We start from the raw sequence: 144179 nt of genomic DNA, 5'->3' as shown, positions 1-144179 counted from the left end.
TTATATATATCTGAGGATATTCTTTATCTGTTTTTTATCTCACCTTTTGTATTTATCGTATTTATCGCGGTATAGCGCGCTCCCGCGTATACCGCGCACCCCTAAAGTTGCCCCCGAAATTCCTGTAAAAAAAAACGTTATATGATTTTATTACTTACAGTTTTGGTGTCTTCCCAGCGTCCATCGTCCGGTCCGGCGTCCGTCTGCGGCCTCGGTGGTGTCCTCCCGGCTTCTCCAGCGCGCGCCTCAAGTCGAGTCCCCGCTTCCCGCGCTCAGTTCGAACGCCTCCGCCGACATATACCGAGTGCAGTACACTCGGGTACATCCGGCTAGGCTCGGCTTCGCTCGCGCTCACGCTCTGTGACGTTTATGCGTGAGCACGAGCGAAGCCGAGCCTAGCCGGATGTACCCGAGTGTACTGCACTCGGTATATGTCGGCGCAGGATTTCAAACTGAGCGCGGGAAGCGGCTATCGGCGTATATCGCGCACCCACGATTTTCCCCTTATTTTAAGGGAAAAAAAGTGCGCGATATACGCCGATAAATACGGTACATCAAAGCGTTGTTTAAACCCTGATGTTTTTTAAAAGAACTTCTTCCATTAAAGAGGTTTTTCAAAACTACTACACCATGAAGCCTTTTTTTCTTTTATCTCTACTTTTTTAATCATCCGGGGGAGAGCTGTGAATGCCTGCAATCCTGCAGCATTGAAGTGGATTGGAAGCGCTGTTACACCTGGAGAATACAGGGCGGACGCCAGATCCCATCTACCCACAGGAATCGCAGCCATCTGATCCCATGTTACATGCCTGTATGATCTCTTTTGAGATCCATCTTTTCTGGTAAGGGGCTCATCTGCCCGATTTTATTTATTGCCTATATTTATGGATGTCCGTTTATTTCTGCATTGAGGATAAGGAAAAATTTTCATTTATTGTTGTGGGTTGAGCTAATTTTTCACTTTTTTATATTATAATAATAGTACCATGTGCAGGGCAGGACTTAGGGTGGTGGGGGCCCCTGGGCTTGAGTGTTGAAGGGGCCCCCTGGAGCCGAGAATTGGGGGGGGGGGTTGAAGTTGTTGAGCGGGGGGGAGCACATTAAAGTTGGTGAGCGGGGGGGGGATTTTGCAGTTGTTGAGGGGGGGAGTGCCTCTCACCTGTGCCAACAGCCGGGGCCACAGACTGTCATTAGCCCGGCTGTCGGCTTTCTTCCCTTCAGCAGCCACAGTCCTCCACACACCACTGTGGTTCCTCCTGCTTCCGTGCTGCCTCCTCTTGCAGTGCGGGAAAATTAACCCTTTTGCGGGACTGCAGGAAGAAGCTGTCTGTGCGGGAAATTCCCACAGAATCCGTGCATGTTGGGAGGTATGCGCAGGGCCGCCATCAGGAATTATGGCGCCCCTTGCACAGCTTAAGGCATGGGCCCCCTGAAGCAGAGAACCTAGGGGGGGGGGGGGTGCTGCCGCCTGAAATTGAGAAGCGGGGGGGCCTTTACAAAAAAAAGAAGAAATAAAGAAGAAAACACGTATATATAAAAAGGGGGGTAGCCATCCGGGGGCCCTGGGGACCTCTGGGCCTTTTAATAATAATAAAAAAAAAACATTTATAAAAAAATACATAAAAAAAGGGAGGTTGCCATCCAGGGCCCTCTGGGCCTTTTAAAAAAAAATAAACAAAAATAAAAAAATAAACATTTATAAAAAAAATAAAAAAAGGGGGGGTTGCCACATGGGGCCCTGGGGACCTCTGAGCCCTTTAATAAAAATATATATATATATATATATATATATATATATATAAAAAACAATGTAAATTTTTTTATAAAAAAGGTGGGTTGCCATCCGGGGGCCCTGGAGACCCCTGGGCCCTTTAATAATAATAATAATAATAATAATAATAATAAAATATATAAAAAAACATTTTTTTACAAAAAAATAAATTAAAAAAAGGGGGGTTGCTGTCCGGGGGCCCTGGGGACCTCCGGACCCCTAAAAAAAAAAAAAAAAAATAGGCTTGAGCCCAGTCAAGCCCAATGGTAAGTCCGGCCCTGACCATGTGCCTGGGACAGTGAACTTGAGTAAAAGATTGAACTGCATTAGAGAACTGATACAGCAAGGAAGGTAAAGGTCGTATCCGGTCAGTGGCTCGTGTGGCTGTGAAGTAGGTTTGGTTTCCTGTCTTCTAATGTAGAGTTTGGTTTGGTTTGAGTTATCAGTAACATTGTATCAGAAATTTGTTCACCTACCTGGAGACGGTATGGAGCCCATAGTCCTCCTCCTGGGGGTGATCTCAGGTAGGTCCAGACAGCACAGTCCAGGCTATGGCGGAGGGAAGAATTTTTTTTAAATTATTATTATTATTATTATTATTATTATTATTATTTATTATAATATATGTTATTATATTTTTCTATTTTATTTTTAAATGTCTTTAAAAACATGGCAATAACTTATTGGCAAAGGTTTCTTTTTACAACCTCTCCGTGTATCAAAGCCAAAACCAAAAATGTAACATATTACAGCTTACTAGCTGGATTCAGAAAGATTTACGCTGGCGTATCAGTAGATACGCCGACGTAACTCTGAATCTACGCCGTCGTAAGTTTAAGTGTATTCTCAAACTGAGATACACTTAAACCTATCTAAGATACGACAGCCTGCGCCGTCGTATCTTAGGGTGCATATTTAGGCTGGCCGCTAGGTGGCGCTTCCGTTGAGTTTGGCGTAGAATATGTAAATGCCTAGATACGCCGATTCACGAACGTACGTGCGCCCGTCGCAGTAAAGATACGCCGTTTACGTAAGAGATATGCCGCGTAAAGTTAAAGCTGCCCCCTAGGTGGCGTAGCCAATGTTAAGTATGGCCGTCGTTCCCGCGTCGAAATTTGAAAATTTTACGTCGTTTGCGTAAGTCGTCCGTGAATAGGGCTGGACGTAATTTACGTTCACGTCGAAACCAATACGTCCTTGCAGCACACTGGGATATGTACACGGACGGCGCATGCGCCGTTCGTAAAAATTGTCAATCATGTCGGGTCACCCCCCATTAACATAAAACACGCCCCCTCATCCTAATTTGAATTAGGCGTGCTTACGCCGGCCCCATTTACGCTACGCCGCCGTAAGTTAGGAGGCAAGTACTTTGTGAATACAGTACTTGCCTCTCTGACATAAGGCGGCGTAGCGTAAATACGATACGCTATGCCGCCTTAAAGATGCGGCGCTCTCTCTGAATCCAGCTATACATGTTTTTAGGCTTTTTTCCCCCCTTGATTTATATCCCATGATTCGGCCAATAACAAACTTCCTGTTCTAGGGTGACGACGCTCGCTCTGCTTTCTTTATCAGGACAACGGAAACAAGATAGAACTAAAGAACCCCACCCCTCTTTTATTCTTGATAATCTAGAGGGGTTCTGCAGTTATAGTGAAGACAGTAAAGCCGCGTGATGTGAAAAATGCAATTTTTTTAATTGGTCGTTAAAAACGGCCGTGTGCGGGCTCCAGAGCATTTTTCACAACGTGAAAAATGGGCATTAAAAATTTAGAACCTGCTCTATTTTTTCTCATTGTTCTTCACGTCGTCATTTTTCTCATCGTGAAAAACAGTCGTGTGTATGGCTTTAACAACGGGAAAAAAAACGTGCATGCTCAGAAGCAAGTTATGAGATGGTAACTCCAAAGCAGGAACCCAATAGGACGAGGTAAAGCGACCTCGTCATATTGGGTCCCTGCCTTGGAGTCACTGATCGGTTAGGAAGTGCCGCTAGAAGAGAGAGGAGGTGGTTTGCAGATCCGGTTCCCTTGAGTCCTCGTTTTGGACATAAGTACAAGTGATCCACCACTGTAGGGTGAGTTGGATCCACATTGGAGGCTAATGCCGCATACACACGATGGTTTTTCATCATGAAAAAAAAACGTTGTTTTTCAGCATGTCCAAAAAACGACGTTTTTCCAACTTCATCATTAAAAACGATGTTGCCCACACACCATCGTTTTTGAAAAATAATGAACAAAGCACGGTGACGTACAACACGTACGACGGCACTCTGAAGGGGAAGTTCTATTCGCCTTTGGGCTGCTTTTAGCTGATTCCGTGTAAGTAAAAGACGATTCGCGCTTTTCTGTCTGTTACAGCGTGATGAATGTGCGATCTCCATTATGAACGGTATTTTTACCAGAACGAGCGCTCCCGTCTCATAACTCGCTTCTGGCCATGCGCGGGTTTAAAACGTCATTTTTGCCCACACACAATCATTTTTAAGCACACGAAAAACGACATTTTAAAAAACGGCGTGAAAAAAATGCAGCATGTTCAAATTCTTTTTTTGTCGTTTTTCAGAAGCCGAAAAACGATGTGAAGCCCACATACCATCATGTTAAATGACGTTTTGAAAAACGTCGTTTTTTTTCATGCCGAAAAACGATCGTGTGTACGATCGTGTGTTTTCAGTGGTTTTTATATCTTAATTATATAATTTTTTTAGCATTTTATATGCTATAGAGTGGGGTTATCCCATCTCCTTTAACAGCTAGCGCTACACTTTTTTTGGAGGAGGGGGGCAGCGAGCCAGATGGTCAGCCAGTCAAACCCCTTACCCCCTTCCTGTCCCTCACCCATCAGCCCCACACTTACCCCATCTAGGTCACGGACAGCTTTGGAGGCTTCCCCTGCATCTCCTCCTCCTTGGCGGCTTCCCTCTGCATCTCCTTCTTCTTGGCGGCTTCCCCCTGCGTCTCCTCCTCCTTCGCGGCTTCCCCCTGCGTCTCCTTCTTCTTGGAGGCTTTCCTCTTCATCTCCTCCTCCTTGGCGGCTTCCCCCTACGTCTCCTGCTTTTTTTTGGAAGCTTCCCTCTTCATCTAATCCTCCTTGGCGGCTTCCCCCTGCGTCTCCTCCTCCTTGGCGGCTTCCCCCTGCGTCTCCTCCTCCTTGGCGGCTTCCCCCTACGTCTCCTTTTTTTTGGAGGCTTCCATCTTCATCTCCTCCTCCTTGGCAGCTTCCCCCTGCGTCTCCTTTTTTTTGGAGGCTTCCCTCTTCATCTCCTCCTCCTTGGCGGCTTCCCCCCTCCGTCTCCTTTTTTTTAGGAGGCTTCCCTCTTCATCTCCTCCTCCTTGGCGGCTTCCCCCCTCCGTCTCCTTTTTTTTGGAGGCTTCCCTCTTCATCTCCTCCTCCTTGGCGGCTTCCCACTGCGTCTCCTCCTCCTTGGCGGCTTCCCTCTGCTTCTCCTTCTTGGCGGCTTCCCTTTGTGTCTCCTTCTTCTTAGCGGCTTCCCCCTGCGTCTTCTTCCTCCTTGGTGGCTTCTACCTGTGTCTCCTCCTCCTTGGCGGCTTCCCTCTGCATCTCCTTCTTCTTGGCAGATCCCCCTGCGTCTCCTCCTCCTTGGCGGCTTCCCCCTACGTTTCCTCCCTTTTTTTTGGAAGCTTCCCTCTTCATCTAATCCTCCTTGGCGGCTTCCCCCTGCGTCTCCTCCTCCTCGGCGGCTTCCCCCTACGTCTCCTCCTCCTTGGCGGCTTCCCCCTACGTCTCCTCCTCCTTGGCGGCTTCCCCCTGCGTCTCCTCCTCCTTGGCGGCTTCCCCCTGTGTCTCCTCCTCCTTGGCGGCTTCCCCCTGCGTCTCCTCCTCCTTCGCGGCTTCCCCCTGCGTCTTCTTCTTCTTGGCGGCTTCCCCCTGCGTCTTCTTCCTCCTTGGCGGCTTCCCCCTGCGTCTTCTTCCTCCTTGGCGGCTTCCCCCTGCATCTCCTCCTCCTTGGCGGCTTCCCCCTGCGTCTCCTTGTTCTTGGAGGCTTCCCTCTTCATCTCCTCCTCCTTGGCGGCTTCCCCCTACGTCTCCTCCTTTTTTTTGGAAGCTTCCCTCTTCATCTAATCCTCCTTGGCGGCTTCCCCCTGCGTCTCCTCCCCCTTGGCGGCTTCCCCCTACGTCTCCTTTTTTTTGGAGGCTTCCCTCTTCATCTCCTCCTCCTTGGCAGCTTCCCCCTGCGTCTCCTTTTTTTTGGAGGCTTCCCTCTTCATCTTCTCCTCCTTGGCGGCTTCCCCCTGCGTCTCCTCCTCCTTGGCGGCTTTCCTCTGCGTCTCCTTGTTCTTGGTGGCTTCCCTCTTCATCTCCTCCTCCTTGGCGGCTTCCCCCTACGTCTCCTCCTTTTTTTTGGAAGCTTCCCTCTTCATCTAATCCTCTTTGGCGGCTTCCTCCTGTGTCTCCTCCTCCTTGGCGGCTTCCCCCTACATCTCCTCCTCCTTGGCGGCTTCCCCCCTGCATCTCCTCGTCCTTGGCGGCTTCTCCCTGCGTCTCCTCCTCCTTGGCGGCTTCCCCTTTTTTTGGAGGCCTCCCTCTTCATCTCCTCCTCCTTGGCGGCTTCCCCCCTCCATCTCCTTTTTTTTGGAGGCTTCCCTCTCCATCTCCTCCTCCTTGGCGGCTTCTCCCTGCGTTTCCTCCTCCTTGGCGGCTTCCCTCTTCATCTCCTCCTCCTTGGCGGCTTCCCCCTGCGTCTCCTCCTCCTTGGCGGCTTTCCTCTGCGTCTCCTTCTTCTTGGTGGCTTCCCTCTGCATCTCCTTCCTTCTTGGCGGCCTCCCCCTGCGTCTCCTCCTCCTTGGCGGCATTCTCTCTGCATCTCCTTCTTCTTGGCGGCTTCCCCCTGCGTCTCCTCCTCCTTGGCGGCTTCCCCCTGCGTCTCCTCCTCCTTGGCGGCTTCCCCCTGCATCTCCTTCTTCTTGGAGGCTTCCCTCTTCATCTCCTCCTCCTTGGCGGCTTCCCCCTACGTCTCCTCCTTTTTTTTGGAAGCTTCCCTCTTCATCTAATCCTCCTTGGCGGCTTCCTCCTGTGTCTCCTCCTCCTTGGCGGCTTCCCCCTACATCTCCTCCTCCTTGGCGGCTTCCCCCTGCATCTCCTCGTCCTTGGCGGCTTCTCCCTGCGTCTCCTCCTCCTTGGCGGCTTCCCCGTGCGTCTCCCTTTTTTGGAGGCCTCCCTCTTCATCTCCTCCTCCTTGGCGGCTTCCCCCCTCCGTCTCCTTTTTTTTTGGAGGCTTCCCTCTCCATCTCCTCCTCCTCGGCGGCTTCCCCCTGCATCTCCTCCTCCTTGGCGGATTCTCCCTGCGTTTCCTCCTCCTTGGCGGCTTTCCTCTGCGTCTTCTTCTTCTTGGCGGCTTCCCCCTGCGTCTTCTTCCTCCTTGGCGACTTCCCCCTGCGTCTCCTCCTCCTCCTTAGCGGCTTCCCCCTGCGTCTCCTTCTTCTTGGAGGCTTCCCTCTTCATCTCCTCCTCCTTGGCGACTTCCCCCTACGTCTCCTGCAGCGTGTCACCATTGCCTGCGACCAGATGCAGCAAGTTATTTGCCACCACCGCTTGCCACCAGATGCAGCGTGTCACTTGCCAACAGATGCAGCATGTCACTTGCCACCGTCGCCTGCCAACAGCTGCAGCGTGTCACTTGCCACCGTCATCTGCCACCAGATGCAGCATGTCATTGCCACCGTCGCTTGCGACCAGATGCAGCGTGTCACTTGCCACCGTCACCTGCCACCAGATGCAGCGTGTCATTGCCACCGTTGCTTTCCACCAGATGCAGCGTGTCACTTGCCACCATCACCTGCCACCAGATGCAGCGTGTCATTGCCACCGTCGCTTGCCACCAGATGCAGCGTGTTACTTGCCACCATCACCTGCCACCAGATGCAGCGTGTCATTGCCACCGTCGCTTGCCACCAGATGCAGCATGTCATTGCCACCGTCGCTTGCCACCAGATGCAGTGTGTCACTTGCCACCAGATGCAGCATGTCACTTGTCACTGTCACCTGCCACCAGACGCAGTGTGTCATTGCAACCGTCGCTTGCCACCAGATGCAGCGTGTCACTTGCCACCGTCACCTGCCACCAGATGCAGCGTGTCATTGCCACCGTCGCTTGCCACCAGATGCAGTGTTTCACTTGCCACCAAGATGCAGCATGTCACTTGTCACCGTCACCTGCCACCAGATGCAGCGTGTCACTTGCCACCGTCGCTTGCCACCAGATGCAGCGTGTCATTGCCACCGTCGCTTGCCACCAGATGCAGCGTGTCACTTGCCACCGTCGCTTGCCACCAGATGCAGCGTGTCATTGCCACCGTCGCTTGCCACCAGATGCAGCGTGTCATTGCCACCGTCGCTTGCCACCAGATGCAGCGTGTCACTTGCCACCATCACCTGCTGAGAGAGAGAGAAAGAAGGCAGGAGGAGAGATAGAGAGATGGGATACAGGGAGTGAGAAAGATGGAAGGGGGTGGAGAGAGGGGGGACAGGATCGGGGGGGGGGGGCGGAGAGAGGGTTCCGGATCTGGTCAGTGACAGTGCTCAGCTCACTCACTTGAATGGTCCAGGGGGGGCGTCTTTAATGTGGCTGTCGGCAGGGGCGGACTGACCATTCGGTGAGTCGGGCAGTTCCCGAGGGCCCCGTGGGGAGGGGGGCCCAGCCGGCTCAGTCTGTCCCTGAAGGTGCCCGCAGCAGCGCTGATTATTATGCACAATTAAAAAAAACTGTACCCCCGAGGAAGCAGTGCTATGGAACCATTGGCTGTGGCTGTGTGAGCAGCTCAGAGGTGTTTGTTGGCTGGGATGGGTGGCTCATCAGAGCCCTGAGCCGTGCGGGGATATTCTGAGACAGGCGCTCCAGCCACCTCTCCCCCTGCTCTCTCCTGGGGAATCCAGCTGAGGGGGCGGGGGCCATAAGTCTGCCGTGGGTTACAGTCTGTGAAGGAGCTGGAGCCTTTGAGGCAGAGAGCACTGCACAATTCACATAGAGGAGAGCTGACTGAGTCATGACTGTTGTATAATCTATGTCATCTCAGATTTGTACCCCTTAACCGTATTGCTATACCTTAACAAGTAACTTAGACCAAACCGAGGGTGTGGAGTAAACATGGCCGTAGCAGCCTCCTTTATTTAAAATATAAACGTTTAACATAACTTAAAAAAACAGATTTCCTAACCCAGGGTGTGATCAATAATGGAGGAAAACTTTATTAGAACTTTTTGTACCATTCCTGCACTACGGCCTTCTTCTTCCGATAACAGGCCTCAAGCCGACTTTCTGACTCAAAGACAACTTGACCGCAGTGCCCCATTTCCATTACTTTCAGCTAAGCCTCCGCTTGCTGTAATCCCAAACCTCAGGACCCATACCAACGACAAGTCCTGACCATGTTTTCCTGGTATTTCCTCCTCCTGCAACACGACCAACACCCGCCACTGCCACGACTCAGGCAAACGTCATAATCTGAATAGAAAGGAAAAACAAAGAAACACCCCCCCAAAACAAGACCAACTTATATCCAACTTAGGGAAGGGTGGGTGGGAAAATCACTAGGGGCAGTGTTACAGCTATGGGCGGGCTCTTCCTTTTTATATCGCCCTGCCCTACTCCTCCTATGCTACGCCGCCAATCCCCTGCCATCTCTCTTTCCTTCCAAGTTTAACCCCCGTCATGCCCGCCCTCCGCCTATGTCATTATATTTATTTTGCTCCGGGCTTTTCTGCTTGGAATTTCAAACGGCATCAATCCACACTGATGCAGGTCAGTGTGATAATGTAATCACTGCAGTTACTGTGTCTGTGTGTTGTTCTAAGAGCCATGCTGAGTGTTACTTCCTGGTTCCTTCCTTCTTGCCCTGTGCTGTGCCTATTTTACCAGATCAAGTGCTATTCACGAATGCACACTGATATCTGGTACAGCACTCAGTGTATAGATATCAGTGTTATATATATATATATATATATATATATATATATATATATATATATATATGGAATAGCACTTAGCTCTGGTTTACATAGGAGCAATTTGCCATGCGATTTGACATGTCAAATCGCATGGTAAAGGCACTACCTGAATCAGTGCGATGCCCCATTTTTGGCCCTGCACCGATTCCCAAAAGTAGTTTCTTTACAACTTTTGCTGACTTCGGGGTGCAATTTCCATCGACATCTGTGCAGCAACCCGCTCAGATGTCTCTGAAATCGCCCGCCAAACTCCGACTGACATGCGGGTATGAAATCGTGCGAGTTTAGCTGAACTTGCATGATTTAATTCCTGCTGTCAGTGTAAACCTGGGCGTAAGTGAGTGTTATTCCCTATATATGAATTACATAAAATCATTGAAATGTATACACCGAGTGCTTTTCCCTAAGTCCCCTTTCACACTGGGATGTTTTTCATGCGCTTTTGGGCTAAAAATAGCGCCTGTAAAGCACCTGAAAAATGTCTCCCCTGCAGTGTAAATGTGAAAGCCAGATACTTTCACACTGAGGCGATGCGCTAGCAGGACGTTAAAAAATGTCCTGCAAGCAGCATCTGTGCCCATTGAAATGCAGCGGCACTTTGCAGGTTGTTTTATCCCCTTTTCAGACACTAGTGGGGGTTAAAAGCGCCCCACTAGCAGCCGAATATCTCCACAAAAATTACGGTAAAGCGCCGCTAAAAATAGCGGCGCTTTACCGCTGCCGCCACCCCAGTGTGAAAGCGGTCTGATACTGTCATCTGTACACTAATGCCGCATACACACCATCACTTTATGTGATGAAAAAAAACGACATTTTCTGTGAAGTAAAAAATGACGTTTTTGAAACTTCAATTTTCAAAGACGAAGTTGCCTACACACCATCGTTTTTCTCACAATGATCTTGCAAAGTGAGGTTACGTTCCACCACGTTTTACCATTGAAGCTTGCTTCATAAGTAGCTTCTGGGCATGCGTGGATGAAAAAACGTCTTAGAAAACGACGTTTTTTGCTACACACGGTCAATTTCTGTGAAGTAAAAAGTGCACTTTTGAAAAACGACACATAAAATTGAAGCATGCTTCAATTTTTTTTGGTCGTTTTTTACAAGACATAAAACGACGTTTTCCCCCACACACAGTCAATTAAAGTGACGTTTTCAAAAACGTCATTTTTTTTCATCACATAAAGTGATGGTGTGTACGGGGCATAAGAATGTCCCTTACATTGGTGATCAGTGGGAAGAATGTCCCTTACATTGGTGATCAGTGAGAAGAATGTTCCTTACATTGGTGATCAGTGAGAAGATCGTCCCTTACATTGGTGATCAGTGGGAAGAATGTCCCTTACATTGGTGATCAGTGGGAAGAATGTTCCTTACATTGGTGATCGGTGAGAAGAATGTCCCTTACATTGGTGATCAGTGGGAAGAATGTTCCTTACATTGGTGATCAGTGGGAAGAATGCTCCTTACATTGGTGATCAGTGGGAAGAATGTCCCTTACATTGGTGATCAGTGGGAAGAATGTCCCTTACATTGGTGATCAGTGGGAAGAATGCTCCTTACATTGGTGATCAGTGGGAAGAATGTCCCTTACATTGGTGATCAGTGAGAAGAATGTTCCTTACATTGGTGATCAGTGGGAAGAATGTTCCTTACATTGGTGATCAGTGGGAAGAATGTCCCTTACATTGGTGATCAGTGAGAAGAATGTCCCTTACATTGGTGATCAGTGAGAAGAATGATCCTTACATTGGTGATCAGTGGGAAGAATGTCCCTTACATTGGTGATCAGTGGGAAGAATGTCCCTTACATTGGTGATCAGTGAGAAGAATGTCCCTTACATTGATGATCAGTGAGAAGAATGTTCCTTACATTGGTGATCAGTGAGAAGAATGTTCCTTACATTGGTGATCAGTGAGAAGAATGTCCCTTACATTGGTAATCAGTGGGAAGAATGCTCCTTACATTGGTGATCAGTGGGAAGAATGTCCCTTACATTGGTGATCAGTGAGAAGAATGTTCCTTACATTGGTGATCAGTGAGAAGAATGTTCCTTACATTGGTGATCAGTGGGAAGAATGTTCCTTACATTGGTGATCAGTGAGAAGAATGTCCCTTACATTGGTGATCAGTGAGAAGAATGTTCCTTACATTGGTAATCAGTGGGAAGAATGTTCCTTACATTGGTGATCAGTGGGAAGAAGGAGGAGGACACACCCAAGGAGCTCTCTGAGAGATCCAACCTTTTTTCAAGCCTGGGCCTTGCCTGCTAGCTTGGCCCAGGAATAATGCCTGATCCTGGGGGAGGCCCTGGGACAGATGCCCCTGATGATACGGGGCCTAGTGAGGAGGAGGAGGAGGTGGTGCAGGATCTGACTGTGGGTCCAGGCCCTGGTGAGAATACGGATGTATTCAGACAAAAGGTAATTGATCGTTTTCGGGCGATCGGAAGAGCGGAGGAGAAACTTAAAAGTTTGAAAGCTGAACATAAAAACTTCAAAACCAAGTACTTCCAGGCCTGGAGTAAGAACCGTTCAGCCATGAAGCCTGAGCTACAAGAGATGGAGGAGAAAGTGAGGATACAATCTTTACTATTGGAGAAGTTAAAAGATAAAAGTGGAGCTTTTTCCGAAAAATTTAAAAATGAGAGGAGATTTGCCAGCCAGACCTCTGTGGATCAGCGGCAGTCGCAAGTTACAGACAACCCGGGTCCATCTGCCTCTGCGCCTCTCCCCCCATGTCAGGCTGGGGAATCGCCAGCGGCAACCAGCCAGGGGGTTGAGGGTCAACATGGCACCTTACGTTTCATCCAGCAGATGGAGTCACCCCTAAGGGCAGACAGGTCTGCTGGTGAGGCATCAGAAGTCGCTGTGGAGTCGCAGAGGGGTCGCAGACCGGCACTGGTGGAGAAATCCCAGTGTACTGTGCAGCCGCTCTCCAACATGTCTGCCCCTCCAGCTGCAGTGAGTGGTGTCCCGGCTAAAGTGGACGGTGTCCCGGCTAAAGTGAGTGGTGTTTCTGCTGTGGAGAAATCCTCTGCAGACATGAAGGGAAAATCCCTGGCAGAGGTGTCACCAGCCCACCAGAGCAGTATGGATGGATCTACATCATGTGCCCTGCAAATGGATTCTGTTGTGACTGCTGGGATCTGTGGTTCTACAACCAAGATGGCTGCCAGCTCCAAAGAGCCAGTTTCAGCCTCACCTGGGCTGACTGATGCAGGTGGGGGAGGGGTGCAGCACAGTGCAGCAAGTGTAGTGGAAGCAGCGATGGAAGCCTCCTGCACTGATTTCCCTGTTGCTGGATTACAACAACCTTCACCCTGCTCAGTTGACAATCCTGTCCTGATGGAGAAGAGTCTGCCTGGAGGTGAAGTATGTGTGGATACCGCTGTGAATGTGGACACGGCAGGAATTAGTAATGTGCCAGGAAATACTGACCGTAATATTATTGATGAAGCAATGGATGTGGTGGGTGGTGGTGAAGGGGTTAACAATGACATTTTTCCTCCTGCTCAGCAGAGGAAAGACTTAGCTGTGCAATCATCTGCCAAACGCACAACTGGACCCTCTGCAGGGAGGTTTGTGAACAACGGCAGCTATGCAGCAGTTTTGGGGAATCGCACCAAGGAGGGTGGGGGGAATGGTGCAAATGTTGGTGGTCACAATTTGGGGGGGTTTAGTGGTGGGATGGTTGGTGGGTATAAGAGAAGAAATGTGGTCCAGTTGAAGTGGGAGGGGGAGGGGACCCCACCAGTAAGGGGGAGGGTGGCAGAGTTGATCCTGGAAATGGGGTTCAAAGTCGCAGACATTTTTGCTTTGATTTGTCCCGTCGGGAGTTGGGAATTTGATTTATCCTTTGTAAAACCTGAGGGTCTGGATTTATTTTGGGAACGTTTTAGGGGGCGCAGGGACCTTCCGCAGTGGAATGGTTGGATGCCAAAGGTGGTTTCCAGGCAGCCTCTAATAAAATCAGTGACGATCCTTGTGCGTAACGAATCCATCCCAGAGGCTGATTTGGTAGTATGGTTACGCCGATATGGTGAGGTCCTCGCTCCACTGCGGAAGGTCCTTGATCAGCATGGGATATGGACAGGGGCCTGGACAGTGTCATTAAAATTGGGGGTGCAGGGAAATGTTGTTCAACATCTGCCCTGTTCAGCCTTTCTGGGGAGGGACAGGCTGACCATTTTTTACCAGGGTCAGCCTAAGGTGTGCAATAAATGTGGTGACAAGGGCCATTTTGCCTCCACCTGCACCCGCAAGAAATGTTCTTTGTGCCAGGAGCTCGGCCATTTGGCTAAAGACTGCACTGACATTCGGTGCAATTTGTGCCAAAAACTTGGTCACCCCTACAGTCAATGCCCGGAGGCATTACATAACCTGCCAGGGTTGGAGGCTGAGCTGCAGAGGCTGGATAAGGAGGATGAGGCCACTGAAACTGTTGTTGTCCCTCCTGTGTCTGTGACACCTGTTTCTGTTCCCCCTAGTGATGTGGTCCCTGAGTCTGTCCCTTCTGTGTCTGTGACATCTGTTTCTGTTCCCCCTAGTGATGTGGTCCCTGAGTCTGTTCCTTCTGTGTCTGTGACATCTGTTTCTGTTGCCCCTAGAGATGCGGTCCCTAAATCTGTCCCTCCTGTCCCTAATCCATCTATTCGTAGATCCTCCAGACTGGCGGAGGCTGCTGGGGGGGCAGGTTTAGCGGATCTTCCCACTCAGCCTCCAGTCCCTGCCCCTCGGCAGCGCAAGCGTGGTCAGGGGAATGTGGGGGTGCTGGATGGGGGTGGGGCTGATGGAGGGGTGTCCATACCCCATGTCTCACATTCAGTTGATGGGGATTCGGATGAGGAGGGGTGGGAGACGATCAGGAGGAAGAAAAAAAAGAAGAGAAAGGCTAGAAAACCAGTCGTCTCTTCCTCAGAGTCGGATCCAAGAGGGGTTCCCCTTGGTAACACCTTGTCTGTGTTGTCGGGTGATGATATGTCTTTGTCTTCCTCTTTTTCATCTATGGATGAGTCACGTAGTTTGAAGAGAGCGGTTTCTGGTGATGAGAGTGTGGTGAAGGTCAAGAAACGACTACCCCAATCATCCTGATGGCAGTTCCCCCTCCGATAAAGGTGGCGACCATTAATGTCGCCAGCATTAAATCTGCAAGAGCTCGTGATATGGCCTTATTTTTGCTCAGCGAGTTTGATGCCGAGATTTTATTTTTGCAAGAGACCTGGCTCCATACTTTGGCCGATGTCCATCTGGCAAAAAGGGAGTGGAGATGCGGTCCCTCCTTTTGGTCTCTTGCGGCTGAGCCCTGCAGCGGAGTTGCGGTACTTTTTAAAACCGATATGGTAACGTGCCGGCGGGTAATTGAGGTAGAAATAGGTAGATGCATGGTGTTGGACGTTTCTGTTAGGGGGCATGACCTGCGCCTGATCAATATCTATGGGCCGCAGTCAAGGTGGGGCAGGAAATGCCTCCTCACAGAGATCAAGCCCTTCCTTTTTACGTCCCAGCAGGTTGTCTTTGGAGGTGACTTTAACACCATCATTAGGCCTGAAGACAGGAGAGGCTCCATAGACAGGCTGGGATACGATAGCGTTTTTCTTAGAGATATGGTGAGACAAGCAGGCCTGGTAGATGTGCATATTAAGCACTGCCCTGGCAGCACGGGATTCACATTTCAGAGAGGGAATAGTCAGAGTAGGATAGATAGGTTTTTTTTAAAGGAGAACTCTGCTTTCTCGGCTCCTGAGTTGAGGGCGGTGGAGTTCTCTGACCACTGTATGCTGTCTGTGACTCTGAATGCCTCGGACACTCCACCCAGGGGAAGGGGTATCTGGAAACTAAATTCGGCTCTCCTGGAAGATGTAGAGGTAAGACAATCCTTTGAGGATTTTTTTCAGGCACAGGTTTCTATTCTGGACTTTTGCAGCAGTAAGTCAGAGTGGTGGGAGCTTGTGAAACAAAGGGCAATTGGACTTTTCAAGGCCATAGGTAAGAAGAAGCAGATTGGTATGTACATTGCCTACCAGCATTTGCGGAGGAAGCTTGATCGTCTTGTCTCGTATGGAGGAGATCCAGGGGAGATCTCTGAGGTGAAGTTTCTTCTTAGGAAGTGTCAATACGACCGGCGTGCCTCCTTGGTTCTGGAGAGGGATTATGGAAAATATCACTCGCCTGATCCTTACCAGAACTGTAAGCAAGGCATAGCAGTTAAGACGGTCATAGGCCTGAGGGATGGTACGGGTTCCCTGGTGAAGTCCAGATCAGGGATCCTGGAGATCTTCAGATCATATTACGCTGACCTTCTGGGAAGAAAGGACCTTTGTCGGGACAGGATGGAAAGCTTTCTGGATTCTACTCCAGGATTGGGAAATGGTACATTGCCTTTGATGGATTTGACAGAACCAATTTCAGCGGATGAGGTAGTTCATGCTATAGACAAGCTGGCTACCAAAAAATCGCCTGGGCCAGATGGGTTGACAGCTGAATTCTACAAGTGTTTTAAGTCCATTCTGGCTCCCTTTTTAGCAGAGGTTTATAACAGCTGTCTAGAAGAGGGTTCGCTCCCTCCCTCCATGAGGCAATCCGCTGTGATTCTTCTGTCAAAAGGTAAAGACCCCTCAATGATTGAGAACTGGCGCCCCATCAGTCTTCTCAATGTTGATAGAAAGATCTTGGCGAAGATTCTTTTTTGGCGCTTGTCGTCAGTGGCAGGCGATTTGTTGTCCAGTCATCAGCACTGCTCAGTCCAAGGTAGAAGCACCTTTTCAGCGATTTTAGCTGTCCGGGAGGCTTTGGAACGATGCAGGGCTGCTGGATGGAGAAAGTACTTGCTGGCACTTGATCAGGCGAAGGCTTTTGATAGAGTCAATCACGAGTACCTGTATTTGCTACTTGGTAGATACGGCCTGCAGGGGAGGTTTATAGATTGGCTGAAGACATTATATAGAGGGGCTGAGAGCTTCCCACTGGTTAATGGTTGGGTTGGACGGCCTTTTGGGGTTGGCTCTGGTGTGCGCCAGGGATGTCCTCTGAGCCCCCTGCTATATGTATTTGCAATCGACCCCTTCATAAAAAGGCTAGAGAGTGGATCATTGTGCGGGGTGCCTTTGGGCATTGCTGGCGTGCCGCCCTTGAAGGTCGTGGCCTACGCCGATGATGTGTCTGTTATTGTCTCTGGGACGGAGGAGGCGCAGGAGGTGGTCTCTATGATAGAGCAGTACACGGAGGCCTCTGGTTCTAAAGTCAACCATGAAAAGAGTGAAGTTTTCTGGATGGGTGAGGAGGGTGAAAGCTTCGAACTTCCGGATGCCTTCCCAGAGCCCCAGCAGGAAATTAAAGTGTTGGGCATCAAATTTGGTCCTGGTGACTATGGTCATCGAAATTGGGAAAGCAGGTTGGTGTGTGCCAATGCCAAAGTAGCAAGCTGGAAGAAATGGAGGCTTTCCTTGAGGGAGAGGGTTGACTTGATCAAAATGTACCTGGTCCCAATCTTTTTATATGTCAGCTTCGTCTGTATCTTGCCATCATCTCTCTATGCAAGGGTGTACAGCTGTTTTTTCCAACTGTTATGGGGAAATAGGCTAAACCTGATTAAACGCAATGTAACTTACCTGTCTAGGCGGGAGGGTGGCCTAGGAATGGTCAACCCAATAGTTTTCTTTTCTCTGCTCTTTTTAAAGTACAATCTTGGTAACATGCTAGCAGAGAACCCGCCGGGATGGGTGGGTATTTTTCAGTCTTGTTTTAGGCCTTTTCTGCGATGCTGGGAAGATGGCGGGCCAGTAAAAAGTCTGAGAGTCCAACATGGCAAGCTCCCGGCTTATGTTGCCCCGTGTCTGAAAATACTTCGGCAGTGGCAGGTGACAGCGGAGGATATCAAGTCCCTCCCCAGGAAGCTTCTGGAGAAGAGAATTTTGAGCTCGGCTTTCAGTGTGTCACTGGCCTTAAGGGATTGCCCAGGCTCTGTAATGAGGGAGGGATTGCGTTTAATCAATTTAGAAAGAATCCCTCTGAAGTTTAGGGATCAAGCCTGGCTCGCTTTCCATGGAAGGCTCTATGTGAGAGGGAACCTGAAGAATCGCTCTGTGGATGATCGGGATTGTCCTAGAGCGGAGTGTGTTGGTAAAGTGGAGTCTATGGACCACTTTTTGCTGCAGTGTCCCTTTAACATAGAGGTGTATAAAAGGGTGGGGAGGGCTCTAGGCATTCCCTTTTTCTATCGCATGAGTTATGCGGAGTGGGTGTACGGGGCATTCCCGACTCACTGGGATTTTGATTTCAATACACTTTTTCTAGTTAGTATAGTTGTCCGTTACTTCACATGGAATGCACGGTGTCAGATTACCCTGCGGAAGAAAGTCCTCTCTGTCGAGGTGGTGGTGCACGATATTCTGGGTGAGGTTGGGAAAATTCGGGGTCTTGAGAAGGGCAGGGAACCTCGGGCGGTCTGGAAAAGGGCGTGGAGGAATATCAGACCTGCCTTTGGTGAGCTGCCCGTCTCTGAGTGAGGAGTTCTTTTCCTTTTCTGTCTCTTTCACTCCCTTAGCTTTTGTTGATTAGTATCTTTTTGAAGAAGGGCTGCATGCATAATGGGTGCGGGTTTGTTTCTTGACCTTGTAGGTTTGTCTGGTGTAGTGGTGCGAGTTGTAGTAGGATTTATTTCACCAGTGGTTACATGATTTTTGCTTTGCTGTAAAGTCTTTTGTTTGGGAGCAGATTTGCTATATTTATTTTCATTTATGTAAATATGTATATATTTATGTATTTTTTATATATAGTGATTTTATGCTTTTTGTTTGCAAGACTTTTAATAAACAAAATTGGGAAGAATGTCCCTTACATTGGTGATCAGTGAGAAGAATGTCCCTTACATTGGTGATCAGTGGGAAGAATGTCCCTTACATTGGTGATCAGTGAGAAGAATGTCCCTTACATTGGTGATCAGTGGGAAGAATGTCCCTTACATTGGTGATCAGTGGGAAGAATGTCCCTTACATTGGTGATCAGTGAGAAGAATGTCCCTTACATTGGTGATCAGTGAGAATAATGTCCCTTACATTGGTGATCAGTGGGAAGAATGTTCCTTACATTGGTGATCAGTGAGAAGAATGTCCCTTACATTGGTGATCAGTGAGAAGAATGTCCCTTACATTGGTGATCAGTGAGAAGAATGTCCCTTACATTGGTGATCAGTGGGAAGAATGTCCCTTACATTGGTGATCAGTGAGAAGAATGTCCCTTACATTGGTGATCAGTGGGAAGAATGTCCATTACATTGGTGATCAGTGAGAAGAATGTTCCTTACATTGGTGATCAGTGGGAAGAATGTCCCTTACATTGGTGATCAGTGGGAAGAATGTTCCTTACATTGGTGATCAGTGGGAAGAATGTTCCTTACATTGGTGATCAGTGAGAAGAATGTTCCTTACATTGGTGATCAGTGAGAAGAATGTCCCTTACATTGGTGATCAGTGAGAAGAATGTCCCTTACATTGGTGATCAGTGGGAAGAATGTCCCTTACATTGGTGATCAGTGAGAAGAATGTCCCTTACATTGGTGATCAGTGAGAAGAATGTCCCTTACATTGGTGATCAGTGAGAAGAATGTCCCTTACATTGGTGATCAGTGGGAAGAATGTCCATTACATTGGTGATCAGTGAGAAGAATGTTCCTTACATTGGTGATCAGTGAGAAGAATGTCCCTTACATTGGTGATCAGTGAGGAGAATGTTCCTTACATTGGTGATCAGTGGGAAGAATGTTCCTTACATTGGTGATCAGTGGGAAGAATGTTCCTTACATTGGTGATCAGTGAGAAGAATGTTCCTTACATTGGTGATCAGTGAGAAGAATGTCCCTTACATTGGTGATCAGTGAGAAGAATGTCCCTTACATTGGTGATCAGTGGGAAGAATGTCCCTTACATTGGTGATCAGTGAGAAGAATGTCCCTTACATTGGTGATCAGTGAGAAGAATGTTCCTTACATTGGTGATCAGTGAGAAGAATGTCCCTTACATTGGTGATCAGTGGGAAGAATGTCCATTACATTGGTGATCAGTGAGAAGAATGTTCCTTACATTGGTGATCAGTGGGAAGAATGTCCCTTACATTGGTGATCAGTGGGAAGAATGTTCCTTACATTGGTGATCAGTGGGAAGAATGTTCCTTACATTGGTGATCAGTGAGAAGAATGTTCCTTACATTGGTGATCAGTGAGAAGAATGTCCCTTACATTGGTGATCAGTGAGAAGAATGTTCCTTACATTGGTGATCAGTGGGAAGAATGTTCCTTACATTGGTGATCAGTGGGAAGAATGTCCCTTACATTGGTGATCAGTGAGAAGAATGTCCCTTACATTGGTGATCAGTGGGAAGAATGTTCCTTACATTGGTGATCAGTGGGAAGAATGTCCCTTACATTGGTGATCAGTGGGAAGAATGTTCCTTACATTGGTGATCAGTGAGAAGAATGTCCCTTACATGGGTGATCAGTGAGAAGAATGATCCTTACATTGGTGATCAGTGGGAAGAATGTTCCTTACATTGGTGATCAGTGGGAAGAATGTCCCTTACATTGGTGATCAGTGGGAAGAATGTCCCTTACATTGGTGATCAGTGGGAAGAATGTTCCTTACATTGGTGATCAGTGGGAAGAATGTCCCTTACATTGGTGATCAGTGGGAAGAATGTTCCTTACATTGGTGATCAGTGAGAAGAATGTCCCTTACATGGGTGATCAGTGAGAAGAATGATCCTTACATTGGTGATCAGTGAGAAGAATGTCCCTTACATGGGTGATCAGTGAGAAGAATGATCCTTACATTGGTGATCAGTGGGAAGAATGTCCCTTACATTGGTGATCCGTGGGAAGAATGTTCCTTACATTGGTGATCCGTGGGAAGAATGTTCCTTACATTGGTGATCAGTGGGAAGAATGTTTCTTACATTGGTGATCAGTGAGAAGAATGTCCCTTACATTGGTGATCAGTGAGAAGAATGTCCCTTACATTGGTGATCAGTGAGAAGAATGTTCCTTACATTGGTGATCAGTGGGAAGAATACTCCTTACATTGGTGATCAGTGAGAAGAATACTCCTTACATTGGTGATCAGTGAGAAGAATGTCCCTTACATTGGTGATCAGTGAGAAGAATGTCCCTTACATTGGTGATCAGTGGGAAGAATGTTCCTTACATTGGTGATCAGTGGGAAGAATGTTCCTTACATTGGTGATCAGTGGGAAGAATGTTCCTTACATTGGTGATCAGTGAGAAGATCGTCCCTTACATTGGTGATCAGTAGGAAGAATGTTCCTTACATTGGTGATCAGTGGGAAGAATGTTCCTTACATTGGTGATCAGTGGGAAGAATGTTCCTTACATTGGTGATCAGTGGGAAGAATGTTCCTTACATTGGTGATCAGTGAGAAGATCGTCCCTTACATTGGTGATCAGTAGGAAGAATGTTCCTTACATTGGTGATCAGTGAGAAGAATGTCCCTTACATTGGTGATCAGTGGGAAGAATGTTCCTTACATTGGTGATCAGTGGGAAGAATGTCCCTTACATTGGTGATCAGTGGGAAGAATGTCCCTTACATTGGTGATCAGTGGGAAGAATGTCCCTTACATTGGTGATCAGTGGGAAGAATGTCTCTTACATTGGTGATCAGTGAGAAGAATGTCCCTTACATTGGTGATCAGTGAGAAGAATGTCCCTTACATTGGTGATCAGTGAGAAGAATGTTCCTTACATTGGTGATCAGTGAGAAGAATGTCCCTTACATTGGTGATCAGTGAGAAGAATGTTCCTTACATTGGTGATCAGTGAGAAGAATGTCCCTTACATTGGTGATCAGTGAGAAGAATGTCCCTTACATTGGTGATCAGTGAGAAGAATGTCCCTTACATTGGTGATCAGTGAGAAGAATGTTCCTTACATTGGTGATCAGTGAGAAGAATGTCCCTTACATTGGTGATCAGTGAGAAGAATGTCCCTTACATTGGTGATCAGTGAGAAGAATGTCCCTTACATTGGTGATCAGTGAGAAGAATGTTCCTTACATTGGTGATCAGTGGGAAGAATACTCCTTACATTGGTGATCAGTGAGAAGAATACTCCTTACATTGGTGATCAGTGAGAAGAATGTCCCTTACATTGGTGATCAGTGGGAAGAATGTTCCTTACATTGGTGATCAGTGAGAAGATCGTCCCTTACATTGGTGATCAGTAGGAAGAATGTTCCTTACATTGGTGATCAGTGAGAAGAATGTCCCTTACATTGGTGATCAGTGGGAAGAATGTTCCTTACATTGGTGATCAGTGGGAAGAATGTCCCTTACATTGGTGATCAGTGAGAAGAATGTCCCTTACATTGGTGATCAGTGGGAAGAATGTTCCTTACATTGGTGATCAGTGGGAAGAATGTCCCTTACATTGGTGATCAGTGAGAAGAATGTCCCTTACATTGGTGATCAGTGAGAAGAATGTTCCTTACATTGGTGATCAGTGGGAAGAATGTTCCTTACATTGGTGATCAGTGGGAAGAATGTTCCTTACATTGGTGATCAGTGGGAAGAATGTCCCTTACATTGGTGATCAGTGAGAAGAATGTTCCTTACATTGGTGATCAGTGAGAAGAATGTCCCTTACATTGGTGATCAGTGAGAAGAATGTTCCTTACATTGGTGATCAGTGAGAAGAATGTCCCTTACATTGATGATCAGTGGGAAGAATGTCCCTTACATTGGTGATCAGTGGGAAGAATGTCCCTTACATTGGTGATCAGTGGTAAGAATGTCCCTTACATTGGTGATCAGTGGGAAGAATGTTCCTTACATTGGTGATCAGTGAGAAGAATGTTCCTTACATTGGTGATCAGTGAGAAGAATGTCCCTTACATTGGTGATCAGTGGGAAGAATGTTCCTTACATTGGTGATCAGTGGGAAGAATGTTCCTTACATTGGTGATCAGTGGGAAGAATGCTCCTTACATTGGTGATCAGTGAGAAGAATGTCCCTTACATTGGTTATCAGTGAGAAGAATGTCCCTTACATTGGTGATCAGTGGCAAGAATTTAATTCCTATAATAAACATTTATTTTGAACATTGTGTAGAGAAATTATTTGCAATGTGGGCAGTGCAATATGTAGGTGGGACTTTGTGTGGATATAGCTTGAACGTGGGCGGGGACACAGGGGGCCCCATGATCTTCTTTTGCCCGGGGGCCCCATGAGCTGTCAGTCCGCCCCTGGCTGTCGGTTGCTTTTTTAAACTTCCCGCTGCCTTTTGCTCTTCATAGATGCAACACATAGGCAGGGAGAGAGGGGCGGGAAAAGCAGTGTATGTTACAAGCTGCCGCTGGCTCAGGCATGCTGAATGGAGCAGTGGGGAGATCCAATCTTCAAAGGCAGCTGCACTGAGTCGGTTGTCACCCGGCCGCTGCCCACACACTGACAACAGGAGGATGGAGCTATTGGAGTGGCAGTGGCCGTTGGAGGACTTCTGTCCCCGCCCATCTGTGTGACCTTTCAAAGGAAGTGCTTTCGACTCTGGTGGGTGGGCCAGCAACAATACTGAAGCACCCAGCAAGCTCCCACCATCCCGGTGTTGTAAAAAATCCTCAGACCTGTGAAAAAATCAGACCGCGTCACTTTCGGTGCTCCTTCGTCAGGAGCCCAGCTGATCGTGGGTCCAATGCGCATGCGCAGATGCTTTTTTTTTGTCCGGTAATATCATAGACTCGGGCGGGCGGAGGCGGAGCAAGATTTTTAATTACATTATCGACAGCACCGCCTCCAGACCCCGTCCCGAGGTCAAGAAAAAATATAGAGACGCCCGGTAGGCGGGCAGAGGCGGATCAAGATTAAATCAACCCAGAGGGATGTATGTGCCATTCTACAATACACAACTTATTATACTGTTTCAAATCATCACTTCCACAGTAAAGTGCCAACCCATTATGGTAACAGTGCCGCTTTAAAGATTTGGAGAATATTATTCTTCCCTTTATAACTTACAACTAGACCCCCCAAGACAGCCAGGAATAGACAGTTATTTGGCGTCATCTGGAATGCCTGGTTTAACGTCTATAGCACAACAGGAATTGGAAGTACCAATCACATTAGAGGAGGTACAGGAGGCAGTGAATGGGACAAAGGTGGGTAAGGCACCTGGCCCAGATGGCTTTACAGTTCAATATTACAAACATTTCCTGTCTATACTAGGACCATATCTTGTGATGATGTACAATGGGATGGGCGACCGGAGTCCATTTCCTTTGGAGTCTCTCAAGGCCCTTATTACGGTGATCCCTAAGGAGGGAAAAGATCCCACTCTATGTGGAAGCTATAGGCCAATATCCCTCCTAAACGCAGATTTGCGACCAGGCTACAGCAACAACTGCCTTCTCTGATCCATCTCGACCAAGTAGGGTTTGTCCCGACACAAGAATCACGGGACAATACTACTAAGGTCTTGAATTTAATACATGTAGCTAATTTATCTAAGCTCCGTGTGTGTTTTTTGGGACAGATGCAGGGAAGGCATTTGATCTGGTTAATTGGCAGTTTATTTTCTCGGTTCTGTGATATATAGGGGTGGGAGAAAATATGATCCGATGGATCTTAAGTATTAATATCTTAAAGCGGAGTTCCACCTAAAAATGGAACTTCCGCTTAACCCACTCCTCGCCCCCTTACGTGCCACATTTGGCATGTCATTTTTTGGGGGGGGGAGTGGGGGCTTCAGGAGAAGGGGACTTCCTGTCCCACTTCCTCCTTCCGCCGAGGGGCTGGAAAGGCGATTAGCATGCGCAGTGGGTGCCCGGCCGTGAAGCCGAAAGCTGTCACTGCCAGGTGCCCACACTAAGAATGAAGACTGGAGCCGTGGAGCGGGTAAGTGTCTTTTTATTAAAAGCCAGCAGCTACACTTTTTGTAGCTTCTGACTTTTAATAAACTTAAAAAAAAGTGGAAAACCCCTTTAAGTATTAAGTATTAGTAGTAGATAATGCCCTACCTAGTGCTCAGGTAAAGGTAAATGGAGTCTTGTCTCCCTCTTTTGGGATCACCAATGGGACCAGACAGGGCTGGCTTCCTTTGTAGAATTCGATTAAATCAGGATATCCAGGGACTGATGCCTCGTACACACGACCATTTTTCTCGGCATGAAAAAAACATTTTTTCTGATGGGATTTTTCTCAAGCCTGCCTTGCATACACAGGTTCAGGCCAAATGCCGCCCATCCAAAGCGCGGTGACGTACACCATGTACGACGGCACTATAAAGTGGAAGTTTCATTCAAACAGTGCCACCCTTTGGGCTGCTTTTGCTGATCCTCGTGTCAGTAAAAGTTTGGAAAGAGACGATTTGCGCTTTTCAGCCTTGTGCTTTTCAGTCTGTTACAGCGCGATGAATGTGCAATCTCCATTCCGAACGCTAGTTTTACCAGAACGAGCGCTCCTGTCTCATACTTGAGTCCGAGCATGCACGTTTTTTTCTCCTCGGAAAAGCATACACATGACGGTTTTCCAGACAGGAAAAAGTCCACTGGGAATCCTGGCGGGAAAAAAGAAAACATGTCCTCCTTTTTTTCCCACCATTTTCCTGTCGGGAAAACTGAGATGGAGCATACACACGGGGCCAGATTCACATAGATTAGCGGATCTTTAGATCCGCGTAATCTATGTGATTTACGATCCACCGGTGCAATTTTGCGAGGTTAGTGCAGTATTCACAAAGCACTTACCTCCAAACTTGCGCCGGCGGATCGTAACTCCCCCGGCGGAATTCAAATTCCGCGGCTAGGGGGAGTGTACAATTTAAATCAGGAGCGTCCCCGCGCCGATTTAACTACGCATGCGCAGCCGGCAAAATTTCCCAGTCCGCATGCTCCAAATGACGTCGCTAGGACGTCATTGTTTTCGGCGTTAACGTAAATTACGGCCATCCGTATTCGCGACCGACTTAGGCAAACAACGTAAAAATTCAAAACTCGGCGCGGGAACGACGGCCATACTTAACATCAGCTACCCCTCATATAGCAGGGGTAACTATCCGCCGGAAAAAGCAGAACGCAAACTACGTAAAAAATTGGCGTATCTCCTCATTTGCATAATCGTCGCAAGTAAAACACAAAACGCCACCTAGCGGACAGCGGAAGATTGCAGCCTAAGATCCGACGGTGTAAGTCACTTACACCAGTCGGATCTAAGGGAGATCTATGCGTAACTGATTCTTATGAATCAGTCGCATAGATCCGACCGTCGGATCTCAGAGATACGACGGCGTATCAGGAGATACGCCGTCGTATCTCTTTGTGAATCTGGCCCACGGCCGGTATTCCCGGCCAAAAGCTCTCATGGCAGTTTTCCTGATGGGAAAACCGGTCGTGTGTACGAGACATGACAGTAGAAAGAACCCAGTATAAGATCTCAGCTTTTGCAGATGATATGCTCTTTTCATCGACTAACCCAATGATATCCCTCCCTAACCTATATTCTGAAATGGAGAGATATGGCTCCTTATCAAATTTTAAAATCAATTTAACGAAGTCAGAGACCATGGGAATCGCAATGCCTAAAGATATGCTGAGATCATTGAAATCCAGCTATACATTTAAATGGATGGATCATGCCCTGAACGACTTGGGTACACGTATCCCAGCAGACCTCACATACATTTAATCTTAATTTCCCACCACTTCTACAAAGGGTTTAGAGTCTCTTGGAGAGGTGGCACAAGGGATTCCATTCCTGGTTTGGAAGAGGTAATATACTCAAAATGAATATTCTACCAAAGATTTTATACTTATTTCAGGCATTACACATTGCTATCCCTAGGCAATATTTTAAACAGATTGATACACTCTGTACCGGATTTTTTTGGGCACAGAAACATCCAAGGATTAGAACCTGACGTATATAAATTCTATCAAGCAGCTATACTGAGTCGAATAATTGACTGGTGCTGACATGGAGACCTACAGTAAAGATATGGCCGAATTTGGAACAAGCACAGAGCAGGGCTTTATTACATAGAGCACCTTGGTGCTTTAGGGAACGTCCATCTACGGTTAAGACACACCCAATGATAGGTCCTACGGTAAGAATGTGTCACAGACTTATTTCCAAAGGGAAGCTATCAACGTTAGAGTCCCCACTAGTCCCCATTTTGGGGAATCCACAATTTGCACCAGGACTGCGGAAGGAGTCTTTTGGGGTATTACTAGATAAGGGGCTATATCAGGCCTCCCATTTTCTAGAAGCAGGATCATGGCCCACCTGGCAAACACTGACATCCAGCTCCAACTTATACCAACTAGATGTCTTGAGACACTTTTTGCAGACCTTACCCCCGCCCGGTAACTTCACGCGGAAGCTAACGATATTTGAAGAATATTCTAATGAGAAAGGATTTTTCTCCCATGCTCTCTCGAAGATTGGTCAGACCTTCAGAGGATTTCCAATTGCCATTCCTATGTAAGTGGGAATTGGAACTGGGTAGAACTTTTTTAGAGGAACAGCGTACTAGTATAATACATAACATGTTTGAATCTTCAATATGTATGAGGATGCAGGAAACAAATGATAAAATTGTCTCTCAATGGTGCTGAACCCCAGTTCTTCTCCACAGATATTTTCCAGAGGTCGCTGATATCTGCTGGAGATGCTGTGAGGAGTCTGGGACGTTATTGCATATTTTCTGGTCTTGCCCTAGAATCAAGGGTTTCTGGAGGGAGGTTTGGGGAATTAGTCAGCAGTTTTGGGAAGACGAGATCCCTTCTTTATACTACACGATTCTAAAATGCCAGTAAAGAGATAAAGGGAATCTATAGTATGCTATCTCCTGAATGCGACCAAAGAATATATACCCCGCACTTGAAAGCAGACAACCCCCATCAGTGGGACTTTGGCTTAAGAGAGTAGAGGAAATTAATCAAATGGAAGACCTGATATGGACAGCCCGACAGAAAGGAGAGACCTACCTGAAAACATGGTCTGCATGGAATCTTTTCATTAACTCAAAAGAGGAGGGACTCCCACAGACGAGGGCCCCAACAGTTGAGAAGGGAGATAGATGTGGTAGAAGATTTGATCAGTATAGAGGAGTGCTATACCCTGGATTATGGGGGTTGTGGGGAGAGAGGTGGGACGCTGTGGAGTGGGGGGGGGGGTTTGTTGTTGTGGTTGTTGTTGTTTTGTAGTGTCTTTTTGTCTCTTCATATGTTCAATGGTAGGGGAAAGTGAAGGGGAAGGATAGACATAGATACTGTATTATGAATATTTGATCAGACTGAACCCGTAAATGCATTGTAGTGGATATGATAAAAATGCTCAAAGTAAGATAATGAAATGCCTATTTCAATGCGCAAACACATGCTCTATATCATATATACCTTATATATATATCCTATATATCTTATATGTGTAGCGTCCCCTTGCTTTCAGCATGGGCACTACGCTAAAGTTAGTGGGAAATGGGAGAGTTATTTGCTCCCATTCACAATTTGTTTAAATTGTGACTTCTGTCATTTCAGAAATGTCCACTGGGTCAGTGTGTATTCCAGGGATGTGATACCATCCCTGGCCGGCAGTTGGCGCCAGAGGGGTTCTGGCAGAGCAAGTTCTCCCCAGCAGCCAATTAGAGGAGCTTTTCCCTCGCGGGGCATGCTGGGAAGGGGTATATCTGTGACAGGGGTCATGTGTTCTAAAATCTTCGCGGGGTCCCCGTTCCAGGTGCGGCATCCACCTTCAGGGTGCCGTGCATCCATGGAGCCCGCCGGCGCGGCCCACCTGGCCAAAGCTGCAGGCTACATAAACCCTCATCCGGAGGTACAATGGGACTCCAGTGACTTACTGGGTTCCCGGTTCTATTGAAAGGATCCCAGGCTGGCTGCCGTTCGATAGGGGAGTCGGTTTGAGGGGGACCCGGAGGCAGGTTGTCCAACAGAGCCTGAACAAACCAATCGGGGATCTGGTGACCAGAGTACTGACAGGTATGCTTGCTGTCATCTGGTAACCAATGCAGAAATCTACTGGGAGGTTTCGCTCCATTTGTCCGTCTGGCTCAGTTATTGTAATTGGCCTGTGGCAGAGGCCTGTTCCTCCCAGAAAATCCTAAGTGACACTTCGGTTGCCAGGCTTGTAATAGAGGTCTGTCCGGGGGCACTTTACCCACTCTGTTTGGAGTGGCGACGAGTAATATTTTGGTACTCTATTGAGCAAGGATTGCTCAATTAATATCCAGGCCTGATACTGCAAGGTTTTCTCTCTCTCTCTTCATCAACCTTGTCCTTCCCAATTTATGTTGATGTTGGCCTGGAGATTAAAGCATTGGAAAAAACCTTTATTCACTGTCTGGACATTCGCTCACTGTTTTGACTCACTGCTATCACCCCTAGACATACTGCAGGGTAATTTAATACGCCGATCCCAAAACAAATCAGCGGCTCCTCCGGGGGTAGCGCTACATATGCATATATGTTATTGATTGCTATAGGAATAATTATACATAATCATAATTACTATACAAAACCCCTTGCTCATATATGTGCTATCAGATGTGTATCATGTTCTGCAAAAAAAAATGGGAAATCGCTCTGCAACCGAGCTGGAATTAGATCGAAGAAAAAGTCCCTTCAGGAAACCGCAAGAAGCCAGACAGACTGTCAGAACAGTACCAACAAGTCGCATCTGCCAAATGTCTGGAAGAAGACACTATTGCTTGAATCAGATGAATAAGGCCTAGTACACACGAGAGGATTTATCCGCGGATACGTTTCCGCGGATAAATCCTCTCGAGGATTTCAGAGGATTTGGGTCCGATGGAGTGTACTCACCATAGGATCGAAATCCGCGCCGAAATCCCCTCGCGATGACGTGTCGCGCCGTCGCCGCGATGATGACGCGGCGACGAGCGCGACGCTGTCATATAAGGAATTCCGCGCATGCGTCGAATCATTATGACGCATGCGGGGGATCCCTTCGGACGGATTGATCCGGTGAGTCTGTACAGACCAGCGGATCAATCCGTTGGGATGGATTCAAGCGGATAGATTTGAAAGCATGTCTTCAAATTTATATCTGCTTGAAATCCATCCCAGGGGATAAAAATCCGCGGAAACAGATCTGCTGGATTGTACACACCATAGAATCTATCCGCTGAAACCCATTTGCTGGGATTTTTCAGCGGATGGATTCTATCGTGTGTACGGGGCCTTAGATGTATAAATAGCTAATTGTTGCTTCACACCTTGCAGCATCATGACATGAAATAGTTAAAAGCTTACAAATCGGAACGTCACAAGATTAATATTACATATTCATGATCATTTTTGAATATTCATTTCACAACCATATATAAATCAAGGAGCATGAAATAAAAAGGGGAAGTAATTCCACACTGCAGTTTCTGTCAGTAAGCTTACTTTGTATGTGTGCACGCAATTATTCACTACTTATCTGATTTGGCCAGGAAGCAGGACAGTTTGGTCCGGTCCAAAACATTTTGGTGACCCGTACGGGGACTTCGGGTTTCCTGATCCGAAGGGCCAGCCGATCGAGAGGGAACCGGGACGGACCAACGCGGACAGGACACGGAGACTGATCACCTCCATGTGAACGGTAAAACACTTTTAATATGGTCTACTGTTTATCCTGCCCCGTGGTTGGTTAGTTCTTGTTCCCAAGTCGGCTTGCCTCGATCAGCAAAGGCAGATAACATAGCTTGCCCGAAAGTCATTTATAAGAACCTGCATAACTGGTATCTGCAGCCTGTATATTTTGTTTTCTGTTTTGTATTGTTGATCTTGTGACGGCTGTTGGGAATAGAGGAATTGATTATATAGTCACGGATGAGAATAATTGAGACGTGGTTAAACTCCTCCTGGGGGAATAAATAATTGTGTATTGGATATGTGGAGACATGCAGGTGAGGACCAGGTTGGAGGGGCAATGGAAGGGAGAATGTGCCCTTGCAAAGGCCATCACGCCGAAGGGAGATGAATACTTGGAGAAATAAGTGGTTTATTGTGATTATGAATAAAATCAATTTAAAGCGGATGTTCCACCCCAAAAAAATATTAAAAGCCAGTAGCTACAAATACTGCAGCTGCTGACTTTTAATATAAGGACACTTACCTGTCCTGGAGTCCAGCGCCGTCCGCAGCAGAGCACGAGCGATCGCTCGTCACCCTGCTGCTCCCCCCGCCATCCACGCTGAGGGAACCAGGAAGTGAAGCGCTGCGGCTTCACTGCCCGGTTCCCTACGGCGCATGCGCGAGTCGCGCCGCGCCCGCCGATTGGCTCCCGCTGTGTGCTGGGAGCCGAGTGTTCCCAGCACACAACGGGGGGGGGGGGGGCGGCGGGATGTGACGGAATGCCCGTCTTTTGCCCGTGAATACCTGGCCGGAAGTGGGTGCAAATATATCTTTAGACAGGTATCTGCACCCCCCCCCCTGAAAGGTGTCAAATGTGACACCGGAGGGGGGGAGGGTTCCGATCAGCGGGACTTCACTTTAGGGTGGAGAACCGCTTTAAGTTTTGAAACGTAACCATTATCCTGTTGGAGGAATATGTCTATTAAGTTACTACTTAATTTTCAAGGAGTCACTTCTACGTAGGACAAATCTTAAAAAAATTAATAATAGGGTTGGACAGGAGTATGGTGAGCCTGTAAATTGGCCATATTGCTGGGAAGACTGGGACATTTTTACGGAAGACAATAATCGGTTGGTAGAAAGAAACACAGACCTCTGTCAGACATTTCATGTATGAGTCCTGATTGTGTTTCTGTTTTTCTCTATTATTCAGTGTTTTCTGTTGGTGTCGGTACAATGACGGTGATCCAGGATCCTCTGTTCCTTAACTTGTCTGCCGGTGACACGGCCCGGATGTCCTGTTATGTCAGGAATGCCAAGGCTGAAGAGATTGAGCACCAATACTGGCATAGGTATATAAATGGACTCGGGAGTCCCCTGGAGAATTCCTCCCGAGTGACCATCACCCCGAACTCTCTCATCATCTCCTCTGTCACCCCCAAGGACACCGGACTTTACATTTGCTCAGTGCGGGACAAGTACCTTCATCCATATAGTGGGAATGAGACATATTTGTCAGTCACAGGTGAGATATTAAACCACCATACAATACCCAACTCATAAGGCCGGATTCAGGTAGGGGCGCGCATTGTTGTGGCAGCGCAGCGTATCGTATTTACGCTACGCCGCCGTAAGTCAGAGAGGCAAGTGCTGTATTCACAAAGCACTTGCCTCCTAAGTTACGGCGGCGTAGCGTAAATGGGGCCGGTGTAAGCGCGCGTAATTCAAATGAGGATGAGGGGGCGTGTTTATGTTAATTATTGGTGACCCGACGTGATTGACGTTTTTCCCAAACGGCACATGCGCCGTCCATGGAATTTCCCAGTGTTCATTGCTCCAAAGTACGCCGCAAGGACGTCATTGGTTTAGACGTGAACGTAAATTACGTCCAGCCCCATTCACGGACGAGTTACGCAAACGACGTAAAATTTTCAAATTTTGACGCGGGAACGACGGCCATACTTAACATTGGCTACGCCACCTAGGGGGCAGGTTTATCTTTACGCGGCGTATCTCTTACGGAAACGGTGTATCTTTACATATTCTACGCCGAATACAACGGAAGCGCCACCTAGGGGCCAGCGGGAAAATTGCACCCTAATATACGACGGCGCAGGCCATCATATTTTAGCTAGGTTTAAGTGTATCTCAGTTTGAGAATACACTTAAACATACGACAGGCTTAGATTCCGAGTTACGTCGGCGTATCTACTAAAAAAAAAAAAATATTAAAGGGCCTAGAGGTCCCCAGGGCCCCAGATGGCAACCCCCCTTTTAAAAAAAATATATATATATTTTTTTTAATTTATTTTTATTAAAGGGCCCAGAGGTCCTCAGGGCCCGGATGGCTACCCCCTCTTTTTTATATATATTTTTCTTTATTTTTCTTTATTTCTTCTTTTTTTTTTGTAAAGGCCCCCCCCCCCCTCAATTCGCGGCAGCCCCCCCCCCCCCGATACATATTCTTCTACATATTTTTGTAAAAAAAAATGGCAATAGGCATTTATTGATTTGTTTGCGCAAAAGTTATAGCGTTTAAAAAATAGGGGATAGATTTATGGCATTTTTATGAATATTTTTTTTACTAGTAATGGCGACGATCAGCATGCTAAGAAACTTGTCCGCTGGAAACCTGTCCGTCGGACTTGTCCGATGGTTAGAACGACTCATCGGACATGTCCGCTGGTTATGACGTATAACCAGCGGCCCGAAATCCCGTGAATGCGTCGAATTGATTCGACGCATGCGTGGAAGCATTGAACTTCCGTGTTAGAGAACGTCGGTGTCTTCTACGTCACCGCGTTCTCTGTCCGCGGGGATTTTGGTCTGATAGTGTGTACACACATCAGACCAAAAGCTCCCAGCAGACATGTCCGATGAAAACGGTCCGCGGACCGTTTTCATCGGACATGTCTCCTCGTGTGTACAAGGCCTGAGCGTTTTGTAGCCTGAAGCCTGAAGCTATAAAATGCTAGAGGGGAAAAAATACATTATTCTCTATGGAGATGGTTCACATCTCCACTGCAAAACGCCTGAAGCCGAACGCCTGAAGCTCAAACAAGTTCTGGACCCTTTTTTGTCGTGCGAATCGGGCTGATTTGGGCATTTTTGAACGTTTGTATTCCCATAGAAACAAATGGAAATGCTCGATTCAAGCGTCTAGCGCGACAACAAGCGTTTCTATGGGTGCTTTGACGCTTTAATCTGTTCTGTGAAATAGAATATTCACCCAGGAAGAAGATAAAAATAAAATCTACAAACATAGCAACAAATGATGAAAGAGATAAGCATTTTTCCTATTGGCTAAAATAAAAAAAGACAACGTTCAAAAACGACAACGTTCAAAAACGTATGCAAACGCCTCGAATATGTGTTGTAACGGAATGGCCCGTGGGACCCAGAGGCTCTTGAAGGATGTGGGGTACTCCTGTGTCAGCTTCACTAATGACTCTTGGGTCTAGGGTCATCCTATGTCCAATAGGGGCATAGGATGACTGAGAAATGATATCTCGGATTACATGAGATGGGACAGTAATGATAATTCATGTATTGCAGGATATCTTGAAATATTACAAGTTGTTCATTCTGAACCCAACAGGTCAATAGAGTGTCTCATTCAATGTGGAACATAGACTGTTGAGGTGTTAATTAAGTCTGCTACTGTTAGGATGTTAATTGATGTTAATGACCTCCAGATACCTGGCTGTAGTGATAAAGCTTGCTGTGATTGCATTCTATTGTCTATTGTGTTAATTAAACCTGGCTCCTAAGATATTTCATGGTGCTATGCTAACTAACCCTGTATTGAGTAAAAGTTCTATGGATGATAATATGTGATGAGAATTAACACACTCTAAAAGGTCAGATGTCTGACTTATGTTTACCAAAGGAATGTGTATTGTATTGAGGTGAAAAGAGCTTATCGCGGAGTCGGAACGTCTGGGTAAATGACTAGTAATTAGCTCATGTAGATTATCTGAATGTCATTATCTAAAGGAATGTGTATTGAGCTCCGTGTGTCATGTTGTGGGTGGAGTTAAGCCATTGTTTCTTGGGGCTTCTAACTGTATAAAAACCTGAGTTTTACCATTAAAAGATCTGTCTGTTTGGAACCAGAGAACAGAGCTGTGTCTCGTTATTCTGGGGGAAAACCAATGGGTCCTGTCTGCTGGATGGTGGAGTGTCAGAAGCTGTCTTGGGTTAGTGGAATGGAATATCGTTAACACCCCTGACCGTTACACGTGTTAATACGCGTGACAAAACGCCAGAAAAAAACGACCGAAAACGCTCAGGTGTGAATGCGGCCTTACTGCCTGGTGGGTGGATTAGTCCAGTGTGAAGTGCATGGGATTTTCAGAGGGTTTGTTTGGTTGAGGGTGGGCCGTTCTCATTGCGTGGGGACAGGTCCTGTTTGCCCATGTTCTACTTAGTGGTGGTTTTCAGTGAGTTTTCTAATGGGGGGGGTTTTGACACTGCATGCAAATTGCCTCAAAACTCTTTTCGCATCGGGGCGGCTACAGCGGCTGCCAGGTGTGAGTTGGATGAGGCGGCAGTTGAAAGGTTTGGGTGGTGGAATCCAGGGGATTTCACTTTTAGGTGCGCCCACAATGGTTGACGGATCGAGTTTTGTTGGGGGGGGTACAGGTTGTAAAGGGGGCGGTTTAACTTGTTAGTTTTACTGCTGTTATGTTATATGTATTGTGTTGTGTTGGTGCTTCCCATTCTTTATGTCATTTCAGATGGAGGTTACACACGCCTTGTCTATATCTTGGATGCTGATGGCTTTTGGGGGGGGGGGGCAGGAGTGCTGATGCTAGAACAGAGGCAGACAGCTGGGGTATCTCTCGGAGGGGGGGTAGGTACTTGGTGGCTGGAAATTACAGGGATGGTGTGGAGCAAGGCATTACGAGGATTCTTATGCCGCGTACACACCATCACTTTATGTGATGGAAAAAAAACGACATTTTCTGTGAAGTAAAAAACGACGTTTTTGAAACTTCAATTTTCAAAAACGACGTTGCCTACACACCATCGTTTTTTCACAATGCTCTACCAAAGCGAGGTTACGTTCACCACTTTTTTCCATTGAAGCTCACTTTATAACTAGCTTCTGGGCATGCGCGGGTTTAAAAACGTCGTTTTAAACATCGTTTTTTGCTACACACAGTCAATTTCTGTGAAGTAAAAAACGACGTTTTGAAAAACGACACAAAAAATTGAAGCATGCTTCAATTTTTTTTGTCGTTTTTCACAAGACATAAAACAACGTTTTCCCCCACACACGGTCATTTAAATTGACGTTTTTAAAAACGTCATTTTATTTCGTCACATAAAGTGATGGTGTGTACGCGGCATGATGCTCCAATTAAAGTGAACAAGGTGGTGGGTAGATTTGTTTCCCGTAATGGGGGGTTGGGTTATCAGGCATACAGAGTTGGAGTCTAATGTGGGAATTGTACCTGCGGGGTGGTAGAGTTCACCTCTAGGTTGGGGGTTAGATCTAGGGGCGCTGGGTCTTCCGGTTGGGAGTCAGCAGGCCCTGTGGGTGTGGAGGGGCCCTTAAGGGTAAGGTGTTATCCTTGCAGGCTGTGGCGGTGTCTTTGGTCTTTGATGGTGGCAGATGACATATGTGATGGAAGTGGTGGGGGGCTTATCCGTGGTATGTTCCCCTCTGGGGTATTATAGTGGAACGGTGTCTGCTGGAATACGGTATTGGTTGCACTGCGGCAAAGGGGTTGTCTCCGAGCTGGTGATACGGCTTGAGGCCTGGTATGGTAAAAGGTCCCGCAGTGTAGTGGTGGAAAATGTTAAGTTTAACCTTTAGTGTCAATTTAAGTTCTTGCAATCTTGGAAGATCAGTGATACATATGGCCGTTACTTAGAGCAGTCTGCATGCGGAAACACAAACCACTCACCACAATAATTACTGTCATTGTCTGACCCATAGGAAGTGCCTGTGACCCCGCTGTCACTCAGACAGGAAGGTATCAGAGTCTCAATACAGTAGAGATTTACCATTTGTAGAGCTCTTCAAAGAGTAGGGAATTCTTTTGATTCTGGCTTGGTGCATTACAGATATGCTTATCCAAAGTAAATAAACAGTGCAGAAATATATTTACAGAAAAAGAGGCAATAAGAATGGAAGCTCTTCAGGTCCTGGGCTATTCGCATTCCAACAGAGTTCAGTCAATGGAGCATAAAATGGATACGGAAATTCTGAGTCTTTTGGCCCCCAAGAAATATGACTCTTAAGGCTCATACACACGGTAGGACATCCAACAAAATTTCCCTTGGATTTTTGTCCTAATTGATTTGTCCAGCCACACCCATAGCATACACACAGTCAGACTTTTCTGCAAACTTTTCTAAAAGTTTCCTAACATCACATGTTTTTTTTTTGCTCTTATCTGCTCTTTACCGCCACCCTTTGGTTATTCTGCTATTGTTTTTTGCTTTTAACATTGGTTTTGAGCATTCGTATTTGCACTTTGTCCAAAAGTTGGTTGGATTGCTGTACACACGGTCACACAAAGCACCATCAAACTTTTGTTGCCGAAAAGTTGGTCCGTTCGCAGACCCAACTTTTTGTTGGATGAAACCAGAAAAAGTTGGTCTGATGGAGCGTACACACGGTCGGACAAATTTGAAAAGTTGCCGATTTTGAAGTTGGTTGGCCAAAAGTCCTACCGTGTGTACAGGGCTTTAGTGCATAGTTTTTTTTTATTTTGACAGTAATGCCCTGTACACACAATCGGTTTATCTGATAAAAACAGTCTGATGGATTTTTTCATCAGATAACCGATGAAGCTGACTTTCATCAGTCATACCTACACACCATCAGTTAAAAAAGCGATCGTGTCAGAAGTGACGTAAAACACAACAACGTGCAGAGAAAAATGAAGTTCAATGCTTCCGAGCATGCGTTGACTTGATTCTGAGCCTGCGTGGATTTTTAACCGATGGACATGCCCACAGACGATCGTTTTTTTAACCATCAGATAATTTTAAAACAAGTTCCTAGTTTTTTCACCGATGGATAAAAAACCGATGGGGCCCACACACGATCGGTTCGTCTGATGAAAACGGTCCATCAGACCGTTCTCATCAGACGAACCGATCATGTGTACGTGGCATAAGGGATAACCACAGATGGAGCCCTTTTTTCTGATTCTCGAGGAGGGTGTTGACATGCATACCATGACCAATCAAAGGGTCTGATGAGGGTCCAAGGAGCTTGGGAGCGTTCCATTGTAACTAGCAGACCCTCCTTCTGGAATAGGAAAAGTAATTAGGGGGGGGGGAGAAACTATCTTACGAGAAATCCTGCGAGTTGATGCCACATCCCAAAAATAGTTTAGAAAAATAGAGGGAATGCCCCATGGATTGTATGGGCAAAAAGATCAAAACAGGATAAATAGGGAGGGAGTACACAAAGTATATAAAATATAAATTTTATTCCATATAGAAAAATACAGAATGCATGAACTTTTTTTTTGTTTATGAACCTTTAGTACCACTTTAAGCAAGAAAAGGGCTTGTGTCTGCATCTGGTGTGCTGTTAGATTAAGTCCACCTACTAGATTGCAAACTCCTTGGAGGAAGAGACTGGTGTGAAAGATGAGCTTAAATCCTGCAGATTTTTCAGCACTGCATACAACAATATCAATAAAAAATTGCCCTCTTTGATTTGAGAATTGGGGACTGGTGGTATGAGCACTGCTGGTTTGAGCAGTTACAACCAGGGGGCAGCAAACAATAAACCCACAGCCACTCCCCTCCACAGTCAGTCAGGTCACCCACACCCAACCTGAAACCCCCTCCCCTAGTTGGTTGGTCAGTTAAGCACTAGCCTCGTACTTACCCCATATAGTAAGGTGACCAGATTTTTTAAATTAAATCCAGGGACATATTTTTTCTTTAGTAGTAATGGCAACAATCAGCGACTCTCTACCCGTCAACGCCCGCCTCACAGTTTTACTCTTCGGGCCCCGGCTACTACTGGATGGGGAGCGGAGGAAGATCACTCCGCCAGGGAAAGCAAGGAAATAGGCAGGTGGCTGGCCAGGATTTGAGCCAAGGCAGAAGAAAATGCGAGCGGAGCTGAATGGGCATACGCCCGAAACTGAAGAAATATTCCCTCCGCTCAAACCAGCACATGATCATCAGAAAGGGGCACAGATAATAGGAAAAATACAACCCCCCTATGCTAGTAGGCATGGCGGAGCGGGGGATGTGTAATTCAATTTTTTTAATTTTAATTCTGCACTTATTGGGCCAGATTCTCAGGAGAGATACGACGGTGTATCTCAGGAAACACCGTCGTATCTCTGTTTTTGGCCCCGGGTATCAATGCGACTGATTCCTAGAATCATTTTCGCATAGATACGGTGTAGATCCGACAGGTGTAAGTCACTTACACCGTCGGATCTTAGATGTAATGCGACGCCGGCCGCTAGGTGGTGTTTACGTTCAGTTCTCATTTGACTATGCAAATGAGCCTGATACGCCGATTCCCGAACAAATTTGCGTCGTGTAGTCGTCGCGTACGTTGTTTCCATAAGCGTAAGGTTACCCCTGCTATATGAGGGGTAACCTTACGCCAGTCCGCCGTATGCCATGTTAAGTATGGCGTCGGGTCCGCGTCGGCTTTTTTCGTCGATTACATCGTTTACCTAAGTCGTTCACGAATACGACTTTACGTCAATGACACTCAAGTCGGCGTCATTGACGTTTTCCGTCGTGAGCTGGAGCATGCGCACTGGGCTCTTCTTCCGCCCGGCGCATGCGCAGTTCGATTGGCGCGGGGGCGCGCTTAATTTGAATACAAGCCGCCCCCTTTGAATTTTGCGGCCATACGCTGGGCCATTTACACTACGCGCCGCAAATTACGGAGCAAGTGTTTGGGGAATACAGCACTTGCTCCAGTAAGTTGCGGTGGCGTGGTGTAAATGGCTTACACTACGCCAACGCAGAATATTAGAGAATCTGGCCCTCTGTCTTTGAAATTGCCCCTGCCCCCAATATATCCAATCTGGGGACAAAACCAGGGACAGACTTGGTCCGGGGACAGTTTCCTCAATCAGGGGACTGTCCCCTGAAACTGGGGATGTCTGGTCACCCTACCATATAGATCACGGGCAGCAGCTTCACCTGTGTCTCCTCCTCCACCTCCTTGGTGACCAATAGCATCACTTCTCCTCTCGGAACATCTTGATTGGCCGGGAAGAGAATCAAGAAGACACTAGTGAATGTTAATTTGCTATTGTCACACAACTGGGTGGGCTCTGCGCCCCAAACCCACCCTTTTTTTTAAGCCAATTAGAGCTTCGGGCTCTAATCATCTGCTTCTAAAAAAAACATAAAAACCCCATTGGAATCGATGCGCCTTGCATGCAGATTAGGGGCCGGGCACATGGATTAGGGCGGTGGCGCCCCTGTGCCCCGTATGGACGGGCCACCACTGGGTTTGACCATTTCTTTGTAGATTGCCCATCTGCTGCATTAACAGATTGTTTATGTATTTTTCAGCGAGTCCTGTGGTGACCCTGGTGGAGGACACTCAGCATTATCTCCTAATCTGTAAAGCAGAGAGGTTTTATCCTCAAGATTTGGACATTTCCTGGAGCATCTCCCTGAGCACTGACCAGGTTAAAGAAGAACTGACTGAGAACCAAGATGGAACCTTCACCAAGATGTCCAAACTGACCCTCACAGAGACGATGAAAGGACAGATGGTGGCTTGCAATGTGAATCACACCACACTGAGTACCGCGCCCTACCGGAACGGAGAGGGGACAAATAAGGAGATAGTAGGTAAAAACAGAGATTCATCTGTATGATGCATTTTCAGGATGTATGAAGGAGTGCATAGTAAATGGGATCTCTAAACCTAAGTATCAAATCATATTCTGATGATCAGTAAAGTAAGGTGACCAGATTTTTAAAATGAAATCTGGGGACATTTTTTTTAATGGCGGCAATCAGCGACTTGTTTGTACTATGAAATAAGCATGTCAGGGGGTTTTGTGGGATCTTCTCCCCTGTCATTTCTTCTATATACTCTAATACTTCCTCCCAATATTCTTGTATTCTCTGGCAATCCCACCAAATGTACAAGGTCGTTCCTTTTCGTTTACAATTCCTCCAACATAGCGAGGAATTATTTGAGTGAATTTTACTCAAATTTAGAAAATAAAAGACGAACCTTTACAACCCCTTTAAGGGGATAAAGTTGGCCATGTAGAGTTTCTCTACTGTAGGTGTTATCTTAATTCCTAAATATGTTAAAGCTTTTTTTCTCCCAGGTAAATGGGAATTCTTTCTGTAATGCTTTTTCTTCATTTTTATCTAAACCCAAGTTTAAGATTACCGTTTTTATGGGGTTAATTTTGAAATTCGAAAGTTCCCCGTATTTTTTTTTTATTTTATTACATTAGGTAATGACAGTCTTGGTTTAGTTAGGTATAGGAGTATGTCATCTGCATAAGCGGGCACCTTATGTTCTTCCTCCCCCACTCTCACCCCTCCTATATCAGGGTTATTTCTTATTTTGGCTAATAATGGTTCCAATGACATTACATACAGGAGGGGCGAGAGTGGGCATCCTTGTCTAGTTCCATTGGTCATCTAAAACACAGACGACACACTCCCATTGACCTTCACCCTAGCCGTAGGGTGTATATATACTTTTTTCAATAGAAATATATCAGCATACCTCTACTTTTACCCATGAGGAAGGAAATGAATACACCATGAATACAAAAATCTTTTGATATTTTCCGAAACATGTCGGGTTTTGCTGCGACCACAATCCTTACTCAACTTGATGTCTAGAAGTTTATGGTGTGTTGCAACTAGTAGCAGCTGTATATTTATGTTTTCATTTTTAGTTCCATCTAATGTTTTAAACGTTCATGTCTTTATTTTTCTATATGGAATAAAATTAATATTTTTTGAAAATGTGTGTACTCCCTTGTACGCCCTTTATCCCGTTTTGATCTTTTTGCCCATACAATCCCTGGGGCATTTCCTCTATTTTTCTAAACTATTTTTGGGATGTGGCATCAACTGACAGGATTTCTCGTAAGATAGTTTCTCCTCCCCCAATTACTTTTCCTATTCCAGAAGGAGGGTCTGCTAGTAGATATAATGGAACACTCCCAAGATCCTTGGGCCCTCATCAGACCCTTTGATTGGTCATGGTATGCATGTCAACGCCCTCCTCGAGAATCAGAAAAGAGGGCACCATCTGTGGTTATCCATTAGTGTCAAAATAAAAAAAAACCTATGCATTAAGAGTCATATTTCTTTGGGGGCCAAAGACTCAGAAATTCCGTATCCATTTTATGCTCCATTGACTGAACTCTGGAACAAAAATTGTTTCTGGACAGCCGCAATCTGAACAAATTGTAGCCTTTATTAAAAGAAGGACAACACTACAAGTCACAGCAAAATAAAATAAAACCCGACTGCTGACGTGTTTCACACTGAAACTAGTGCTTAGTCATAGTTATGACTAAGCACTAGTTTCAGTGCGAAACACGTCAGGGGTCGGGTTTTATTTTATTTTGCTGTGACTTGTAGTGCTGTCCTTCTTTTAATAAAGGCTACAATTTGTTCAGAGTGCGGCTGTCCAGAGACAATTTGTGTTCCTGCTTTGTTAAGTGCATTGCCTGCACCTGAATTATCTGCAGCGGAGGATATTCATCTGGGTTCCCGCCTGGAGCGGCTACTCCCTTTTCCATTGACTGAACTCTGTTGGAATCTGAATAGCCCAGGACCTGAAGACCTTCCATTCTTATTGCCTCTTTTTCTGTAAATATATTTCTGCACTGTTTATTTACTTTGAATAGGCATATCTCTAATGCACTAAGCCAGAATCTAGTCTAATCTTTGAAGAGCTCTACAAATGGTAAATGTCTACTGTATTGAGACTGATACCTTCCTGTCTGAGTGACAGCGGGGTCACAGGCACTTCCTATGGGTCAGACAATAACAGTAATTATTGTGGTGAGTGGTTTGTGTTTCCGCATGCAGACTGCTCTAAGTAACGGCCATATGTATCACTGAGATACCAAGATTGCAAGAACTAAAAGTGATACTAAAGGTTAAACTTAACATTTTCCACCACTACACTGCGGGACCTTTTACCATACCAGGCCTCCAGCTGTATCACCAGCTCGGAGACAACCCCTTTCCCGCAGTGCAACCAATACCGTTTTCCAGCAGACACCGTTCCACTGGAATACCCCAGAGGGGAACATACCACGGATGAGCCCCCCACCACTTCCATCACATATGTCATCTGCCACCATCAAAGACCAAATACACCGCCACAGCCCGCATGCAGACTGCTCTAAGTAACTGCCATATGTATCACTGAGCTTCCAAGATTTCAAGAACTTAAAGTGATACTAAAGGTTATTTTTTTTTTTAAATAACAAACATGTCATACTTACCTCCACTGTGCAGTTAGTTTTGCACAGAGTGGCCTAGATCCTCTTCTGGAATCCAACATTGGCTCTCGTGGCTCCTCCCCGCAATAGATAACCCCCTCTGGAAAACTCTCTCCCGACTGGGTTACCTTGCGGGCGCGCTCCCGAATCATACACTCTGCGTCCATAGCCACTGAGTGTATGGCTCGGCCCCGACCCCTGGCGACCTCATCATTGGATTTGATTGATAGAAGCGTAGCCATTGGCTCCTGCTGCTGTCAATCTATTGAATTAAGAGCCGAGAAGCAGTGGAGAGAGTGACGCGGTATCGCACCCATGGAAATTCGGGGCTCAGGTACGTAAAACTGGGGGGGGGGGGTGGGCAGACAGCGCAAGGTGTTTTTTCACCTTAATGCATAGAATGCGTTAAGGTGAAAAAACACAAGGGTTTCCAACCCCTTTAAATCCAATGAATGAAAGGGGTGGGGCCAGGGACAGTCCCTCTGGGGAGGAAATGGGTAGATGATGCTGGACATCCTCCAGCCAGGAAACAAGGCGGACTCTATCTGACAATGCATCTGGAGAGAGCTCACAGTATGCAGTTAAAGTAGAGTAAGTAATTTCAGTCCAGGAGAGGAGCCTGTACAACTGTGAAAACACACTCTACAGCACTGCGGTATATGTCAGAGCTATATAAATGTATAATAATAATAGTGTGTGACTGTGGGGGAGGGAACATTAAAGTGTAAGCTCCTCTGGTACAGAGACGGATGTGACTGGCTCAGTGATCTCTGTACAGCACTGTGGTATATGTTGGTGATGTTTAAATGAAAAAAGTATTCATATTTCCATGTACTGTCAGTTTCTCACACAGATCCCGGGATCTTCCTATACCGGCAGTTGTTTCCGGTTCGGGTTCTACTGCTCATTATATTATTATTAAGCCCGGTGTTCTTCCATGTGTACCATCACCGACAGGAGTAGGTAAGATACATAAAATACTATAAAGTACTGTAGAATCCGATATCCCCGATTCCCCTGAGCTGTAGTCAGATCAGCACAAGCTGAACACCGATTTCTTTCTCTTGGTCTGTAGGTTTTCCTTTTGGATTTATCCTTCTCTTAGTTTTAGAGGAGTACTGAATCACTGACTAGGAAAACGCATGCAGCAGCTGAAGTCAGAGCAAGGACAGAAATCATGATCGGCATGCCTGTTTAGGTCACCTACACAGAAATTATTGATGGCAGAGAACCATGTGTAACAGCCAAGCAGCTAGTATACAGTATTTAGGAATAGGCAAGAGCAAGGACACTTACCCTCTAAATGGGCATTTAGTATGTTTGGAATCATGCCTTATTGTATTCAATATTCCTAATTTCTTGAGTCCCTGAGCCCTTTCCTTGCTATAATCTACTTGAGTCCCTGAGCCTTTTCCTCCCTATGACCCCCCTGAACCATTTTCCTCCCTGTAACCCCCTTGAGTCTCTTAGCCTATTCCTCCCTTTAACCCCATTAAGTTGCCAAGACTTTTTCTCCCTTTAACCCCCATTGAGTCTCTGAGCTTTTTCTCCCCATAACCCCTTCGAGACATCAAGCCTTTCCCTCTCTATAACCCCTTAGTCTCGAAGTCTTTTCCTCCCTATAACCCCTTAAGCCTTGTACACATGGCTGGGTTTCCCAACGGGAAAACTACGAGGAGAGCTTTTGGCCGGGAATCCCGGCCGTGTTTATGCTCCCTCGCAGTTTTTCCTCCCTATAACCCCTTGGGTTTCTGAGCCTTTTCCTCCCTTTAACCTTTTGGGTCACTAAGTATTTCCTGCCCTATAACCTCTTGGGTCTTGAAGTCATTTCCTCCCTATAACCCCTTCAGGTTCTAAATATTTTCCTCCCTAAAACCCCTTGAGTTTCTGAGCCTTTTCCTCCATATAACCCCTTGAGTTTCTGAGCCTTTTCCTCCATATAACCCCTTGAGTTTCTGAGCCTTTTCCTCCCTATAACCCCTTGAGTTTCTGAGCCTTTTCCTCCCTATAACCCCTTGAGTTTCTGAGCCTTTTCCTCCCTATAACCCCTTGAGTTTCTGAGCCTTTTCCTCCCTATAACCCCTTGAGTTTCTGAGCCTTTTCCTCCCTATAACCCCTTGAGTTTCTGAGCCTTTTCCTCCCTATAACCCCTTGAGTTTCTGAGCCTTTTCCTCCCTATAACCCCTTGAGTTTCTGAACCTTTTTCTCCCTATAACCGCTTGAGTTTCTAAACCTTTCCTTGCCTATAACCCTCTGGGTCTCTGAACCCTTTTTTCCCCATATCCCCTTGAGTTTCTGAGCCTTTTCCTCCCCATATCCCCTTGACTTTCTGAGCCTTTTCCTCCCTATAACACCCTTGGTCTCCAAGTAATTTCCTCCCTATAACTCCTTGAGTTTCTAAACCTTTTTCTCCCTAAAACTCTGTGAGCCTTTTCCTCCCTATAACCCCTTGAGTCTCTGAACCTTTTCCTCCCTATAACCCCTTGAGTTTCTGAGCCCTTTTCTCACTATAACCCCTTGAGTTTCTGAGACTTTCCTCTCTATAACTCTTTGTGTCTCTTAGCCTTTTCCTCCCTATAACCCATTGGGTCTCTAAGTAATTTCCTCCCTTTAACTCATTGAGTTTCTAAACCTTTTCCACCATGTAAGCCCTTGCGTTTCTGAGCCTTTTCCTCCTAATAATATTATTTTCCATTCAGTAACATCTCACTTCTGCAAGCAATATTCCAGCATATTTAGTAGGATATTTTTGTACTTAAATAAATGTTTTTAATTTTACCAAACATGGGGAAATGTGCATGTATTGTGCCAGATTCAAGAAGCAATTGTGCCCGTGTAACCATAGGTTACACGGCGCAATTGCTTACTTGCTCCGGTGTAACGAGTGCTCCTGATTCAGGAACCTCGTTACACCAACTGCAGCCTAAAATCTGCGCGGCATAAGGCTCTTATGCCTCGCAGATTTTAGGCTGCATTCTTGCGTGGGCCGCTAGGGGGCGCTCCCATTGTGATCAGCGTGTAGTATGCAGATTGCATACTACCACTGATTCACAAGCTTGTGCGGGCCCCGCGCAAGCCAGGTACCGAGTTTCCATACGGCAACTTTAGCGCAAGGCTGAATTTCACGGCGTTTGCGTAAGTGATTCGTGAATGGCGCTGGACGCCATTCACGTTCACTTTGAAGCAAATGACGTCCTTGCGACGTCATTTGCCGCAATACACGTCGGGAAAGTTTCCCGACGGAGCATGCGCTGTACGCTCGGCACGGGAGCGCGCCTAATTTAAATGATTCCCGCCCCCGGCGGGATCATTTAACTTGCGCGCGCTTACGCCCGGCAAATTTGCCGGCGCGCCCTTGCAATTCACGGAGCTACTGCTCCGTGAATCGAGGGTAGCGCAAATTATTTGCGGGGGGCGCAGGGCAAAATCGTTGCCCTGCTCCCCCGCAAATAAAGCGCAAATCTACTTGAATCTGGGCCATTGTGGAGAAGTATTGTATGTTTTTTTTTTTTTTACCCATAAATACTTTCTAAGGTCATAAACATTAATGTTTATTTTTTTATTTAATTAATTCTTTTTTTTGTTTTTCTTCTAGTGTTCTGGTGATTAGAAAAGACACATGAAAATAAGACACCCAGTGATATGAAGATATCAGAGTTTGCTGCCCCCTCCCCTAGTCTTGTATAGTGAGAGGTGTCGAAGCTTTCATTATTTTAGACTTTTTTACCATTGCTATGAAAAACCTGCTATTTGTGTTACATTGTATCTGTGTTGCTGATCTCTTGTTTCATTGTTTGATCTAGGGCTGGGCGATTTTAGGCAATTTTTTTTTAAAAATCTGCGATTTAAAAAAAAAACGTAATTCATGATACAAATAAAGTTCTTGTTTTTCCCCATGGACACCGCGCCGGTCCTAAGTATTTAGGCAAGGCCGCAGCTTCAGCCTAGTCTGCCGTGATCCTGGGAAAAGGCTGCGGCCTCACCTAAAAAACCCTGCCTGCAGTTCGCTGCGATCCTGGGAAAAGGTCGCAGACTAGGCTGAAGCCGCGACCTCGCCTAAAAACCCTGCCCGAAGCTCGCCGCGAGCAGCCTTTTCCCAGGATTGTGGTGCGCTGCGGGCAGGATTTTTTAGGCGAGGTCCCGGCTTCAGCCTAGTCCGCTGCGATCCTGGGAAAAGGCCACGGACTAGGCCGAAGCCTGCGACCTCGCCTAAAAACCCTGCCCACAGCTCGCTGCAATCCTGGGAAAAGGCCAAGATTTGTATATATTACTATTGTCTGTTTTTTGGCTCATGGACATTTTCTTATGTGTACTCTTTTATGTATGCCATTTTGCTTTTTGTACCACCATTTTGTACCAAATAAAAAACTTTGTAAACAAAAAAAGCTCCCAATCCCAAGTACTGACCGGGAGCTTTCCGTTAACTGTGCCAAGAGCGTGCAGGGTGCTTGCTCTCGGCACAGCTCTGTATACATTCTGGTATGCATACAGTGCCTTGAAAAAGTATTCATACCCCTTGCAATTTTCCACATCTTTTTTTACTAAGTTTATACAAAATGTTTACATAGTACATATACATAAACATTCATATATTTTATGTCTTTACATATTATCCTGTTTTCCTAACTTTGTGTCTTAATTTATAAAAGTGGGGTCTGTTCCCTTTATTCCTTTCCCTTGTTAATTTCCCAGGGCTTTATTATTCTATCTACCACCCCTATTTTTCTCTGTGAATAGGAGTAGAATGAATGTATGGGGTGAGGGTTAGTGTTAGGGTTGGGGTTTCCCATTGAAGAATAAGGCTAGTACTCAGGAATTTGAACAGGGACCTCCCCCAGAGGTCAAAAGTCAGAAGGAGGTCAAAGGTCACGGGGCGTGGCTGACCCACCCCCACCAAAGTCTATGAATAGGAAAACATCATACTAGGGAATAGGAGGGGGTACTTGCGCCCGTCGCAGTAATATACGCGGTTTACATAAGTCATACGTCCGGCGTAAAGTTAAGCCTCATAAAGCAGGTGTAAGTCATGTTAAGGTATGGACCAGGGAACAGCTGTCGTGTTTTACGTTGTTTACATAGTAGTACGTGAATAGGGCTGGGCGTAGGTTACGTTCACGTCGTAGGCAGGGATTCAACGTATCTTAGGCGTTCGTTCCGACGTGATTCTGAGCATGCGCATTGGGAAGCGTCCACGGGACGGCGCATACGCCGTTCGCTCGGCCCATCATTTGCATGGAGTCACGGTTCATTTAAATGGATCACTCTCACTTCCACCTACTTTGAATTAGGCGGCTTACGCCAAAGAATTTACCTTACGCTGGCGCAACGTTGGGAGCAAGTGCTTTGTGAATACTCTGCTTGCCTCTCTGTGTTACGTCTAGTGTTGAGCGGAATACGCCATATTCGATTTCGCGATATATCACGAATATATAGCCGAATATTCGAGAAATATTCGCTAAAATCGAATATTCGTGATATTTTATCGAAATTAAATTTTTGCGAAATTTCGCTATTGCGATTGCGAAAATAATTGTGAAATTTCGACAAGTGCGGTAGGAGAACTCTGATTGGCTCATGCTGAAATCGAATATTCGTGATATATTATCGAAATTTCGCAAATGCGAATGCGAAATTGATTGCGGAATTTCGACAACTGTGGTAGGAGAACTCTGATTGGCTCTGATGCAAGTTTATACAAAATGTTTACATAGTACATATACATAAACATTCATATATTTTATGTCTTTACATATTATCCTGTTTTCCTAACTTTGTGTCTTAATTTATAAAAGTGGGGTCTGTTCCCTTTATTCCTTTCCCTTGTTAATTTCCCAGGGCTTTATTATTCTATCTACCACCCCTATTTTTCTCTGTGAATAGGAGTAGAATGAATGTATGGGGTGAGGGTTAGTGTTAGGGTTGGGGTTTCCCATTGAAGAATAAGGCTAGTACTCAGGAATTTGAACAGGGACCTCCCCCAGAGGTCAAAAGTCAGAAGGAGGTCAAAGGTCACGGGGCGTGGCTGACCCACCCCCACCAAAGTGTACCGCCCACCCCAGCTATGTTAGGGAATGAACAAGTCGGGGAAAGCATTTTGCGCATGCAAAGCGACTTAGTCGGTACACTTTGGTGGGGGTTGGTCAGTCACGTCTTGTGACCGTTGACATCTGGGAACCTGCCTTCTGACCTTTGACCTCTGGGGGAGGTCCCTGTTCTAATTCCTGAGTCCTAGCCTTATTCTTCCTAACCCTATCCCCTCTTTCCCCCTCCTATTCCCTAGTATGATGTTTTCCTATTCATAGATATTTTATTAGGCTCCTTGATGAGAACCGAAATTCATCCCAACTTTGCCATATTTTAGGAATTTGATTCTTTATAAACCCCTCCTCCCTAATCTGTTTTTTACATGTGTTGTATTTTCCACCTTTTGTCACAACCAAAAATGTAAATGTATCTTATTGGGATTTTATGTGATAGACCACCACAAAGGCCCGGATTCTCGTAGCACTTACGCTGGCGTATCTTGAGATACGCCGCGTAAGTGTAAATGTGCGCCGTTGTATCTATGCGCCTGACTTTGAAAGCAAGATACGCCTGTAAATAGGCTTCATCTGACCGACGTAAGCTTCCTACGCCGTCGTATTGTGGACGCATATTTGCGCTGGCCGCAAGGGGCACTCCCATTGATTTACGATTCGAATATGCAAATGACTGAGATACGGCGATTCACGAACGTACTTGCGCCCGTCGCAGTAATATACGCGGTTTACATAAGTCATACGTCCGGCGTAAAGTTAAGCCTCATAAAGCAGGTGTAAGTCATGTTAAGGTATGGACCAGGGAACAGCTGTCGTGTTTTACGTTGTTTACATAGTAGTACGTGAATAGGGCTGGGCGTAGGTTACGTTCACGTCGTAGGCAGGGATTCAACGTATCTTAGGCGTTCGTTCCGACGTGATTCTGAGCATGCGCATTGGGAAGCGTCCACGGGACGGCGCATACGCCGTTCGCTCGGCCCATCATTTGCATGGAGTCACGGTTCATTTAAATGGATCACTCTCACTTCCACCTACTTTGAATTAGGCGGCTTACGCCAAAGAATTTACCTTACGCTGGCGCAACGTTGGGAGCAAGTGCTTTGTGAATACTCTGCTTGCCTCTCTGTGTTACGTCTAGTGTTGAGCGGAATACGCCATATTCGATTTCGCGATATATCACGAATATATAGCCGAATATTCGAGAAATATTCGCTAAAATCGAATATTCGTGATATTTTATCCAAATTAAATTTTTGCGAAATTTCGCTATTGCGATTGCGAAAATAATTGTGAAATTTCGACAAGTGCGGTAGGAGAACTCTGATTGGCTCATGCTGAAATCGAATATTCGTGATATATTATCGAAATTTCGCAAATGCGAATGCGAAATTGATTGCGGAATTTCGACAACTGTGGTAGGAGAACTCTGATTGGCTCTGATGCAAAAGAAGGGCGGAGAAAATAATCGCGCAATATTCCTATTGCCGAATATTCGCATTGCGAATATTCGGCAATATAAAATGATCGCTTCAGCTACTCGACCCAGGGTCTCTAATCATACCAGCAATGATTTTAGACGTCGATGGAGATCACTAGGATGTGATCTGTTCTAAAAATAAAATTGAAAAAATGTGAATATTCGGAATAGCGAATATTGGCCGCGAAATTCGATATATTCGCGAATACTCGAATATGCCATATTCGAGCCGAATATTCGCAATACGAATATTCGTGAGCAACACTAGTTACGTCGGCGTAGCGCATATGAGATGCGCTACGCCGGCAGAAATATGCGCCGATGTATCTGAATCCGGCCCATTGTGTCACATAATTGTGAAGTGGAAGGAAAGTGATAAATGATTTTTAATTTTATTTACAAAAAAATATGTGAAAAGTGTGGGGGGCATTTGTATGGCGCCCTCCGGAGTCAATACTTTGTAGAACCCCCTTTCTCTACCAAGTCTTTTTGGGGGTGTCTCTACCAGCTTTGCCCATCTAGAGAGGGACATTTCTGCCCATTCTTCTTCTCTGTAAAATATCTCAAGCTCTGTCAGATTGGATGGAGAGCGTCTGTGATCAGCAATTTTCAAGTCTTGCCACAGATTCTCAATGTGATTTAGGTCTGGACTGTGACTGGGCCATTCTAACACATGAATAGGCTTTGATCTAAACCATTCCATTGTAGCTCTGGCTGTACTTTAGGGTCGTTGTCCTGCTGGAAGGTGATCCCCCCCCCCCCCCCCCCAGTCTCAAGTCTTTTGCAGACTCTAATGCCCCATACACACCATCAGACATTCCAACATCAAACCGTGTTTTTTTTTTTTTTTCGACGGATTGTTCGCTCAATCTTGTCTTGCATACACACGGTCACACAAATATTGTCGGAGATTCCGAACGTCAAGGACAACACTACGACGAGCTGATAAAAATTAAGTACAATGATTCCGAGAATGCGTCAAATTGATTTCGAGCATGCGTAGGATTTTTGTGCATCGGAATTGGTTACAGACGATCGAAATTTCCAACAAGAACTTTTGTTGTCGAAAAATTTGAGAACCAGCTCTCAGACAATTGTTGTCGGAAATTCCGACAGAAAATGTCCGATGGAGCCTACACGCGGTCGGATTTTCCGACAACAAGCTTGCATCGAACATTTGTTGTCGGAAATTCCGACCGTGTGTATGCGGCATTAGAGGTTTTCTTCTAAAGCCTCGTACACACGATCAGTCCATCCGATGAAAACAATCTAAAGGACAGTTGTCCTAGGTTAACCGATGAAGCTGACTGATGGTCCGTCACGCATTGGTTAAATAACCGATCGTGTCAGAACGCGGTGACGTAAAACACAACTACGTGCTGAAAAAAAGAAGTTCAATGCTTCCAAGCATGCATCGACTTGATTCTGAGCATGCGCGGGTTTTTAACCAATGGTTTTGCATACTAATGATCGGTTTTGACCTATGGGTTAGCAATCCATCGGTTAAATTTTAAAGCAAGTTGGCTTTTTTTAAACCGAAGGTTAAATAACCTATGGGGCCCACACACGATCGGTTTGGACCGATGAAAACGGTCCATCAGACCGTTTTCATCGGCTTAACCGATCGTGTGTACGCGGCCTTAGATTGCCCTGTTTTTGTCTTCATCCATCTTCCCATCAACTCTGACCAGCTTCCCTGTCCCTGCTGAAGAAAAATTTACTGAACAGCAACCACAATTCTGGCCGTATGATCACATTACTGTGTGAGTCAACCAGAATTTTTGAGGTGGAGTTTACTGGTGCCACACGAAGACCAAAATATAAAAATATATACATTTTTATTATTATAAATACATACAAGACACATTCTTTCATTTAGTGCTAAATGGTAATGATATCTCCGGATTTTTTTTTTATTATCAAAGGAAAAACTGGCCCAAAGTTGTAAAAAAGATTTAGCTGCATATTACTTGCTACTACCATAACCTTCCACCAAAGAACATCCCAAAACAAATTCTCCTGTTTCTAATAAATGCTGCAATTTCACATATGTGGACAAGCCTGGACTGGGACAAAAAATAGGCATGGGCATTTTGGATTGAGCAGCCCATGACATGCTAACCAGCACCTCCAGCAGAGAGCACGGGGGGAGGTGGAGAGCACTGGGAGGGCAGTTGAGGGCATGGGGGGAGATGGAGAGCAGAGGGAGGGAGGTGGAGAGCATGCGGGGAGGTGGAGAGCACAGGGAGGGCGGTGGAGAGCATGTGGGGAGGTGGAGAGCACCGGGGGGGCGGTGGAGAGCATGGGGGGAGTTGGAGAGCGCTAGGGGCAAAAGGGAGCATGGGGGAGGTGGAGAGCACTGGGGGTGGCAGAGAGCACTGAGGGGGTGGCGGAGAGCACTGGGAGGAGGTTGAGAGCACTGGGGGGGTGGCAGAGAGCACTGGGGGGGTGGCAGAGAGCATGGGCGAGGTGGAGAGCACTGGGGGGTGGCAGAGAGCATGGGGGAGGGGGGGTGGCAGAGAGCCCTGGGGGAAGGTTGAGAGCCCTGGGGGAAGGTTGAGAGCACTGCGGGGGTGGCAGAGAGCACTGGGGGGGTGGCGGAGAGCACTAGGGGGAGGTTGAGAGCACTGGGGAGTGGTGGAGAGCACTGGGGGGGTGGCGGAGAGCACTGGGGGGGAGGTTGAAAGCACTGGGTGGAGGTTGAGAGCACTGAGGAGTGTCAGAGAGCACTGGTGGGGGGGGGGGGTAGCAGAGAGCATGGAGAGAGGTGGAGAGCATGGAGGGAGGTGGAGAGCACTGGGGGGTGGCAGAGAGCCCTGGTGTCACGGAAGCATGAATCAGACGTACAACAATAGATAAATGAAATAGGAAGGCTTTATTGAAAACCAAACAGCAAGGTAAAAGTCCAAACGGATGATCAAACAGTGCAGAGTCTTCCACCGGAGCCAGGGATCAGGAGCCAGCAGGATAGTCCGAACGAAGCCAGGGATCAGAAGCCAGAAGGGTAGTCCGAACGAAGCCAGGAATCAGGAGCCAGAAGGGTAGTCCGTGGAAGCCGGGTCGGTAACCAAAAGCAGCAGCACAATCTCAGGAGCATGTGAATACAAGAGGACCAAGCAAGGAACTGAAGCAACAGGCCTCCTATATATGCAAGGCATCCAGCTCCTCCCAGTGGGAAGGAGGAGCCGCAGGGTGTGGTAAGTTATAAGAAGCCCAGAAACCAACATGGCCGCCAGCACATGTCAGATGAAAGAAGCCAGCAAGAGGTAAGACCATGACAGTACCTCCCCCTCAAGGGCCCCTCCTCCGCGGCGCAAAAAACGGTTTCTGGGGAAAGCGCGCGTGGAAGTCTCGGAGCAAGGCAGGAGCATGGACATCTGCGGAGGGAACCCAGGAACGCTCCTCTGGACCATAACCACGCCAGTGGACCAAAAACTGCACCCGGCCACGGACCAAGCGTGAGTCCAGGATATCGCTCACCTCATACTCCTCATGATCGCCCACCTGGACCGGACGAGGCCGAGGAACCGAGGAGGTGAAGCGATTGCACACCAGTGGTTTCAACAGGGAAACGTGAAACACGTTGGAGATCCGCATGCCAGGTGGGAGCGCAAGGGCATAGGCAACCGGGTTTACCCTGCGAAGCACTCGGAAGGGACCAACAAAGCGAGGAGCCAGCTTGGGAGTGGGCACTCGAAGGTTGAGGTTGCGAGTGGACAACCATACACGGTCTCCGACCTGGTAGGAAGGAGCAGGTGCCCGTCTGCGATCAGCCTGGAGTTTCTGGCGCTGCGCAGAGACCTCAAGGGACCTCTGGATCTGTATCCAAGAAGCACGTAGAGCGGAAAGGTGATCCTCCACAGCCGGAATATCTTGGGGAGAGAATGACTCCGGTAACACGGCAGGTTGGAACCCATAATTGGCCATGAAGGGAGACGTCCCAGAGGAAGAGTTCACCGCCGTGTTCCTGGCAAACTCAGCCCAAGGCAGAAGGTCAATCCAATTGTCTTGATGATCGGAGACATAGCAACAAAGGAATTGCTCCAGGGCCTGATTGGATCGTTCTGCGGCCCCATTGGACTGAGGGTGGTAGGCCGAGGAGAAGGAGAGATGAATCCCCAACTGGGAGCAAAAGGCGCGCCAGAACCTGGACACAAACTGACTCCCCCGATCCGACACTATCTCCTTGGGCAAACCGTGCAACCGGAAGACCTCCCTGGCGAAAACCGTGGCCAACTCTTGTGCAGAGGGTAATTTCTTGAGAGGAACACAGTGGCACATTTTGGAAAACCGATCCACAATCATGAGAATGACCGTATGGCCTTGGGATGCAGGAAGGTCCACAATGAAGTCCATCCCAAGGTGTGACCATGGGCGCTCCCCGGTAGCGATGGGTTGCAGAAGGCCCAACGGAAGGTGCCGAGGGGATTTACTCTGGGCACAAACAGAGCATGCCGCTACATATGCGGCGATGTCAGCACGTAGAGAAGGCCACCAGAACAAACGTGAAACAGCCCAGGACAGCTGATTCTTTCCAGGATGCCCCGCGGTCTTGGAGTTATGGTAGGTTCGCAACAACCGAGAGCGCAACTCCTCAGGCACAAAACATCTGCCGTTGGGTCTCCCAGAGGGAGCACCAGATTGGGCCGCCAAAATCTGCTCACCAAGGGGAGAGGTCAGGCTGGTGCGAATGGCGGCCAGGATCTGATTAGGAGGTATGACCGAAGTCGGTATCGATTCCTCCCTGGACAGCTCGGAGTATTGACGTGATAAGGCATCCGCCCTGACGTTCTTGGAACCGAATAGGTAAGAGACCACGTAATTAAAACGTGACAGGAACAGAGCCCATCTGGCCTGACGTGGTGTCAATCTCTTGGCCTCAGAAAGGTAAGTCAGATTCTTGTGGTCCGTCAGGATGAGAACCGGAACCACCGAACCCTCGAGCAAATGCCTCCACTCCTTGAGAGCCTGCACGATGGCCAACAACTCTCTGTCAGCAATCTGGTAGTTGCACTCCGCGGGAGACAGTTTCCGGGAGTAAAACCCACAGGGAAGCAGAGGACCCTCTGGTGTTCGACGCTGAGACAGAAGGGCGCCTACTCCCGTCTCAGACGCGTCCACCTCGAGAACAAAGGGCAACCCAGGGTTTGGATGAGACAGTATTGGAGCCGACACACAGGCAGATTTTAGAGCCTCAAAAGCCCGGATGGCCTCGGGCGGCCAGACCTGGGAATTACTGCCCTTCCTGGTCAGATCCGTGAGAGGCTTGGCCAGCGTGGAGAAGTCCCTGATGAACTTCTGATAATAATTGGCGAAGCCCAAAAAGCGCTGCAGGGAACGAAGACCACTGGGCTGGGGCCACTGTAAGACAGCCGAAACCTTCTCAGGGTCCATGGAGAACCCCTCAGCGGAAATGATGTAACCTAAGAAGGTTACCTGGGACCGGTGAAATTCGCATTTCTCAAGCTTACCGAACAGCTTGTTCTCTCGTAACCGTTGCAACACTCGCTTGACATCCAGAATGTGGGCCTCCATGGATTCAGAATATACCAAGATGTCATCCAAATAGACCACCACACACTTCTGCAACAGGTCACGGAAAACATCATTGATGAATTCCTGAAAGACTGCGGGCGCATTGCACAACCCAAAGGGCATAATCAAGGATTCATAATGACCGGTCCTGGTGTTGAACGCGATCTTCCACTCGTCACCAGCCTTGATCCTTACCAGGTTATATGCCGCCCTCAGGTCGAGTTTAGTAAAGACCGTGGCCCCCTTCAGGCGATCAAACAACTCGGAAATCAAGGGTATCGGGTATGCATTCTTGATCGTGATGCGATTAAGGCCTCTATAGTCGATGCAAGGCCTCAACTCTCCGCCCTTCTTTTTCACAAAGAAAAATCCAGCCCCTGCCGGGGACGAGGATTTGCGAATGTGACCACGGGAAAGCGCCTCCTTCACGTACTCCTCCATGGCCTCATTCTCCGCAACCGACAGTGGATAGACCCTGCCACGAGGAGGAACGGCGCCAGGTTGTAACTCTATGGCACAATCGTATGGGCGGTGCGGAGGCAGGGCAACAGCGCGCACCTTATCGAATACATCCCGGTACCCCTCGTATTCAGGAGGCAACACAGAGTCCGAGGAAGTACACAACAACTTGACAGGCCCATGGATGCAACTAGCCCCACACTGTGGTGACCATGAGAGGATCTCGGCCGATCTCCAATCGAAAGTCGGATTATGCTTCTGGAGCCAGGGGTACCCCAAGACCACCGAGTAGTGTGGAGACGAAATGACCTGAAGGCAGACCGACTCCCTGTGAACGGCCCCAATGGCTATCCCCACTGGAAGGGTCTCATGAGTCACGTGTGACGGCTGGAGGGGTCTGCCGTCTATCGCCTCGAGAACCAGCGGGGAAACTCGAGCCTGCAGAGGAATGGAGTTGGCGGCAGCGAACTTACTATCAATGAAAAATCCACCAGCACCAGAGTCCACCAACGCCTGGGTCGTCACCGAGCCCCCGACCCAGGAGAGAACAACGGTGATCAGTGGTTTATCAGCACGGGAAACCGGGGACGAAGAGACTCCACCCAAGATCTGCCCCCGACAGGATCTCAGGTGCGAGCGTTTCCCGGACGGTTCGGACATGCCAACCGAAAATGCCCACCGAGACCACAGTACATGCATCGGCCCTCGCGTCTCCGGAGTGCCCTCTCCCCCTCGGGCAGGCGAGCAAACCCCAGCTGCATGGGTTCACCCCCAGACATGTCAACTCCAGGAGGCGTGGGAGGAGAGGGAGGCACGGGTGGGACAGCAAACGTAGGCGCCAATCTGTTAGGAGACCTCCGCAGGCTCTCCTTAAAGGAAGGTCTCTCCCTGAGTCTGGTGTCAATCAATATCAGGAAAGAAATAAGAGCCTCGAGCTCCACTGGTAGGTCCTTAGCTGCAACCTCATCCTTCAAGGCATCCGAGAGACCATGGGAGAAAGCAGCGACCAGAGCCTCATTATTCCAGCCCACCTCTGCTGCCAGGGTACGAAACTCAATGGCGTATTCGGCTACCGATCGTGAACCCTGTCTGACGGACATAAGGAGCTTCGCAGCAGAGGCAGAGCGAGCCGGTACATCGAATACCTTCTGAAGAGAAGCAACAAAACCGGAAAACTCGTCAACCACCGGATTGTTGTTCTCCCATAAAGGGCTGGCCCAGGCCAAGGCCTTGTCCGAGAGCAGCGAGATCAAGAAGCCCACCTTAGATCTCTCAGTAGGAAAGGCATGTGGCAGCAACTCGAAATAAATGCCCACTTGGTTAAGGAAACCTCGGCACTGAGTTGGCTCTCCCCCAAAGCGCTGCGGAAGGGGGGCAGAACCGGTCATACCCCGAGACACCGCAGGCGCAACAGGTGTCGGGGTAGACTCTGGCGCAACAACCGGAGTGGCAGTAGGAGCGGACCCAGGAGCGACAACCGGCCTATCGGCAATGGGAGCGAGATGAGCCGTGCGTGCAAGCAGGGTTTGCAACGCCTGAGCGAACTGACCCAGCAGGTGATCCTGCTGATCAAGTCTGGCAACCAGCATGGGTAGCGAAGGTGGCCCTGTACCGTTAGAATTCATGGCTTGGTCCTAATGTCACGGAAGCATGAATCAGACGTACAACAATAGATAAATGAAATAGGAAGGCTTTATTGAAAACCAAACAGCAAGGTAAAAGTCCAAACAGATGATCAAACAGTGCAGAGTCTTCCACCGGAGCCAGGGATCAGGAGCCAGCAGGATAGTCCGAACGAAGCCAGGGATCAGAAGCCAGAAGGGTAGTCCGAACGAAGCCAGGAATCAGGAGCCAGAAGGGTAGTCCGTGGAAGCCGGGTCGGTAACCAAAAGCAGCAGCACAATCTCAGGAGCATGTGAATACAAGAGGACCAAGCAAGGAACTGAAGTAACAGGCCTCCTATATATGCAAGGCATCCAGCTCCTCCCAGTGGGAAGGAGGAGCCGCAGGGTGTGGTAAGTTATAAGAAGCCCAGAAACCAACATGGCCGCCAGCACATGTCAGATGAAAGAAGCCAGCAAGAGGTAAGACCATGACACCTGGGGGAGGTTGAGTGCACTGGGGGGTGGCGGAGAGCCCTGGGGGGTGGCAGAGAGCCCTGGGGGGGGGCAGCAGAGAGCATGGAGGGAGGTGGAGAGCACTGGGGGGGTGGCAGAGAGCACTGGGGGTGGCAGAGAGCACTGGGGGGGGTGAAAGAGAGCACTGGGGGGGAGTGGCAGCACTGGGGGGAGGTTGAGTGCACTGGGGAGTGGCAGAGAGCACTGGTGGGGAGGTTGAGAGCACTGGGGGGTGGCGGAGAGCCCTGGAGGGTGGCGGAGAGCCCTGGGGGGTGGCGGAGAGCCCTGGGGGGGGTAGCAGAGAGCATGGAGGGAGGTGGAGAGCACTGGGGGGGGTGGCAGAGAGCACTGGGGGGTGGCAGAGAGCACTGGGGGGTGAAAGAGAGCACTGGGGGGTGGCAGAGAGCACTGGGGGGTGGCAGAGAGCACTGGGGGGGTGGCAGAGAGCACTGGGGGAGGTGGAGATCACTGGGGGTGGCAGAGAGCACTGGGGGAAAGTGGAGATCACGAGGAGGCAAAGAGTATGGGTGGTGTAGGAGGAGCAGTGGGGGCGGCTGCATATAAAACAATCATGTTCTCTATCTCCCTTCTGCAGTATTGGAATTGGAATGCCTGCTTTTCTTCTACCTCTCGCAGCCTCAGGCATTTGAATATTGCAGAAGGGAGATGGAGAAAATTATTGTTTTATATACAGCCATCCCCACTGCTTCTCCTATCCAGGTTACAGGAGCGGGGACTGCACTCATGTTTTCTGCTATCCGCTTCAAGTTGTCAGCAGCAGGTGTCTGCTCTGGCTCCTCCCCCCTTGCAGTCGCGCCCCCCGGCCGTGGAGAGGCCGAAGGCTTCTCATCTAGCTCCTCCCCCCATTTTGTTTACGTCCCCCTGGCGGCCGCGGAGAGGCTAGATGAGCGGCGCGGGCGCAAAGAGCCTTGTGCCCTGCTACTAGAACTTGCAGCCTGGTGGCCCCTCGGTGGAATGCCCGGTTTGCCCAATAGCCAATCCGGGCCTGTATGTGGATGTTAGTTGTTTGTACCTGTAGTAGTGCCCAGAAACAATAGTGTGCTTTTACTTTTTTTTATCCTACCTAAAAAAACACTGACACTGATACTAATTTAAAAAGAAAACACTGGCCCAGATTCAGGTACGACTTGCGTGGGAGCAAGTGCGATTTGCACCGCGCAAGTACGGATTTGCGCCCAGGCAAATTTGCGGGTGACCCAGAAAGCAAGCTAAGCCTGAAATGTGCCATTTTTGCAAGGAGGCAGTTTCTCTGCCCCGGCGCAATTAAGGGGCAAATTTGCTCAGGGAGCAACTTGCGCTCTCATGGTTCTCCCTCAGCAAATATGCAAATGAGGAACTGCCACTGATTCATAAACTTGCGCGTGTGAGGAGCACTTGCGCCCAAAGCGCGCAAGCTGTTTGGCCGGGGCAAATTTACACTTTATAAAAGCAGGGGCAAGTTAGCAACAGATGGCCACAGGTCAGCTGGAGAGCAACTACAGCAGCACCAAGACGGACGAGCTGAACATGCAGAGCACCCACACTTTCTGGATCTCACATCTGTGTGCCAACATGCCAGGGGCAGCTACAAAATAAAAAAAGCTCATAATCTGAGCATCAATAAAAAAAAAATCTCAAAATCTGAGCATAACTGTGGTGTCCCAGTACAGGTATTTGCTGTAGGCCCTGTCAGATTGAGGCCCTCGTCTTGTGGGGTCTCCCCTGCAGGGACTCAGCTAGTTATGATGTGATTTATACTGTTATGGTTGATAATACGTTTATTAGGTGTGTATAGCTTTAAGGGGTTTAGTCAGCCATCTCATGTTCAGTCAGAGTGTATTACCATCTCATGTTCAGTCAGAGTGTATTAGAGTCGGGAGGATTAAGTGCTAGACAAGACCTTATTGTGTTGTGTTATACTACAGGTCAGTCTCTATGATCCACAGCTCTCAACCAATGGGCTTCAGTCTGATCAGGCCCTTATAAGGGATTGTACTTCCTGTTTAAGCCAGTCTAGACTACACACAGTTCCTGGCAGAACAGAGCAAAACACATTCAGAGAAGAAGTGCAGGCCAGAAGCCTCCAGTTCAGGAGAAAATACAGCAAAGAGTGGAGTATCCCTAAACATTACAGAACCAGTACTTCAGCTCATTTATCGGATCAATCCGTTATTCCGGCGAAAAGCCTCAAGTCTACAGACACTTCAGTAAGTGTATCTATTTTTCAGCCTAGTTAAGCATAGGCCCTGAATTACTAATCCGGCTTTTGCAGCCGAGTATATATATATGATCAGCTAAGCTCAAGCATTATCAGCCGTGTGACCCAGAGACTGCCTGCAGAACATTTTGACACTCTGTTTAAACGCTGTGAAGATTTTGACACCTGCCTTCATGCCAGTAAAGCCTTCGTTGTTTTAACCCCTGTTGTGGACTGTGTTATTACCATCCTAACTAGCGGGCCCCCAGAGCTGTAGTTTCCCGGGGTATTCCAAGACTACAGTGGCGTCACGTGACAGAGAGAGTTAATACCATCTGGCCCTGACTAAGGGTTAATACCACCTGACCCTGGGCTCCTAGCCCCAAGAACCAAGTAGCTAACCATCAAGCGCATGTGTGTGGCCGTGGGGCTCACCCTCCCCGGTCACCACATAACCAAAAAACAAGCTCATAATCTGAGCCACCAAAAAAAAAAAATGGTCATAAATAATTTTTTTCTTTTGGACATCCTTGGCCCAAGGGTCCCCCGGCTCTGGCTCCTCAGACGCCGTGGTGGAGCATGGGGTGGGGATGGAGGGGGGGAGCATCAACCCCTACTTCATCTCTCCTGGCAGGTGGTGCCTGCAAGCCCTCCATGGCGTTGGCCAGGCGGTTGAGGACGGTGTTGGTCTGTCCCAACATCCTCATCTGCCATGTGGTGGTGATCCTCAACTGCCGTCGGGTAAGTCTCCCCTCCTCCCGCACAGCAGCAGTGTTGGCCTCCACCGCACCTGCCAACCTGCTCACCTCCGAAGTTAATAATGCAGTGGCATCCTGCTGTTCAACCAGACAGGTCACAATGGCTGCGCAGTTGCCACTAACATCCTCCAGGGTCTCATTCTGTCGGTCCCCCCGGTCAGCATGGTGGGTGAGGGCCTGCTGTACAGAGGAGGAGGAGGATGCCAGGCTGTCAGCCACCCACCTCAGGTCTCCCAACCATCTCCCCTATATGGTGGGTCTGCCGGGCCTGCTCCTCCTGCAGACCCTCACGGAGGCTGGAGGGTACACCCCTCGTTTTACATAGAGCCTTCCTTGGAGGAGAGGCTGGGGCACGAACTGAGGGAGCAGAAGGGGAGGGGGTCACACAGGAGGGAGTGACACTGGAGGGAGGGACACTGGAGGGGCTTGCCCTGGAGGGGGATGATGTTATGGTCGGGGGGGTGGTGGGTCGGTCAGGGATGGTGGGATCCTCCTGGAGGGACACTGCTTCCTCCAGATTGAGGATAACGGCCTCCTCCACCACTTCCTCCTCCCTAGATGGACTATGGCCGATATCCTCCTCCACCAACATGCCCAGTATCTGCAGGGGGCCTGACTGCACCCCATGATGTTCTGGGGATGGCGTGGGTCGCCCTACAGCCGACGACGGCCCAGCCTCATTATCAACATCTGCGGATGACACAAAACAAAAATGTTGCTGGAGCAACACACTTATCACATGTTCCCTTCTACCCCCTCCCATGATACACAGCAGATATGAGAAACAAAAACTTGTTACATGTTCCCTTCTACCCCCTCATATGTTCACTTCTACCCCCTCCCATGATACACAGCAGATATGAGAAACAAAAACTTGTTACATGTTCCCTTCTACCCCCTCATATGTTCCCTTCTACCCCCTCCCATGATACACAGCAGATATGAGAAACAAAAAACTTACCAGTCCCCAAGTCCCCAACAGTGGAGTCATAGCCTGGCAGTCCCTCCACCTGCTCCAGCGCTAGACTCTAAGAGATGACCTCCTCCTCTGGATTGAGTCGCACAGAACAGGCTGGTCCTCCTCCGGTGCCCCTGCTGTGCTTTTTAATGAGGACAATTTTGTCCCGGACGCGATGCCGCATGTCCGTGAACTTTTTCTTGATGTCCATCCAAGTCCGGTCCTCAAAGCCCAGGGCATTGATGTCTAAGGTTATCACCTGAAATATTGCCCTCCTTTGGGCTACGGTAGTATTTTGGCCTTCAACGCCATACAGAACAGCAGTATGGCGCGTCAGTGCCTCCAGCATGATCTCCATCTCCGCTGCAACATAATTAGCCTTCCTCTTTTTTTTTTGGCCGGGAGGTGCCATCTCGCAGCAAAGGGCAAAATTAACTTGCTCAGGGGGGGGGGGTGGAACAAGCAGGATGTAATTTTGCACAGGACCTGCGCAGGTCTGCCCCTATTTATGTGCTCAGTGCAAGCAGGTGGGCAAAATTTGCCCTGAAAATAGGCGCAAACCACTGCTGAGTGGAAAAAAGATCATTTGCATAGGGCACACCCACTTTCACTTGCGCTGCCTTACGCCCTGATTTTTGCCTTACAAAGGAGCAAATTAGCAGACAAAAGGAATCCTGAATCAGGTGGCAATCTTTCCAATTTGCCCCAGCGCAGAGCAAATCAGCTGCTCTTCACAGGTGTAACTAAAGGGCAAATCTACCTGAATCTGGGCCACTAACCCTAATGCCTCGTTCACACGATCGGATTTCCCGACGGGAAAACGGCCATGTTTGCTTTTGGTCTGGAAAACCGACCGTGTGTATGCTCCATAGCAGTTTTCCCAACAGGAAAACTGCGAGCAAAAAAATGAGAACTTGTTCTCTTTTTTCTGCCGCGATTCTCTGCGTTTTTTTTGTTTGCCAGTTTTCCTATAGGGAAACTGCAGTGGAGCATACACACGGCTGGTTTTCCCGACCAAAGCTGTCATGGCAGTTTTCCTGTCGGGAAAACCGGCCGTGTGTACATGGGAAGAGCAACCGGGCAGGTTCTCGGTTTTCCTGGCGGACTTTTGACTTTGGAAGAAATAGAGCCCCATTATTGGTACGGGGAGACAGATTGATCTTGGGGGGAGAACTGTACTGAAGAACTGACTAACCAGGGGGTATTATACTGGGGGGCAGATTGACCTGGGGGGGGATTATACTGGGGGACAGATTGACCTTGGGGGGAAAGATTGTACTGGGGGGCAGACTAACATAGGGGGATTATACTGGGAGAAAGATTGACCTAGGAGAAAGGATTATACTGGGGGCAGACTGACCTGGGGGGTGGGGGATTGTACGGGAGGACCGATTGATCTTGGGGGGAGAACTGACCGACCTGGGGGTATTATACTGGGGGACAGATTGACCTTGGGGGGAGAGGGGAGGATTATACTAAGGGACTGACCTGGGGGGAATTACACTGACCTAGAGGGTGGGACAGATTATACTGAGGGACAGACTGACCTGGGGGAATTATACTGGGGGTCAGACTGACTTGGAGGGCGAGACGGATTATACTTGGGGACAGATTGACCTGTTGGGGATTATACTTGGGGACAGATTGACAATGGGGGGAAAGATTGTGCTGGGGGACAGACTAACCTAGACAGATTATACCGGGGGACAGATTGACCTGTGGGGGGATTATACTTGGGGACAGATTGACCTTAAGGGGAAAGAATGTGCTTGGGGACAGACTAACATAGGGGGACTATACTGGGGGACAGATTGACCTGTTGGGGATTATACTTGGGGACAGATTGACCTTGGGGGGAAAGATTTTTCTGGGGGACAGACTAACATAGGGGGACTATACTGGGGGACAGATTGACCTGTTGGGGATTATGTTTGGGGACAGATTGACCTGTTGGGGATTATACTTGGGGACAGATTGACCTTGGGGGGGAAAGATTGTGTTGGGGGACAGACTAACCTAGACGGATTATACTGGGGCACAGACTGACATAGAGGGCAGTACGGATAAAACTGGGGGACAAACTACCCTGTGGGGGATTATACTTGGGGACAGATTGACCTTGGAGGGAAAGATTGTGCTGGGGGACAGACTAACATAGGGGGACAGATTGACCCAGGGGAAAGGATTATGCTGGGGACAGACTGACCTGGGGGTGGGCGATTGTATGGGGGAACAGATTGATCTTGGGGGAGAACTGTACTGGAGAACTGACTAACCTGGGAGTATTATACTGGGGGACAGATTGACCTTGGGGGGAGAGGGGAGGATTATACTAAGGGACAGACTTGACCTGGGGGGAATTATACTGTGGCACAGACTGACCTAGAGGGCGGGACGGATTATACTGAGGGACAGACTGACCTGGGGGGAATTATACTGGGGGTCAGACAGACTGACTTGGAGAGCGAGACGGATTATACTTGGGGACAGATTGACATTGGGAGGGAAAGATTGTGCTGGGGGACAGACTAACCTAGAGGGATTATACTGGGGACAGATTGACCTGTTGGGGATTATGTTTGGGGACAGATTGACCTTGGGGAGGAAATATTGTGTTGGGGGACAGACTTACCTAGACGGATTATACTGGGGCACAGACTGACCTAGAGGGCAGTACGGATTATACTGGGGCACAGACTGACCTAGAGGGCAGTAAGGATTATGCTGGGGGATAGACTGGCCTGTGGGGGATTATACTTGGGGACAGATTGATCTTGGGGGGGGGGGGGGATTGTTCTGGGGGACAGACTAACATAGGGGGATTATACTGGGGGACAGATTGACCCAGGGGAAATGATTATGCTGGGGGATAGACTGACCTGGGGCATGGGGGATTGTACGGGGGGACAGATTGATCTTGGAGGGAAAGATTGTGCTGGGAGTCAGACTAACATAGGGGGATTATACTGGGGACAGATTGACCCAGGGGAAAGGTTAATACTGGGGGACAGACTGACCTGGGGGTGGGGGATTGTACTGGGGGGACAGATTGATCTTGGGGGGAGGATTGTACTAGAGGACTTACTGACCTGGGGATATTATACTGGGATACAGATTGACCTCGGGGGAGGGGAAAGGATTATACTGAGGGACAGACTGAACTGGAGGGAATTATACTGGGGACAGACTGACCTGGAAGGTGGGATGCATTATACTGGGGGACAGACTGACCCGTGGGGGATTATACTGGGGCGCAGACTGGCATTGTTTGTTAAGCTCCTCCCACCAGTAACACAAATTGACCACACCCACTGTGCGCAACGCATTACTATCCTCCTTGGGGCAGTCAATGGTGTTCCAGGTCTTTTTGCAATCCCATAGTGTATATGTAGGGCTGACCCCCGAAGGAGCCGCTGAATAGAATAGGGATGGCGTGTTACCTCTGTGAGTGTCTAGGGGTAGATGATGATGAGAGCAGCAATGATGGAATGTCCAAACAGCAGGTGTCTTTCTTGTGCTTTTATTTGTGCCCAACACGGCAAACAGTAAACTTGAGGTAGAGAGATCAAAGATGAAGGAGGAGGAGGATTAGCAGATTCAGACCTAACAGAACGGAAGCGGTCCTGCTTCCAACGGCACTTCACTTTCGTCGCCACTCCAGCCGGAGGGGGTATAGTGTATCTGGACAGGCCTCTCACACCGACCTGGCAGCCAGGATATCACTTGGAACTTTGAGAGAAAACAGGTCTCTGCCACAGACCTGTCCTCAGAACTTAGGTTATGGAGACTATTCTCCTCAGTAAACTTCTTCTTGCCTGAATCTTGCCCAGGTAGTTTCAATTAGGTTACCAACTGACAGGTGGCTAACATCCACCCCTCAGTGTCCGGTTACCTCGATCCCTGGTGGATCGTCTAGGCACTGTTGGACGTAGCGTAATATGGTCAGCGTAAGCCCGCCTAATTCAAATTAGGCAGGTAGTGGGCATGCTACATTTAAATTAGCCGTGACCCCATGTAAATGAATGGCTGATCGTATGGCGCATGCGTGCGCATGCTCAGATTCACGTCACAAATACTCAATAGGGAGAAAGAGAAGTTGTGCAAATACTCAATGCTTTCGACGTGAACGTAACCTACGCCCAGCCCCATTCACGTACGGCTTACGCAAACAACGTAAAATACGACGGCTGTTCCGTCGTCCATACCTTGCATGGGCTGCGCCACCTATAGAGGTGTTTTATCTTTACGCCGGCGTATGTCTTACGTAAACGGCGTAGCTTACTGCGACGGGCGTACGTACGCTCGTGAATCGGCGTATCTTGCTCATTTACATATTCGTCGCGTAAATCAACGTAAGCGCCCCTAGCGGCCAGCGTAAATATGCAGCCAAGATACAACGGCGTAGGAGACTTACGTCGGTCGTATCTTGGCCAAATTCTGGCGTATCTGGTTTCCAGAATATGCCTAAAGATACGACGGCGCACATTTGGACTTACGACGGCATATCTACTGATACATCGGCGTAAGTCTCTCTGAATCTAGCTCATAGTGTAGTGTAAATGCTGCTAATGAGGTAGTTTCCAGCAAAGCTCATTTGGCTGAAGGAAGGGCAAGACTTGAGCTGGCTTCCATGACACATCAGAGCTCGTTGCACACAGGAGAGGAGAATAGTTCATCAGGATGATGGAGAAGATCTTTTTCTTTTTATGTGGATGGCAACATGCAGTGCTCACTCTGGAAGTTTTATTTCAGTGACGATCACCGGCTCTCCATCTGAAAGACAAAAAACAACGTGGTAAATGTCTCATCGTCATCCAAATGCATTAACTGTTCCAGGCCTGGTCTGAAGTTATTCAAGGAGTGCATGTTGGATCTGGCGTATCAAAAGTACCTGCTAAAGCACATATGGGCCCAGATTCAAGTAGAATCGCGCAATATTTGCGTGGGCAAAGAGCAAATTTTTTTCTCTGCGCCCACGCAAATATTGCGCTTTGCCCGCGATTCACGGAGCAGTTGCTCCGTAAATTGCGCGGGCAATATGCTAAGCAGCCGGGCGCAAGGCTGCCTAATGTAAATGATCCCGCCGGGGGCGGGAATCATTTAAATTAGGCGCGCTCCCGCGCCGAGCGAACAGCGCATGCTCCGTCGGGAAACTTTCCCGACGTGCATTGCGGCAAATGACGTCGCAAGGACGTCATTTGCTTGTAAGTGAACGTGAATGGCGTCCAGCGCCATTCACGGTTCACTTACGTAAACGACGTTAAATTTGAACGTCGCGAGCGGGAGGCGCAGCTATACTTTAGCATTGGCTGCGCCTGCTATAGCAGGAGCAACCTTATGCTAAAGGCGCCGTACGGAAACTCTGTACCTTGCGTGAGAAGGGCCCGCGCAACTTTTGTGAATCGGTGGTAGTATGCAATTTGCATACTACACGCCGATCACAAAGGCCGCGCCCCCTAGCGGCCAACGCAAGAATGCAGCCTGGGATGTGAAGGCATAAGGAGGCTTATGTTTGTCACATCCTAGGCTGCATTCGGTGTAACGAGGTTCCTGAATCAGGAGCACTCGTTACACCGGAGCAAGTAAGCACTTGCGCCGCGCAACCTATGGTTGCGCGGGCGCAAGTGCTTCTTGAATCTGGGCCAAGGTGTACAAAACTCTACTGATTCAAGAGGTTAACTCAGCAAGTCAAGCAAGAGGAGCAGTAGAGTTGTTACATGTAAGGATGAGCCGAACATCCCCCAGTTCGGATCACACCAAAACTTGCGAACAGGCACAAAATGTGTTTGAACACCGTTAAAGTCTATGGGACACGAACATGAAAAATCAAAAGTGCTAATTTTAAAGGCTTATATGCAAGTTATTGCCATAAAAAGTGTTTGGGGACCCGGGTCCTGCCCCAGGGGACATATATCAATGCAAAAAAAAGTATTAAAAACTGAAGTTTTTTGGGGGAGCAGTGATTTTAATAATGCTTAAAGTGAAACAATAAAAATGAAATATTCTGCCTGGGGGGGTGTCTATAGTATGCCTGTAAAGTGGCACATGTTTTCCGTGTTTAGAACAATACCACAGCAAAATGAAATTTCTAAAGGAAAAAAAGTAATTTAAAACTGATCTCGGCTGTAATGAAAAGTCGGGTCTCGGCAATACAGATACAAGTCATTGAAAAAAAACAGCATAGGTCCTCCCCCCAGTCCATACCAGGCCCTTCAGGTCTGGTATGGATATTTAGGGTAATCCTCCGCCAAATAAAAAAAATGTTGCCCCCCAAAATCCATACCAGATCCTTATCCGAGCATGCAATTTGGCAGGCTGCAGGAAAAGAGGGGGGACGAGAGAGTGCCCCCCCTCCTGATCCATACCAGGCCACATGCCCTCAACATGGGGAGGATGCTTTGGGGTCCCCAAAGCACCTTGTCACCATATTAATGGGGACAAGGGCCTCACCCCCACAACCCTTGCCCAGTGGTTGTGGGGGTCTGCGGGCGGGGGGCTTATCAGAATCTGGAAGCCCCCTTTAACAAGGGGACCCCAAGATCCTGCCCCCCCTACAGGTACATTGTACTCCTACCGTATCACTAAAAAAGTGTCAAAAATAGTAAAAAAGACAGCAGACAGCTTGGGACAAGTCTTTTATTAAATAAATGTCCCGCAATGTAAATCCATCTCACGCCACCCAACAGACCGAAAAAAAAGCAGCAACAGCTCCGCCTCCATGGGAGGCTTCTGCCGAGTGACGCTTCTTCTCAATGACAGCTGTTACACACCCGGTGATGTAAATGGGTGACCCCGCCCCCTCTGTGGCCACGTGACACTTTTTTGTGAAATGGTAGGGGTACAATGTCACTGTTACCAATTCACGTAGGGGGCAGAATCTGGGGGTCCCCTTGTTAAAGGGGGCTTCCAGATTCCGATAATCATTCCAGATTCCGATAATCATTCAGCAGTCAGCAAAGTACCTTTTGCATTTTTGCAGTCCATGATAGACCCAATCAAGGGAGGCCCGGAACGGAAAAGACAAAAGGAAAAAATAGTGAAGGGCCGGGCATGACAAGGTGGAAAGGAGAGTCAACAAAACGGTTAAGTTGGTAAGAATGGAAGGGGAGGATTCAGGAGTAAAGTGCTGGATAGGGGGAGGAGCTGTACAAAGGCCGGAACTTCCGGGAAAATTTTCAGTTGGTGAGGGAGACAGAAGGAAGCAGTTTTACATGCTGCTCCTCTGTCATGGCTGCCAGGGACATTATCCTTTTGCGATTCAGGCATCGGCTACGAGGGGACTCTCTGGGGTAGGTTTCTGTTAGTTACACTGTGGGGTCCAGGTGGGGGGGTTCCCTCTCACTCTTAGGCCTCTGCCTCCGCCGCGTTTTTTCTCTTGGCCCTGTTTGGGACTGCTGTAATCACGGCTATATGCAGGGGGGCACAGTTCCCCCCAGCAGAGGAAGCGTACTGGCTTTTCACCGCGGGGGGGTGCTTTTTCGGTCGTTTTTCTGCTGGCCAGCAGGGATCGGGGGCGGGGCTACGCGTCGTAATGGCCCCCATCTTCGCCACGTGCAGGGATATTTTATTTACGGCCCCTCATCTGTCCCGGAAAAAGGGGGAGCAGCGGTGGGGTGGATGCAGCGGCATGGCTGTCGGGCCGTTTCTACGTGTGGCGGGGGATATGGGGGGGTTGTCAGCGCGGCCAACCTCGGGATTAAGGGCGGGTGGCAGGGTCACGCAAGAGACGGCGGTCCACGGAGCTGCAGAGATCCACGGCCTCCAGGCCGACTTTGCCTGGAGGGCTGCTTACACCGGGGCTGGTGGCCTGCGGGGATGGCGGAGGACTGCAAGCGTGTCCTGCTAGGAGATCTTTGGGCACGGGGGTTCGGCTAGGGGCAGGGTCACGCACGAGACAGCTGTCCACTGAGCTGCAGGGATCCACGGCCTCCAGGCCTGCTTCGCCTGGGAGGCTGCTGACGCCGAGGCTGCTGGCTCCTGCAGCACAGTCGGCACGAGGAGGCTTGGTCCAGTGGAGGAACGCCAGGCTCAGGCGCCATCGGTGGATGTAGAGGCGACAGCTGTGGGGGACATGACTGATCAGCCCGGTACATCTGTCTCTGTTTCACACGTTTTTAAATGAAGCTCTGTGTATTTTATGAGGGGTGTGGGGGGGGTCCGCGTTGACAAGGGTAGCATTGTGTACGGTGTAACGATTAGGATGGGCCCCACGGTTCTGGCGGATATCTGAACCGCTACGTCGGAAGTGGTGATGGTGAGTATGGCGGCAGGAGTCAAAAGGGGGGCTGCGGCGAGGTCAGATGTGGCATGTGTTGCGGATGCTTATAAGTGGGAGGTGGGGATTGTTTGAGGCATTTGTTTTAAGGGACCGTTGGTGCACCGATAGCGGTACGGTGGGTGCGAGTTTGGTAAGGGTGAATACTCACCCTTACCAAACTCGCACCCACCCATGGTAGAGGTTTCTCGTCACAGGTTCATTGGGTGGGGGAAAGTCCGATGTAACATGGATGAAGGATACCGTTTATCCCGCGGACATTCGTGTTTTGGATGCCGGTAGTCGCTATCATGCCCGGTGTCATAGGTGAGTACAACCGGAGCGTTGCTTGACTTTGTTCTGTTATGTTAGGCACTGGGGGGCGGTTGGCAGTGGTTCTGGTGGGATGGAAACGGACCTCTGACTTGGGATGCACTGGTAGGTCTTCCACGTGGGCCTCGAAAGAAGTTTCTGCAGGGGGGGGGGACGCCCGCCCCTGGATTGCCAACAAGAACGTGGTGTGGGTTGTGCGGGACATTTTACCAGGGGGGCTGCTGTAGGTTTTGGGGGTTCGACAGGTTTCAGCATGGGGCCCTGGGGGCGGTGGGCACACACCCCCTCTCCCGCTGTTTAACATGGCGGCGTGCTGGGGGGAGTTTGCTAGCAAGCGGTACTAATCTGGTGGGGGGAATTCAGCCTTTTCCTAGGTAGGGATAAGTAGGGGGTGGGGGCTTGTATGCTGGGCCTCAGGGTTTGTTCGTAGGGTTATGGGACAATGGAATGGTTCCTTGACTGTGGTTCCGCTTAATGTGGGGAGCTTCGGTCTGTTTCTACAGTATCCAGGGGTGGTTGCGGTCACGTTTGTACTGGACGTAACACAGGGGGGGGGCAGTTACGGTTTTGCCAGTGAGGGTTCGAGGGGCTCACGGCTGGGGGGTGGTACCCGAGGAAAGATGGAATACCTTTGACTTACTCACCACCTCGCAATTTGTAACGGGGGGTCTGTTATTGTTTCATAGACACAAGGTTTGTACGGTGTCTTATGCTTCTGACACGACTGGGGGGTGGGTTAGGCGGTATGTGCAAGGGGTGCATGCTTTTAGGTCACCCGGACAGCTTTAGGCTGTCGGGGTGCGGGTGGTAGGATGGGTTGAGGGCGCAGGGTTTGCCCTTTGGTCGCTCCATTACCTGCGCCATGTTACAAGGGTTTCGTTCAAGGGAAAGGTTGTTCAGGATGTGGCTGGCTGGGAGTCCGGCATCCCCTGGCTTTATTTCCTGGGGGCCCTTCCTATAAGGTGTGTACTATAGGAAGTACTCCTTGCTCCTTGCTGAGATCTGGTGTGGAATTTCTGATCAGAAGTGGAATTTTTTGAATACAAGTGGAAGAGTTAAAAACCAGGATTTGCTTTTAGCTGCTTTTAACTGTTTCTGCTGCAAGTGTTCAATTGTTTGTCTTTTTTTCTCTGACACTTTTTAAACAGCTTTTTTTTTCTTTTTTTCCTTTCTGCTAATTAAGGGGAGTGTTTAATTGTTAACAGGGGAGTGTCTAATTGTTAACAGGTGAGTATATAAGTGTCTGTAAAAACTCCATAAGAGCTGGCTCCTTGCTGAGATCTGGTGTGGAATTTCTGATCAGAAGTGGAATTTTTTGAATACAAGTGGAAGAGTTAAAAACCAGGAGTTTAAAACAAGAGTTAAGACAGGAGTCTTCTAAAACTGTAAGTATCATCTTAATCTTCATACAAGTAATTATATTGTAACTGGGAAATGAGTGCTAGCAGGGTTGAAGGTTTTGCTCAGTGCACAGCGTGTCACATGTATGCAAAATTGGTGCAACAGCTCCAAGATGGATACCGCTGTGACAGATGTGAGCAGGTTGCCCTTCTGGAAGCTCGTATTAGAGATCTGGAGGAGCAAGTTGCAACACTGGGTAGAAATGACAACCTTGAAAGGGGTCCTCTGCTCGCTGAGCAAGTGGTCAGTAAGGTTGATGTGGAGGGTGGAGGGGCAAGTCAGGATTATCAGATAGGGAGATGGGTTAATGTAGTTAGAGGGAGTGGAAGGGGCGTGAAGAAAGGGAAGGCCAGTCCTGTATTTGTGCATCAAAACAAATTTGCCAAGTTGGGTGATGAAGTGGAGGTGGCAAACACAGAGGTGGCAGCCCTAGATGTTACTGCTACCCCTAACAGCCGGGAGAGCAACCCATCTAGTAGAGGTGGGGAGGGGAGTACAGGTAGGCCTAGACAGTTGGTGGTAATAGGGGATTCTATAATCAGAAGGACTGATAGAATAATTTGTCGCCAGGATCGCTTCAACCGAATGGTTTGCTGTCTCCCTGGTGCCAGGGTTCGGCATGTGGTGGACCGGGTGGATAAATTACTGGGAGGGGCTGGGCATGACCCAGCTGTCTTGGTCCACGTTGGAACCAATGACAGTATACATGGAAGGTGGAGGCTCCTTAAGAATCAATTTAAAGAACTAGGCTGCAAGATGAAGGGAAGGACCTCCAAGGTGATATTCTCTGAAATATTGCCTGTGCCATGCGCAACACAGGAAAGGCAGGGGGAGATTAGAGAGCTGAATGCATGGCTAAAGACCTGGTGTAGGAAGGAGGGATTTGGGTTTCTAGAGCACTGGGCTGACTTTTCATTGGGGTGCAACCTATATGCTAAAGACGGTTTGCACTTGAATGGAAGGGGGTCTGCTGTGCTGGGGGAGAGGTTTATGGGAATGCTGGAGGAGTATTTAAACTAGGATTGAGGGGGAGGGTGAATTAGAATTACATCGAGCAGACAGGTCAGTTAGTGGTCAGACATTAATGGAGAGTGGAATGGGGATAGATGGGGGAAGGGTTATGGCAGGTGACAAGAAAGTTCCCATGTTGCAAACAGCCATTGGAAATAATAGTGCCATTTGTACTACTATAAATTATATGAAAAACACCAGAGAAAAATGTAACAATACATTTAAGTGTTTGTTCACCAATGCCAGAAGTCTGCCAAGCAAAACAGGTGAGCTGGAAGCTCTGGTGCATGAGGAGAGCTATGATGTAATCGGTATTGCTGAAACTTGGATTCAATCCTCACATGACTGGGCTATTAATATTCCTGGCTATGCTCTCTTTCGGAAAGACAGGGTAAAAAGGAAAGGTGGAGGGGTCTGTCTCTATGTGAGAAGTGACCTCAAAGCAAGCGTGAAAGAGAACCTGGTTGATGGAGAGTGTGATGAGGCTGAAGCATTATGGGTGGAACTGAATACAGATGTGCGTAGTTCAAAATTAATCATTGGAGTTTGTTATAGACCACCCAATGTTAATGAGGAGGTGGAGACTCAGCTCCTTGCACAGATGGAAAGGGCTGCAAGGTCTGGGACGGTGATAATAATGGGGGATTTTAACTACCCAGAAATTGACTGGATTAATGGCACTTCTGGGACAGTTAAAGGACAAAAATTTAAAAACCTATTGCAGGACAATTTTATGGTGCAGTTTATTGAGGCCCCAACTAGGAATGATGCCCTGTTGGACCTGATAATCTCAAACCATGCAGAGCTTATTACTAATGTTCAGATAAAGGAACACCTGGGTAGCAGTGATCATAACATGATTTCATTTAATGTTAACTATAAGCAAGAAATACATACAGGAAAGATAAAAACACTCAATTTCAAGAGAGCAAATTTTCCAAGGATGAGGGCTGCTCTCCAGGACTTGGACTGGGAGGGACTATTGGCACAGCTGAACACAGAACAGAAATGGGAATTCTTCAAAAAGACTGTGTGGAACCTCACTGCAAAGTATGTTCCCATGGGCAATAAGTTTAAAAGGCTAAAAATAAAACCTATGTGGCTCACGGTCAAAGTTAAAAAAGCTATAAACAATAAGAAAGTAGCTTTTAAAAAATATAAAAATGAAGGAACACTAGTGTTGTTTAAATGTTACAAAGAATATAACAGGATATGCAAAAAGGAAATCAAGGATGCAAAAATTCAAAACGAACGACAGATTGCAAAAGATAGTAGGACAAACCCCAAAAAATTCTTTAAATATATTAATAGTAAAAAGGTGAAGTCTGAGCATGTAGGCCCCTTACAAAATAATCTTGAGTGGGTGACTGGGGACAAAGAGAAGGCAAATTTATTAAATGCTTTCTTCAGCTCTGTGTATACAATGGAGCATGGGGGAGCTCTTGTCCAAAATGGGGGTGGGAGTGACACAGCCTCAAATCCACAATGGCTCAAAAGTGATATGGTCCAGAAATATTTAGACAGAATAAAGGTGGATAAAGCACCTGGACCTGATGGCATCCATCCACGGATCCTAGGTGAGTTGAGCTCTGTCATTTCAAAGCCACTGTATCTAATATTTAGGGACTCATTAAAGACAGGAATAGTACCACTGGATTGGCGCAGGGCCAATGTGGTGCCCATATTTAAAAAGGGAACAAAGTCTTTACCAAGTAACTATAGACCTGTTAGTTTAACTTCTATAGTTGGGAAGATACGGGAACGTTTAATAAAAGACCACATGGATGAGTTCTTGCAGGAAAAAAACTATTTAAGCAGCAGACAGCATGGAGTCATGAAAGACAGAAGTTGTCAGACAAACCTGATTTCCTTTTATGAAGAGGTAAGTAAAACCCTGGACAGAGGCGTGGCTGTGGACGTGATATATTTGGATTTTGCAAAAGCGTTCGATACAGTTCCGCACACACGGCGCATGTGTAAGGTAAGGTCTACAGGATTGGATATATCAGTTTGTAAATGGATAGAAAACTGGCTGAAAGACAGAATTCAGAGAGTCGTGGTTAATGATTCTTACTCTGAATGGTCCAATGTTATCAGTGGTGTACCCCAAGGTTCAGTGCTGGGACCCTTACTTTTCAATATATTTATAAATGATATTGGGTCTGAGATCAAAAGTAACATTTCTGTCTTTGCAGATGACACCAAGCTATGCAGTGAAATAACGTCCTTGCAGGATGTCTCCAATTTACAAGCCGACCTCAATGCTCTGTCTAATTGGGCGACTAAGTGGCAGATGAGGTTTAATGTAGATAAATGTAAAGTTATGCACTTGGGGGCTAAGAATATGCATGCATCATACATACTAGGGGGAGTACAACTGGGGGGATCTGTAGTGGAGAAGGATCTGGGGGTTTTAGTTGATCATAAGCTCAATAATGGCATGCAATGCCAAGCTGCGGTTTCCAAAGCGAGCAAAGTCCTTTCTTGTATTAAGAGAGGTATGGACTCCAGAGACAGAGATGTAATTTTGCCCCCCCTGTACAAATCATTAGTAAGACCTCATCTGGAATATGCAGTTCAGTTTTGGGCACCAGTTCTCAAAAAGGACATCGGAGAACTGGAGAAAGTGCAGAGAAGGGCAACCAAACTGATAAGAGGAATGGAGGAGCTCAGCTATGAGGAAAGATTAGAGGAACTGAATTTATTCACTCTTGAGAAGAGGAGAATAAGGGGGGATATGATCAACATGTACAAATATATAAGAGGTCCATACAGTGAACTTGGTGTTGAGTTATTCACTTTACGGTCAACACTGAGGACAAGGGGGCACTCTTTACGTCTAGAGGAAAAGAGATTTCACCTCCAAATACGGAAAGGTTTTTTCACAGTAAGAGCTGTGAAAATGTGGAACAGACTCCCTCCAGAGGTGGTTCTGGCCATCTCAGTAGATTGCTTTAAGAAAGGTCTGGATTCTTTCCTAAATGTATAGAATATAACTGAGTACTAAGATTTGTAGGTAAAGTTGATCCAGGGTAAATCCGATTGCCTCTCGGGGGATCAGGAAGGAATTTTTTCCCCTGCTGTAGCAAATTGGATCATGCTCTGCTGGGGTTTTTTGCCTTCCTCTGGATCAACTGTGGGTATGGAGTTGGGTGTATAGGATTTTACTGTGTTTTTTATTTTGTTTTTTTATTTTTTGTGGTTGAACTGGATGGACTTGTGTCTTTTTTCAACCTGACTAACTATGTAACTATGTAACTATGTAACTATGTAACTATTGCTGTCATCGTTGGCGCGCATAGAGGGTAAGTTTTAGGGTCGGTTGCCTGCTGGCAAGCCTGGGGGGCCCGTCTACGGTACTTGGTTTTCTAGCATCGTTGACATGGGGGGCTGGGGGGGCTACTGCCGAGAACCATGGTAGAGAGTTTCAGGCGTGGGATTACTGGGAATAGGGCGAAGCTTGGCGTGCGTTGGATGTTACGGGATTGGTGGGTAAGTCCATTTGCATGTTGAATTGATTTTGTGGGTGGGGTCTTTATGCCGGCGGCTACCGGAGTTCTTCGCCCCGATATATGTCAGCATATTGCACAAGGAGCTTAGGGGGGATTTTTTGCCACTGGTCTGGGGATGTACAACGGGCCATTGCCTGGGATGGCTGGATCAGGGTGTAATGTTGTTTTAAAGTTCGTCACGGAGGCGGCAGAGTCTGCGTGTATGGGGCGTTCGGGAGAATGTTATGGGGTTTGGAATCTTTATCTAGTGGCTGGATATAAGCGCGGTTCCTTCTGTACAGGTACTGTGGGGATTGTTCCAGTGGTCCTGGCAATGGAGCTGGGGGAGGCATATTGGGACTTGAGGATTGGGGGGTACTGTGACAACAGGGGGGTGGTTCAAGTTATAGAACCAGTTTTCGTGTCGTTACAGACGGTGGTAAGGTTGCTGCGCCATTTAGTTGGCATTGTTTACAGTTGGGTCAATTCTTTCTGTAGGCCGCTCAGCTCCCGGGCACTGAAGTCACGAGGGCGGATGCTCGGCCTAGTTTTAAAGGGACAAGTTTAGGGAGCTGGTGCAGTCGGTAGAGGGGAAAGGACCAGGAGATGGGTCAATCTAAGTATGGAGGGAGCGGTTCGTTTTCATACAGCTGGCGGGTGCTGAGCTGGGGGGTCCGAGGCAAGGTTGTTGATGGTATATTGCGTAAAGGGGGCATGGATGAATAGGGGTCAGTGTCTGGGAGGCAAATCATGACAAACATGATTTTGGGTAAACAAGCGATATACAGGTATCGCACGTGCAACCTACTACCAACGTTGGGAGGCAGGCCTCTTTTCAATTTTTTGGGTAATTTGTTAAAACCTTGGGGTCAGTATATTGCATGCGTTTACGGGGTACTTTGTTTTACAGCTGTTTTTCATGTGGTTTTGGAGCATTTAAAGTGGGATAGATGGATTTATCCAGGCGAGTTGAGAAAGGGGTTGCTGGCCCAGGATGTGTGTGGGCTTCGGGAGATCGTGTGGGGCTGCGTTGACACAGGTTACAAAAAAAAAGGGTGGGACTTTTCTGGGGTTTGTTTGGTTGAGAGTTCTCTTGGCAGGGGGACAGGGCCTGGTTTGCACATGTTCTACTTAGTGGCGGTTTTTCATGGAGTACCTTCAAGTGGGGGGCAATGGGCCTCACACTCCCTATTCATCCATGCCCCCTTTACGCAATATACCATCAACAACCTTGCCTCAGACCCCCCCAGCTCAGCACCCGCCAGCCGTGTGAAAACGAACTGCTCCCTCCATACTTAGATTGACCCATCTCCTGGTCCTTTCCCCTCTACCGACTGCACCAGCTCCCTAAACTTGTCCCTTTAAAACTAGGCCGAGCATCCGCCCTTGTGACTTCAGTGCCTGGGAGCTGAGCGGCCTACAGAAAGAATTGACCCAACTGTAAACAATGCCAACTAAATGGCGCAGCAACCATACCACCGTCTATACAAAAACTGGTTCTATAACTTGAACCACCCCCCTGTTGTCACAGTACCCCCCAATCCTCAAGTTCCAACATGCCTCCCCCCAGCTACATTGCCAGGACCACTGGAACAATCCCCACAGTACCTGTACAGAAGGAACTGCGCTTATATCCAGTCACTAGATAAAGCTTCCGAACCCCATAACCCTCGCCCGAACGCCCCATACACGCAGACTCTGCCGCCTCCGTGATGAACTTTAAAACAACATTACACCCTGATCCAGCCATCCCAGGCAATGGCCCGTTGTATCCCCAGACCAGTGGCAAAAAATCCCCCCTAAGCTCCTTGTGCAATATGCACATAACGTCGTGCCGCGCCTCCGACGGTCATAGAGATGAATGGTGACCATCGCTCTCCGGGCCCCTGATGGCACGGGAGAGCCCGGAGAAGCACCGGATGGCGGCGGGAGGGGGGACGTCCCCTCCCGCTGCCTATAAGAACGATCAAGCGGCGGAACTGCCTCTTTGATCGTTCTTATCGTGCACAGAATCGGCGGCTGAAGACGGTGATATCTGAATGATGCCTGTAGCTGCACCCATCATTCAGATATCACCGCACAACCCGAGGACATCATATGACGTCCTTGGTTGTAAAGTGGTTAAGGGAATTTATTGCCCCCTCCAAGAACTCTCAGAACTGGTGTCCCTACTGGAAATTTTCAGGGCGGGTCTTAAACTGGAAGGATCAAGGATGGTGTCCTTGACAGGCAGGGGTGGGTCATATCTATATTAGAGATGCACAAGTTTAGTCAGGCCTGGGACAGCACAAAACCTTAATACACCACTGGGGGAAATTACCCCAGCTCCCCACTGCAGCCCCTGGCCACCCCCTGTCGACCAGTTCAGGACTGTCAATGAGGTGACAGTCTGTTCCTCTTTACCTATAACTACAAGGATGTCAGAACATTATTTACATATAAGGCCTTGTACACACGACCGGACAGTCCGCTGAAAACGATCCGCCGGACCGTTTTCATCGGACATGTCCGGTCGGAGATTTCTGTCTGATGGTTGTACACACCATCAGACAGAAATGAGAGACAATCCGCGCGGACAGACAGCGCGGTGACATGTCCACGCCATCGCCGCGACGTGCGCGACGCAGGAAGGTCAATGCTTCCACGCATGCGTCAAAGTCATTCGACGCATGCGAGGGATGGCGGCCGCTCGTACATGTACGGTAGGTCTGTACAGACGACCGAACATGTCCGACGGACAGGATTCCAGCGGGCTGTTTCTAAACAAGTTTGGAAATATTTGCCCGCTGGAAAATGTATGCTGGAATCCTGTCCGCTCGGCTGTACAGACGACCGAACATGTCTGCTGAAACTGGTCCGCGGACCAGTTTCAGCAGACATGTTCGGTCGTCTGTACAGGGCCTAAGTGTTAATTTCCCCAATCTTCAGGCTCAAGAGCTGTCTATTCAGATGTTTCAATTGTGGCCTTCACCTTCTACTGACTTTCATACCTGTGCTGGTTGTGTCTGGTTCTTCTAGTTGCTCATCTGGTCTTTCTCTCTGTTTCTTTGTTGTAATTCCCCCCTTATATTAGACTTTGTTAGGTGATAATACCTGATAGCACAGCTCGGGCGGTCCTCTTCAGTCTCCCCTCTTTCACCTGACAGAAGTACGGTTTATTTTTTTCCACATCCGTGTCCAGCACGGACTCCACCATCCTCCGCCCATTACCGATGTGAGTTATGTTACGTGTTCCATAGTCGGACAGATCTGTACTCTCCTCATCATACCACTTTATCCAGGGATTCCTGAACACACCGATATTGATACACTTCAGACGCTTCTTCCCATCAATGTGAATGGCAGTAACTTTAGGATCCTCTGCATTTAATTCTAAAAAATAAGAGAAACTTAAAGTGGAGTTTCCATCCCAAAATGTTTTTTACTCACCTGGAAATGCCTGTTGCTATGCGGTCCTACAAAATATGCCTTCAAAATCACCTAGGATTCTGACATCTCCCTCGGCTCCTCAGCACGCCAATGCTCTGTGCGCTTCCCCATTATAACTCCCCATCCAAGACTTCCAGGAAGTAAGTGCCTATAGGCTTCACAATTCCCACAAGCAAAATGACAACAGTGTAGACATAGTTTTATAAACTATCTTTTTTGAATAACTATGCGGAGCGGTGGCAGATTGTAAAATAGTAAGTGACCAGATTTATATTATAAAAACGCATAATGAAAGGACATACATTTAAAAAATGCTAATTGTGGTTGGAACCTCGCTTTAATGTTACAATAGAACAACAAATTTACATTTTGATAAAATGATACAATAAAAAGGACCAGATGTTTTTGAAATAATAAATGCTTACTGTCATTGTGAGGGATACCCTGTGGTAAGGCAGATGCTTGGGTGTGCGCGCGCCAACTCGGCTTGGCGCCAGTGACCCTTTAAAAGCACAGCAGCTGCTCTAGTGCAGTGCTGTCTGATCTGCAGCTTTACCCGAGTCTGATCCTGTACCTGCTTGTAATTACTGATCCAGCTCTGTTTGACTACTTCTGCCTTTTCCTATGCTGACCCGGCTTACCTTGATCCTGCTATACCTGTACCTGTTTACATGGGCGTTTGCTCCATAGGGCAAGGGGGTGGCAATTGACCCCCCCTGGAAAATCAAGAAGGTGTTGAAGAGTGAAGAGCGCCGCGGTGACAGGCAGGTTAGAACAGAGAGAGAGGTGAGCTGCTGGCCGTGGCATTGCAGGGGGGGGGGCGGAGGGGTGGTCTGGTGAGGGGTGACACCACTGCACCTGACCAACGAACCCCTTCTCTCACGGACGTGGGCAGCCTGAACGGTCCCGGGCCGGATGTCACACAGGCACAGCGAGCAGAAGGGTGGGGATCTGTGCTGAATGGGGGGTCCATCTGTGTTGAAGGGGGGTCTGTACATTCTCTAGGCTATATTTATATGGGCATGGAGTGAAGCTGAATTATCTCAAGATCTATTTTACACTGCCAGCTGGCCGCGTTATCGGTAAAGCGATTTACCATTGTTTTAGCTGCGCTATTCGGTCGCTAGTGGGGCGCTTTTAACCCCCGCTAGCGTTTGAAGAAAAGGTTAAATGCGACTGTGTATCGCCGCTGCCGAATCGCCCCCCCCCCCCTGAAAAAATTTCAGCGGACGCCCATGCCTGTTTATATTCCGTTGCTGAACCTCTGTCTGTCTGCTGACTTCTCTCTGCCTGCTGTGTTACCTGCCCGTTACCCGTGCTGACCCGGCTTGTCTCACTCTGCTCCAGCCTGTTCCTGATCCTGTTTCTGCCAGTATCTAGGGGTCGCTGACCCACACCTGTAACCACTGCCTCCAGCTGCTTCTACAGTCCAGTTCTTCCAGTGGATCATCTCTACTCATCTGTTTCAGCTACTACAGATCTTACAGGCACTCCTAACTCACTGCGCTCTTGTAACCACTGTTGCAACCCCAGTGGTCCCCGAGCCAGGGCTGTAAGAGAGGTCCCCTACTATTGGGCTCTGGTACGTAACAGTTGTCCCCTGCAGAATGTCCTCTCCACTGCCGGTCCTCATGTGGGTTAAATCACAGCCAGCATCATTAAACCCATTTCCTATGAGCCCAGGGCATCATGAACCTGTCCCCTTGAGGCATGTCACCACGTCAACCTGGACTCATAGTACAATACTGCCGAGTACAGCACTCATTTCATCTTCTTAAAGTGGTTATTAAGCCATGCAATAACTTTGCAACAACCCCCTCTGCTATTTTTAAAGCGGAGGTTCACCCAAAAGTGAACCCCTGATTTTCGGAAACCTCCCCCCTCCGGTGTAATATTTGGCACCTTTCAGGGGGAAGGGGGTGCAGATACCTGTATAAAACCTGTATTTGCACCACTTCCTGGTATAGACTCCCGCGGGTGTCCCGCCCCTTCGCGTCGACCCCCCCCCCCTTGGGTTTCTGGGAAACACACGACTCCCAGAACACAGCGGGGACCAGTGAGAACGGTGAAGCGCGACTCGCGCATACGCAGTAGGGAGCCGGGCAGTGAAGCCGCACAGCTTCACTTCCCGATTCCCTCACTGAGGATGGCGGCGGGGGAAGCCGAGAGCCGAGCGATAGCTCGGCTTCGCCTGCTGACCTGTACAGGCAAGTGTCCATTTTTTAAAAGTCAGCAGCTGCTGTATTTGTAGCTGCTGGCTTCAGGTGAACCTCCGCTTTAATAATGTTTCCAATTTGTTTATAAAAAAAAATGCAGTTGTGTACCTCATTTCAGAGCACCGATCGGTGCTCACGTGACCAGCCGCATCTCTCTTCTCCAGGTATTATAGCTGAATCTTGCGCCCAAGAACTAGATGACTCTAGCTTAGGTGCAAACTGTAACTGACTGATTGTAAACTCACACGGAATTTATACCACACAAAATCAGGTAATCAATGCAAACTGTAAACAGTAATATCACCAGCACGTCTAATCTAATTAACAGTAAGCTAAATCAACAGATAACCACCCAGACAGTTTGACGCCTACATAGTACATGAAACAGAGACCAGTGTGGCCAACTCTTCCAATGAACATGTAGAGTTTCAAATAAAACAAACCAGGAAAAGTCTGTAGGGCAAATACAAGAAAACAGTCCTTCAAAAATGAAACAAAAAGGGAAATATTACAATAATGAAAAACAGGGTGAATGTGGGCAGAAAATGTCCCAGCCAGTGTCTGTGACAGTCCCCCAATGGGCAAAATGTATAGAGTCGTTGGAAAAAAATGTAGTGAAATTCCAAGATGGGAGCTTTTCATCGGAAATTCTGACCGTGTATATTCTCCATCGGACTTTTGTTGTCGGAATTCCTGTCAGCAAAAGATTGAGAGCAGGTTCTCAACCCTCCGGGAAATCTGATCGTCTGTATGCTTTTCTGACGCGCAAAAAAACATGCATGCTCGGAAACAATTTGATGCGTGCATGCATGGCATTGAACTTATTTTTCTCGCCTCGTCGTAGTGTTGTATGTTCTTAACGCTCGAAAGTTCAGAGAACTTTAGTGTAACCGTGTGTATGCAAGCCCAACTTGTGCGGAATTCCGTCGGAGAAACCATCCAACTTTTTTCCAACGGGAATTCAGCTTGTGTGTACAGGGCATAAGACAACGCATAGATAAAATCAATGGAACTTCTGAATATATTCAATGTAAGAAGCCGGATGGAGCCACCCAAAGGCCAACAAAGTTCTAACTGGGAGTTGCGGAAAGGTGGGGGATAGATAAGATAGATAGATAAGATAAGATAAGATAGATAGTGTGAAGGACTTTTTACCTATATGCTTCAGGTTAATCCTCCCTGCTTGTTTAAGGCTGTTGATGGTATTTACCCTTCCGCAGCCAGTCCTGTTTCAAATGTTAATTGCTCTAGTGTGTTGTGTGGAAAAGCCCTGTGTTTACTGGTTACTGTGATTAGATAAGTGGCTCATGTTAATTATGCTGATTGCTTCATTGTGGTAATTATCTCTCTATATGCGGGGTCGAGCTGTCTAGTTAATGTATTCAGTACAACTAGTAATTAGCGTCACTGATGTCATTGTCTAAAGAAATGTGTCTTCAAGAATCGGCACCGAGATGTCTGCCTGTCCTCTGTATGAAGAGCCCCCACTGTGTGAAAAGGGGGTGGATATTTAATTGTTCTTTGATTGGTGATTAGCTTGTAAACTGTATATATAACTAGCTGAATGCTGCCATTAAAGCTGTCTTGTTTCCAGCATTAAGCCTTGGCTCATGTGTGGATGATTCTGTGATTTCTTTTATGGGAAGAAGGGACTGCTTGACGGGGATATCATACCAATACCGTCACAATTGGTTGGCAGCAGAGGGATTTTCCCTTCTACTCTCCTTTACACCAGGATTCCAAGCAGACACTGGGAACAGTGAATGGAAGGCTGCTACACCCTGCTTAAAAGAAATACACTGAAAGAACTACTGGAAGTTCGTGGAAGGATTGCTAGCAACAAAACCAAGCGGGTCATCATAGCAGAATAATGGAGATGGACCAGGAGAACTTGGTTGCAGCAACGCCAGCAGTACAAGAGATGGAGACACCAGTGATTCAGGAAGAGGAATCACCAGCCAACAAGCTAATGAGAGAGAAGCTAGCATGGTTCGGTCCGAACCCAACGGCGGATGTGGTGCTGAAAGTGATGGACCTATTAGCAAATGCAGAACTACAGAAGGATAAACAAATAAGAGATGCAGAACTACAGTTAAAACTGGCAGCAGTCCAACAAGCAGCCAAACATTATCCAAACAGTGAGTACAGCACAGCAGACACAAGGAAGATTCCGTTTAGCGCTTTTAAAGCTTTTGATGAAAAGGACTGTGAAATTGATAACTACCTGGCAGATTTTGAGAGACAATGTAACCTGCACCGAATAGCTAGAGGAGAGTGGGTTGCAATATTGTCAGGCAAACTGTCAGGCAGAGCTTCTGATGCTTTCCGGACCGTGCCAGACCGTGCCAGATCAGGATATCCAAGCGCTCGTTATGCAGTAACCCCAGAGTCCCACCGACAGAAGTTCAGGGACTCACGCAAAACCACAAAAGACTCTTACGCGGAATGGGCATGCCAGTTGTCCCTGTCGGCCTCTAACTGGGTTAACAGCAGCAAAGGCCACCACCGCAGAGGACATTTTGCAACTAATGCTCCTGGAGCAATTTTACAATCATATCCAGACGGATGTCAAAGACTGGGTGAGAGATCGCAGGCCCATGACTCTACCAGAGGCCGCGAAGTTGGCGGATGAATATGCTGATACTCGCAAGACAAACCAGGTCACACCACGGGTACAACCTCCACGACCAACGGCGCCCTCACACCCACCAGCCGCTAGATACCAACCGCCTAACAGACCGATGACATCTAGCCCTCGCTATCCACGCCAGGAGGACAATGAACAACGCTGCTTCCGGTGCAAACAGCTGGGTCACTTCAAGCAGAATTGCCCCATGAACGACAACACCAGGTCAAATTGGTCTCAACCTGGGTACCGCCCACCAGCAGCAGCCCATTGTGTAGACTCGGCTTGGGATTCCCAGGAGCTGGGTGAGGAAGAACCATTGGGCACCCTTTACGAAGCCCTCATGGTACAATCTGTTATTACGGACAACCGGAAACACCATTGTCAGCTGGTCATGGTTAACGGAAAAACCGCCCGGGGATTAAGAGACAGTAGGGCGACCATCACGTTGGTACAAAGACACCTTATTACTGCATCAGAGAAACCGGGGAAATCAATTGCTGTGAGAGTGGCAGGGGGGGCAGTATACCGTATTCCTACTGCACAGGTACACCTGGACTGGGGTGCGGGAGCTGGCGATGTTCATGTGGGCGTCATGAAAGACTTACCTTCTGAAGTCATCTTGGGCAACAACATTGGGCCCCTGACTTCGGCGTTCGCCTCTACCACCGCTCAGGAGGCCCACGCAGTAACCACCAGAGCACAAAGTCGCGCTGCCGAGAGCCATCCGCTTCCTACTGAGACCCAGGTAAGCCAACCCAACCTACCCTTGACTGTGGAACCCCTACCCTGGGACACCCCAGAGGACTTTGGGCGGGAGGTGACCGGAGACCCTTCCCTCAGAAAGTATCGAGAGAAAGCCAGGAGGGGCCAAGGGGGGTAAGAGAAGGAGCAATTTATCTGGGAGGAAGGCCGCTTGTACAGGCTCACCGAGACCCGGGGTAATGCCCCAGGGCCTAAGCAAAAACGCCAGCTGGTAGTTCCCCGGAAGTACCGGCAGGAGTTATTGAGGATTGGGCACGACGTACCCTTGGCAGGCCATTTGGGAATACGCAAGACAGGGTATCGGATAACCCAGAACTTTTTCTGGCCTGGGGTATCTGACGACGTCAGGGCGTATTGTCAAACGTGCGAGGTATGCCAACGTATAGGTAAAAAGGGTGACCACCCAAAGGCTAAACTAGTTTCCATGCCCATTATTGAAGAACCGTTCACAAGGGTAGCTGTGGACATTATAGGGCCCCTGGCCCAACCTAGCCGTTCCGGCAAGCGGTATATACTCACCGTAGTAGACTACGCCACTCGTTACCCCGAAGCGGTAGCTCTCTCTAACATACAGGCTGAGACTGTAGCAGTAGGCTTTCCCAAGGAGGTTCTGTCCGACCAAGGTACCCAATTCACGGCCGAGGTAACCCAGCAGATATGGAAAACCTGTGGAGTTAAATCCCTGACGAGCTCCCCATACCAGACTAACGGCCTGTTCGAGCGCTTCAAAGGAACGCTAAAGCAAATGTTGAAATCGTTCACGGGGGCGTACAAGGATTGGGAGCGATTCCTGCCGCACCTTCTCTTTGCCTACCGAGAGGTACCGCAGGAATCGACCGGATTCTCACCCTTCGAACTTCTCTATGGGAGGCGGGTGAGGGGGCCCTTAGATCTCATCAAGGATCACTGGGAGGGGCAAACAGAAATTGAGGGGACCCGGTAGTACCTTATGTCCTGGAGCTGAGGGACCGCATGGAGGAATTAGCCCAGACAGTGCGAGAGAACCTCCAGGCGGCCCAACAGCGCCAGAAGGTATGGTATGACCGACGGGCTAGGCCCCCGGAGCTTTCAGATAGGCCAAAAGGTCATGGTATTAAGGCCGGTCCGAACAGACAAGCTCCAGGCCGCCTGGCAGGGCCCCTATAAAGTTATAGGACAGATATGCGACACTACCTACACGATAGCCAGCTGCGAGGATGAAGATGTGAAACAAACCTATCACATCAACATGCTCAAGGCCTATCAGGAACGGGCAAAGGAGGTAGCCGCTATCTGTGCACCAGCAGGAGAAGACACAGAGACCCTACCCCTTCCCGACCTATTGGGCAGTAACGGAGGGATGACCCAGATAGAGAAAGTCCAGCTAGGTGAACAGCTGGAGCCGCAAGAGCGGGCTCAAGCTGGCCGCTTACTAGAAGAAAAACAGGCCACATTCTCTCAGGAGCCTGGATACACACGCCTAGCCGTACACAAGGTGGAGACTCCAGGACAGACACCCCTGAGACAGCCTCCTTACCGTATCCCCGAAGCAGTCCGGGAAGGGATGCGGAAGGAAATAGATGAGATGCTTCGGCTAGGCGTAATCGAACCCTCAGACAGTCCTTGGGCCTCGCCGGTAGTCTTAGTGCCAAAGAAGGATGGGACAACCCGCTTCTGTGTAGATTACCGGCGCCTCAACGACAAGACAGTTACGGACGCCTATCCGATGCCACGGATGGACGAGCTGCTTGACCGTATCTCTGCAGGGAAGTATCTGACCACAATAGACCTATGCAAGGGATATTGGCAGATTCCCCTAGCAGAAGATGCCAGACTCAAGTCGGCCTTCATCACCCCGTTTGGCCTATACCAATTCCGGGTTATGCCGTTCGGGATGAAGAACGCCCCGGCCACCTTCCAACGGATGGTGGATCAGTTACTTGGGGGCCTCCAGAGCTTCACCTGCGCTTATCTGGATGACATCGCCATCTACAGCGATACATGGGAAGCGCACCTAGAGCACGTAGGGGTAGTATTGGATAGGATCAAGGGGGCCGGGCTGACCCTGAAACCCAAATAATCAAAATTAATACATAGAGTCCATAAAGTGCAAAGTGATAAAGGTGCTCCAAAAAATACAATGGTGATATATAGTGCAGAAATCTTCATCAGATCTGTGACCCATAGGACAGGATAATCCTCCACCAAGGCTAATGGATGGCCTCTCACCTCAGCGATTCGACCTGTGGCTAGGTCAAAAAGCAAATATCATATCCTCCACACAGTAAATGGCAAGCAGCTTTCAGGGCTCAACTCCAAAAATGTCCAACAGATGGAACCAGCAAGCAATATACAAATAATCTCCCATAGATCATTCAATGGACCGAGAAAAAGTAAAAGACACACTCTAAGTGCTCTCTGCTTAAAAGGTTTAATAATCAAAACAAAAATTTAAAAACCACTCACATTGTAATGCACTCTAAACCCAGTGCAAAGATATCAGCTTGTACCGCAGCTCAGAGGCCCGGATCGATGTATACAGCGTGTGAAGGTCTCTGTGAGGCAAACGTGGGTGACGTCGTCGTAGCTCCTCCCCCTCGAACGTCACCCACGTTTGCCTCACAGAGACCTTCACACGCTGTATACATCGATCCGGGCCTCTGAGCTGCGGTACAAGCTGATATCTTTGCACTCGGTTTAGAGTGCATTACAATGTGAGTGGTTTTTAAATTTTTGTTTTGATTATTAAACCTTTTAAGCAGAGAGCACTTAGAGTGTGTCTTTTACTTTTTCTCGGTCCATTGAATGATCTATGGGAGATTATTTGTATATTGCTTGCTGGTTCCATCTGGTGGACGTTTTTGGAGTTGAGCCCTGAAAGCTGCTTGCCATTTACTGTGTGGAGGATATGATATTTGCTTTTTGACCTAGCCACAGGTCGAATCGCTGAGGTGAGAGGCCATCCATTAGCCTTGGTGGAGGATTATCCTGTCCTATGGGTCACAGATCTGATGAAGATTTCTGCACTATATATCACCATTGTATTTTTTGGAGCACCTTTATCACTTTTCACTTTATGGACTCTATGTATTAATTTTGATTATTTAAATTTTTAGATATATTTACTTGCACTGCACTATTTATTTATTTATTCACTTTGAGATATTTTTTGGATTATATCTGCAGTGCTGGCTTGCAATTTAGTTTAGTTTTATATAATTTTTCCAGCGCTGAATCACTTTATTACTTTGACCCTGAAACCTGACAAATGTCATTTGGGTATGGCAGAGGTACAATATTTGGGCCACCGAGTAGGATGTGGTAAGCAACGGCCGGAGCCGGCCAAGATCGAGGCCGTTGCCAATTGGCCCACTCCCCACACCAAGACACAAGTCATGGCTTTCTTGGGCACAGCCGGCTATTACAGACGCTTTGTACCCGACTCTAGCGCCCTGGCCAAACCCCTGACCGACTTGACCAAAAAGAAGCTACCCTGACAAGTCCTGTGGTCCCCGGAATGCGAGGTGGCTTTCCAAACCCTAAAGACTGCTCTGGTTAATGCTCCGGTGTTGGTTACCCCAGATCCTAACAAAAGATTTATTGTCCACACAGATGCTTCAATGTTTGGACTGGGGGCAGTACTAAGCCAGATCGGGGAGGATGGAGGAGAGCACCCGGTGGCATACCTGAGTCGGAAGCTGTTGCCAAGGGAGGTCAGTTACGCCACCATTGAAAAAGAGTGTTTGGCCTTGGTATGGGCACTCAAAAAACTCACACCTTACCTTTATGGCCGGGCTTTCACTCTCATCACCGATCACAACCCCTTGGTGTGGCTTAACCGGGTTTCAGGGGACAACACCCGTTTGCTACGCTGGAGCTTGGCCTTACAGCCCTATGACTTTACGATTCATTATCGCCCAGGCAAGCAAAACGGGAATGCTGATGGATTGTCACGCCAAACGGAGTTAACCTCGGACTAAAAGCTCTGAACCCGTCAACCCTACTGGACCAGGGAAGGTCCAACCGAGTTGCCGGAGCAGGGAGAAAAAGGGGGGCCATTGTGAAGGACTTTTTACCTATATGCTTCAGGTTAATCCTCCCTGCTTGTTTAAGGCTGTTGATAGTATTTACCCTTCCGCAGATAAGTCCTGTTTCAAATGTTAATTGCTCTAGTGTGTTGTGTGGAAAAGCCCTGTGTTTACTGGTTACTGTGATTAGATAAGTGGCTCATGTTAATTATGCTGATTGCTTCATTGTGGTAATTATCTCTCTATATGCGGGGTCGAGCTGTCTAGTTAATGTATTCAGTACAACTAGTAATTAGCGTCACTGATGTCATTATCTAAAGAAATGTGTCTTCAAGAATCGGCACCGAGATGTCTGCCTGTCCTCTGTATGAAGAGCCCCCACTGTGTGAAAAGGGGGTGGATATTTAATTGTTCTTTGATTGGTGATTAGCTTGTAAACTGTATATATAACTAGCTGAATGCTGCCATTAAAGCTGTCTTGTTTCCAGCATTAAGCCTTGGCTCATGTGTGGATGATTCTGTGATTTCTTTTATGGGAAGAAGGGACTGCTTGACGGGGATATCATACCAATACCGTCACAGATAGATAGATAGGATTCTCACAGTACACGCCGCCAGGCATCACTGCAAAGCCCAGTGATGGAAAGGCACACAGGTTCTATAAATTAAATAAAAAATAACCTAGTAAGTTGGCAAAAAACTAGTGACAAAGCAGATGAGAAAGCATGAAAATATAACAAAAAATATTTGTGTGTGTTACAATAAGAAGGTGCAAAGTAATGTGAATAAATGTAAAAAATATGTATGTGTGCATATAAACGCACCCATCAATATATGGGCACAGTGTATACAATGTCAAACAGCTAATATGCTCAATATCAAATGGGTATGGTGTAAAAAGTGTATGTAATGGCCAAAACTGCTGGTAAATAAAGTGAAAATAAAATCAATAAAATCTAAAATATTGTGTAAAGTAACTAAAACAGCAGATGGCCAAATTGTGATTGTTATGTGTGCAATGTACCCATAATGGAGATAATTGGTGTAAAAGCAAAAAGTAAAACACTGAAACAATGAAGAAAATAACAAATGATGAAAAGTCCTAAACCTCACAACAAAATGTAGTAAAAAAATAAATCAATCGACCCATACATCATTTAAGGATGATGCATCAACCCCCATATCATGTATGACAATGAGTCCTTGATGTCCAAAACCAACACAGTGCAAAACAAACAGCATCCAGTTACCTGAGCTGCAACTAGTAACCACCAACCTGATCCCATCCATCAACAAAGAACCACTAAGGGGCAAGCCCTGGGCTACTGGGCTATATATAGCCTAAACATCAAACAAACCCCACCCTTCCAACATCACTATGGGAAACCGCCATTAGGCTCAAATCAAATGGGGGGGTGGGGTGGGGACACACCGCCACCCACAGAACCTGGCCAATGGTAATCCACACAAGAGGCCAGGGCAGGATGCAGGGAATGATGCTGTCTAGGGTCGTGGAGTGGGCCAGAGACAACCAGGAAAAAGATGGGTAAAGATATAAAATGCACTGTCCAAGGCAAAACTAGGAAGCATAGTTTGGAACCCCCCTCAGTTTAGAGCACTGGACGAGAATACTCACAAGCTAACACGTAATGCACTAAAAATATGGGACATACTACACAAACAAATAGACAAGGAATATAATTCACCTCTTATAGATGTAGCGCTACCCCCGCAGGAGCCGCTGGTTGTTTGTGGGATCGGCGTATTGAGTTACCTTGCAGGGTGTCTAGGGGTGATACTAGTGAGTTGAGGCAATAAGCGAAGCTCCAGTCATCAATTGGATTTTCTTCAATGCTTTATTCCAAGGCCCAACATGGCCAACATCAACATAGGACAAGACAGGAAAGGTTGATGAAGCATAAGAACAACTTTAGTATCAGGCCTTGGATATGGAAAAGAGCAGTCCTGCTCTCAGTAATAACAAGATCAGTTCGTTGCCACTCTAGCCAGAGTGGGTAAAGTGCCCCCGGACAGACTTCTGTCACAAGCCTGGCAGCCGATGTGTCACTTGTGAATCGATGGGAGGAACAGACCTCAGCCACAGGCCGGACTCTGGACCTCTGCCACAGGCCTGACTCTGGACATCTGCCACAGGCCTAGCGATTTAAGGTGCAATAATTGGATTGAGCGAATCCTCCCAGTAAATTTCAGTTAAGGTCACCGGTTGACAGCTGCAATATACCTGTCAGTATCGTGGTGACCAGATCCCCGATGGTTCGTTCAGGCCTCCTGGATAACCTCTCTCTGGGTTCTCCCTGAGCCGATTCCCCACCGCACAGCTCTCAGCTTAGGATCCTCTTAGCAAAGGTTGGGACCCAGCAAGTCGCTGGGGCCCCTCTCATCATCAGGATGAAGCTCCGCATTGTGCGCAACTCCGGCCAGGTAGGCCACGGTGGCGGGGTCCATGGATGCGCACACCCTGAAGGTGGATGCCACACCTGGAACTCGGACCCCGCGAAGAGAACACAAATCAATGGCGTCTGCCACAGATATACCCCTCCCCAGCATGCCCAGCGAGGGAAAACTCTAATTGGCTGCTGGGGAAAAGTGGCTCTGCCAGAACCCCTCTAGCGCCAACTGCCGCCCAGAGGTGGAAACGCACACCTGAAACGCAGACTGACCTACAAGACAGTTCTGAAAGGACAGCAGCCCTACAATTTGGCAAATTGTGAATGGGAGCAAATAACTCTCCCATTCCCCACTAACTTTAGCGTAGTGCCCATACTGAAAGTAAGGGGGCGCTACATAGAGTTAAAGGAAAATATATATTTCGCACCAGGAAAAAAAATAGTAGGCTGAATTGGATAAAAGCCAAAGCACAGTTAAGGGATATAACAAAAAAAAGGGAAATTATTAACACTACAGGAGTTAAAACACAATGAGGAATTAATGGTAATTGATGAGTGGAGATACCGACAGTTGAGCCACTTTGTCAAAAAGTTACCCCAACCACTAAGGTCAGATGAAGAGCTTACATCACTGGAAAGGTTATGTACTATAGATAAATCTAAAGGTATTATATCAAGGCCCTATAAGATATTATTAGCAGTGGACGAACTGGAGATGCCTCCATTCATCAAAAAATTGGAACGGGAGATAGGAACACAAAAGGATAATATCACAGTAGGAACATTTTTAAAACTGACCCACTCCTCGGCCGTGGACAATAGGACCGCAGAAATAAATTATAAGTGTATAACGGGCTGGTATGTAACACCAGACAAATTGAGTAAATTTAAAGAGGGTCAGTCAGCTGACTGTTGGCGGGGCTGTAAGTCCCCAGGCACAATGGCCCACCTATGGTGGAACTGCCCAAAAGTTAAAAAATTCTGGGAGAAAATTTTAGGTTTGATAAAAGATATCACCAGGAAGGAGATAAAAACGATCCATGGATTGTACTTTTCCATGGAGGCGAGGAAGCGACAAAATCCTACAAAGAATCCCTGATACCACATCTGCTAAACGCGGCCAAAAGGCCGATTCCAAAAAAATGGCAGGAGGTGGAGTGCCCATCTATTTGGGTAGAAGAGACGTATAACATGGAAGGCTTAAAGAATAGCATAGAGGAGGGAAAAAGAGAAATGGGAACTTTGGAAGGAATTTAAGAAATCCTGGAGCTATGCGGAAAACCTAAGGCCTCGTACAGACGACCCTACATGTCCGATGAAAACGGTCCGCTGGGATCATTTGGTCTGATGGCTGTACACACCATCAGACCAAATTCCGCGCGGACAGAATACGCGGTGATGACGCGGTGACGGCGCGGCGACGTGATGGCTACGATGACGCGGCGACGTGCGTGAACCAGGAAGTTCAATGCTTCCACGCATGCATCAAATCACTTGTCCGATGAGTTGTACTGACCATCGGACATGTCCGGCGGACAGGCTTCCAGCGGACATGTTTCTTAGCTTGCTGGAAACCCGGAAACCTGTCCGGTCGGCCGTAAAATTGACCGGTCGGCCCTACACATGACCGAACATGTCTGCTGTAACAGGTCCGACGGACCAGTTTCAGCGGACATGTTCGGTCGTGTGTACGAGGCCTAAGGGTTAAGACCTGAATAGGGGCCAACGTTGGAAGGAATAATAATGTATGATTGTAAGTAGGGTGGTCCCGATACCGATACTAGTATCGGTATCGGGACCGATTCTGAGTATTTGCGGGAGTACTCGTACTCCCGCAAATACCCCCGATACCAATATAGAATACTTTCCCCCCCCCCGCCGCCGCCGTGACGCCGCATCCCGCCGCCATTCGCCGCATCCCCGCTGCCGCCGACTGTGTAATACGCTGGGAACATTACAGCTTTGAATAGCTGTAATGATTCGCACCGCGCATAGACACTCCCCCTCGCTCGGGTGAACTGTCCAATCCTGAGCGAGGGGGAGTGTCTATACGCAGCGCGGCGCCAATCATTACAGCGATTCAAAGTTGTAATGTTCCCGGCGTATTACACAGTCGGCGGCAGCGGGGATGCAGGTAAGCGGGACATGGCTGCATGGGGGGAGACGCTGGATGGGGGGAGACGCTGGATGGGGGGAGACAATGGCTGCATGGGGGGAGACAATGGCTGGATGGGGGAGAGACAATGGCTGGATGGGGGGAGACGCTGGATGGGGGGAGACAATGGCTGCATGGGGGGAGACAATGGCTGGATGGGGGGAGACAATGGCTGGATGGGGGGTGACAATGGCTGCATGGGGGGTGACAATGGCTGCATGGGGGGAGACAATGGCTGCATGGGGGGTGACAATGGCTGGATGGGGGGAGACAATGGCTGGGGGAATACATTGCTGGATGGGGGGAGACAATGGCTGGATGGGGGGTGACAATGGCTGCATGGGGGGAGACAATGGCTGGATGGGGGGAGACAATGGCTGGGGGAATACATTGCTGGATGGGGGGTGACAATGGCTGGATGGGGGGATACATTGCTGCATGGGGGGAGACAATGGCTGGATGGGGGGATACATTGCTGCATGGGGGGAGACAATGGCTGGATGGGGGGATACATGGCTGCATGGGGGGGAGACAATGGCTGCATGGGGGGTGACAATGGCTGCATGGGGGGTGACAATGGCTGCATGGGGGGTGACAATGGCTGGATGGGGGGAGACAATGGCTGGATGGGGGGAGACAATGGCTGGATGGGGGGAGACAATGGCTGGATGGGGGGATACATGGCTGCATGGGGGGAGACAATGGCTGGATGGGGGGATACATGGCTGCATCTGTGGGGGGACATGGCTGCATTTGGGGACACATTTTAAAAAAAGTATCGGTATTCGGTATCGGCGACTACTTGAAAAAACGTATCGGTACTTGTACTCAGTCCTAAAAAAGTGGTATCGGGACAACCCTGTGAAGCAATGTGAAGCAATATGCTTCAGTGTAATTCTCCCTGCTTGTTTTAGTTATATTGTGTGTGTTAGAGGTAAAAAGGGTTCATGTGTTACAGGCTGATTGATATGTTAATGACCCTTCCTCAGCCAGCTCCCTATTTCAAAGAGTTAATTGACTCTCTTGTGTGTATTGTTCTAAATGTTAATTGATAAAGGAATGTGTCTGATCAGGTTAAACATAGCGGAGCCGAACCGGCTAGATACTGATTAGTTCAAAGAGATATCCTTATTTCAAAAGAATCTGTATTGAAGACCCCCCACTATGTGGGGGCGGAGATTGTCATTGTAACAGTTGTAACCACATATAAGCTCTGTGCTATACCCATTAAAAGCCTGTCTTGTTCTAGCAGTAAGCCTGGACTCATGTGTGGCTTATTGGGGCGATTCCATGGACTCTTACTTGTGGAATATTGGGTGATTTTCGTTATGGGAAGAAGGGACTGTTTGACGGGGATATCATACCAATACCGTCACAAACCCTAATTGTAAGTGTAGTAATGGGGAGGTAGCAGGAGCAGGGGGGATGCGGGATAAAACAGGGAGCAGTCTATTTTTTATTTTATTTCCTAAATGTTTGTATATGGTCACATATTTGATATTTTTATACTTTGGAACTGTACTGGAGTATCTATGACTAGCAGGAAAAAAAAAACGAATTAAATAAATAAAAAGGGAAGAAATGAAAAGGAAAAAAGTCAAAAGAGGAAAAAAGGAAAACCACAAATGATGCGAAACCGTAGCAGAGACGATATAAGCAAATAAAATGTGAGCAAGTCTCATGTTTTTTGGTGGAGTCTGAAGTGGTTTAAAAAAAAATCTCCATAGGTGACTCTTTAAACGCCTTTACAGGTTACATGTTTAGAGTTACAGAGGAGGTCTAGTACTAGAATTATTGGGCCAGATTCACGTAGCCCGGGCGCAACGTAACTTAACCGATTTAGGTTACACCCCTGCAAATTTTCTGTCCAAGTGCCCGATCCACAAAGCACTTACCTGGAAATTTGTGGCGTTATATACTAAATCCGTCCGGCGCAAGGCGGGCCAATTCAAATGGGGCGGGTACCATTTAAATTAGGCGCGCTCCCGCGCCGGACGTACTGCGCATGCTCCCGACGCAAATTTCCCGACGTGCTTTGCGCAAAATTACGACGCGCCAACGTTTTGTGAATCGCGATGTGAAAAAAAGACTTGCCCCGGGAAAAAAAATTCAAAAAAAAAAATTCAAAAACGACGCGGGAAAGACGGGTATACTTTTACATGGTGTACTAATTTTACACTTTGTAAAAGGTGCCCTATCTTTGCGACGGCAAACTAACACTTGCGGCGACGTAACGACGGGAAAAAGTTTCGTGGATCGCCCTAACTGCTAATTTGCATACCCGACGCTGGTTTACGACGCAAACTCCCCCCAGCGGCGGCCGCGGTACTGCATCCTAAGATCCGACAGTGTAAAACAATTACACCTGTCGGATCTTAGGGATATCTATGCGTAACTGATTCTATGAATCAGCCGCATAGATAGAAACAGGGATACGACGGCGTATCAGCAGATACACCGTCGTATCCCTTTTGTGAATCTGGCCCATTGTTCTTACTCTAAAGCTCATGGCAATACCTCACATGTGTGGTGTGAATACCATCTATATATGCCATTTTTTTTCTTATTTATTTTACTTTTTTATTTTTACACTGTCCCTTTATTTTTTTATCTATTTTTTTTATCATTTTTATTCATATTATAAGGAATGTAAACATCACTTGTAATAGAAATAAGGATGATAGGTCCTATTTATTGAGAGATCTGGGGTAAAAAAATAAAATAAAAATCTCTTCTTTACCTTCAAAAGCAAAAGATGAAAAAAAAAAAAAAGGTCTTTTGCTTTTAAAAAAAAATAAAATAAATACTTCTAGCCTGGACTGGAAGGGACGTTGTGACGTTGCTCCAGTCCTCCAAAGCCATAGAGGTGATCAAAGAGTATCTAGTATTCGATCGCCTATGGGAGTAGCTGGCCACACCGTTGGATTGTTTTTTGGCCAAACCGGTGAAAAAAGTAAGCCAGAGAAACATTGGTGACTGGTGCAAAGGGTGGACATCCCTTCCTGCTGATTTGAAAAGTGTTCCAGTGGCTAATGAGCCACTTGGAACAGTTTCATGAGGACGCCCTCCGCCGACTGAAAACAATTATACAGAGGTTATGGCTGACAGCTTTATATATATATTGTGGTCAGCAACAAATTAAGCACCACAAACGTATAGGCTAATGCCTTGTACACACGACCAGTTTTCATGACGTGAAAACTGCCATTTTTTATATTGGTTGTGAAAACCGGTCGTGTGTGTATGCACCCTAGCAGTTTTCTTGATGGAAAAACTGCCCGCAAAAAAATTGAAACCAGCTCTTTTTTTTCTCATCGTGTTTCCCGTCAGTCTTTTTCTCGTCGCGAAAAACGGTCGTGTGTACGCTTTTACAAGGAGAAAAAAAACGTGCATGCTCTGAATCAAGTAAGTAGCCCAAAAGCAGCCCAAAGGGTGGCCCCATTTGAAAGGAACTTCCCCTTTATAGTCCCGTCGTATGTATTGTACGTCACCACACTTTGGTCGGACGTTTTTTTTGCATTAACGTGTGTATGCAAGTCAGGCTGGAGAGGAATCGCGCCGAGAAAAATGGTCGTGTGTACGAGGCATCAGGGTTCATATCCACTCATGTCAGGAATGTCCAGCTGTCTATCAAAGGTAAAGAAACAGATCTTATAATACAGTAAGCATATTATGAGTTACGCATGACATATGTCACAGACACAAACCCTCATGCATGCAAGCTGTGTGGTGGGTCCACTACCACCAGCCACACATAACATTTGAGGAGCCTGAAAAACGGCATATTTTAGGCAATGAACTGTGTGGGAAAGAACTTACTGTCTATGGTTAATTCTACTATTTTGTCCCCATGGTCTCTTCTGTTGGCTGCTCTGCAGTAATATGTCCCTTCATCAGGGAAGGTGACCTCTCGCAGCGTCAGGTCCACCTTTCCTTGGGAGAATTCTTTGGACAATTCTGTGCGTCCCGTGTAAAGTATATCCTGTTCTGTGAAATTATTCTGATCATTTATAAACCTGTGTGTGATCAATCCTCTCCGATCCTGATCAATCTTCTCCCAGACCACTGACAGACCTTCCCGTCCATGTATAAAGGGAAACCAACACGGGAGGGTGACGGTGCCATGGAGGGAAGCCACCACTCCCGTCTTATCTGTGGAGGAGAACAGAAATATTCGCTGAAAATAAATTCTTTGTACAATCAGCCTCATTACTTTCACATCAGCTCCATTTGTTAGCCAAAAAGCAATGGCTGTATACACCTAATGGGGTGTGACCATATATTGTGACACAAAGGATGTAATGGCAAAAATTGCACCACAACAAAATGTGAAATTACAATCAATAAAGTGAACAATATAAGCAACAATGTAATGTAGTGTCCATAAACAATAAAAGGATGAAGATGTCATGAGATGGTGAGGAACTTCCCAACAGAAATCTTCAAATATGAGGTGGAATACATATGCGCTTACCGCAACTGTTGGACCCAAATGTCGTACGACAGTGGATCGATCGAGCTTGGAATGTCCCACAGAGATGTCACCAGAAGTCCAGAGGGAAATGGAGTCTACCTCCTAGGTAGTCAGATGTCATCAACCCAGGAAAGGGCAGGTAGACCAGATGTTCATCAGCCACCGACTACTCCAATACTGAAGATCCTAGTATACCTTGGGTATGGCAATCATAAAAGATCCTCCAAGCATCCAAACACGATCTGGTTCAGGAAGATACATTTTTTTTAGCCTTCTCCAGTTGGTTTCTAGTACCCATGCCAGGGTTCTCACTTACCTGAACCAGATCATGTTTGGATGCTTGGAGGATCTTTTATGATTGCCATACCCAAGGTTTACTAGGATCTTCAGTATTGGAGTAGTCGGTGGCCGATGAACATCTGGTCTTCCTGCCCTTTCCTGGGTTAATGACATCTGACTACCTAGGAGGTAGACTCCATTTTTTTCTGGACTTCCGGTGACATCTCTGTGGGACATTCCAAGCTCGATCGATCCACTGTCGTACGACATTTGGGTCCAACAGTTGCGGTAAGCGCATATGTATTCCACCTCATATTTGAAGATTTCTGTTGGGAAGTTCCTCATCATCTCATGACATCTTCATTGTTTTATTGTTTATGGACACTACATTACATTGTTGTTTATATTGTTCACTTTATTGATTTTAATTTCACATTTTGTTGTGGTGCAATTTTTGCCATTACATCCTTTGTGTCACAATATATGGTCACACCCCATTAGGTGTATACAGCCATTGCTTTTTGGCTCACACGTAGTGCTACATTACCATCCACATTTGTCTGAGTTTTCTCACATTCCTGTGTAGCTGCTTCACTCCCGTTCAGGGTTCATTCTTTGTTACACTTATTTTTGTTTTTGGGTAGCGCACATATTTTTTCCCTTTACATCTCCGTTTGTTACAATGTGTAAATATGAGTAATTTCATTTATAATACTAAGAAAATCTATACATGTGTTATTCTGGGCGGTTGCAGAAGTCTTTCTGAGTCCTGGGAAATAAAAGAAGCCAGTCATTGAATGACATTACTGTATGTATGATCATTTTCAACATTGATTAATTTGATCTAGATTTAGTACCTGAGCCAAAAAATTATACATAAATCACATATAAAACACAGACAACCACTAAGTGCCGGTTCATCACGACTTTGCGAGGCAACTTCGAGGCGCCTCCAGGACAGGCAACTTTGCCAGTGACCAATCAAACAATAATCAGCTCTGTGGGAGGGAGGGGTTTGCCTGAGAAAACAATTTTCTCTTCCTGTAAAGTTGCTTCAGTTAAGACGCTGATCCAACTTTGGAGGCAACTTTCATTGAAATCAATGGGTACAAGTGGCCTTGAAGTAGTACAGGAACCTTTTCTGAAGTCGGAGCAACTTCAGTAGTGTGTATTAAGACGGCTCCATTCACTTCAATAGAATTTCTCATGTCGTGCGACTTGGGGCGACACAAGTCGGATCCCAAGTCGCGGTAGTGTGAACCGGCACTGAATAGTTGGTAATGTAGCTCAGGGCAGAGGTGAAGAAAACCAGTTGGGAGGAATTAGCAGAGGGGGGTGGACACCAAGTGGTTGGTGATGTAGTTCAGAGCAGATGATGGGAAGCCAGTTGGAGGAATTAGAAGAGGGGGGTGGGGGACACCGAGTGGTTGATGATGTAGTTCAGAGCAGATGATGGGAAGCCAGTTGGAGGAATTAGCAGAGGGGGTGGTGGACACCGAGTGGTTGGTGATGTAGTTCAGAGCAGATGATGGGAAGCCAGTTGGAGGAATTAGCAGAGGGGGGTGGTGGACACCGAGTGGTTGGTGATGTAGTTCAGAGCAGATGATGGGAAGCCAGTTGGAGGAATTAGCAGAGGGGGGTGGTGGACACCGAGTGGTTAGTGATGTACCTCATAGCAGATGATGGGAAGCCAGTTGGAGTAATTAGCAGAGGGGGGTGGTGGACACCAAGTGGTTGGTGATGTAGTTCAGAGCAGATGATGGGAAGCCAGTTGGAGGAATTAGTAGAGGGGGGTGGTGGTCACCGAGTGGTTAGTGCTGTACTTCATAGCAGATGATGGGAAGCTAGTGGGGGGGATTGGCAGAGAGGGGTGGTGGATACTGAATGGTTTGGATATGTAACTTGGGGCAGAGGTGAAGGGAAGCCAGTGGAGGGATTAACCAACTGTTTAATATCATGCTAAGTGTTTCCTGAACACTGGGCACATATGTTGACTATGTTATTCTGGCTGTTCGGTGTCACTGATATCCACATGGAGGGAGATAATACCTAGAGTGTATATACTAAATAGAACTTGCGCTAAATGGGATAGTGAATAAACAATAAATAAACCGCATCAGCAATTACAAAGGTGCTAAAACCTTGAAAAACGAATACATGAATTAACAGCGCTAGCAGCATATTGAACATCAACTTAATAATGTGCTCAAAAAATATTGACCGTGACAATAATATCAAAATATATACATATATAATGAATAAAGTGCCAAGTGCTCCAAATTAAAGTGCTTTGTGATTCAGGATAAAGTGCCACACTCCCCCCTTGTGACCCCACTCACCACAGTTAATGGACCCTCAGCTTTGTAGTCTAGGAGTCAGTGAGGCTGTGATATAAAATATCTGGTGTATATAAACTGGACTCTCGCAGAAGCTTGCATACGGGTATTCACGTGGATGGACCGAGGTGGATCAATCATAATGGGAAACAGAGAAAAGCCGATAGTGAAGTACAGCTGGTACTAAATGAACTGCGCAATCAAACAACGCCACTCACGAGACAACTCTGTAAAACGGGCATCAGTAAGTTCCGGGTTCGCCGCTGGATGGTGCGCGTTCCACGGGTAGTGGAATTTGCGTCAATGGTTTGTGCAACCGGAAATACGTTGATGTGTTTCGCCCCTCCTCCAGGGCATCATCAAGGTCAGGGGTCTCCAAACATTTCAAACAAAGGGCCAGTTTATTGTCCTACAGACTTTGAGAGGGCCGGATTGTGGCCAACAGGGGCAGAAAATGTCACTGGCTCAGCATGAGTGAGAATAAATATGGCCTCAGGGTTAGTGGTCAATAGGAGTAGGAGTAGTGTTCCTATTAGTAGGCGGAATAGTATCCCTTCATTGGTGGAAGAAATAGTGCCCCATTGCTAGTGTCAGTGGGAGGAATAGTGCCTCATGTCAGTGGGGGGGGGGGATAGTGCCCCAAGGGCCGGATAAAGGCTAGCAAAGGGCCACATTTGGCCCTCAGGCCGCAGTTTGGAGACTCCTGATCAAGGACAATACAGTACCTACAGTGTCTTCCACATTTTCTCATGTTACAACCAAAAACGTAAATGTATTTTATTGGGATTTTATGTGATAGACCAACACAGAGTGGCACATAATTGTGGAAGTGGAAGGAAAATGATAAATGATACAAATAAAATATGTGAAAAGTGTGGGGGAGGGACATTTGTATTCAGCTCCCTTTACTCTGATACCCCTAACTAAAATCTAGTGGAACCGATTGCCTTCAGAAGTCACCTAGTTAGTAAATAGAGTAAATACAGCTGTTCTGTGAAGCCCTCAGAGGTTTGTTAGAGAACTTTAGTAAACAAACTGCATCATGAAGGCCAAGGAACACACCAGACAGGTCCGGGATAAAGTTGTGGAGATGTTTTAAAGCAGGGTTGGGTTATAAAAAAAATCTCCCAAGCCTTGAAGATCTCACGGAACTTCTGTTCAATCCATCATTCAAAAATGGGAAGAGTATGGTGTGATGGAAACGCTTCACTCTCCCCGCTTGAGTGCTTCTGTCATATACCACTTCCTCCAGTCTAACTATAGATATTCAATATTATAGAAAAAATGTCCAAATTGGGCCCAAAGTGTCAATATGTTGTGTGGCCGCCATTATTTTCCAGCACTGCTATGGATATGGAGGTCACCAGAGCTTTACAGGTTGTCACTGGAGTCCTCTTCCCCTCCTCCATAATGACATCACAGAGCTGGTGGATGTTGGAGACCTTGCGCTCTTCCACCATTGGGCCCATGAGTAAAGGGCATCCCATAGAATTGGATGGGGAAAGGAAGAAAACTTGGATGGGGCTATGCAAATAATATAAAGTTCAAAAATATATGTACATTCTGGTCGCACATTTACACTGTTCATGTTAGATTCCTAACTACAGTACCTGTCGCAGAGAATGTGTTTCCAGCACGACGGCATCGCGCTGATTCTCGGCGACATGGTGTTGACATCTCGCACTCGCTGGAATGGGAAAAGCACATTCCAGCGAGCGTGTCATAGAAGCGACGGGGATCCGACTTGGATTCCCACCAATTCTAGCCACGGCGTTTGGTATGAATCATGAGGGGGAACTCCACGCCAAATTTTAAATAAAAAACCGGCATGGGTTCCCCCCAGGGGCATACCAGGCCCTTAGGTCTGGTATGGATTGTAAGGAGAACCCCCTACTCTGAAAAACGGCGTGGGGGTTCCCCCACAATCCATACCAGACCCGTATCCAAGCACGGTCAGAAAGGAGTGGGGACAAGCGAGCGCCCCCCCCCCCTCCTGAGCCATACCAGGCCGCATGCCCTCAACATGGGGGGTGGGTGCTCTGGGGCAGGGAGGTGCGCTGCGGCCCCCCACCCCAAAGTACCCTGTCCCCATGTTGATAAGGACAGGGCCTCTTCCCGACAACCCTGGCCGGCCATTGGTTGTCAGGGTCTGCGGGCGGGGGGCTTATCGGAATCTGGGAGCCCCCAGATACCAGCCCCCTACCCTAGGTGAATGAATATGGGGTACATCGTACCCATTCACCTGGAGGAAAAGTGTCAATAAAATAAACACACAACACAGGGTTTTAAAATAATTTATTAGTCAGCTCTGAGGGTCTTCTCCACTCTCCGGGGGGGTCTTCTCCGCTCTCTGGGGGTCTTCTCCGCTCTCCGGGGGGTCTTCTTCCGTCTTCTCCGCTCTCCGCTGTCGTCTTGGCGCTCCCCAGTTATTCTCCTGCTCGCTCTCCGGTGCTTTTTTTTATTTGGGTCTTTTTTTCTTTATAGCGCAAAAGATAAAAACCGCAGAGATGATCAAATACCACCAAAAGAAAGCTCTATTTGTGGGAAAAAAGGACTTTGGGTACAGAGTCACACGATCGCGCAATTGTCAGATAAAGTCACGCAGTAGCGTATTGCAAAAAATGGCCTGGTCATGAAGGAGGGGTAAATCTTCTGGAGCTGAAGTGGTTAAGAAAAAACTGCACACAACTCGTGGTTACAAGCTAACCTTTAAAAAATATTGTACAAATGAATACGAATTATGCTCTTCTTTGTCTTTGAATATTGTGGTTTCCTGAGGAAGCAATGAGTGAAACATGTCAACGTTTTATTGTCTTAGTTACACTTGCTATCATGTTTTAATAAAATTGTATCCTCCTGTATTGTGTTTTTTTGTACAAGAAAAATAGATTTTATTACTAAGATTTGTTATCTCTTTTTGGCACCTTGAAAGTCTAATAATTTTTTGGTTGATGAAAAACGTTTGGCAAACAACAGGATGCGGCGCCTTTGGTTCCCCCTGTATCTACTACTTTGAATAAAAGTCCCACTTACCCAAGTACTCCACGTGCAGGGAATTTATGTACATCATGAGGTGCATCTATAAAACACAAACATGTTAATGTAGTCAGTACATTGATATTAAATATTTAGTAAAGACAACGCAAAAAGACACAAATATCTTATTGTTGTATTTTTATATGGTACAAGGTGTCACGGGTGTAGCTCTTCTGTCCTCTGCTGGCTAAAATTAGTATATAGCTCTGCTGTAGCCAGGTGAGCTGCAATTCATTTATTTAGGCCTGTTTAGGCTTTCCCTGAGCCTGGTGGTTGATTGCTTCTTCCTGCTGCTTCCTGAAGAATGTTCCAGCAATTGTGTGGGAGGATCAATCCCTGAGTTTGGAATAGTTATCTGACCTCAGGTGTAGCTGGGAACAACTGGAGGGCCGTAGTCAGTGGCAATTGGTGCTCAAAATGTTTTGGGGGGCACAAACAAACTTAAAAAAAGAAATCAATTGCAGCCTCACTGTGCCCATCAAACGCAGCTACTGTGCCCATCTATTGTCACCACTGTGTCATCAAACGCAGTCACTGTGCCCATCAATTGCCTCCAGTTTACCCCCTCAAATACAGCCAGTTTCCCCATCAAATACAGCCAGTTTGCCCCCCTCAAATACAGCCAGTTCCCCCCTCAAAAACAGACAGTTTGCCCCCTCCAATACAGCCAGTTCCCCCCTCCAATACAGCCAGTTCCCCCCTCAAAAACAGCCAGTTTGCCCCCCTCAAAAACAGCCAGTTTGCCCCCCTCCAATACAGCGAGTTCCCCCCTCAAAAACAGCCAGTTTGCCCCCTCCAATACAGCGAGTTCCCCCCCTCCAATACAGCCAGTTCCCCCCTCAAAAACAGCCAGTTTCCCCCTCAAAAACAGCCAGTTTGCCCCCTCCAATACAGCCAGTTTCCCCCTCAAAAACAGCCAGTTTGCCCCCTCCAATACAGCCAGTTCCCCCCTCAAAAACAGCCAGTTTGCCCCCTCCAATACAGCCAGTTCCCCCCTCCAATACAGCCAGTTCCCCCCTGCAATACAGCCAGTTCCCCCCTCCAATACAGCCAGTTCCCCCCTGCAATACAGCCAGTTCCCCCCTAAAAAACAGCCAGTTTGCCCCCTCCAATACAGCCAGTTCCCCCCTCCAATACAGCCAGTTCCCCCCTCAAATACAGCCAGTTTGCCCCCTCCAATACAGCCAGTTCCCCCCTCCAATACAGCCAGTTCCCCCCTCCAATACAGCCAGTTCCCCCCTGCAATACAGCCAGTTCCCCCCTAAAAAACAGCCAGTTTGCCCCCCTCAAATACAGCCAGTTCCCCCCTCAAAAACAGCCAGTTCCCCCCTCCAATACAGCCAGTTCCCCCCTCCAATACAGCCAGTTCCCCCCCTCCAATACAGCCAGTTCCCCCCCTCCAATACAGGCAGTTCCCCCCTCCAATACAGGCAGTTCCCCCCTCCAATACAGAAAGTTCCCCCTCAAAAACAGCCAGGTTCCCCCCTCCAATACAGCCAGTTCCCCCCTCAAAAACAGACAGTTTGCCCCTCAAAAACAGACAGTTTGCCCCCCTCAAATACAGCCAGTTCCCCCCTCAAAAACAGCCAGTTTTCCCCCTCCAATACAGCCAGTTCCCCCCTCCAATACAGCCAGCTCCCCCCTCAAAACCAGGCAGTTTGCCCCCCTACAATACAGCCAGTTTCCCCCTCAAAAACAGCCAGTTTGCCCCCCTCAAATACAGCCAGCTCCCCCCTCAAAAACAGACAGTTTGTCCCCCTCACAGTGGCGACAATTGATGGCACAGTGGCTGCGTTTGATGGCATGGCCCAGTGGTGACAATTGATGGGCACAGTGGCGATAAATGATGGCACAGTGGCTGCGTTTGATGGGCACAGTGGCTGCATTTGATGGGTACAGTTCCTGCATTTGATGGGCACAGTGAGGCTGCAATTGTTTGTTTGCGCCACAGCCATATTTTTTACTGGCAACCTTTTACATTTATTGGCATTTACTGGCAGGAGAAAATTGCCTTTTTTTTTTACTGGCTGCCAATAAAAATACTGGCGGTTGGCAACACTGGCTCTTTGTGTCTCGCGACCAGTTACCAATTCGCTTAAGTGGCCCACACTCTTCAAAAGGTTGGGCACCCTTACTGTAGAACCTCTACATCTTCACATCTCCACCTTGTTTACAGTGGCGGCCCGTCCATAGGGACGCACGGCGCCGCCCCCCCCTCCCACAGTCCCAAAAAAACAAAAAAACAAAAACGGGCCCTTTAAGAACTTTTATTCGGCTAAAATGTCATTTTGACATTTTAGCCGCAGTTCTGGCGGCCATCTATAGAGGGCGCTGCAGCGCCACCCCCTCTCGCAAATAACATACATTCGTGCATAAATGCACGAATGTATGTTATTGCTGGTTGCCAGCGCTGCCTGGTCTATTCAGATAACCGGATGCGGGACGCCGGTTACCCGAATAGCGGCAGCTGGTTGGCTGAGGGGAACTGCCTATCAAAGCCAGCGGCTCTGATAGGCTTTTCTCTGGCTCTCAGCTGTCTATACTCTGAGCGCAGGCAATCTGCGCTCATTGTATAAGACAAACGGCCGTTTCAGCCAATCAGGTTCCCGGATTCTGGTTATCAGGAACCTGATTGGCTGAAGCTTCACCACAGCGGCAGAAGACATCGAGGGAGCACATGGAATCCTCAGGTAAGTGCTTTTTACAGGGAAAGGGGCACAGTGACATCATGGGGCACAGTGGTGACAAAGAGCACAGAGGTGACAATTGGCACAGTGGCATCATGGGGCACAGTGGTGACAAAGGGCACAGAGGTGACAATGGGCACAGTGGCATCATGGGGCACAGTGGTGAGTGACAATGGGCACAGTGGCATCATGGGGCACAGTGGTGACAATGGGCACAGTGGCATCATGGGGCACAGTGGTGACAATGGGCACAGTGGTGACAATTAAAGGGCACAGTGGTGACAATTGGCACAGTGGCAACAGTTGAGGGGCACAGTGGCTGCGTTTGATGGCATGGCACAGTGGTGACAATTGATGGCACAGTGACTGCGTTTGATGGTATGGCACAGTGGTGACAATTGATGGCACAGTGACTGCGTTTGATGGTATGGCACAGTGGTGACAATTGATGGCACAGTGGCTGCGTTTCATGGTATGGCACAGTGGTGACAATTGATGGCACAGTGACTGCGTTTGATGGTATGGCACAGTGGTGACAATTGATGGCACAGTGGCTGCGTTTCATGGTATGGCACAGTGGTGACAATTGATGGCACAGTGGCTGCGTTTGATGGCATGGCACAGTGGTGACAATTGATGGCACAGTTGCTGTGTTGCATGGCACAGTGGTGACAATTGATGGCACAGTGGCTGCGTTTGATGGCATGGCACAGTGGTGACAATTGATGGCACAGTGGCTGCGTTTGATGGCATGGCACAGTGGTGACAATTGATGGCACAGTTGCTGTTTGATGGCATGGCACAGTGGTGACAATTGATGGCACAGTGGCTGCGTTTGATGGCATGGCACAGTGGTGACAATTGATGGCACAGTGGCTGCGTTTGATGGCATGGCACAGTGGTGACAATTGATGGCACAGTTGCTGTTTGATGGCATGGCACAGTGGTGACAATTGATGGCACAGTTGCTGTTTGATGGCATGGCACAGTGGTGACAATTGATGGCACAGTGGCTGCATTTGGTGGCATGGCACAGTGGCTGCGTTTGATGGCACAGTGGCTGCATGTGATGGGCACAGTGAGGCTGCAAATTTTTTTTTTTTCGTTTGCGCCCCCCCAAAAATTTTGAGCACCAGCCGCCACTGCTTGTTTATGTGGTTTCATCATGTTCAGTATTCCAGGAGGAAATGGGAGATCCACATTTAGAGAAGTATAAATAAATCCAATAAATCTTTAGAATCTCACCTGTAATATAAATCGCATAGTAGATTGTGGTGTGACTTCTCCTGCTGGAAGAAATATAAAGAGTCAGTTACATAGTTAGTCAGGATGAAAAAAGTCCATCTAGTTCAACCAAAAAAGGACAAACTCTGATGATGGTTTGCCAAGAAAATGGTTACAGATGTTATCACATTCCCTATTTTATTTTGACCAGTTAACCACCTAAGACCCGGACCTTTAGGCAGCTAAAGGACCCGGCCAGGTTTTGCGATTCGGCACTGCGTCACTTTAACTGTAAATTGCGCGGTAGTGCAACGTGGCTCCCAAACAAAATTGGCGTTCTTTTTTTCCCACAAATAGAGCTTTCTTTTGGTGGTATTTGATCACCTCTGCGATTTTTATTTTTTGCGCTATAAACAAAAATAGAGCGACAGTTTTGAAAAAAATGCAATATTTTTTACTTTTTGCTATAATAAATATCCCCCAAAAATATATAAAACATTTTTTTCCCTCAGTTTAGGCCGATGCGGATTCTTCTACCTATTTTTGGTAAAAAAAAAAAAAATCGCAATAATCGTTTATCGGTTGGTTTGCGCAAAATTTATAGCGTTTACAAAATAGGGGATAGTTTTATTGCATTTTATTTTTTTTATTTTTTTACTACTAATGGCGGCGATCAGCGATTTTTTTCATGTCTGCTACATTATGGCGGACACATCGGACAATTTTGACACATTTTTCGGACCATTGTCATTTTCACAGCAAAAAATGCATTTAAAATGCATTGTTTACTGTGAAAATGACAATTGCAGTTTGGGAGTTAACCACAGGGGGCGCTGAAGGGGTTATGTATGACCTAATATGTGTTTCTAACTGTAGGGGGGTGTGGCTGTAGGTGTGACGTCATTGATCGTGTTTCCCTATATCAGGGAACACACGATCAATGACGGAGCCACAGTGAAGAACGGGGAAGGTGTGTTTACACTCACCTCTCCCTGTTCTTCAGCTCCGGGGACTGATCGCGGGACTCCAGCGGCGATCGGGTCCCGCGGTCCCGGTCACAGGTCCCGTGACCCACAGCTGGACACTAGCACAGCACGTACCTGTACGTGCTTGTGCCCAGCCGTGCCAATTTTGCCAACGTAAATGTGCAGGAGACGGTCCTTAAGTGGTTAAGAGAGTTGTAAAGTCTCAAGGTTTTTACCTTAATACATTCTATGCATTTAGGTGAAAAATGCAGAGCCCCCCTGTCCCCCAGAGCCCCCTTCTACTTACCTGAACCCGGTCAGGGCCATCTTTACCATTGATTGGACCCTGGGCAAAATTTTCCTGGGGCCCTACCATGCATTTTCGCCCCACCTTCCCCCCATCATTACGCAGGACTCCCTCCCCCGTACTACCCAAATCACTGCATAGGATCCCCATTCTCCATACTACCCCCATGACTACACAGGCCCCCTCCCCCATACTACCCCCCATTATTACACAACATCCCTCCCCCATATTACCCCCATCATTACACAGACCCCACCCCCCTCCTTACTACATTGCCACTCATTATTTATCAGCACACTGCTGTTTTTGCAGAAAGGAGGGGTATTTTTGAGGGCGGAGCGGCAGGGAGGGGGATATTATTGAGGGTGGAGAGACAGGAAGGGGGGTTATTATTGAGGGTGGAGGGGCAGGGAGGGGGATATTATTGAGGGTAGAGAGGCAGAGAGGGGTATTTTTGAGGGCGGAGAGGCAGGGAGGGGGATATTATTGAGGGTGGAGAGGCAGGGAGGGGGATATTATTGAGGGTAGAGAGGCAGAGAGGGGAATATTATTGAGGGTAGAGAGGCAGGGAGGGGGATATTATTGAGGGTAGAGAGGCAGGGAGGGGGATATTATTGAGGGTGGAGAGGCAGGGAGGGGGATATTATTGAGGGTGGAGAGGCAGGGAGGGGGATATTATTGAGGGTGGAGAGGCAGAGAGGGGGATATTATTGAGGGTAGAGAGGCAGAGAGGGGGATATTATTGAGGGTAGAGAGGCAGAGAGGGGGATATTATTGAGGGTAGAGAGGCAGAGAGGGGGATATTATTGAGGGTAGAGAGGCAGAGAGGGGGATATTATTGAGGGTAGAGAGGCAGAGAGGGGGATATTATTGAGGGTGGAGAGGCAGGGAGGGGGATATTATTGAGGGTAGAGAGGCAGGGAGGGGGATATTATTGAGGGTAGAGAGGCAGGGAGGGGGATATTATTGAGGGTAGAGAGGCAGGGAGGGGGATATTATTGAGGGTAGAGAGGCAGAGAGGGGGATATTATTGAGGGTGGAGAGGCAGGGAGGGGGATATTATTGAGGGTAGAGAGGCAGGGAGGGGGATATTATTGAGGGTAGAGAGGCAGGGAGGGGGATATTATTGAGGGTGGAGAGGCAGGGAGGGGGATATTATTGAGGGTAGAGAGGCAGAGAGGGGGATATTATTGAGGGTGGAGAGGCAGGTAGGGGGATATTATTGAGGGTAGAGAGGCAGGGAGGGGGATATTATTGAGGGTGGAGAGGCAGGGAGGGGGATATTATTGAGGGTAGAGAGGCAGGGAGGGGGATTTTATTGAGGGTAGAGAGGCAGAGAGGGGGATATTATTGAGGGTAGAGAGGCAGGGAGGGGGATATTATTGAGGGTGGAGAGGCAGGGAGGGGGATATTATTGAGGGTAGAGAGGCAGAGAGGGGGATATTATTGAGGGTAGAGAGGCAGAGAGGGGGATATTATTGAGGGTAGAGAGGCAGGGAGGGGGATATTATTGAGGGTGGAGAGGCAGAGAGGGGGATATTATTGAGGGTAGAGAGGCAGGGAGGGGGATATTATTGAGGGTGGAGAGGCAGGGAGGGGGATATTATTGAGGGTAGAGAGGCAGAGAGGGGGATATTATTGAGGGTAGAGAGGCAGGGAGGGGGATTATTATTGAGGGTGGAGAGACAGGAAGGGGGGATATTATTGAGGGTGGAGAGGCAGGGAGGGGGATTATTATTGAGGGTGGAGAGACAGGAAGGGGGGTTATTATTGAGGGTGGAGAGGCAGGGAGGGGGATTTTATTGAGGGTGGAGAGGCAGGGAGGGGGATATTATTGAGGGTAGAGAAGCAGGGAGGGGGATATTATTGAGGGTAGAGAGGCAGGGAGGGGGATCTTATTGAGGGTAGAGAGGCAGGGAGGGGGGTATTATTGAGGGTAGAGAGGCAGGGAGGGGGATCTTATTGAGGGTAGAGAGGCAGGGAGGGGGATCTTATTGAGGGTAGAGAGGCAGGGAGGGGGATATTATTGAGGGTGGAGAGGCAGGGAGGGGGTTATTATTGAGGGTGGAGAGGCAGGGAGGGGGATATTATTGAGGGTAGAGAGGCAGGGAGGGGGATATTATTGAGGGTAGAGAGGCAGAGAGGGGGATATTATTGAGGGTGGAGAGGCAGGGAGGGGGTTATTATTGAGGGTGGAGAGGCAGGGAGGGGGATATTATTGAGGGTAGAGAGGCAGAGAGGGGGATATTATTGAGGGTGGAGAGGCAGGGAGGGGGTTATTATTGAGGGTGGAGAGGCAGGGAGGGGGATATTATTGAGGGTGGAGAGGCAGGGAGGGGGATATTATTGAGGGTAGAGAGGCAGGGAGGGGGATATTATTGAGGGTAGAGAGGCAGGGAGGGGGATCTTATTGAGGGTAGAGAGGCAGGGAGGGGGATCTTATTGAGGGTAGAGAGGCAGGGAGGGGGATATTATTGAGGGTAGAGAGGCAGGTAGGGGGATATTATTGAGGGTAGAGAGGCAGAGAGGGGGATATTATTGAGGGTGGAGAGGCAGGGAGGGGGATATTATTTAAGGTAGAGAGGCAGGGAGGGGGTTATTATTGAGGGTAGATTTTCCTGGGGCCCTACCATGCATTTTCACCCCACCTTCCCCCCATCATTACGCAGGACTCCCTCCCCCGTACTACCCAAATCACTGCATAGGATCCCCATTCCCCATACTACCCCCATGACTACACAGGCCCCCTCCCCCATACTACCCCCCATTATTACACAACATCCCTCCCCCATAATACCCCCATCATTACACAGACCCCACCCCCCTCCTTACTACATTGCCACTCATTATTTATCAGCACACTGCTGTTTTTGCAGAAAAGAGGGGTATTTTTGAGGGTGGAGAGGCAAGGAGGGGAGTTATTATTGAGGGTGGAGAGGCAGGGAGGGGGATATTATTGAGGGTGGAGAGGCAGGGAGGGGGATATTATTGAGGGTAGAGAGGCAGGGAGGGGGATTTTATTGAGGGTGGAGAGGCAGGGAGGGGGATATTATTGAGGGTAGAGAGGCAGGGAGGGGGATATTATTGAGGGTAGAGAGGCAGGGAGGGGGATCTTATTGAGGGTAGAGAGGCAGGGAGGGGGATATTATTGAGGGTAGAGAGGCAGGGAGGGGGATATTATTGAGGGTAGAAAGGCAGGGAGGGGGATATTATTGAGGGTGGAGAGGCAGGAAGGGGGATATTATTGAGGGTAGAGAGGCAGGAAGGGGGATATTATTGAGGGTGGAGGGGCAGGGAGGGGGATATTATTGAGGGTAGAAAGGCAGGGAGGGGGATATTATTGAGGGTAGAGAGGCAGGAAGGGGGATATTATTGAGGGTGGAGAGGCAGGGAGGGGGATATTATTGAGGGTGGAGAGGCAGGAAGGGGGATATTATTGAGGGTGGAGGGGCAGGGAGGGGGATATTATTGAGGGTAGAGAGGCAGGAAGGGGGATATTATTGAGGGTAGAGAGGCAGGAAGGGGGATATTATTGAGGGTAGAGAGGCAGGGAGGGGGATATTATTGAGGGAAGAGAGGCAGGGAGTGGGGGGAGTGTGTAGTGCCTGTGTACTTTCATTCCAGGTGCTATTTTAAATTTAGAGGGGGATGAGAGAGTTAGTTAACTCTCATCCAGGTGATTTGCCAAATAGCTCCCAGAATACCCTCAATAGCCACCAGAGACCCCACATAGCCACCAGAGACCCCACATAGCCACCAGTGAACCCAAATAGCTCCCAGAATACCCACATAGGGACCAGACAGTTCCAGCCCAAGACATTGTGCTGCCTGGGACCAAGAATAAAATGCTGCCCCCCCCCCCCCCCACGCCAACCAAAAGGCCCCCACGTTCATTATTTTATATCATGATAACTAAAGGGGACCCGTCATGGCTCTATACATGTATAAAGAAGTATAAAGAGGACCCGTCATGGCTCTATACATGTATATAGGAGTATAAAGAGGACCTGTCATGGCTCTATACATGTATATAGGAGTATAAAGAGGACCTGTCATGGCTCTATACATGTATATAGGAGTATAAAGAGGACCTGTCATGGCTCTATACATGTATAAAGGAGTATAAAGAGGACCTGTCATGTCTCTATACATGTATAAAGAGGACCTGTCATGGCTCTATACATGTATATAGGAGTATAAAGAGGGCCTGTCATGGCTCTATACATGTATAAAGGAGTATAACGAGGGCCTGTCATGGCTCTGTACATGCATATAGGAGTATAAAGAGGGCCTGTCATGGCTCTGTACATGCATATAGGCGTATAAAAGGACCTGCCATGGCTCTATACATGTATCCAGGAGTATAAAGGGATCTGTGAATTGCCGGCGGCCACGATGTCTTTTGCGCAAACTAATCAATGTACGCTAATTGTGTTTTTTTTTTTGGTACCAAAAATATGTAGAAGAATACATATTGGCCTAAAGTGAAGAAAATAGTTTATTTTTCGAAATTTTGGGGATATTTATTATAGCAAAAAGTTAAAAAAGATATAGATTTATAGCACAAAAAAAAGAAAAACGCAGAGGTGATCAAATATCACCAAAAGAAAGCTCTATCTGTGGGAAAAAAAGGATATCTATTTTATTTGGGTAGCGGAGCTGGCGGAACGGGCTGGTGGGCATCAGTATGCTGCCCCCCTAAAAGTGATGCCTGGTACCCATGGTACCACCCGGTCCCATCATAGGGCCGGCCCTGGGACCAGAGACCCCGAATAGCCGCTTGAGAAGGACGGGCGCCAGATTTTCATCTTGCTCAGGGCAGCACAAAGAAACGAAATACGCCACTGCTGAGAGGAGAGGCACGGGCATCTACAAACTGAATGACAGCAGCCACTTATATTAGAAAGAAGGGAGTGTATACTGTATAGAAGGACTAGACAAAAAGAGCATTTTTTTTTGCATTCAAGCATGCAGCCAGGGGTTCTCTGACGTCAGAAATCAGAGAGCAGGAGGAATGATCGTTAAACCTACATGTTTCTTTGTGAGGATACAAAGGGCCAGATCCACAAATATCCGGCGTAACTTAAATCTTCCGATTTAAGTTACACCGCCGCAAAATTTCTACCTAAGTGCCCGATCCACAAAGCACTTACCTTGAAATTTGCGGCGGTGTAACTTAAATGTGTCCGGCGCAAGGCGTGCCGAATCTAATGGGGCGAGTCCCATTTAAATTAGGCGCGCTCCCGCGCCGGACGTACTGCGCATGCTCCGTCGGGTAACTTACCCGACGTGCATTGCGCTAACAGACGTCGCTCCGACGTCATTTGCTTAGACGTTAACGTAAATGGCGTCCAGCGCCATTCACGGACGTCTTACGCAAACGACGTAGAGTTTAAAATTTCGACGCGGGAACGAAGGCCATACTTAATAGGGCTTAGTCAAATAGGACTTAGCCCTATTTTTACACGACGTAAACGACGTAGATTTAGCGCGACGGACCCGTCGGAACGTTCGTGGATCGCCGTAAGTGTTCATTTGCATATTCTAGGCCGGCCGCAATGGCCTCGCCACCTAGCGGCCGGCCTAGAATTGCATCCTTAAGATCCGACAGTGTAATTCAATTACACATGTCGGATCTTCTGTCTATCTATGGGAAACTGATTCTCTGGATCAGTTCCATAGATAGAAACAGGGATACGACGGCGTATCAGTAGATACACCGGCGTATCCCTTTTGAGGATAACCCCCAAAATGCGTTGTGCAACATAATGCCCCGTACACACGATCGGAATTTCAGACGGAATTTTTTCATTGGATATTCTGACCGTGTGTACAAGGCATAGGAGAAGTGAATCTGAGTGAACAGCATCGCTCCCGGGCCCCAACTGTCCCTGATTTGGAGCAATGTCCCTCTGTCCCTCATTCTCCTCCTTTGTCCCTCATTTTCTTCTGATCTCTATAGTTGTATACAAAATGCACTTTTTATCTTTCAAGTGTTTCTCAGCGCTAAACCTTTCATCTGATTTCTAAATTGCTGCATTTGTAAGTTTTTCAAAGCCAATATAAAGGAATATTAGTGCTAAAAAAAAAACACTTGTGGGTTTAAAGAGTTTTTTTTTTTTAATTCTTCTTTAACCTCTTGCCAACCGCCCGACGCAGTTTTACGGCGGCAGGTCGGCTCGGTTGTGCAAAATCACATAATATAACGTGATTTTGCATTGCAGTCACTAGGGGCGCGCGCTGCCTGCTCGCCCGGTGGGTGCGATCACCGCCGGGCACCCGCGATCGCTCGTTCCAGAGCGAGAACCGGGAGTTGTGTGTGTAAACGCACAGCTCCCGGTCCTGTCAGGGGGAGAAATGCTGATCCTCTGTTCATACAATGTATGAACAGCGATCAGTCATTTCCCCAAGTCAGTCCCCTCCCCCCCTTCAGTTATAACACACCCAGGGAACACACTTAACCCCTTCCCTGCCAGTGGCATTTTTATAGTAATCCAATGCATTTTTATAGCACTGATCGCTATAAAAATGCCAATGGTCCCAAAAATGTGTCAAAAGTGTCGGAAGTGTCCGCCGTAATGTCGCAGCACCGAAAAAAAATCGCTGATCGCCGCCATTACTAGTAAAAAAAAAATATTAATACAAATGCCATAAAACTATCCCCTATTTTGTAAACGCTATAACTTTTGCGCAAACCAATCAATAAACGCTTATTGCGATTTTTATTTTCAAAAATATGTAGAAGAATACGTATCGGACTAAACTGAGGAAAAAAATGTTTTTTTAATATATTTTTGGGAGATATTTATTATAGCAAAAATTAAAAAATAGTTATTTTTTTTAAAATTGACGCTATTTTTTTGTTTATAGCGCAAAAAATAAAAACCGCAGAGGTGATCAAATACCACCAAAAGAAAGCTCTATTTGTGGGAAAAAAATTACGCCAATTTTGTTTGGGAGCCACGTCGCACGATTTAAAGCGATGCAGTGCCGAATCGCGAAAAGGGGCAAGGTCCTTTAGCTGCATTTTGGTCCGGGTCTTAAGTGGTTAATGTTGATTTATATGTCGAATGACATTGCTCCGTATCACGTATTGTACTTGTCACATTTGTATATTTATTGTTACCAGATTTTATTTAATATTTTTTGTTTAAATTGAAGGTTCGTGTTTGTTTCATACACATCCTGTATTTGGCTTGTTCACCGGTTTTTTACTTTTTCTATCTTATTGCTTATTGTAGCTTTGGGTTCCTTTTACATATAACAGAAAATTGTTATTCTTACCTTCGGTAATTTTCCTTTCCTGGCCTGTCCTCACGTCAGCACATCATGGGTTAATCCCCTCCTCCGGTCCACCAGTACCACCTTCTTTTAGCTAATAAGTAGGGGGCCCCTCCTCCCAGTCCTTGTTCCACTAATTTGGCGGACGACAGACTATAGGGAGGGAAAGGCTGTGCTGACGTGAGGACAGGCCAGGAAAGGAAAATTACCGAAGGTAAGAATAACAATTTTCAGTTTTCCTGGCCAGTCCTCCCGTCAGCACATCATGGGATTTAATTTAACACCCTAGGGCGGGAAAATGTATATAAGACTCGGACGACAACTATAAATGCTGCTTAAGTGAATCTTTCTTTATTTTGCCTGAAAAGGTGCCGATACCATGGCATTTCCGAAACTAGACGCCTTAGATGACGTCACGTCTAGATTTCTAATGCTTTGCGAAGGTCTTGCAGGAACTCCAACTGGCCGTCTTGCATATTTCCTCAACTGGTATTTTGGCAAATGCTGCCCAGGAGGCTGCCACCCCTCTGGTAGAGTGAGCTCTAGTTGCCTGAGGAGGCGTCAGCCCTTGTTTCTCGTATGTGAGCTTTCTTACTTTGGTGATCCAGGTCGAGATTATTCTTGTTGAAACGGCTTGTCCTTTTTTAGGCCCAGATGGTAAGATGAAAAGGGAATCCGTTTTGCGCACTTGTTGAGAACGGTCCAGGTAAATTGAGACAAGGTTGACCATGTCCAGAGGTCTGAGGTCCAGTTTTTCTTCCTGCCTAGGAGGTAATGTAAAGCTAGGTAGCACTGCCTCCCAGTTAAGGTGAAATTTTTGAAACTACCTTGGGCGTTGCTATTGGTGAAGGCCTCAGAATTACTTTGTCTGGAAGGATGATACAGTACGGTTCCTTACTGGACAGGGCCGCTAGCTCGGATACCCTTCTTGCCGATGTTACGGCGGTGAGAAAAAAACAGTTTAAGTGTTAGGAACCAGAATGGACAAGATTCTGCCGGTACAAAAGGATGCAGAAGTAGTGCTCTTAGCACTGTGCCTAAGTCCCAGGCCGGAAATAGAGACTTCCTTGGAGGATTAATTTTCATGGTCGATTTTAAGAATTGTTTTACCAGTGGTTCATCTGCCCACCTGTATCCTGTAAAACACGACAAAGCTGAAATTTGTACCTTCAATGTACTATAGGCTAAGCCTTTGTTTAGAGCAGATTGCAAAAGGTCCAGTACTTGTGCCACATTCGGATCCACCGAAGCGAAATTTTTCTGTAACGCAAAAGTTGTAAACTTTGCCCCAAATCCTGTTGTAGGTGACATTGGTCGAGGCCTTTCTAGACTTTAACAGTGTTGAGATTACTTCCTTTGAAATGCCTTGTGCCTGGAGTCTGGTTGATTCAGCAGCCAGGTCGTCAGTTTTCAAACTGTTCGGGTTGGGGTGAACCCATTGGCACTGCCATACGAGATCTCTCTTTAGCGGCAGACGTCTTGGGGGAGCCGACGCCATGTGTAGGAGTAGAGGGAACCATGGCCTCTGCGGCCAAAAGGGTAGAATTATTATTGTATGAACCTTTGCACCTAAAGCTTCGTGGTGTGTACTGCACGTGTCCCCTGCAGTTTGCATCTAAAGCTACTTGGTGTGTACTGCCCGTGTTCTCTGTAGTTTGCACCTAAAGCTACTTGGTGTGTACTGCCTGTGTCCTCTGTAGTGTGCACCTAAAGCTACTTGGTGTGTACTGCACTTGTGCTCTGTAGTTTGCACCTAAAGCTACTTGGTGTGTACTGCCTGTGTCCTCTGTAGTTTGCACCTAAAGCTACTTGGTGTGTACTGCACTTGTGCTCTGTAGTTTGCACCTAAAGCTACTTGGTGTGTACTGCCCATGTTCTCTGTAGTTTACACCTAAAGCTACGTGGTGTGTACTGCCCGTGTCCTCTGTAGTGTGCACCTAAAGCTACTTGGTGTGTATTGCCCGTGTCCTCTGTAGTGTACACCTAAAGCTACGTGGTGTGTACTGCCCGGGTCCTCTGTAGTGTGCACCTAAAGCTACTTGGTGTGTACTGCCTGTGTCCTCTGCAGTGTACACCTAAAGCTACTTGGTGTGTACTGCCCGTGTCCTCTGTAGTGTACACCTAAAGCTACGTGGTGTGTACTGCCCGGGTCCTCTGTAGTTTGCACCTAAAGCTACTTGGTGTGTACTGCCTGTGTCCTCTGTAGTGTGCACCTAAAGCTACTTGGTGTGTACTGCACTTGTGCTCTGTAGTTTGCACCTAAAGCTACTTGGTGTGTACTGCCTGTGTCCTCTGTAGTGTGCACCTAAAGCTACTTGGTGTGTACTGCACTTGTGCTCTGTAGTTTGCACCTAAAGCTACTTGGTGTGTACTGCCCGGGTCCTCTGTAGTTTACACCTAAAGCTACGTGGTGTGTACTGCCCGTGTCCTCTGTAGTGTGCACCTAAAGCTACTTGGTGTGTACTGCCCGTGTCCTCTGTAGTGTACACCTAAAGCTACGTGGTGTGTACTGCCCGGGTCCTCTGTAGTTTGCACCTAAAGCTACTTGGTGTGTACTGCCCGGGTCCTCTGTAGTGTGCACCTAAAGCTACTTGGTGTGTACTGCCCGTGTCCTCTGTAGTGTACACCTAAAGCTACGTGGTGTGTACTGCCCGGGTCCTCTGTAGTGTGCACCTAAAGCTACTTGGTGTGTACTGCCCGTGTCCTCTGTAGTGTACACCTAAAGCTACTTGGTGTGTACTGCCCGTGTCCTCTGTAGTTTGCACCTAAAGCTACTTGGTGTGTACTGCCCGGGTCCTCTGTAGTGTGCACCTAAAGCTACTTGGTGTGTACTGCCCGTGTCCTCTGTAGTGTACACCTAAAGCTACTTGGTGTGTACTGCCCGTGTCCTCTGTAGTTTGCACCTAAAGCTACTTGGTGTGTACTGCCCGGGTCCTCTGTAGTGTACACCTAAAGCTACTTGGTGTGTACTGCCCGTGTCCTCTGTAGTTTGCACCTAAAGCTACTTGGTGTGTACTGCCCGTGTCCTCTGTAGTGTACATGTGAAAAGGGGGAAATACTGCGCTGATCTAAATATCAAGTGAGCAGCCACACAAGCAATATGACAAAAATTGAAAATAAAATAGTGAAACAATATGCAGCGCTAAAAATTCTTATAAAGAACAAATTATGCATCAATGTGATGATAACACAATAACCTGTGAATGAGTGTCCATTTGAAACAACCAGCACAAAAAGAAAAACACAAAGAAAAAAGTCCATCAATATGGGGTGTATGACCACATCCTCATCTTTGGAAAAAACTTTCTGCACGGTAGAATCGGAAATAGATGGAATACTCTTACCAGATGTCGTGGATCTGCTTGTCAGCGACAACAGATCACAAAGGCATGTAAGGGATCGGCTCGGCTCTGCTCGGCTGGATGATGGTACGGTGGTAGACTCACCACGGGGTATCCTGTTGAATGGCTGTAGGCCTAGACTGGAACCTCACCGTAGGTGTACTCGCTCCAACTCGAATCCGTGGACAGGAACCAAGGGTCCGATTCTTTACACGCCAACTGGTGATACGAACAGTGGTGTCCACTGATGCAAGGTGCACACTGGTATGGAGTTTTGAAAAAACTTTGTATCCAAGCAAGTCATGCAGGGAAGAGAAAGAAAACAATGCTCCGGATGGTGCAGGTAAAAGAGGATAGGTTTTATTGAAATAAAACCAATGACATGAAAGTGATCACTTCAGTAAAAAATTGAATAAAAGCAATATGGGGTGCAGGTAAAGCAAGCCCAATTTTTTATAGCAAGCCCAATTCTTGCAATCACTTTCATGTCATTGGTTTTATTTCAATAAAACCTATCCTCTTTTACCTGCACCATCCGGAGCATTGTTTTCTTTCTCTTCCCTGCATGACTTGCTTGGATACAAAGTTTTTTCAAAACTCCATACCAGTGTGCACCTTGCATCAGTGGACACCACTGTTCGTATCACCAGTTGGCGTGTAAAGAATCGGACCCTTGGTTCCTGTCCACGGATTCGAGTTGGAGCGAGTACACCTACGGTGAGGTTCCAGTCTAGGCCTACAGCCATTCAACAGGATACCCCGTGGTGAGTCTACCACTGTACCAACATCCAGCCGAGCAGAGCCGAGCCGATCCCTTACATGCCTTTGTGATCTGTTGTCGCTGACAAGCAGATCCACGACATCTGGTAAGAGTATTCCATCTATTTCCGATTCTACCGTGCAGAAAGTTTTTTCCAAAGATGAGGATGTGGTCATACACCCCATATTGATGGACTTTTTTCTTTGTGTTTTTCTTTTTGTGCTGGTTGTTTCAAATGGACACTCATTCACAGGTTATTGTGTTATCATCACATTGATGCATAATTTGTTCTTTATAAGAATTTTTAGCGCTGCATATTGTTTCACTACTCTGTAGTGTACACCTAAAGCTACTTGGTGTGTACTGCCCGTGTGCGCTGTAGTTTGCACCTAAAGCTACTTGGTGTGTACTGCCCGTGTTCTCTGTAGTTTGCACCTAAAGCTACTTGGTGTGTACTGCCCGGGTCCTCTGTAGTGTGCACCTAAAGCTACTTGGTGTGTACTGCCCGTGTCCTCTGTAGTGTACACCTAAAGCTACTTGGTGTGTACTGCCCGTGTCCTCTGTAGTGTACACCTAAAGCTACTTGGTGTGTACTGCCCGTGTTCTCTGTAGTTTGCACCTAAAGCTACTTGGTGTGTACTGCACTTGTGCTCTGTAGTTTGCACCTAAAGCTACTTGGTGTGTACTGCCCGTGTGCTCTGCAGTTTGCACCTACAGGTAACCCTTAATCTTGGTTTACCTGTAAGTAAAAGTGGTCTGTAAGGGTTTACAACTACTTTAAAGGTGGTATTGGCAGTATCGTTTGTCGAATAACGAACGTTATGGGCCGTTTGCGCCAAATTCGAGTGGCGTGTCACGGCCCATAATTCAAAGTGCATTGCTGGCTGATGATTGGCCAAGTATGCACTATGACCCGCATGCTTGGCCAATCACAGCTTGCAAAAAACGGAGAGCCATAATTGGCCAAAGCCAGGGTGGCTTTGGCCAATTATGGCTCAGGGGGTTTAGTACACGCCCCACACTATATAAGGCCGCCTGCAGGTCGTCCTTGTGTAGTGTGTTGCGGAGGTTAAGAAAGAGAAGACAGAGAGAGAAAGAGAGAGTGTCATTTTTTTCTAGGTAGATAGAGCAGGCAGGCTAGTCAGTTAAAGTTCAGAGTTTCAAATTCCCCCAAAAGTGAAGGACTACAAGTGCCAGCATGAACTCCTAATATCTAAAGTTGCGACCCCCACCCCAAATTTGAAGGACTAAAACACCCAGCATGAACCCCTGAGATCTAAGGGTGTGATCCCATAGATTTTACAGGTTTATCCTGGGACCTGTAGATCTACACTGCTGGATCACACCCCCCCCCCAAGTAAAGGACTACCAGTCCCATTATGAACCCCTGATATCTAAAGATGTTACCCCCCCAAATTTGAAACTCCCAGCGTCAACCTGTGAGATCTAAGGGTGTGACTCCATAGATTTCACAGGTTCATGCTGGAACCTGTAGTTCTTCACTAGTTAGGGTTCGGGGGGGGGGGGGGGGTTCATATCTTAAGCTCTGAGGGGTTCATGCAGGGACCTGTGTCAGTTTCATTCCGGCACACTGTATTGTACCAGAGTGAAGGTGCCCGGTGATGCGGGACTGTCCCGGGCAATCCAGGACACGTGGTCACCCTAGCATCAGCGCCTTGCTGCTCAATCACCAAGTACATCTGCCTCCTGCAGACATGCATACTCAGGCGCTCTATACGGCGCCTGCGCACCGACGTTCGGCTACTTTCGGAAAATCGTGACGCGATGTATGCGACCGTCGGAAGCCTGTCAATCAAATAGGAACGCCCAGTCCCGAAGACCATACCCGGAAGCGCCGGAGAAGATCGCTCTCTGCAACGGTAAGTACTGCTTTGATTTAAAAAAAAACACCCGATTCCCCATCACAAAATGAGCCTCAATCTAATGTTAAAAATTTATTTTTTGGGTGAACCTCCACTTTAATCAAAGGAACAAAGAAACTCTCCACCCACACATCACACTTCAGTACACATTCAGATGGGCTAATTACTAATCATCCCCCAGACGTCCCGTCTCCGCATTAGAGGGGTTAATTACTACAGCTTGACAAGTTCCCCTCACCTGTTACACAAAACACATTCCTTTACTAAACATAATTGACATGCTAATTCCCTACCCTGAAAGGAGACATCTGACCTTTCAGACTTAGTTAGCATCTCACAATGGACAATGGAATGTCTAGGAGCAGTCCCAATTAACATCTCAAAAGCATGTGTCCTCACATTGAATGAAAACACTCCACTGACCTGGTGGGGTCAGAATAACCACTTGTAATATCTCAAGATATCCTGCAATATGAATTATCAGTTATCAGTCATCCTATGCCCAAAAGGGGCACAGGGTGACCCTAGACCCAAGAGTCATTAGTGACGCTGGCACAGGAGTACCCCACATCCTTCAAAAGTCTCTGAGTGTCACGGGTCATTCCGTTACACTCGGAGCTAAGGGGATAAGTAACCAAAATAGTCCCACACAAATCTGCTGCCATCTGAGAGCTGTGGGGGGCTGTCTGGGGGCAGGCTTGGCATCACTGGGGGGCAGGCCGATGATGTCAGCAAGAGCAATTTGGTCACACCCACTGTTCGCTGCGGCAAGCTATGCGCATCGCATTTCTGCTCTCCTTGGAGAAACCAATGGTGTCCCAGGCCTCTAAAGTGTTTGGCTTTGGCTTGAAGGGAAGGTGGCAGCCCTAGGCCCTGGGCAGCTGCCCCTTTTGCCCTGCGGTAAAGACGGCCCTTCTGGTACTGTAATCTCGTAAAGTCTCATGAGATTCCAGTATTAGGGGCCATTCTCCACTGTTGGAAGCGTTTTTGTAGATCGCTTCACTCCTCCAAAGGAGAAGCGATCGACAAAGCTTTATAGACAGGTCCTCAGAGGAGACCGATTTCCTCTGAGAATGCTGGAAAAGGGAGCAGTGAAATGTTTTCATTGCTTCATAAATGGACACCCAGAGACGTAGCTTGAAGCTTGTGGGACCCAATGCAAAAGTTTACCTAGGCCCCCCCCCCACTACCACCCTCCACTTCCACGCACGTGCAGATACACTCACTGCTTGGAAACATACTCAAAGTTGCTTAACCACTTCAGCCCCGGACCAAAATGCAGGTAAAGGACCCGGACAGTTCTTGCGATTCGGCACTGCGTCGCTTTAACTGACAATTGCGCGGTCTTGCGACGTGGCTCCCAAACAAAATTGGCGTCCTTTTCCCCCCCACAAATAGAGATTTCTTTTGGTGGTATTTGATCACCTCTGCGGTTTTTATTTTTTGCGCAAAAATAGAGCGACAATTTTGAAAAAAAATGCAATATTTTTTACTTTTTTCTATAATAAATATCCCCCAAAAATATATAAAAAAATGTTTTCTTTCTTCAGTTTAGGCCGATACGTATTCTTCTACATATTTTTGGTAAAAAAAAATCGCTATAAGCGTTTATCGGTTGGTTTGCACAAAATATATAGCGTTTACAAAATAGGGGATAGTTTTATTGCATTTTTATTATTACTATTTTTTTTACTAGTAATGGCGGCGATCAGCGTTTTTTTTTTTTCCGTGACTGCGACATTATGGCGGACACTTCGGACAATTTTGACACATTTTTGGGACCAATGTCATTTTCACAGCGAAAAATGCAATACAAATGCACTGATTACTGTTAAAATGACAATTGCAGTTTGGGAGTTAACCACTAGGGGGCGCTGAAGGGGTTATGTGTGACCTATTGTGTGTTTCTAACTGTAGGGGGGCGGGGCTGGACTTGTGACGTCATTGATCATGCTTCCCTATATCAGGGATCACACGATCAATAACGAGGCCACAGTGAAGAATGAGGAAGCCTTGTTTACACACAGCTCTCCCCGTTCTTCAGCTCCGGGGACCGATCACGGGACTCCAGCGGCGATCGGGTCCGCAGGTCCCGCGGCCACGGAGCTTCGGACCGGGTCACGGGCATGCGCCCGCGAACCACGGCTGGGCACTTAAAGAGGACGTACATGTACGTGCTTGTGCCCAGCCGTGCCATTCTGCCGACGTATATCTGCAGGAGGCGGTCCTTAAGTGGTTAAAGTGGATGTAAACCCCATTTTTTTTTGCTGTCACAATGTAGAGAATAAGATTCCCTATCATCTGTGCCCAGTCTTGCCACAAAGAGTTAATCCAGCTCTGAGCAATCCTCTTTTCTTTTTCAGGGAGATAAACGGACAAACAGGAGAAAACTTTTGTCTGTTCCGCCCCCCTTGCTGTGAGTGACAGGTTATTTACATATCTCATGCACTAGCTTGAGACAGGCATTATTTTTTTAATTCCCACCCCCACTCCTTTTCTGAAGTCATGTGGTTACTTTTCTGGATTTTGACTGGATGTTGGTGATCATAGCAGAATTCAGCGTAAGGAATACACAGGAAAAAATGCACATTGACAAGGGCAGTGTAGAGGTGGGCGGGGAGTCTACTGACATTATGACTCCACCCACCGAGCTCCAGACAACAGATCCGCCCACAGAAATCTGCAGTTTTTCAGTTCTTATAACAGACAGAGGGAAGATATGTGACAGGTAAGGATACATGCAGGAGGCGTCTATATCCGTATAGATCAGCATTATGGCAGGAGTTTAGAAAGGATGAGAGGGCGGGGTTACATCCACTTTAAGAGTTTTGAGTTCCTCCTTACATCAGAGGACAGGGATCACCGCTGGAGAATCAGAGGACAGGGATCACCGCTGGAGAATCAGAGGACAGGGATCACCCCTGGAGAATGAGAGGACAGGGTTTACCGCTGGAGAATCAGAGGACAGGGATCACTGCTGGAGAATCAGAGGACAGGGATCACCGCTGGAGAATCAGAGGACAGGGATCACCGCTGGAGAATCAGAGGACAGGGATCACACGGCTGGAGAATCAGAGGACAGGGATCACTGCTGGAGAATCAGAGGACAGGGATCACTGCTGAAGAATCAGAGGACAGGGATAACGGCTGGAGAATCAGAGGACAGGGATCACCGCTGAAGAATCAGAGGACAGGGATCACTGCTGGAGAATCAGAGGACAGGGATCACGGCTGGAGAATCAGAAGACAGGGATCACAGCTGGAGAATCAGAGGACAGGGATCACCGCTGGAGAATCAGAGGACAGGGATCACCGCTGGAGAATCAGAGGACAGGGATCACGACTGGAGAATCAGAGGACAGGGATCACGGCTGGAGAATCAGAGGACAGGGATCACAGCTGGAGAATCAGAGGACAGGGATCACCGCTGGAGAATCAGAGGACAGGGATCACCGCTGGAGAATCAGAGGACAGGGATCACAGCTGGAGAATCAGAGGACAGGGATCACCGCTGGAGAATCAGAGGACAGGGATCACAGCTGGAGAATCAGAGGACAGGGATCACCGCTGGAGAATCAGAGGACAGGGATCACAGCTGGAGAATCAGAGGACAGGGATCACCGCTGGAGAATCAGAGGACAGGGATCACCGCTGGAGAATCAGAGGACAGGCCCCCCCGGCAGATCATTTGGCAGAGTTCCTTTCCCATCCCAGCACAGTGTACAGATCGTGTGATTGTGACCCCTAAAAACCCCTTATGCTACGCCCATGCGGACACCTCTAGCCACGATAGACATAAAGACATAGAAGAGAGTGAAGAGTAACATTGTATCCTCATTGCTTCCTGTGTAGAAATAAAAGTGAAACAGACTCACCCTCCTCCGGAATGGTACTTGTAGACCGGGACTCAGGAATGAAACACAAGAGTCTTGGCTTTTTATATATACGTATATCTGCATATCTTTCACTTTCTATGGGGGAGGGGTGATCTTAGTTTCATTTAGAACTTACAAGGAAGAAATGTTCTAACCTCATCCAGCTACATACAATTCTTATCATGGTGTGTTATACCTTGTGACAAAACCCTCCGGATACCAGGCTAATGTCTCACTGAATAAACAATTCTGTGTGGTAAATACCGCAAACAAATCCCGGCATCCTACAATAGCCACAGAAAGGAGACATAAAATAGATAAAATAAGTGCCAATAAAAAAATGAATGTATTATTCCGCGCTAGCTAAAAATGACGTACGGCTGAGCTAATAAATGTGTGGGCGCATCCAACCTAATTGTGTTCCCACAAAGTGAAGTAAAATAAAAAGTGCAAATGCTGCTGCGCCTGTCTATACCCTCTGTGTGCCGTATGTACTAAACCATCAACATAGAAACGTTATACCGCGACTTCCATAAAATATCATTAACATATCATTAAAGTGCTTTTTCATGTATAAATTCCTCCAAACACAATGTTTAGTGCAAAACAAATAAAGTATAATACTACAAAAAAAGTCATTAACCCCTTCAATACCGGGCACTTATACTCCCTTCCTGCCCAGGACAAGTTTCAGATTTCAGCGCTCTCACACTTTGAATGACAATTAGGCCGATACACACGATAGGATCGATCCGCGGATACGGTCCGCCGGACCGTATCCGTGGATAAATCCTCTGTCGGATTTGGATCCGTTGGCATGTACTCACCATCGGATCCAAATCTGCACGGAATTCAACCGCGGTGACGTGTCGCGCCGTCGCCGCGATGATGACGCGGCAACGTGCGCGACGCTGTCATATAAGGATATCCACGCATGCGTCGAATCATTACGACGCATGCGAGGGACGGGTTCGGATGGATCGATCCGGTGAGTCTCTACAGACCACCGGATCGATCCGCTGGAGCCGATTCCAGCGGATAGATTTGTAAGGCCCCGTACACACGAGAGGATCTATCCGCTGGAATTGATCTGTGGATCAGTTCCAGCGGATAGATCCGCTGGTGTGTACAACCCAGCGGATCTTTTTCCGCTGATTTTTTTCGGGCCGACTGATTTCCAGCAGATAAAAATTTCTTAGCATGCTAAGAAATCTATCCGCTGGAATCGGCTTCAGCGGATCGATCCGGTGGTCTGTACAGACTCACCGGATCGATCCGTCCGATTCCCTCCCTCGCATGCGTCGTAATGATTCGACGCATGCGTGGAATTCCTTATATGACAGCGTCGCGCACGTCATCATCGCGGCGACGGCGCGACACGTCATCGCGATGGGATTTCGCCGCGGATTTCGATCCGATGGTGAGTACACTCCATCGGATCCAAATCCGCGGAAATCCTCAAGAGGATTTATCCGCGGATACGGTCCGGCGGACCGTATCCGCGGATCAATCCTCTCGTCTGTACCCGGCATTAGCATGCTTACAAATTTTTATCTGCTGGAAATCGGAAATATCCGCGGATAAATATCCGCTGGAACGTACACACCAGGGGATCTATCCGCTGAAACCGATCCGCTGAGATTTTTCAGCGGATGGATCCTCTCATGTGTACGGGGCCTTACTCTCTTCCCACACATAGAGCTTTCTTTTGGCTAAATTTGATCACTACAGTTTTTTTTTCTTAGTTTCTGTCAGTAAATTTTGTAAATAAGTACCTTTCCTCCTTCACTGATGAGGAGGCTCTGATGGGCACTAATGAGGAGTAGGGATGAGCCGAACACCCCTGGGTTCGGTTCGCACCAGAACCTGCGAACACACCAAAAGTTTGTGTGAACTTTAGAACCCCATTAAAGTCTATGGGACTCGAACGTTTGAAATCTAAAGTGTTATTTCTAAAGGCTAATGTGCAAGTTATTGTCCTAAAAAGTGTTTGGGGACCCGGGTCCTGCCCCAGGGGACATGTATCAATGCAAAAAAAAGTTTTAAAAAACGGTCGTTTTTTCGGGAGCAGTGATTTTAACCACTAGAGTACCGGGCCATCGTCAAATGACGGCTCCACGGTTACTCTGAAAATTCAACAGGACGTCATATGACGTCCTGTATTCTTGCGGCCACTGGGGGGCGCGCGCGCGCGCCCGGCGCGTCCCCGAGATGCCGATGCGCGTGCCTGGCAGGGCCGGTGCTACCACTAGGTGAACTAAGCAGCCGCTTGGGGGCGCACTGCCGCCTAGGGCGCCCGTCCGCTGGTTTCCCTACTTCCTGTCTCCCACGGTCTCCGTGTTATGTAAGTGTTAGGGTGCGATGCTGTATACTGCAGGGGATGCCGCCCGGCGCCGCTGCAGAATGTTACATGTACTCAGGCAGGTGCCCTGTCCAACCGTAGTATCATTAGAAGCGCAGCGCCGCACTGGAGGATGTGTCCCGAGTCTTCTGACGAAACGTAAGGAAACACATCCCCTGCCACTGCGCGTCTCTATGACCTGAGATCAGTGACCCGACTGTGTCTCTGGTCTCTTCCAGTACTGCCAGCTCTCTACCCAAGTACCCATACATGATTCAATGACTGAGAGTCACGGCTCGTATCCCGAGTCTAGTCATGTGACCCCTGAGCCCACCTCCCTGTGACCGTCATTTGTAGAGGCCAGCTCTCCCTCTCCGTGTTCTGTCGCCTGTCCTGTGTGTACAGCAGCAGTGTCACTCACGTGCAGACATGTAATAACCCATCGGAGAAGCCAGTGCCTGGTGAGTGGTGACAGCTGGAGGAATTGAGATAGGGTTTGTGCTCGACGGAGTCATCGGATGCAGTCTGCAGATCCCCAGTGAGTGACTGAACTTGTACACTGTATTACTGTATAGTGGGTATAGACTGATCTGTACTCAGACTCCTCACATGTGTGATGTCATGATCGTACCAAGCACATTGCCTGAATGTAAGGGTCCCTCTCCTCCTTTCCCCCCCTCCACCTCTCCTCCTCTCCCTCTCCTACTTTCCCCCTCTTTCTCCTCCTCTCCCTCTCCTCCTTCCCCCTCCCTTTCTTTCCCCTCTCCTCCCCCTCCCTTCCTTCCCCCTCCTCTCCTCCCCCTCCCTTCCTTCCCCCTCTCCTCCCCCTCCCTTCCTTTCCTTCCCCCTCCCCTCTCTCCTCCCCCCCTCCCCCTTCCTCCCCTCTCTCCTCCTCCCCCCCTTCTCCCCCCTCTCTCTCCTCCTCTCTTTCCTCCTCTTTCTCACCCCCTCCCTCCGCCTCACCCCTCCCCACTCCCTCCTCCTCCCTTCCTTCCCCCTCTCCTCCTTCCCCCTCTCCTCCCTTCCTTCCCCCTCTCCTCCCCCCTCCCCTCCTTCCCCCTCTCCTCCCCCTCCCTTCCTTCCCCCTCCGTCCCCTCCTTCCCCCTCCTCTCCCCTCCCTCTCCTCCTTCCTCCCCCCATCTCCTCCCCCTCCTGGGGTTGGGGGTGGAGCCAGGGGGCGGCAAAATGAGGTTTCGCCTAGGGTGTCAAAAATCCTTGCACCAGCCCTGGTGCCTGGCGGTCGCGATGTCCGCCAGGCCCTCGGAAACGGCGGCTACAGGGACAAGACGTGGAGCTCTGTGTGTAATGATGGGGTGTAAACACAGAGCTCCACGTCCTGTCAGGGGAGAGAGGAGACCGATCTGTGTCCCTTGTACATAGGGACATAGATCGGTCACCTCCCCCAGTCACCCCCCTTTCCCCACAGTTAGAACACAATTTAGGTATACATATTAACCCCTCCTCACCCCCTAGTGTTAACCCCTTGAATGCCAGTCACATTTATACAGTAATTAGTGCATATTTATCGCATTAATCGCTGTATAAATGTGAATGGCGCCAAAAACGTGTCAAAAGTGTCCGATGTGTTCGCCGCAATGTCACGGTGACAGTAAAAAAAATCGCAAATCGCCGCCAATACTAGTAAAAAAATGAATAAAATAAAAATGCCATAAATCTATCAGCTATTTTGTAAACGCTATAACTTTTGCGCAAACCAATCAATATATGATCATTGCGATTTTTTTTACCAAAAATATGTAGAAAAATACATATCGGCATAAACTGAGGAAAAAAAAACGTTTTTTTTTTAAAAATTGTGATATTTATTAAATAAAAAAGTAAAAAATAGTGTTTTTTTTTTTAAATTGTCACTCTTCTTTTGTTTATAGCGCAAAAAATAAAAACCGCAGAGGTGATCAAATACCACCAAAAGAAAGCTCTATTTGTGGGAACAAAATTATAAAAAAATTGTTTGGGTACAGTGTAGCACGACAGCGCAATTGTCATTCAAAGTGCGACAGTGCTGAAAGCTGAAAATTGGCTTGGGCAGGAAGGGGCGTAAGTGCCCAGTATGGAAGTGGTTAATAATGCTTAAAGTGAAACAATAAAATTGAAATATTCCTTTAAATTTTGTACCTAGGGGGGTGTATAGTATGCCTGTAAAGTAGTGCTTGTTTCCTGTGCTTAGAACTATCCCTGCATAAAATGTAATTTCTGAAGGAAAAAAGTCATTTAAAATCACTCACCTTAGGGTCTGATATGGATATTAAGGGGAACCCTGCGTCAAATTAAAGAAAAAATTATGTGGGGTTCCCCCCAAATATCCATTCCAGACCCTTCAGGTCTGGTATAGATTTTAAGGGGAACTCCACCCCAAATTTAAAAAAAAAATGCCGTGGACCCCCACACATTTTTTATTTTTATGAATGACTTTTCTCTGTATTGCCGGGAGCCGACAATTCATTATAGCCGCGAGTGATTTTAAATTACTTTTTTTCCTTCAGAAATGACACTTTGTGCAGGGACAGTTCTAAGCATGGGAAACAAGCGCTACTTTACAGGCATACTATACACCCCCCCCCCCCCCCCGGTACAAAATTTAAAGGAATATTTTACTTTTATTGTTTCACTTAAAGGAATTATTAAAATCACTGCTGTTTTTAAAACTTTTTTTTGCATTGATACATGTTTCCTGGGACAGGGCCCGGGTCCCCAAACACTTTTTAGGACAATAACTTGCATATTAGCCTTTAAAATTAACACTTTAGATTTCAAACGTTCGAGTCCCATAGACTTTAACAGGGTTCTAAAGTTCAGACGAACTTGCCGCGAACACCCCAAATAGTTCGCTGTTCGGCGAACAGGCAATGTTCGAGTCGAACATGAGTTCTACTCGAACTCGAAGCTCATCCCTAATGAGGAGGCACTGATTTGCAGCACTGATGAGGAATCACTGATGGGCAGCACCGATGATGGGTAGCACTGCTGAGGAGGCACCGATTTGCAGCACTGATGAGCACTGACTGGCAACACCAATGGGCACTGATAGGCAGTACTGATGAGCACTGATAGGCGGCACTGATAGGTGGCACTGATGGGTGGCACAGTTAAGCAGCACTGATGAGCACTGATAGGCGGCACTGATGAGCACTGAAAAGCAGTGGCGGCTGGTGCTCTATTTTTTTGGGGGGGCGCAAACAAAACCCCAGTCAACCCCCCCCCCCCCCCCCCCCGCCACTCGCAGACAATGGGACCTGCAGACAGACAGAGAGACAGATAGATAGATAGACAGACAGATAATAAAACAAATAGATAGATAGATAGATAGATAGATAGATAGATAGATAGATAGATAGATAGATAATTAGATAGATAAATAGATAATTAGGCAGATAGCTATAGATAGATAGATAGATAGATAGATAGATAGATAGAGGGAGGGGGAGGGAGCGAGAGATAGAGCTATATATAATTAGATAGATAATTAGATAGACAGACAGACAGATAGATAGATAGATAGAGAGACATAGCTAGATAGAGCTATAGATAAATAGATAATTAAACAGATAGATAGATGGAGGGAGGGGGAGAGAGATAGAGCTATAGATAATTAGATAGATAGATAATTAGACATACAGATAGATAATTAGATAGATAGATAGATATATAATTAGACAGACATATAGATATAGATAATTAGATAGATCGATAGATAGATAGATAGATAGATAGATAGATAGATAGATAGATAGATAGATAATCAGACAGACAGATATAGATAGATAATTAGATAGAGAGCGATAGATAGATAGATAGATAGATAGATAGATAGATAGATAGATAGATAGATAGATAGATAGACAATTAAACAGATAGAGAGAGACAGAGAAAGAGAGAGGGAGAGCGATAGATAGATAGATAGATAGATAGATAGATAGATAGATAGATAGAGCTGTAGATAGATAAAGAGATAGAGCTGTAGATAGATAATTAAACAGACAGATATATAGATATAGATAGATAATTAGATGGATATAGATAGATAGATAGATAGATAGATAGATAATCAGACAGACAGCTAGCTATAGATAATTAGATAGACAGACAAATAGATAGATAGATAGATAGATAGATAGATAGATAGATAGATAGAGACATAGAGATATAGAGCTATAGATAGATAGATAGATAGATAGATAGATAGATAGATAGATAATTAAACAGACAGACAGATAGATATAGATAGATAATTAGATAGATAAATAGATAATTAGGCAGATAGCTATAGATAGATAGATAGATAGATAGATAGATAGATAGATAGATAATTAAACAGACAGATAGATATAGATAGACAGACAGATAATTAGATAGATAAATAGATAGATAATTAGACAGAGGTAGCAGATAGATAGATAGATAGATAGATAGATAGATAGATAGATAGATAGATAGATAGAGCTATAGATAGATAGAGAGATAGATAGATCTATAGATTGAGAGATAGATAGATACAGCTATAGAGAGAGATAGATAGATCTATAGAAAGAGAGATAGATAGATAGATAGATAGATAGATAGATAGATCTATAGATAGAGAGATAGATAGATAGAGAGATCTATAGATAGAGAGATAGATAGATAGATAGATAGATAGATAGAGAGATCTATAGATAGAGAGATAGATAGATAGATAGAGCTATAGATAGAGAGATAGATAGATCTATAGATAGAGAGATAGATAGATAGATAGATCTATAGATAGAGAGATAGATAGATAGATAGATAGATAGATAGATCTATAGATAGAGAGATAGATAGATAGATAGATAGATAGATAGATAGAGAGATCTATAGATAGAGAGATAGATAGATAGATAGATAGATAGATAGATAGATAGATAGATAGATAGATAGATAGATAGAGAGATAGATAGATATATAGAGCTATAGATAGAGAGATAGATAGATCTATAGATAGAGAGATAGATAGATAGATAGATAGATCTATAGATAGATAGATATGGCGATAGATAGATAGATAGATAGATAGATAGATAGATAGATAGATAGATAGATAGATAGATAGATATGGCTATAGATAGATAGAGAGATAGATAGATAGATAGATAGATAGATAGATAGATAGATAGATAGATAGATATGGCTATAGATAGATAGAGAGATAGATAGATAATTAAACAGATAGACAGACAGAGAGAGAGAGAGAGAGAGAGAGAGAGAGAGAGAGAGAGAGAGGGGACAGGCAGGACAGTCAGATAGATTAGATAGACAGACAGAGATAAGAGATTTGTAAAGCACAGCTGCAGGACGCAGTGCTCTATGGCGCCCTCACACACATACAGGAGATGTGAAGCACGGCACCCTCCCCCTCCCTCCTCCTGTCCTCTCTCAGTCCGATCACAGTACAGGCTGAGCATACAGCACAAGGTGCTGGACATGATGGGATGGACAGGGACACTGGACAGGACAGACAATGAGACAAATAAAGTGTTTTTAATAAAGTTACTTACTTTCGCTTTTGACTCCAGGAGGACTAAGGTAACACTGCCCCGGGGAAAGCACCGCCCATTTCCTTCTGCAGTGAGGAAGCAGCAGGACCCAATTAGAGAGGAGAGTGGAGACACTGGAGAGTGATTGGCTCATGGCGCACAGCACATAGCCACAGAGCTTAAAAAAAACTGCAAATGAAGCGTCTTGCCTGCTGCATTGGCATGACGCTTCAATGATGCTATAGCAGTGCTCTGAGTCTTTGACCGGCGCTCACCCTGAACATGCACCGTCTTAAAGGACCTTTTTTTTTTCTTAAAGGGCCCAAAAAAAAAATTTTTTTTTCATTTTTTTTTTTTTTTTTTTTTACTGGCTTTGGGGAGAGGGGGGGCGGCGCCCATGCGCCCCCTATGGACGGGCCGCCACTGCTGAAAAGGCAGAACTGATGAGCGGCATTGATGGGCGGCACTGATAGGTGGCACTGAAAGGCAACACTAATGGGCACTAATTGGTGGCACTGATGGACACTGCTGGCACTTTGCTGTAATCAACACCTGTCCTGGTGTTTTCCCTGTGAGGAGATGCCACTAATCTGCTCTCCTTGCTACACACTCTGTCAGTGTAAGGTGAGGAGAGCCAATTACTGGCACTTCCACATTTACATGTGACTGGCTGTGATTGACCACATTCTGCCCCCCCATACATACTGCCTCCCATCACATACTGCACCCAGTACATACTACCCCCACCACATACTACCCCACCACATACTGCCCCCAGTACATACTACCCCTACCACATACTGCACCCAGTACATTCTACCCCCACCACATACTACCCCACCACATACTGCCCCCAGTACATAACACCCCCACCACATACTACCTCCACCACTAGGGATGAGCCGAACACCCCTCGGTTCGGTTCGCATCAGAACCTTCGAACGGACCGAACGTTCGCGCAAACCTTAGAACCCCATTGAAGTCTATGGGACTCGAACGTTCAAAATCAAAAGTGCTAATTTTAAAGCCTAATATGCAAGTTATTGTCTTGGGGACCCAGGTCCTGCCCCAGGGAACATGTATCAATGGAAAAAAAAGTTTTAAAAACGGTAATTTTTTCTGGAGCAGTGATTTTAATGATGCTTAAAGTGAAAAAAAATTTAACTATTCCTTTAAATATCGTACCTGCTGGGTGTCTATAGTATGCCTGTGAAGTGGCACGTGTTTAGAACTGTCCCTGCACAAAATGAGATTACTATAAGAAAAAACAAATTTAAGACTGACAAGGCTTAGCTGGATAATCAGTCAGTGTCAGTTCAGTGAGGGAGTAGGACGCTTCCCGACGAGTCTGCTCTCTCCAGGGACCAGACAGATAGCCAGCTGACACCGCAGACAGGCAGGCTCCTACAATCTTTGCTGCATGAATCAACTTGCAGCCCATAGGACCGGCTCCTTCCTTCCCTTCGTGGGCCCCTCTCTTCAGGTAAGACCCTGTCTTTCAGGGCCATCTTTCCACCCCCAGGAATCGCTAGTGACCGTCCTTTTCAGGACAGCCACTCCAGCGATCCAAATTGCGGCTGTTTACCTTCTCTTAGAGCCGCATGCACCCCAATCAGTCACCCATAATCACCCCGGCCAAAGCAGCGCTTTTTTCTGGCGATCTGCGGCTCTTTCCCGCATCCGCGCCAGACCAGGCCTTATTCGCGGCCGCCGCAATTAGGAAAGACCGCGGCTTCAGCCGCGGCCTAGCGGTGCGGCGCAAAAAGGAGCACTGACAGCCTGGAAATTTTCCTGGAATTGTCAGGGATCATCCCCCTATCCCTGGAGGATCCCATCCTCCCCTGGATTAACAACCAGCTCATACCCACCAAGCCAAACAGCCCCCAAACCTGAGGCCTGTGGCCCGGTCGGCGGCCATCTTGGTACTCCTCAGCTACAGTGACACCCTTCTTCCCCCCCTTCCCCCCATTCCAAACAGTACTTGATCCAGGGTTTCGTCCGATCGCCTTTCAGGGATCAGGAAGGAATTTTTTTCCCTGCGGCAGCAAATTGGCTTATTACTGCCAGGGTTTTTTTTTTTGCCTTCCTCTGGACCAAGGCCAAGCGAGAGGATTCAGCGAATCTTCCCTCTATTGCAATTAATCCCCCCCCCCCCCCCCGGTGACTGGCAACAATGGTTAAACTGCGATACTCTGCAGAAACGATTTGGAGTCTGAGACAATTCGCAACAGTATTACCAGCCGTCACCAAAAAGGCCTTAAAAATAGACCAACTTTTGAGATTCGATCAACGATCGACCATCAAAAATTTCAACCATTTAACCCAGCTCAAGCACATATCATGTGCTTTGATCAACACAAGATCGGCAGTAAAACACCGATCAGAAATCCACGATTTCTTACTACAAAACGATCTAGACTGCCTCTTTATCACAGAAAGCTGGCTTTCAGACGACTGCAACACCATTCTTGGAGAATTGGTGCCAGAAAATTATCGAATTATAACGGAAAACAGAATAGGGCAAAGAGGAGGAGGCCTGGCGGTGATCCATAAGTTTCATATTGCAATCACTAAGCCGGTCCTTCAAAATCCTCTTCCATTTATGGAAACCCTTACTCTTCAACTTCAAACTTCCCCCCAGGAGACTGTTCACATTCTCCTCTGCTATAGGCCACCTGGGCCAAAATCGCAGCTTCTACCATCATTGACGGAGTTCATATCCACTTATACCCTTAACAGCAAACATCTTTTGCTGCTCGGGGACTTCAATCTGTGGGCCAACTCCTCACAGGATCCCATTGCGGATGCCTGCATCGATCACCTGGAAGGATTAGGACTACAGCAACTTATATGCGGTCCCACGCATGCTTCAGGTCACACACTCGACCTAATTTTCAGACAAAATCTGAAAATAAACATTTTGGGAAATGAACCTTTGCCATGGACAGACCACCATGCAATTAGTTTCATAATTTCCAAAATTCCACCAGTTATAAAAGCACCCAAGCCGGTGACAACACACTGGGCTAGATCTCAGAAGAAGCTCCATTCGGAACTCTTCAAATCTACCTTGGGAAACCGAATCGAAACTATTCATCCTCAGTTAACAGCCTCAGATACACTGGATGCCATAAATGCAGCTCTGCTACAATCAGCCGACTTAGTAGCACCGAAACGCAAAGTCCGCATCCGGAAAAAAAAGTCCGGCTGGTTCAACAACCAGCTGTCCCTACTGAAGCAAGAGCGCAGAAGGGCGGAAGCCGCCTGGAAAAGAAGCCCTTCAGAAGATCACCTCATCATCTACAAGGCAATAACAACACAATATCATAAAGAAATCTTCAAAGCAAAGAAACATCATTTTTCTATGACGATTAACAGCGCCATGAACCGCCCCCGAGAACTATTCAAGATGGTCACCCAGACCATGAATCCGGGATGTCTTGAAGTCCCCACTTCAGACACCCAAGAGTTCTGTAATGAACTATCGGATTTCTTCATCGACAAAATCGAAAGAATCCGTGTAAGTATTCTGCAAAATAATACCCCCCTCAGCCCCCTCTTCAATCAACTACAAAACACCAACAGAAACCTTCTACAATCAACTAAGTTCACTCTGGAACCCATCTCCATCGATACCACCAAAAATATCATTGGTGCGTTGCGGAAAAGCACAGCACCCAATGACATCATTCCCACCAAGCTGCTGAAGGAATGCGCCGACATTCTGGCGCCTCCCATCACACAGCTTATAAATCAGTCATTTAAGGAAGGCATAGTGCCATCCCTGCTGAAAGAGGGCACAATCGAGCCCATCCTGAAAAAACCTAACTTGGATCCCAAGGACCCAACTCACCGCCGCCCCATAACAGGCCTAAATATTCTCTCCAAGATAATGGAGAAAATAGTGGTACAACAGCTGCAACAGCATCCGGATACCCACAATCTACTCGATCCATTTCAATCAGGTTTCCGTCCCGGACACGGGACAGAAACGGCCTTACTCAAAATATGGGACGATGCCCTCGAGGCCGCAGACGAGGGAGAATCCTGTCTCCTGGTTCTGCTGGACCTAAGCGCAGCCTTTGACACAGTAGACCACAAAATGTTACTGATGCGACTGGCCGAGGTAGCCAGAATCGCAGAAGGTGATTTACCATGGTTTTCCTCCTTTCTTGAAAACCGATCACAAACAGTGAAACTGGGATCTTTCACGTCGGAAAAACGCACGGTGTCATGTGGAGTCCCCCAAGGATCCCCCCTGTCACCGGTGCTGTTCAACATCTATCTTCGCCCTCTCTTTGATATTATCAGTAGCCAAGAACTACTTTATCACTCTTATGCAGACGATACGCAATTGTATTTTCGCATCTGCAACAAAAAGGATCATCATATCAGTTTAGAGAAATGTCTCTCTTCGATAGAAAACTGGATGACTAAGAGTTATCTTAAACTCAACAGTTCCAAAACAGAACTTCTTATGTTTCATGCCAGCCGAAAGAGTCAACTGGCAACAACCTGGACACCGCCGCCCATTCTGGGCCAAATCATCGCCCCTAGCTCCAAAGTCAAAAGTCTAGGAGTCATTTTTGACACCTTCATGACAATGGACGCACAAATAGGGTCAGTAGTCAGCGGATCGCACCATTTGTTGCGCCTACTACGCAGACTTATTCCATTTATCCCCAAAGAAGACGTAGCAGTCGTTGTGGGAACAATCGTGAATTCCAGACTGGACTATGCAAATGCCCTTTACCTCGGGCTCCCAAAGTACCAAATCGCTCGTCTGCAAGTCGTACAGAATACGGCCACCAGACTGGTGACTGGGAAAAGGACATGGGAATCAATCTCACCTTCGTTGAGAACCCTTCACTGGCTGCCAGTAAAAGACAGAATTGTATTTAAAGCACTCTGCCTGACACATAAGTGCATCCATGGGAAGGCGCCGCAATATCTTTGCGACAAGATAGAACCTCACAATTCGAATCGCGTTCTGCAATCCACTGACCAAAATCTGGTCAAGGTGCCAAAAACCAAATACAAGTCCAAAGGAGAAAGAAGGTTTGCTTTTCAAGGTCCGAGACTATGGAACGCTTTACCAACCAGCGTTCGGTTGGAGGAAAACCACCTGACTTTCAGAAGACAGATTAAAACTCTGCTCTTTTGATGTCATGAGACACGAAACATCAAGCGCCCAGAGGCGATTCAGTTCGCATGTGCCGCGCTATATAAGTTTTTCATTCATTCATTCATTCAAGACTGCTTGCAGCTTTAATGTAATGTTTGGTCCCTGCAATATGGATGAAAATCACTGAGAAAAATAGCATGGGTTTCCCTCCCCCAGGTCATTACAAGCCCCTTTGGCCCTATATACTTTGAACAGCATTATACAGGCGGTGCAAACAAGACAGGGACTGTAGGTTTGTTGTTAAGTAGAATCTGTTTGTAATTTTGAACTGGTACTTCTTTAAAGTGTAAACTAAAAACATAGAGAAGGGTTATCACCCCTGTAACATTGGTTTTGCTGTCTGTGTGCATCTGTTCAGAAGATTGCACCTCACTTTCTGTCCCAATGACAAATGATTTTTTGAAAATTTGGGTTTTTTATTGAAACAAGGATTGGTGATAAAGCATCAGTGGACAGGAGACACCTCTTACAGAAGAGAATTTCCCTTCCTAGGGGTAGATTTCCTCTCACTTCCTGTCGTCTCCTTCCATTTGCAAGTAGGAGTCGTTTGTAAGTTGGATGTTTGAAAGTAGGGGCCTGCCGTATATACTCTGCAGAAATTTGGGCCCTAGGTGTTGGTGTTGCCATAACACTGTAAGCCCTCACAGTTAGTCTTGGTGGCGCTGGAACGCCCTGCTGTGTGAACTATTGTATCAAAAAATGTAATTACACGCCATTGTTGAACAGTGGCAGAAAAATTGGGCCTTAGGCACTGGTGGCGGTGCCCAGAACCAACAATGTTCTTACTAGCTATCAGCATGATAATTGAGGAGGAAAAGGATATTCACTCAGCATAACAGGACAGTCACTCAGCATCAGCATAGACAGTCTACAAGGGATCTGACATTTCAAAAAAAATTATTCAGTTACATCAGCATCAGGTGCTTGGTAGCTGGTGGTGATCCAAGCCTGATTCATTTTTATGAAGGTCAGTCGATCGACGGAGTCGGTGGAGAGGCGCACCCTGTGATCGGTCACAAAGCCTCCAGCAGCACTGAATGTGCGTTCTGAAAGAACACTGGATGCAGGGCAAGCCAGTAGCTCAACTGCGTACTGTGCCATCTCTGGCCAGTGATCCATCCTCAAGAACCAGTAAGCCAGAGGATTTTCCGTGGGAAAGGTGTCAAAGTCTAATCTTGCCCTACGCTGGCGATGGTTGCTGGAACCGGTCAAAATTGTCTGAACGCATCGGTCAGACAGCCACCTTCTCCACCGCTCCTTCTGTGACTGACCGAAGCCTCAGCAACACATTGTCCTGGACCAGGATTTGGTAATCCCCCAGTCTCTAGGAACGTGCTGCACAGACCCTTCTGCAAGGCCTCCTGAAGATGTTTCATCTTCTGCTCCCTCTGAGATGGCAACATAAGGTCCGCTACCTTACTCTTGTAACGTGGATCAAGGAGAGTTGCCAGCCAGTAATGATCCCTCTCCTTGATACCACGAACACAAGGATCCTTCCGCAGGCTTTGCAGGATCAGGGAGGCCATGCAGCGTAGGTTTGGTGAGGCATTCGGGGCATGGTCCTCTGGGTCACTGAGGACGACAGGATCCGCAGCCACCTCATCCCAGCCACATACAAGTCCATGGGTTTCTTGGGACTGTAATTGATCCCTTGAAGACTGCTGCTGATGCTGAGTGCTGAGCTCCACCTCCATGCTGACACAATCCTCCTCCTCCTCCTCTTCCTGTGTGATAGGCGGGCAAGCAGGAACACTGTCTGCATAAAGGGGGCCTTGAGATGTAAGGAAGTCCTCCTCTTCCTCCCTCTGTTCTGCCTCAAGGGCCCTGTCCATTTTTCCATGCAGTGTGTGCTCCAACATGTGAATAAGAGGGACAGTCTCACTGATGCATGCACTGTCACTGCTCACCATCCTTGTGGCCTCCTCAAATGGTGACAGGACAGTGCATGCATCCCTGATCAAGGCCCACTGGCGTGGAGAAAAAAAAACAAGCTCCCCTGACCCTGTCCTGCTGTCATATTGGCACAGGTACTCATTGATGGCCCTCTGCTGCGTGTGCAGCCGCTGCAGCATGGCCAACGTAGAGTTTCACCTGGTGGGCATGTCACAGATTAGGACGCCCACAAACACACAGCTCCTTTCTCCATCTGCAACGTAGAGAGCGTCCTGACTCTCCTGTAGTCCAAGGGAGGGGGCGAGCACCACACTCCACACCAGGGAGAAAACCTTGCATTACTGTGTGGAGTTACAGACAGAAGAACAGGAAGTGAGGATTTCTCAGAAGAAATAATGATATTTAAAAGCAAAATGGAAGGATGAGGTAAGTGAAGGAGGACGGCACTAAGGTAAAGGAAGCTATTTAGGAAAAAAAATTACCTTTACAACCCCTTTAAGTTTGAGATCTGGGGCCAAAAAGACCTCACATATCATATTTACACTTGTAGCGCTACCCCCGGAGGAGCCGCTGGTTGATTTGGGATTGGCGTAATGGGTTAACTTTTTATCGTTGTAAAGCAGGGTAGATTTGCGCTTCTCCTTATTAGTATCAGATATTAAAAAATAAATGAAAAAAAGTGTTGACAAATAAGTGGGTGAGTGTTAAACAAAGAGTTAAATTCTAATTGGGATACCAAAGGACTCCAATTGAATTCAGTAAGTGAAAGGAGAGTTTGAGATGAAAAAAACTTTCAATTTGGTGCTGCAATAGTGGAATTTGCTGGAATATTCAGCAAGCAAAAATGTGTTAATATGGTAATAATGCGCAACCCACAAACATATAAGTGAAGAAAAAAAGTTTACATATGTGAAAATAAGTAAGCATAAAGTCTGTAATTAAATTTTCCTGTGTAAGAAAATTAATATAAAATATAAAAAATAGTCCAAAAAACATAAACTGTTGAGATTAGGTGCATAGAATCAAATGCAATCCAAAAAAAAAGAAAGAAAATTCCTAATTTCTGACACCAACGATCAGCTTGCTTCAATATAGGAAAAAATTCTACATCCATGCAGTATAGATAATACGGTGGAAAGTGCAGATAAATGAGCCTCTTACCAGAGAGACGATTTCATAGGCATGTCATCCCCGACCTGGGAGCTGTAATTCATGCAAGCCGACATGATCTGGCGTTCTGTGCTTCAGGTGCAGCAGCGCTTGTAATCCACTCCTCAGCAGTGAGATGATCAGCATATACAGCTCTCCCCGGGTAGGAAACAAGTAGCAACAAAATGAAAAAAGAAAAGGAAGACTTCATAGTGTAATACTTTGTAGCAAAACACTTCTTTAATAAAAAAGTTTCTGAGTAAGAACAGCACAGTTTTGATACTTGTGAAGCAACAGTTTACACAGAAACAAAAAGCGGTATCTTTAAAATCAAAATAGCTTCGGTAACAACCAGCAAGCTAAAACATGGCAATGTCTTTGGAAAAATATAGGCTCCAACCTACGCTGTGTTTCGCCCTTCTAACAGGCTTCAACTGGGAAAGGAGACAATCTCAAGAGCATCACCTGCCAATTGATTTATATGAGAGACACCGGAAACACAGGTGAATCATCCGTGTCCCCGCATCTGGAGAGGAACTACAAAAGTTTGATACAAAACTATATATATATATATGTATAATCTAGACCAGGAGACCACAGTCTCTTCTAAATTATTAGATTTAAAATATCACAATAGAAATAATAAAAGTAAACAGAAAAAGTAAAAAGAAAAATTCCTCTCCAGCATCCCAGCGCTGCCCTCATAAGGAACCGACATGCAGCGCTGAGCATGCAGACAGGGATTATAATATACATAGCAGCATATAAAGGAACATTTAGAATTGCACTAACAATTACATTATGTTCTAAAAAAGCCAGTTATAAAATACATAAAAAAACGAGAGCAAAATAAATAAAATAATTAAGAATAACTAGTCATCTGGCGGGATATATATCTCTGGAACATATTGAAATAAAGTTAGTATATCGGTATTATTGTATTAATAATCGATATTCATATTGATGAGAAAAGTTCCAAGAAAATCCGTTCCGTTCTTGTGTAAAAACTCCAAAATGTATTTAATGATAAAATAGTAAAATATCACATGAATATCATCAATTGTAGAATATAAAAATAGCATCAATAAGTTTCTTAATCTTGAAATGAAAGTTGCAAATATATATCTTTGTGTGTGTGTGTGGCTATGTCAGCCTTCTTCTAAGTGTGAGAGCTTGAGTGTGTGCTACCATGTCAGCTCATTTCCAAGTGTGAGCTT

General features: G+C 47.4%; 1 protein-coding gene across 1 annotated transcript; it reads right to left on the bottom strand.

The window, feature by feature from the left end:
• Positions 1-66816: 66816 nt before the first annotated feature.
• On the bottom strand, positions 66817-126958 carry LOC120928120. Its single transcript, XM_040339232.1, has 6 exons — positions 126882-126958; positions 108491-108534; positions 104556-104601; positions 98253-98585; positions 79921-80199; positions 66817-67110 (listed from the first exon to the last, which is right to left on the bottom strand). The coding sequence occupies exons 2-6, from the start codon at positions 108506-108508 to the stop codon at positions 67067-67069; spliced, it is 720 nt and encodes a 239-aa protein (XP_040195166.1). The 5' UTR covers positions 108509-108534; positions 126882-126958; the 3' UTR covers positions 66817-67066.
• Positions 126959-144179: the final 17221 nt, after the last annotated feature.

This window comes from Rana temporaria, chromosome 2 (genome assembly GCF_905171775.1).
Source record: "Rana temporaria chromosome 2, aRanTem1.1, whole genome shotgun sequence".
Lineage (NCBI taxonomy): Eukaryota > Metazoa > Chordata > Amphibia > Anura > Ranidae > Rana > Rana temporaria.
The sequence above is the reverse complement of the archived record's forward strand: the minus strand, read 5'-3'. Positions and strand labels throughout refer to the sequence as shown.

Coding starts and splice junctions, on each gene's coding strand:
- LOC120928120 (XM_040339232.1), bottom strand. Junction 98,586..104,555: donor CCTGCACGTGGAGTACTTGG/GTAAGTGGGACT, acceptor TCTCCTCCACAG/ATAAGACGGGAGTGGTGGCT. Junction 80,200..98,252: donor AGTAGAATTAACCATAGACA/GTAAGTTCTTTC, acceptor CTTATTTTTTAG/AATTAAATGCAGAGGATCCT.